This window comes from Cervus elaphus, chromosome 32 (genome assembly GCF_910594005.1).
Source record: "Cervus elaphus chromosome 32, mCerEla1.1, whole genome shotgun sequence".
NCBI classification, from domain to species: Eukaryota; Metazoa; Chordata; class Mammalia; order Artiodactyla; family Cervidae; genus Cervus; species Cervus elaphus.
The window spans coordinates 16,036,477-16,144,841 of NC_057846.1; the positions used below are offsets into that span (position 1 = coordinate 16,036,477).

Genomic DNA, 108,365 nt, shown 5'->3' on the forward strand with positions numbered 1-108,365 from the left:
CTCTGCTCTTTGGTTCTTAAACCCATTCCTTTCTGCAACATTCTGTGTCTAAAAATTCCTTTCCAATCCGTGCTCGGACTGCAACATCACCCAAAGATGAAAACGTGTCTCCACATGGATGTTAGTCACTGGAGTATTTATAGTGTCACAGCAGAATCGGAACAGAATCGGAATAAAACTGTGGGGCCCACTGTTGAAAAATTAAGCATTTCAAGATGACCATTAAGCCAAGCATGGGATGCTCTGAGTGTGGAACCCTGGAACAGGGTCGAACCCAATGTTCCTAAAGTTGGCATATGTGGCTGGGTTGACCATGTAATTTTCCTCCCATGCACAACTTGAGAAGTTTGTGAGGTTCCTTTTAATACCTTCAGTTTTTTGTTTTTTTTTAAGGAGACTATAACAGAGTCCAAAATTACTGCTTCCCTTCCCCCAGACTGAGACCATTAAATTGAGTCCTTCTTTTCAAAGTCATTTAGTGCCTAAGGCCTTATGCCTTCCTGTACATAATGGATATGGATCTGCATAATAATTTGAAACATAAAAATGTAAAATGCTGACTTCACTTTGAGAGGGAGGCCTTAAAAATTATGAGCTAGTTAGGAGAATGCTTCTGTTCCTCCTTTGAATTGTGTTTGAATTGTCCTGTCCCTGAGAATTAATATTTGTCCTTGGGAAGTGTAGAACTGTGTGTGTTTGTGTTTAACTTACCCTCTGGGCTGTGCTAGGTCCAGACTGGACAGATCCAGAGCTGAGGCCCATCCCCCATGTTCTGTGGGTCAGTCACTGCCCTGGGGGAAGGGGACCAGTGATGACAGAACCCCTCCTCCTTATAATGGGGCAGGGGGGGTTGGCAGTATGAGGGGCAGCTATTGGAAGCCTGAATCCTGGCCCCAGATGGAACTGCCTTCACTCTCAATAGTCCTGGGTTCCCTGAAGTCCAGGGTCTGAGAGGTGGTGTCAAGTCCCAAATGCTACCTTGTCCCTTTTGAGGAAGGGACAAGCTAAGAATCCTGCCTTGGGCACAAGAATGAATGATATGGAGAGATGGAGTCACCATTCTCCCCTGCCAAAAACAAAACAAAACAAAACAAACAAACCCAAACTCTTTAAAAAAAATCCCTGGTGTAGGGTGTTAGTTCCGTCTTGTCTCTGGTGCAGGAGGATCAGAAGCAGGGTTTTCTGCACACCTTTATTCCTTGGTCTAGAGCAGGATGCTGGTACCACATCACCCTGTCCTCCAGCCCAGCCTCAGCTCCCCGCTGGGGAAGAAACCCTGTTCCTCCTCCTGCACGTTTCATAGATTATCTGCCTGCACGCCTCACCCTGACGAGGCATGATTTTGACAAGGGATGAGCCGGGGAGGTGGATCTTCCCGACTCAGGAATCGAACCTGGGTCTCCTGCCTTGCAGGCAGATTCTTTACCCAGTGAGCTATCAGGGAAGCCCTAGGGGGAAAACGGTCTTCCTGTGATGGAGCTGTCCTGAGAGCGAACGTCCTGACTCATTGCGTCTCCCACCCCACATCCAGCAAAGCCTCTCCTGGTTGTTACCAGGGCCTGTGCCCCCCTGAAGCACAGCCTTTCTCTCCTCGAGCCTTTGGGAACCTTCATGGTCTGAGGGGTGAATCACTGAGTTTGGTTGAGTGGTTGGGTCCCATTTGGGTTGGGACTCAGAAACACTAAACTCTCCTGTTTCTAGCAGGCGGACCTAATCCACTGCACTTAGCGATCCCAGTGGATGTTTCATTTTATATATTTAGGTCATTTATATTCCTCGAAGGGCACCCCTTTTTTTGTTGAAGTCCTAGAGCAGATGGAGAGGTAACAAGGCCTGAATTTTCTGAACAAAATTTGCCCCCAAAAAAGACTGAGAATGATTGTTAAGGCTTTTAAGAGAGAGGGCAAACCTTAAAGCAATTATATATAAGAAAGTAGAGAACTTAGAGTAAAAAGGTGGGAATAACCCAAGGGAGTGGATCATTTGTTTAAATTGTTGGTAGTAAATGGAGAACCAGTCACCTGGCTTCAGGGCTGTCTAAGGAAACACAGTGGATACTCTTAGACCTTTTCAGAAGAGGCCATCCTTTCACACTGGGTTTCCATTTACTGATTTCTGAACATCTGTACTGTGTGGTTACAACAATAGACATTAAGTACTTTTTCCTACAAAAATAAATGTGTTTAGCACAGTGCATTACTCCAGCATTTATTTCACCATATTTGTTTAATCTCGTGTCAAATACAGATGGTCCCCGACCTACTGGTTTTTCGACTTTAGGATGACCTGAAAAGCATGTGCCTTCGGTAGAAATCGTACTTTGAGGGTTGCACTTGGGTCTCTGTCCCAGGCCAGTGGTCGCCTGTCCCACCAGATTTCTCGACGCTGGGCAGGACCCGCCGCTCCCAGGCAGTCCCCTGACCACAGAGCCGAGCAACTGATACACGTGTCGCCGTCCTAGACCCAGACAACTGCCTGCTTTTCACTGGCAGTACAATATCCGGTCAACTGCATGGGATCGTCAATGCTTTATTATAAACTAGGTTTTGTGTTTGATGATTTTGCCCAACTGTAGGCTAATGTACGTGATCTGAGCACATGTAAGGTGGGCCAGGCTGAGTGCTAATGTTCTGTGAGGAGGTGTATTAAATGCATTTTCAACATATGATATTTTCACCTTATGATGGGTTGATCAGGAGGCAACCCCATACTAAGTATGGTATAGGACTATCTGTAGTATTTTTTTATTTTGCCTTTGTAGAATTTTGTCCTTGGACCTTTAGACATATATGTAAAAAAATTTTGATTAGAGGAACTTCACAGTGTCAATTGGCATTATGCTATACTTACTGCTCCTGATGCAGTGATTTGAAAACCAGTGGTAAATACGACTAGGACAATGGAATCATATTCTCCATTACCTTCCATTATAAAATCAAATACTAATTAGAACAGAAAAAAAAACTGGTTTATTCCAGGGATAAACATCACACTTTAATATAGTAACATACATATGATATGTTTAAATTAGAACAGTTCTTTGATACGATAATCATACTCAAGCTAATATACAAGGTATCAGCACTCTAAAACTTTCCAGGTGTCAATTTTTATTTTAATATTTGATATTTGCTTCTCTTACTGACATAAGACCAATTAAAAGGGATGCCTTGTACCCTAAGATGACTTCTTGCTCAGGAAAAATACTAGTAGGCACTGTTTTACTGAAAAGCAATTTTAATATGTGATTATGTTTAATAGGGTTACTCTATAATAAAAAAGGTTAAATGCATATTATTCTGAGGATATTACAAATTTATTAAACAGATATTTTGTAAAACAGACAAATTTAAAAGTCTCTAGCCACATAGAAGACATTTTTTTAAACAAACATGCCACAACCTTATTCTGACTTTTGAAAATCTAGAATGATTCTTTAAAAATGTACTCTTAATAACTTTGGGGTTATATACAATAATAGTTTATTTCCCACAGGTCTCTGGCACTCAGTCAAGAATTAAGTAAAAAGGAAAGGCCCCTGGCTATCAAAATGCTTTATCAAAATTTGATAAATTTATAGGACTCATCCAAGTATTTTCTTCTACTTTACACAGTGTTATAAGTATCTTATTATCTTATAAATTCAAATAGTTTAAACTACAAAGTAGACACAGAGAGGTTTTTTTAAATGTTTAATTTTATTTTTTAAATTACTTTTTATATTGCACTCAAATACATTAAGCAGAAGAGAATAAACCCCCACAGAGGAAACCTTCTTATGTACAGCATCCCTTTACAGTATAGTCTATGCTGAGCCCGGAAGAATTAGAAACACCACAATGAAGGTCCACAGATGGGGACATTTCCTAAGGTTTCTATGTTTGCTAAGTAATACCCTTTTTCCTTTTCTTTGAAAACCCCACATTTTAAGGCACTTGTTATCTTCCACTTTCTACAGCCTTGGGCCCCCCTGATTCCTAGAGTGTGACCCAGGGCCTCTTTATCAACTAGATATGAAGTTCATTTTCCTGGTCCAAGTCTCACCAGCTCCCGGCAGCCTCTGAATGGAGGAGGCTGGGGTGATATGTGTAAAAGCACAGAAGAGAGACCCTGAGAGACCACTCATGAGTAGGAAAGGGTCTTCAAATACACTGAGAAGTGTGTAATGCTCCAGACTTCTCAGGGTGAGACAGCTGTAGTGATCATTCTAGTCCTGCCAGCTTCTGAAACAGGTTTACCTAAGGCAGTGAAGTGATCGCTGGGACCTTTGCAGGAAAGAGGCAATTTGTCTTTTCTTTACTCAATTGATCATTAAATGATAAGTAAACAATTAACATAGTGGGTTTCCTGAATGACAGTCATGTTTATTTCAAAAAAATATATGAGCTGCTCTTTTCTAAACCATACTCATATTTTGTATTAATATCAACAATACAGAAATAATCAATTACAGAGGCCAAAACTTAAAAGCATAAACATTAATTGAAGAATATAGACCTTCAAAAATATATGAATACTTTTGGTAGGGGTTCACATAGATACTTTAAACATATTATAGTCTCCAAAAACAGTAAAAATGCATAAAACATACTATGAACTAGTACACTTTAACTAAAATTGCTATTTCACTTCTTCCTGGGTGTTCTCATATCTCTACCATCTCTTTAGCATGTTTTAATATGAAATATACACTATGCAGATGAAATAGAAATTTCTGATTTTCAGACGTTTAGAATTGTTTTACTCCCTTATCGATACTGTAAGAAATTCTGCAACAACGTTGGCAGCTGGAGCTGTGGGATAAGGTGTAACCTTGGTCTACCGATGTAGTTTCTGATACAGAGTCTGCAGAGCTGGCATAGAGAGCTTGGGGTGGCTGTAAGAAACGTGCAAGTATTTGTTCATTAAAATCAAAATGGATTTTTCTGGGTTGTAAGACACATGAAATCAAACCACACAGAAAACCGACAGAGCTTTGCAATAAATTAGGGCAGTATGACCATCGTGTGTTTGTGCATGCTCAGTCTTCTCTGACTCTTTGTGACCCCATGGACTGTAGCCCGCCAAGTTCCTCTGTCCTGGAATTTCCAGGCAAGAACACTGGAGTGGGTTGCCATTTCCTCCTCCAGGGGATCTTCACAACCCAGGGACCGAACACAGCAATGTAAGCGTATACTTTACCACTACACCACCTGGGAAACCCATTAACCTAGGGAAATTTATATAAGCATATGTATTGCTTTTATTTGTAAGACTTTATTATAATTGAGATATAATCCATGCATGTTCTTTAATATATTTTAATCTTTGGGCTTATGAAATTATTGTTGTTTATAAAGCTTCATAAACAAGGCTTTTTGCTTTTTGAAGGAGACATAAATCTCCTGCTTTATGAAGGACATATAAATCAACAGCTCCAAGAAATGTTATGCACTAAAGCGGGAATTAAAAAAAATTATTTTTCTCAAATTAGGTTAACTATTTAAGCCGAAGCAAATTTTACTCTAGTGTCTAGACCAGGCTTTAGAATTTCTGTTTTAGAACAAAAATACTTCATGATTATGTTTCTATAACACACTGTAGATGATGCATATCCTTATAAAATGGGGCATATTTCAAGATATATATTAAGAAATATATATTTAAACAGAATCAACATATTGTTTACTGTCAAAAAATAATATATTTAACTTAACTGAAGGAATACAGAATTTAGGGAAGATGAGAACAAAGAAAATCAAAATCCTCATGATACCTTCTTTATGGATGCAACCCAAGTTAAAAAGTTATCTTCCTTCAACAAATATTCCAAATGTTATGCCATTGTTATTTTACATGCCAACAAAAAGTCTTCTAATTTCATCTATTTCAAGCCCTTCAAAATGTTTTTAATGCCCTCATAGATTCTTCTTACCTTCATGCTGAAGCAATAATCTTTCCACCAAACTATTAGAAGTCGCCACATCGACAGGTCGCAGAAGATCTGTGTTTTTGGCATTGATGTCCGCTCCAAATTCTAGCAGTAAGTTTACAATTTCCGTACAGGACTGTTGAGCAGCAGCGTGTAATGGAGTATCCCAATATTTGCCTTTTTGTACATCAGCGCCTACACGGAAATGAGGAATGATGGTTTGTGAGACGAATCGCCTCCCTCAGCAAAGGGAGGCAGATGTGTCAGCCACAAAGAGGACCTCAATTCTCTACGATGAGCTACTTCTTTGTATGCAATATATATGCACATGCAGATCTCATAAATATGCTTCATACGTACATGTATTACATCTTAAAATGCAATACACCTGGATGGAGAGTTCACACTTCCGTTAGGTCCTCTAATATTTTCCTCTTGCTTGAAAAATCTCATAATTATTTTTTTTTAATTTTACACAATTCCCAAAGTAATCATATTAACTAGTATTTACAGTGCACGATTAGGTTGACATAATCATTTTCCTCACAATGGATCATTCTTAGGATTATTTAAGAGCTTATTGTTCTTATTCTTTTCATTTATTTTAAGGCAATAGAGCTGTTTGGTTTCTTGGAAAACTTATGACTGTAGATATGTGAGCTTTTTGGGTAAAATGTATACAGATTTGTCCCCCTCTCACTCAGACAGTTTAATTCAATAAGTATATAAAGGTGCTGAGCCTTTTAAATAGAAGAGCACATTATATTTCTGCATGCAAAGTAAGTTTTTTAAATGCTTATATTAAAATATCCTTACATGTTAAATTACCTATTACACAGTTATTTTATCTTGGTGCAAACCCCTGGCACATGGTGGTCATTTGACACACGTGCAATGAATATGTGCTGTTTAATATTGTAAAGAATAATGATCCCGTTTTCCAATACATAAAAAGTTATAACACCAAGACAGACCTGTTAATAAAAATCCTTTAAGTCCTTCTCAGCTCTGCTTTCTGACACCATCAATAAAACCGATGATGTTTGCAAGAAGCAGCACATTTCATGGTACCTCTATGGCCCTCCTGATACTCTCAAGTTTCAGTAAATGTATTTGTTTTCAATATTTTTAAGTCAAATATACAGATTTAGTGAAAAAATTATATTCCATAACAAAGTCTCCATAGAGAAAGCATAAATTTCATTGGTTACACCAATTTTATGGGAGATCAGAGCCTGCAAATAACAACCAATCCACAATTACTAACAATACTGCTTCAGCTTGTTTTTTTTTTTTTGCCCAATATAAAATATTGGGAAGAGAATAACATTGCAAGCAAAATAAAGAAGGTTGTAAAGAATAAGTTCTTCTGGTTATACAAATTTATGGGTGAACAGTGCCAGAAAATAACAATCTGCCAGCCATTATTAGCAGAACTCATGTTTAAGACTCTTACTAGGTATAAAGAGAAAGAAATAGTGGATGCAGACACTGCATGAAGAAGTCTATAATTTAGCCAAGATGAAGTGAGTAACACATAATAGGATTACTAAAAATATACATGACTTCCCTGGAGGCTCAGATGGTAAAGAATCTGCCTGCAATGTGCAAGACCCAAGTTCTATCCCTGAGTCGGGAAGATCCCCTGGAGAAGGGAGTAGCAACCCACTCCAGAATTCTTGCCTGGGAAATCCCATGGACAGAGGAGCCTGGAGGGCTACAGTCCATGGGGTCACAAAAAGTCGGACAGGACTGAGTGACTAACACTTTCACTTTCATATATCAGAGTCTGAATGAGTGTCATAAACAATAAAAACTACAGAAATCCATTTACTCATTTTATGTATATTTTGAGCACCTGTCACATGATAGGCACTGAGCTAGAGGGAAGAGTTGATGGAAAAAAAGATCTAATTCATATCTTAAAAGGGCTCGCAGTCCTAGAGTAGAAGATACCACATGGTCTCAGAAGATTATGAATAGTTTCTTAGGGGCTGAAGCTGAACTTTAAGGAATTGGCTTATTTCAAGAAAGTGAAAGGGTATTAAGTCTTTTTGGGTAAATTACAAAGTGGGGCAAAGTCTTGAAAGACAAGGTTACCTAAGCAGTTATAATCCCTAATGTTTCTTTTGATAGGTTTGTTCACAGAGATAGAGATCTTTGGCACCATTATATCCAACCTTGAGGATTTTAATTTTATGACCTTTTACAGGTAGGACTTTTGGAGTTTTAAGGTCAAGTGGAGTTACCACAAATGTGCTTCTTTTTATGGATTTTAGAGTTATAGGTGAGGATGCTTAGAATAAGAACATTTTTATCCATAAGGTGTAATTTTTAAAGAAGCTTATTTAGAAAAGTCAACACGAAGCTGAAGAACCGCTTGTGTGTACAGACAGAATGGAAGATGGGGTATAGAAAATTACCAGCGTAAAGAAGCTTCCGGACGCAATGGAACTGCTGGGACATGCAAGCTACATACAGAGGGGTTCCCAGATGGGGAATGTCTTGGTCAACATCTACACCCCAGGATATCAGGATTTCCAGACATTCGTGGTGACCTGCCAAAACAAAGTACAGGTGAGCTTGTCTCCTGAACCCCCACCTCCCACACACAGCGGCCCCCCAGGCTTCTCCCCGCAGCCTTATTCACTATGCCTGCGGCCGAAGGGACTTTCTCCCCTTGTCACTTCACCCAGCCACAGTCACCTTTGCTGGCCGCCTCGTGAGTAGGGGAAGGCAGGCAGGACTCCAGCTGGGGTTTGGCGCCATATTCCAGGAGCAGTTCTGTGCAGCTGGTGCTGCCTTGTGAACATGCGTTGAATAAGGGGGTCACGCCGTCTATGGTGATCGCGTTTACCTAGACCAAACCAGAGCTCTGAGGATGAGAGTCACAGAACCACTCGCCATTCGCTGTCAGCCATTCAAAACAGGTACGTGTGTGGAAACAGATATTAACTGAGAAGGAGTGTGCAGTAAACGTAACAAAGCCTATTTAAGCTCACACACACATCCGTAAGCAAAGCTTGAAAATGCTAAGGGATAAATAGAAATATGAAGTGGTGGATAATCCACAGGAGTGGGCATGAAACTAGTGGAATTCTGGGGAAAAAAAACTCTAGAATCAAATACACAGAAATGAATTAAATGATTAGGTACTTGGTAGGTAGGGGGAAAAAGGTACAAATGTAATAGTGATGAAGCCACTTTGCTGGTTGGCAGCTGAAATTGGAAATCCTATTTCTGAGAATTTATCTAAAAAAATAAATTCAAAAGATGAGCAAACATTATAGCTTAAAGACGTTCGTGTATTGTTATTTAGAATCGCAAAAGCAGGAAATAGCCTAAGGGATACTCCATACCCTGCAGTGTGCTACACATTCTTTTACAAAGATTGGAAGTCGTGCTTGGAGTGCTAACAGGCAATTTGAGAGCTTTCTTTTTGCTCTATTTTTGAAAACTACTAAGAAGGCAAGAGAAGCAAAATGAGGACTTTGCCTGCTTCTCTCAGGCAGCCCATGTGGGATGGGGAATGCATTCCGGGGGTACTTACGTTGGCTCCAGCTTGCAGAAGTGTCCTGGCACAGGCCACGTGATCTCCAAGGCAGGCTTCATGTAATGGCGTGACATGGTCTATGGTCACTGCGTTGACATTATAACCCTAAATATGACATCAATAATTTTGAAACGTGGGCAGAAAGTCAGAGAAAGATCCCCTGTGTAACTGTCATTAGAAGGTGATAGCAAAGACCAGAACATCTCAGGAAAATTGGATTTCAGATTAGCAGGCACGACCAGTTCAAACACCCAGAGCCACGCAGCTGTGAGATCCCCTGAACCAAACTGTTGTAACCATCAATATTGCATCCCACACAGCCTTAAGTGGTTTGTCGGACAGATTCTGAGCCACCTTGACATATTTGGGGCAGCCCGCTCTGAGCCACATCAACTAGATTATATGCTGGTGGTTAACAAGTCTCAATACAGAGTCAGTTAGATGTGAGTTTGAAGTGCCATAATGCAGTATTTTTTTAAATTCGGATTAACAAGTCTCAATATAGAGTCAGTTAGATATGAGTTTGAAGTGCCATAATGCAGTATTTTTTAAATTCGGATTGCTACTCTAACCTCTAAATATATTGGTATGATTAAATGAGATGATACATGCAAAGCAATAATGATTAAAATGCCCAGCATACAGAAAATGTCTTATTTTATTATTCAATCAAAATTAAGTAAAACCTAAATATTTTTATTCCAAATAAACTAATGATATCAGTCTAAAATATTTAACTGTTGCTAGGGAAAAAGGTTCCTTGCCTTCCTGCTATATTTGATAATTCACTCTACGGACAATCATATTACCACCATCACAGGAAGATTTTTGTGGCCAAAGGCCCATAACATCTTACAGGTTACCATGATCTATAACAACACCAGGAAGGACACGAAGAATCTTAAAATGAAGGCAAGAAAATAAATATCATCCCAAATCTTTGCTACTAGCGAGTGGCAATTTTTAAAGATCCCTTGAATCACCCTATCAGAGGTTTCAAATTGGCCAGTCCGCAGCCAGACCTGGAGAGCTGATTACCAGCCACTGCCCACGAGGGTGACCGATGACAGAAGCCTCTGCAAGGGTCCTGGTTCCGTCTCAGAAGGTCTCCAGACACAGCCTCTGACCCTCTCGGCTGGCCTGTCTGTGGACATGCGCTTACAAATCTCCTAAGACTCTCCTCCTCTCCAAGAACTGCGTGACCCTTTCAGAGGGGTTGCCCCTCAGGAGTTAGTGATGGTTTTGCAGTTTTTATTGTATATTTCATCAAGTGATGAGCGAACCACATAGTCAGCAGATTATCCCAGAACTGGAAGGCCCTAAGGAGTGTCTTGTTCTGCAACCTCAGTTCACAGGTGAGTAAAAGGAAGCTCTGACAGGCTGTGGTTCACCTCAAGTGCCAGCCTGGAGTCCAGGTGACCAGAGCCCAGGGCAGTGTTACTTAAAGTGGGTAACACAACACTTCCTCCCCTTGTAGTCCTTTGAGAAAACTCCTGTCTCCCTGATTCTGAGAAGCACCAGGGCAAGGACTTCCGGATCTGGGTGTGCATTCATATCCCACTGGCCAAGCCAGAGTCCTTTAAAAGGACTCTGTGCTTTATTTTTTCCTCCGGTGAGTCTGATATCAGAGAGGTGTAAAAATGACTGTTTTGTGGCTTTCATAGGCAAACCCCCATAACTTACTACAGATTACCATAATGTAAAAAGCATTGTTACAGCATCTGGTCTGATTATCCTTTCTTGGATATTTTATGACCAAACTAAGCCTACAATTAGCTGCACACCACTGTACTGATGTAAGCATATTTAAAATGTGTGAGAAATTTGAAATACTAAGACATAAGACTATACCAAAATGTTTTATTTTTTTTTAACTATTTCTTCTTTTTTTTCATTTATTTTTATTAGTTGGAGGCTAATTACTTCACAACATTGCAGTGGGTTTTGTCATACATTGCCAAAATGTTTTAAAACACGTTTCAAAAGATAAATGAGAAACTATGGGTTTGGCTAACAATATGAGTTAAAATAAAAAGCCAGTAAAAGTTATTAAGCAATTTTGTTGTTTTTGAGTTGATTACTATTGATAATGAATGCTGTATGCTCAGGGAACAGAGACAAATTTTAAACTATAAGTTATATCATAAACTTATGTATTATAATATATTACATTATAAAAGTATATGTTATATTTTACCTGTGATAACAATGTTCTCAGAGCTAGAAGACGACCTTGACTGGCTGCTTCATGTAGTGGTGACCGATCTGCCCAGGAACCTTCCAGAAAAGAAAGAAAACAAAAATCTATGAGTTAGAGCAAACCCTCATGGTGGTTCTTGTTGTCAACTCTTTTCCGACCCCATGGAAATGCAACCCACTCCAGTATTTTTGTCTGGAGAATCCCATGGACAGAGGAACCTGGCAGGCTACAGTCCATTAGGTCTCAAAGAGTTGGACACAAAGGAGCGTGCACGCACCTGGCACCAACTCTTTGAGGTACGTATCGTTATTATTTCTGTTTTAAAGTTGAGGAAGTGAAAGCACTAGAAGAAATGAAAACATTTAAAAAGAGTCACATACTCTAATTCCAGAACTGAATTGTTACAACTCGATTGCCATTGTTTTGCCTTTCCACCCAGCATTATTTCCTGCTTATCCAAAAAATTAATAAGCCCAACATCAAATTCTTTGAATTATCAACTGAACAAAGAGTTATCTTTTATTAGTTTTGGGGTATTGTTTCTTTCCAGGATGCAACACTCCCATATCATATTAAAAGCAGAATTGAATTAGTGTACCCCAATAACTATTTGTTAATAGGGCAAATCTGGCAGGAAAATAATAATCTATAAGAAATGAAGCCTTATGTTCTCACAAAATAAAATGCTAAAGTCATCATCATAAGTAAGTCTTTGGGGGGAACAGTTATGTTTCAAGTTCCATCTATGAAGATAAAATTCAATGCTTTCAAAATCATATGCAGTTGTTTGTTTTATCATTAAACAACTTGACTACAGAGCACAACTCTGGAGGACTTCAGAACATATATCAGTTTTCATGGTGAATGTTTAAATAAGCAAATTATTAATTTTCCAAACAGGTTATATGTGTAAAACCACTATGTTCATTTATTCAACACAGCAGTAGTAAATTAACAAGGTTTTAAGTAATCAATGTTTAAATAAATGTTTGAATTTAAATATTCATTTAATGCTCCCTCCTATATAATGGGTTAATAAATTTCATTATCCTTACTTTATCGCTGAACACTTATGCTGAATTATATGAGGCTGATCTGTTATCACCGCCCATTCTTCCACCGTCACTGGGTAATGTGGCAATTAACCAGAACAGTCTACAGAAATGGCCTTTTGGATTCATTTTGGACTTATTTCTTTCTAGTAAACTATTAAGACTGTAAGGGGCAGAAAAATTAATAATACTTACAACTGAGGGGTACTAGATATTCCTATTTTACATACAATTTATCCATCAAAATGATTTCATTAGTCTTCTGGACCATTCAGCATTGCTTGCTGTTGTTCACAAAAGACAGAAAAAATGGAAAAGCATCATTCAGAAAATAGGCCACATCAGGGCCAAAATAAAGAAATGTAAGTGTTTACTGAATTTACCACCCATCACAGCCCCCTATTCTCCTCCAAGATGGTCACAGAGCTTTCTGTCCCCATTGCCATTTTTTTTTATCACCAAGCCTCAAGTCCTTTATGGAAAAAAAAAACAAAAAACTGAAGCCAGAGTTTTGTATGTGCATTTGCTATTATCTCTATTCATAGGAACTCCACTGGCATGAGAAGGGAATTAAATGTCTCACAGTCTGCAGGAGAGTGTGGGTGGTGGTCAGTGAGAAACCCACTGGGAATATATGGTGTGGGAGAGGGCTCCCTTGGCCTGAAAGGCAGGGGCCAGTCTTCTGAGAGTCGCTGCCCCATTAACTAATATTTTCCTGGGTGGACTCAGCTCTGCTCACCTGCCCAGGAGCCCTTCTGCTTGTGGCCTAAAAGCAGTGGGGTGGGGTAGAGGAGGAGGAGGTGAGAGAAATGGAGACCGGGAGAAAGAGAGAGATGAGATGCAGGTTGGAGCCCAGAAGGGTCATGGAGGAAAAAGACGGAGCGACTGGGCAGGCCTGGCCTTGAATACCAGATTAGGGTGGTGGCCTTTAGGGGGGACCTAAACTCTCTGCGGGTCAATTTGCTCATAAAATGGGAAAAATACTACCTGTGAGACAGGATTGAGAGCAGGCTGGAAAGGAGCATGCTAAGTGCATGCCTGCCACGTAAATGCACAAATAATACCTTGCATTCTTTGTTAAATATGAACGGATACATTCAGGAGGTTTTTAATATGAATTTAAAGGAACAATTCTTCTCCAAAATTAGGGGAACTCAAGCCATAAGTAACAGCATCTATTGACCAAAATGATTTTCAGTGCTATCAGTTTAATTAAATAAACCATATAAAGCAATTGAATGATTCATAAATGTATTTAAGCCAATGATCAACACTGTTGCTATCTTTTTCTTTCCTAAGTAAGCTCTGAGAAATAAAGTCATAGCAATCCATTACAGGAGTAATTTATAGTACATGCTGGCGAGTCAATGAAAAAAAGTTTTTGTTTTGAATTCTGCTTACTTAACTCCCAAGCAACCCAACCTGGTCTGCTTCCTTATAATTCCTTAGATGAATTTCTATAATTAATCTGGTAACATGTGAGAATCAGAGGATCCATCACGCTCCAGTTTCTGTTTTGAACTAAACCTTCACCCCTCCCTGCTTCTCCCTTTCAAACATCTGAAAATCAGCAACTGCAAATTTCTATTCAGATATATTCAATATTAAATATCTTACCTTTCAATACAGATATGCTTTACAGTATAAAGATTTATAAGCTTTCTCAAGACCAGAAAAAAAATAAACATCTTCATTTACAACTTTTTAAACTCTACAATCTTGTTAGACTTTACATTGGGTATCTAAGATTTAAAAAATAAAAGTTCAGTTGAACTCCTTAGGATAAATTATTCAATGTGAAAATGTTTTACAAAAAGTCTGTAACTTTCACCAGCTAATCTAATGCTCACTGCTTCGGTCTCCCTGCAGCCACATGGGAGGCGAGTGCCTATATTTAGAAATAACACCGGTTCCAGGGCATCTGGTATATAATTTACAGGGAGCAAGCCTGTCGTATTCTGTAAACAACCACCTTACCAGAGCAAAAACATTCACGTTCTCAGATATTTACAGGTCCGTAAGGGTCTATAACATACCTAAATCACCATCTCCCCACGGCACTTCAAGCCAGCCACTGTTGAGGTAAATCCGACTCATATCTTTTTTTTTTGATCAGCATTGAAAAAAAAAAAAAGTCACTTGCCATGTATGTGTTAGCTCTGTTCAGCCATTTTATGGAGCTCTAAGCTCCTTGTAACATGACCTTTCACCTCCAAAAAGAAAAACAGCTTTTGGAAAATCAGATTTCTTTTCAGAATTGCCTCTTATTATTGCTCACTGCTCTTTGAGAAACTGATTGTTCCCAATTCATTTCCCACCCTCCTTCTTACAGTATGTGTTCTGCAATGAAATAAAAGTGTTACACTTGGATCTCTGCCCAGGGTTATGATGAAACCATTTTATTTTTCAGAAAGTCTTTGCCTTCTCCCCATCCTAGTCCCATCAGCAGATGTGGAAGCAGGACTCATCAGAGAGCAGATTTAGGAGTGGTGAAGGGGGCTCTCTGGGTTTGGGTTACACCGGATTCTCCTCAGTGGTCCCGAACGGTAACGTCAGGACGGTCATCTCAAACAGGAGATGACAAGGAGAGATGAAAAGCAATGACATCTTCATATAGGAATCAGAGAGCAAAGTGCTAATACACTTTACAGACTGCAGGTCTTAAATCAACAATCCTTGTGATGGACGTGGATTTACTGTGAAGTCGAGAACCTGGAACTTCCATGGCCAATTTTTAAAACTATGCAATTTCATGTTATTTGTCTTAAAGAAGATCCAAAGATGTGGCGAAGTTTCAGACTCAAGGACATCTAACGCATCCCTATCCACAGGTTTATAAAATACTTTTAAAATCACTGGGGATTTACTGACCCTTACTGAGTACTTTTCTGATGGGCAGATTAATAGAGCCACACAAATCCTTGATGATGTGGTCGATTAGGGAAGTAACATATTGCCGAAACCAGTCTCTTCAAAGACTGAGACCATCCTTGTCTTTCCACTCAGATTATGTCCTTGTCATTTATTTCCTGAACATAATGCTAGTCCGGATCTGAGACCACCAGAGCGAGCTATACCTTGGGAACTTTAGGTACATGTGCAGACTTGCACGGACCTGCCACTTATTCTGATTGATTTCCTGCTCATGATCTCGCAGCCCTTGGTTATCTTACAAGAATACAGGGTATGGGCCGGAACAGGAGAAAAAAAAAAAAAAAGACACCCACACAGATAAACGAAAGCATTGGTGCAGTTTGTCTCAAGAAATAGGACTAAATTTTTAACGAAGTAAAGATAGTAGTTCTCCCGTGAACATCCAAAATCAAGGGAGAAAGACTATTTAACACATTTCATAAAAACCAGTTACCATTGCTGTTGTGGACAGAGCCTGCTGGACTTCATCACAGAGACCTGAGCTCAGAGGCCAGCACAGATGGACTCTTGAGCCTCAGTTTTCTCAGCTTTAAAGGGAAGGATAATTCTGTTTCCATCATAGGATTGTAGTGATCACGAATGTACTTAGCACATTTGTACTAATGCGTTTAGCATTTGAAATATGACAATACAATCCAAATTCCATTTTAAACAAATACCTCTGTACGTCTGTCCTATGAGCTTTTCACTGCATCTTCTATACAGGAAATACAGTAATTTATTTAAGATAACAAAACTTTAGCTCATCTTATTCCTCTTACATGTGTCTGTAGGAGATATAAATGGACAGGGAACGGTCAAAATTCAGAGACAGTGGTCACATCCACACAGAGAGCTCTTCAATCAATACCTCTATGCCTGGCCTTTTCTATGAATTTTTGTGACACATTACAAAATTTAATTCTGGACATTCCTGTAGATATTTTGCTGACATCTCAAGACATCTTTAAAAGGAAAGTCATCATGTTTCTCTCAAAACCAACTATTCTTTTTGCTTCTCCATTGTTTTAAGACAGGGTTACCATCCCTTCTGTCACCTGGCACTAATAATATGATCTTAAATTTAAGCACAGCAGTTTAAAGGAAAGCTTCATATGTGTTGACTATTTCCTGTGCTTTTTGCAGGGAGGCAGTTATTATTAAACAAGTTATTTCTCTTTAGTCTTTTATTTTTTGTGGATCTGCATCTCAAGCTCAGTCCTTGCCTCATCTACATTCATTCTTGGGAGGATCTCTTCTAGTCCCACTGATGTAAATATTATCCACATGTTGATCACCCCAAATCTGTATCTTCAGACCAGCTCTGCCCTCTAAATTCAAGATGTGTATTTCCAACTGACTCTTCACCTTTTCCACTTGGCTGTCTAAGCAGACCATGCAACTGAACACACCGCAGACTGAGCTCTGCCTGTGATCCTCCCAGGTCTCCTTCCTATCAGTAAATGGCAACTCCACCATCCAGGTGCTTCAGGACCAACAGCCTTCGTGTACTCCTGAATTTCTATTTCTCATACCCCACAGTCAAACACTGGTAGGTCCTTTTGCTTCGCCCATTCAAACATAATCCAGCTTCCACTATTGTCTCATAACGTCCACTGCTACTACCCTAGTCACAAGCCACCATCATGCCCGCCTGACCTAATGCAATTGCCTCCTGACAGGTCTGTGTGTTTCCACCCATGTGCTTCCAACAGTCTATCCAAAACACGAGGATTCTTGTAAAGTGAGAAACATTCCAATGGCTTTCTTTCTCCCCCAGAGTAAAATCCAAGGAATTTCTGACCAGTGTGACCAGTTCCACCCGTTCCCTACACCTGCGGTCCTCATTCAGCCATGCTAAACATCTGGGCTTCTGTGCCCTCTGCCTGTGGGGTTTCTTTCTGGGAGACACACACACGGCTTATGGCCAACTTTTATTCTCCACTGGAATTGCCTCATAGGGGAGCTCTTCTCTGACCATCTTTTATGAGACCATCCTACCCCTACGACTACTCTTTCTGTCTCATTTCCCTGATCTGTTTTTCTTCGTAGAACTTATTACTGCTGCAGTGGAAGATCTTAGACAGTGGGACATGCTACAGTTTGCTCACTGCATATCCCAAATACCTACCACATCAATAATGTCTATTGGTGGATGAATAAATGCTTGTTGATTTGTTAAATTGTTTTCTTTGTAGTCACCTGTTTTTTTAATCCATGCTAATTTGTTCTTAACCTTTATTGATCACCAAATTGTTAAAAAGTAAGGCAAAAGAAATGTATGTTGGGCTGGGTAGCTGGGGTGGGGGAAAAATCAGATTGCTTTCTCAGTCTATTAAGGAAATCAGTATTTTATCCTATTTAAAAATACATTTGCATGTTTTACAAATTTATAACAATTTCTAAACAATATCCATCAGACCCCAACCATTCTATAGTAAATGCAACTTTTACATTGTAGGGGAATAGGGGGTTATTTTTAATCTCTAAATCTGCACTTCCAACATTAAGTCTATCATCAACCATATTGATGTTTTACAAAAGTGAACACTTGTTCTTTTAAAAAATAATTCCCTTGCACAGTTCTTTTTTGGCACTGTGCTCATTCTCCTCCATGGCTTTCATATTTTTATGATTAAAATTAAGAGCTCTATGCCAGGGCACTTAAAGGAAGTGCTTCTGTTCATTTTCTAGCCTCCTACCTTATGGTTCCATTTAAATGTTTTGAAATTCTCATATTTAATTGCTTGGAAATAGTCTTTTCCTGCTCCATAGCAGCTTTCCTGGCTCCCACACCAACTTAGAAACACCTGCTGAGCCAGAAAGGTAAGCGACGCAGGGAGTTTACCCAGGTGTTTAATACACAGCCCTAAGAATGAGTCTGCAGGGGCCTTTTCCAGACACTCTAAGGTGAAGGACACAGTGCAGCCCTTGGCCATGCCATACATTTCCAGGTCAGAGTCTACATTTGGAAAGCACCCACAGCTTCAAGTTAGTACTTGCAAAGACAATATCGTTTATTTCCGGACACCGACAGACTTGAAATGGCCGCTCTACTAACCTTGACTGGTCAGAATACCCCAGCTAGCTTTTCGCTTAGAAGAACATTCGTCTATGCTCGCTAGCCTTCTTTTCGGGAGGGTCTGCTTAATGCAGTTCCCTTCAACAGAAGCACCGTCTGCGGGCATAGTGGGGTTGGCGTTTCTGCCTGGACAGCCAGGGTCACGAGGCAAGGGCTCCAGCCAGCAGCAAGGTCAGCAGCTGGATTTCTAACTACTTTCTTTCCTTCCCTTCGTGCTTTCACAGAGATTCCTGTGAGCTCCCTGGAGGAAGGCCTCCACGTTGAACTCTGTGCAGAAACACGGGGAGCAGGGCTGGCAGGGGTGGGGGCTGGGCCAGGAAGGCAGTAGCTTTTCTATTTTTAAAGTGGAGACCCAGCTGTCACCAGAAGTATTTACTATCTGCGTGACACAGAAAGCAAAAATGTGCAAAAAAAGAGTCACCTTTCCTAGTCAGAAACAGAATAGAAATGTGCTCTCTCTTACAAGCATGAAAGCCTGGGTGAAATCTCTACAGATCCATCCAATGTAAAATCGCCTGTTGATAACAGCAGTAAACAGCCTTGCAGCCAGAAAGCTCGGTCGTGATGGGTGACCAGCAAGCTTTTCTCCTCCATCCTCAGAAATAAATAGTGTGTGCATTAGGGTCAGCTGGTAGCGAGCTCATGTTCTCATCTTGTAAGGATCTAAGTTTAGAATTGGCTTCTGTACAAAATCACAGTCTTCCTATTTATATAGGCATAGTTCCCTATTGTGATTTTTTTTTTCTTTTCTGGAGGTCATTTCTAGACCAAAAGACGTCAGAAGTCAATTTAAGTACAGCTGAGATCTTTCACCCTAAAAGGCAGAGTAAGGAGTAGCTGGACAGAAGAGAGGAAAAAAGTGAACATGTGCCTGGTATTTTTTTGTTGGCATGTAAAGCTGAACAAGGAGCATGGTCCACGACTGAGTCAAGAGCAGTGGCTGAACCATCACAGGGTGCCAGGGATTAACTGAGCTGGTGATCCTGTTACACGGATGGGTCTAGATGAAAAATGGTTACAGATTCCATTATCTCTATTTTTCACCCACTATTATTAGGTTCTACTTTCTGCCGATATAACAGGAAAAAAATTGTTGGGGTACTACTTTCTCATAACAAGCTGGATAAGAGAAAAAAAAAAAACATCTCATGAGTAAGATTATTTCCCCTGTTAATAACTTGCTGCCACAGTGCATTGCCAATATTTACTTCAAAGTTATCGTGAATGAATACCAAGAATATCTTTTCCTTATCTCGGATTAACTTCTAATCCTTGGAACTATGTGACCTGGAGCAAATAGCATGATGATACCTCAGTTTCCTTTTCTATAAAATGAGGAGCTTGGAGGAGATGGTTTCTTTCTGGCTCCAACATTCTTTGATTCAGAATCTAGGACTGGGTGGTTATGTGAGCTCTGGGCATATTATATCACTACACAAGAGGCCAGACATTTCCAATAAAACTGGAACTTGGGATCAGCTTAGCTGAGGCTATTTGTATGGGAGAGACATTCCTAGGTGGTGAGAAAACCTTAGAGGGTGGCCTAGAAAGGGGCTTTTTGAGTCCAGCGTGGTTACAGGAGGCAGTTGTCACAAACCACTAGTTCTTCACCACAGGCTGGTACCCATAAACAGAGTTCAAAGATCTAAACAAGATGAACAGTAAAAGTAAATACTGATCTTTGTTTCTAAAAACAAACTTCCATTTTAAGCTTTTGACATTTCAGCTTTGCACTTTTCTTTTGTTATTGTAAAATAAATATAGAATCCTTTATTATAAGAACTGGGGCAGCTTTTGGTCTTAACAATTTTGGACTTCTGGTTTTATAAGGATCTATGTCTGTCTCCCCTATGATGCTGTGAACTCTAAGTACATCTGTCATTCAACAAGTCCACCACTGCAGCTCTTATAATGGGTAATCAAAAAAATGCTAGTTTAAAAGAGTAATTTGAATACAGAATTACCAAGAAGCCTCAAGAGGGCTTTCTATAGTCCATAGTAGGAAATAAGCAAATTTCCAGTGCAATGGGGGAAAAAGTCACTGGATTTGACTATAACCACATACTTAGTTAGGTGAGATGTGCATGGCTTGCAAATACCTATAATAATTCACATAAATAATTAGGTGGACAAAGAAGATCGCAATTACTTCTTCCAAAAACTTTACATATATCAAAAGTATAAGTAATTTTTTAAAGCGACTCTATAGAATTGAAGGGAAATGTTTCAGTTAATTTGCTGGAGAAAACAAAGGATGGAAGATTGAACTGATTGTGCACAGCTGTATGATTTCATTAAAATATGCACAGTGAAGGGAATATGTTTGAGACAGCATCATTGAAATGCTGGGTATCTATGATCGTATGAATAAGAACGCACTGTGAAATCTCCAGACATAGCATCTTCCCAAGTGTAAATAAAAAAGTGGATTAGATAAACCACAGGATATTTTCAGGCTCTGAGTAGGCTGATGTTTTAAAGCAAAGCAGGATGAGATAAAACATTAAGGAAAAATAAGAAGAATTATATTTCATAGCTCACATTGGTCTCTGAACATGTCTCAGAAAAAGTATCTGAGATAGACTATAGGTGGGAGATGGCATTATATTACTACCCAAGAAGACTAAAATGAAATTTTACACCTTGTAGGAAGGATGTGGGAAGTGAAGCAGGTCAATTCTCTTCCCAGGAGTCATTCCACCCCTGTTTTAACAATGCTAGTGTATCTGAAAACACCAGGACCTATGTTTGGTCTGGTTACCAGTCCTCAGTGATAAAGGGACAATTAAAGTTGAAAAATCAAACTAGTCAATCCTAAAGGAAATCAACCATGAATATTCATTGGAAGGACTGATGCTGAAGCTCTGATACTTTGGCTACCTGATGCAAAGAACTGACTCACTGGAAAAGACCCCGATGCTGGAAGAGATTGAGGGCAAGAGGAGAAGAGGGCAGCAGAGGATGAGATGGTTGGATGGCATCATTAACTCAGTGTACATGAGTTTGAGCAAACTCCAGGAGATAGAGAAGGACAGGGAAGCCTGATGGGCTGCGGTCCACTGGGCTGCAAGTACTTGGACATGACTTAGTGACTGAACAACAAAGTTGAAAAATCTTCACAGGAGGACACTGAAAATCATCAAAAAGATGGAGGGGCTTCTGCAGGAGACAAATCTTATTACTTTTAGATACTTCAAAATAAAAAGTTGGAATCTAAGAGGGATTATGGTAGAAATCTATATAATCATATAAGTCACAGTTAAGTGTACAAACTTTTTCAAGACATTCTGAAACACTAGGAAGTTGGATCAGGTTCTGACAGTTTTAAAACCTGTATCTAGGGCACAAAGGTAAACTCATTCTTTTGTTTAAGTTTACACAGTTACAAACTTCAGGAGCTCGCTGCTCCAGAATGGTGGTATAAATACCACATAACTAATGAATGAGCAACCAACAGGTAAAGATTTCTGAGGGTGTATTCCTGAGCTGGGGGACTTAGATCATTGGAGTTCCTCCACCGGCAGGAAAGGAAGACTAAGATGAACAGACTCCTGTGTGGATTGGGGTTGACACCTTCCCTCCTTATAACTACAAAATATTTCAAACACATATGCCATCCATCACCCAGGTTCATAGTTAACCAATTCATGGTTAGTCTTGTTTCACCTACAGTCCACCCCTGTCCCTCCCCATCTCTATTCTTATGATTATTTTGAAGCAATGTCTTGCCACCTACAAATATTTCAGTATGTATCTTACCTCTTGAGAAGCCTGTATGCAGGTCAGGAAGCAACAGTTACAACTGGACATGGAACAACAGACTGGTTCCAAATAGGAAAAGGAGTACATCAAGGCTGTATATTGTCACCCTGCTTATTTAACTTATATCCTGAGTACATCATGAGAAATGCTGGGCTGGATGAAGCACAAGTTGGAATCAAGATTGCTGGGAGAAATATCAATAACCTCAGATATGCAGATGACACCACCCTTATGGCAGAAAGTGAAGAGGAACTAAAAAGCCTCTTGATGAAAGTGAGAGGAGAGTGAAAAAGTTGGCTTAAAACTTAACATTCAGAAAACTAAGATCATGGCATCTGGTCCCATCACCTCATGGGAAATAGATGGGGAAACAGTGGAAACAGTGTCAGACTTTATTTTTGGGGGCTCCAAAATTACTGCAGATGGTGACTGCAGCCATGAAATTAAAAGACACTTACTCCTTGGAAGGAAAGTTATGACCAATCTAGAGAGCATATTAAAAAGCAGAGACATTACTTTGCCAACAAAGGTCTGTCTGGTCAAGGCTCTGGTTTTTCAGTGGTCATGTATGGATGTGAGAGTTGGACTGTGAAGAAAGCTGAGCGCTGAAAAATTGATGCTTTTGAACTGTGGTGTTGGAGAAAACTCTTGAGAGTCCCTTGGACTGCAAGGAGATCCAACCAGTCCATCCTAAAGGAGATCAGTCCTGGGTGTTCATTGGAAGGACTGATGCTGAAGCTGAAACTCCAATACTTTGGCCACCTCATGTGAAAAGTTCACTCATTGGAAAAGACCCTGATGCTGGGAGGGATTGGGGGCAGGAGGAGAAGGGGACGACAGAGGATGAGATGGCTGGATGGCATCACCGACTCGATGGACATGGGTTTGGGTAGACTCCAGGAGTTGGTGATGGATAGGGAGGCCTGGCGTGCTGCAGTTCATGGGGTCGCGAAGTGTTGGACACAACTGAACTGAACTGATCTTTAAAAGATTCAGGCTCTTTGTAGTCACAACTACTATATCATAATCTCACAAAAACACTATTTCCAATATATCAGCTTCTACAGGTCAGCAGTTCTTATTTTCTAAGGAGCCATCCAGTTCATAAGCTGCCCTCATGCCTAAATTGATTAAATCCTTTATCTTGGGGCAAAACTCTGTAGTCTCTCCCCTTTCTAAATGTCTTAAAAAATGTAAAATTCCTATTCTTTAAAAAAAAAAAAAAAAAGAATGCCTGTTTTCTCTAAGGTACCAAGGGTTCACTAACTACAGGACACTATTATCACCTTAAATCATCACCAAAATACAGCAGAGTTTACCTGTTAGCGTCAAATTTCCACCCTTGCAAAGTCGCATCTGGAAAAGGCCATTATTCAGTTCTTGGCAGCTGCCTTGCTGTGGGCTTCGTTACAAAGCTACGTGTACATGTAAGTCTTCAGCGTCATTGCTGAGCCCCATTCTTGCTCCATTTTACTTTTCAGTGTTTTTTCTAAACATGAATACCTACATCTAATGGCTTAGTGATGGGGATAAGGGCAGATGGGGTCTGAAGGTAAACTTGATCAAAGTCTCTTGGGAAAAATAGAGGGAATTGTTACCTAATAGTCAATCCTTGTTTCAAGGGTCATCCACCTCTTATATAAAGGTTGCTGGGAAACCTACAGTGACATCTTGTGGTCCATGACAGCTCCTGTCTTAGTTGGAATTGAGTGCTGAGGAGAGGCCAGAGGGGTCGGAAAAAAATCCCAATTACCAAAAATATAGTTGGTGTCATTACAAAACACAGCAGTGCCTAGATGCTGTGGTGAATGATACTTTCTGAGTTTGAGTGCATAAGAGTTTGAGAGTAAATGTTATATAAGAAGGGCTTCCCAATTTTGCCAACTTTGGGGGCTACGATTAAAAAGCTTTAAGCATAATTAAAAATTCCAATTAAATATAGTTTGAAATAGTAATATATATGCATGCATAAAACATCTTTTCATGGTAGATCCTGAAACAAGATGGTAAATGGCTTCTATTGAGGAAAATATACCTGTCTCCATTGTCTAGGGAACTAAGCAAGGAGGAATCATTCTCCCTCAGCTGTTCTTACAGGTGATTTCCACCAAACTCAAATGCTTGTTGTTACTGAGAGCTAAAAATTTTGAAAACATCTTGTAAAACATTATAGGTGAAATATCAGCAAAACAAAGCTAGCATGAGAAATAATTTCTCTAAGAAATCTCTTATAATAAGGTTTCCTGTTTTTAAATAACATCATGGCCCATAAACAGAGCAGAAAGATAATGTCCTATTAGGAGATTCATCCTTGCTTTTGCAGAAGCAAAGCTTCCAGAGGTATCTTCCAAAGCTTCCAGAGCTGCCAGAGGTATCTTGGAATGATTCTGAAGCAGGTAGCTAAGGTAACACCAAACAAAAATATCACAGGTAGCAGGCACTTGCTCTATGAGATGAGAGGGGCTAGTCTCTCAGTTTCTCTACTGTCAAGGTTCACTTATTAGAAATATTTCTGTTATTACCTACGATGCTTGGTAAAAGTCACTGATAAAATCATCTACTTTTGCAGATGGAAGTTTAAAGACTAGTGGTTATATTTATATTGTCATTTTTGGACTGTTTAGGATCTTCATTTCCCCAAAAATTCAACTTTGGTAAGTTGTGCTTTTAAGAAAATGGTCTATCCCATCCAAATAGTCAAAATTGTTGGCATTAAGTTGTTATGTAACAACCACTTATTGAAAAATTTCAGTAACATCTGCTATTATGGTCTCTCTAATTCCATCTGTTGTTTATTTGTAGCTCTCTTTCGACAGAGGTATGCTAATCTTAGTTTTTCAACAGAATATCTTTTAGTTTGTTTATAAAAAGTTACTTTATTCCTTTCTCTGGGCAGCTTTATCATTTTCTTCCCTTAGTCTCTGGAAGTAGATTGTGTTGTTCTTTTCATAATTTTGATTACTTGACCTATGAGTTACTTAAAGATGTTTTCTCAGTCTCCGAACATAATGAGCTTTTTGTTTTTCTAAGTGCATTCTGTTACTGATTTCTACATTAATTTCACTGAGAGCAATGTGTCTGTTCTCTATCAGAGGTCAGCATATTGTGGCTCTGGCCCAAGTCTGGCCTACCATCTGTTTTGGTAAATAAAGTGTTATTGGAACAGAATCAAATCCATTCTATGGCACATCATCTGTGTTTACTCTGACACTGTAACTGCAGAGCTGAGACTGCTTGGCATAACAGTAACTAAAATATCTATTCTCTGATCCTCCGCAGAAGTTTCCCAATCTCTGGCCTATATAATATTAGACATTTGAAATTTCTTGAGATATGCTTTATGATCCTTTGTATACTCAATTTTTGTAAATATTCAAAATATACATGAAAAGAATGTGAATGTAGAGTTCCATTTCTTAGTAAGATCTCTGTTTTAAATTTCTCCTATAGCAGTAGAAACTAATATTGCATGGTTCAGATGTGGAGAAAGTTCACAGACAGACAGGCATGATAGATCCTAAACTTACACAGAGTGGGCCCTGTAGCAACTGTAAAGCATAGAATGTATGGCTGACCTTCCACTAAATGATGTGAATACAATTAGGCATCCACTTAGGAAAAACTAGACTTACATCATTCCAAAAATCAATTCCAAGTGGATAATTGGAAAGGAAAGCTTTAAGAAGAGAATAGAGGAAAATACTTTCATTATCTTGAAATACAGCAAGATTTCTTAAAAATTAATTACAACAAATTATTAACCAAAATGGAAAAGATTTCTAAATTTGACTTTTAAAATTAAGAGCTCCTGTTCACCAAAAGAAAAACCTACAACAAGTGAAAAGTCAAGCCATGAAGATACTTACAAAGAGCTTCTTCACACTGTCTTTATTTTCTATCTAATTGTTAGAATATAAAAACAACTTCTAAAAATCCATGAAAAAAGGAGCAGACAACATAATCAAGTGGATAGCAAAATATTTGGCAGGCACATCACAAAAGAGAAGTGCAGATGGCTAATAAACATGAAAATGGCAATATTAGAGAAATGAAAATTAAACCTATGTGCTCACTAGATTGGCAAAAATTAATATTGGCAATGCCAAATATTAACAATAATAGGAAGCACCACAAATTTATATGGTGCTGGTTTCACTACAGACACAACTATGTTGGAAAACACTGTAACACTATCTAAAAAAAGCCAAAGATATTCATGTTGTTTGACCTGGCAATTCCCGTCCTAGAGCCATACCAACTGATTAGTGCTGGACATTTATAGCAATATCACTCTTAATTACCCTAAACTGGGAATAGAATTTATAGCATTGAACATGAATAAACTTCACACACATACAGATAAATCTTCCTATCATACTGTTCAGTGAAAAAAAAGCAAGTCATGAAAGAATATTTAGAGAATGATTTGATTTACATAAAATTTTAAATCAGGTCAAACCAAACCTTATCAATTTAGGATGCACTCAGAGGAGTGAAAACTATAAAGGTAAGAAAACGATTACAGTCAAAGTTAGTCACTCTCTCTTTGGGGACAGGGAGATGTTGTGGTTACAAAGTTTCACTTGGAGGGCTTCTGGGATCCTGAGCATGCTCTGATTCTTGACTTGCTTGGTGGTTCCATGGGGTTCTGCTTTGGTGTTTTATTAAATTCTATAAATGAGTTCCCTGATAGCTCGGTTGGTAAAGAATCTGCCTGTAATGCAGGAGACCCCAGTTTAATTCCTGGGTCAGGAAGATCCACTGGAGGTGGGATAGGCTACCACTCCAGTATTCTTGGGCTTCCCTGGTGGTTCAGCTGGTAAAGAATCTGCCTGCAGTGTGGGAGACCTGGCTTCCATCCCTGGGTTGGGAAGATCCCCTGGAGGAGGGAAAGGCTACCCACTCCCGTATTCTGGCCTGGAGAATTCCATTGACTTGTATAGTCCATGGGGTCACAAAAAGTCGGACACGACTGAGCGACTTTCACTTTCACTTCATAAATGAGTTCTATTCATTTTTTATTTGATATAATTTACCTTTTGATCAAGAAGATGCCAATGAACAAAGAGAGGCTAGCCAAAAGAGGTTGTAATATTGAGGGGGTGGTGGTGGTTGTTGCTTAGTTGCTAAGTCATGTCCGATTCTTTCGAAACCCCATGGACTGTAGCCCACCAGGCTCCTCTGTCCGTGGGATTTCCCAGGCAAGAATACTGGAGTGGATTGTCACTTCCTTCTCCAGGGGATCTTCTTGACCAGGGGTTGAACCCGCATCTCCTGCATTGTAGGCAGATTCTTTACCATTGAGACACAGGAGAGTTGGAGGAGGAGGTTAACAGAAAACAGAACCCCAGTAAGAGACAGGAAGGTACTTGGTTCTTTTCACCCTGGTGTCCTTTACGCTAGGGGCCTCCTCTCCAGCCCCACTCCTACCCCTGGCAGCCTAAACCTGCTGAGTACCTGCCCTATGACTGAGAGGGCCTCAGATCCTCTCTTAGGCGTGCAGACAGGTTACCATTCACCTCCAGGGGACACATAGAGATGGCCCAGGAACTTTCTCTTAGCACAGAAAGTGCGCACCGTGGGAGGAGGGAGCAGAGCTCCAGAGAGGCTGACAGCAGAACTGTCAATCACGCGGGCATCAAACGCCCTTGGGTGACAGTCAGAGTGAATCAGTGAGAACGTGTCTGCAAGAGCAAACAGCTGGGTCTACTGCTATAAAATCAGGTAGTTCATGTTACTCGGTGACCCACAGCAGTTGTTCTGAACAGCTCACTTGAGAACATTCTCCGTGCTCTGGAATAAGTCAGGTGAGGTTATGGGGGTGATAAATCCATAGAGAGTAGCTTGGGTTCTGAGTGCTAAAAGCTTCTCTGGTACAAAAAGGATTCAGCAGTAGTCAACATAACGTGAAAGAAACGCTCTGTGTTTCAGAGCCACCAGTGGACTTCAGATACCATCAACTTCCTCCACTCACAAACGGCTTCAAAAGCCCCGTGAGTTTAGCAGAGCCACCTCGAGTGCGTTTGCAAAGCATGGGCTCTTTCTTCAAACAGTCCCGCTGCCACTCCACCAGCTTTATGGTTTGAACTTCCAGACTGACACACACATACACACCCAGAGTCAATGGCTTAAAAATAAGAGGTCCAAAACCCACCCACCCATCTTGCCTAACTCCTCCCTTCTGCAGATAAAGAAGCTGAAGTTGAGAGAGGGTAGGGGGTATCCTCAGAGTCACCTGGAGTGTTACCAGCAAAGCAGGACTGAAAAGGAGATTGTCTGCTCCCTGCGTGAGTTTTCCCAACCTGCAGTGTTGCTCCTGAACCACAGGTGGACAAATCAAAACCAGGCAACATAAAATAAACAAGGCAAAACAAGACCTAATTACCAACAGCACCTAGATCCTCATGTTCTTGTCGAGATTCAAAGAGTTTATGACTATACCTGAATATTCATTGGAAGGACTGATGCTGAAGCTCCGATACTTTGGCCACCTGACGCGAAGATCCAACTCATTGGAAAAGACTCTGATGCTGGGAAAGATTGAGGGCAGGAGGAGAAGGGGGCGACAGAGAATGAGATGGTTGGATGGCATCACCGACTCAATGGACATGAGTTTGAGCAAGCTCTGGGAGATGGTGAAGGACAGGGAAGGCTGGCATGCAGTCTATGGGGTTGCAAAGAGTTGGACACCACTGTGTGACTGAACAACAACGTAACTGTGCCTGTTTAGAACAGCCCCTGGTGGTGGCCAAGAACTGGGGTAAGTGTTTACTGTTCTCATGAAATGACACTTTCTCATCCTTTCCTTCTCTTCACCCAGTTTGTTAACACACTGTTCTGGTGCTACTAAACATCAGCGTGAAGTTTCTAAAAGGCCACAAACCCATACAAGGAATGCAACCAGCAACCTGTGCTCTCCAGTCGGAGGACAACAGCTGCTGGGAGGAAAATCTGATATGCATCCGGACAAGAGCTTAATGCAGGAACAATTTTACACATAATCCACTCCTCCCCGTAGTTCTAGCCACAGATAGTTTCATCACCACTACCCATGTGCTCATGGCGGGTTTAAAGGCTGGCAGTAGCTGAGGAACTTTATCTTGACATTTTTCATGAAAATTGAAGAACGGGTACACTGACACGTGTTTCTGCCATGTTGAATATACTCGCAGAAGCAGGTCTTAGAGCAGAAAGCATAGAATGTCGAGGGTCCCAAGTGTTCTGGCCTCAACTCCAACTTTGTTGGGCAGGGCGACATCCCAGACACTCGGGCAGAGCAGCCCGGTGTCCCAAGGCAGTCTGTCCTTGCCCATCCACCTCCAAACAGGAGGCCACCCCACGCTGGGGGCTGCAACTCTGTCTTGCCCTTTTGTTGCCTTAACCACGGAGAAGGGAGCTCCTGACACTGACACAGATCATTCCTCCTACTGGAATCCTCTCGCTGCCTGTGCCTGAAGCCAGTCGGGTGCCTAGGCAAAAGCAAGATTTTTTAAACATTTATTTTTATCATTCCTACCACTGTGCTAATCAAAAAGAGTGAAAGTTGCTCAATCGTGTCTGACCCTTTGCGACCTCATGGACTGTACAGCCCTTGGAGTTCTCCAGACCAGAATACTGGAGTGGGTAAGCCTTTCCCTTCTCCAGGGGATCTTCCCAGCCCAGGGATCGAACCCAGGTCTTCCCATTAAAACAGATACTAAAGAATTTGGGGCCTGGGAGTAACATACAGAGGTTTCCCAGGTGGCTCAGGGGTAAAGAATCTGCCTGCCAATGCAGGAGATGCAAGAGATGCAGGTTCAATCCCTGGGTTGGAAAGATCCCCTGGAGAAGGAAATGGCAACCCATTCCAGTATTCTGGCCTGGAGAACTCCATGGACAGAGAAGACTGGCAGGTTATAGTCGGCGGCGTTACAAAGAGTTGGACACAACTGAACACACACACACACACACACACAAACACACACACACACACACACTGACATACAGACTGGCCTGAAGGGGAAGAACTGAAACCTGGAGGACTTGTCCCAGCAGGTATTGATTCAAAGTTTTACATCAGCCAAATCCCTTCCTGCAGCATCCAAGACCCGACCACTTCCTGGTCTGTTTTACAGACGGGAAAGAGCGATCCCCTGTCGGTTCAGTTCTGGTATCTGGTTTCTGGTATGTTTTCTATTGACAACACAAGCTTTGAAGCACCATGTTCACTTTTAAATGAACGGAGAAAAAAATGTTTAATAACATTTGAAGCTTGGCTCAGAAAGTTTAAAAGATTAAGAATAAAAATGCCTTTGCTTAAAGCGAGAAATCAAAAGGTAAATAAGTAGCGTTCTTCTCCAAAAGGCAAGAGGTTTTTGAGTTCCTACGAGGTGAAGAAGCTACTTGAATATATTAACAAACATTAACTGATCCCAGTAAACAAAATACACATAAAGGATTTGTTTTATTTGGGGAGGAAGTCTAATGCCAACTCATGAGGTTAGAAGGAAACAGGGAAAAGGGACAATAAGTCTGATTAAGAAAAAAAGAGGAGTGGGTTAAAGTTAAAGTTAAATCATTATAGATTTAACTTCTGGACAGGATGGATTTCCTGCCTTCGTTTGTTCTCCTAGAATCTCCGGATTAACATTCACTCAGTGAGCACAGAGGCCACCCCACTGGCCGAGGCAGGATTAGAACAGGTGATGCCTTATAAACAACGGAGCGTGATACCATCCAGTAGTTGGCAGAGGACTGTATGTATGCAAAGTCTTTGTGGATTACACCAAAAGCACGACATTATCATCAGAAAGGGTGGGGTAGGTTTTATATGCAACATATGAAGCAAAACTGTGCACATACTCTGGAATATATACATTCGATTGGTATTTTGCCAAGTTCCAAACAGCTTTCAAAGCTTCTGCAAGAGTGCTAAGTCACTTCAGTCATGCCCAGCTCTCTGGGACCTTATGCACCGTAGCCCGTCAGGCTCCTCGGTCCATGGAATTCTTCAGCAAGAATACTGGAGTGGGTTGCCACGTTCTCCTCCGGGGGATCTTCCTGACCCAGGGATCAAACCTGCGTCTCTTAGTCTCCTGCATTGGCAGGCAGGTTCTTTACCATCAGATCCACCTGCGAAGCTTCTAAAAGCTCCTAAATTCAAGGGCATTGTTGCTGGACTATTATGATTCTGATATTATAACAGAGAACTGGATTTCCATCATCTCATAAGACAAATGGCCAGTATTCTATCAGAAGCATGACTTCCTATGTGTCTGTGAAGACTGGGCTAGCCTGAGCTCCCTTCTGATAATCTGGGAGAGTCGTCATACGCTGCTGTAGTCTCAGAAATGCTACTCTCCAGTTTGTGAAGTGGCTGTAAGGTACTGATTTGAGAAAGTTCTTTTTCCATCAACATATTCCAGCCAAGTGTTTGGTAGCAAACCTGGTTTCTGACTTGAGCTTCATTCACCCTGATCGCAGACACTGCACGAGGACGCTAGCCCCTGAGACCTACCAACCAGCAGGCTTAACATTCCTGCTGTTTGCATCATCACTTTGTTCCCATTTACAATATACAGTTTAATGCTCTCATTCTGAAGAGAGAAGACTCGGTCATTATTTGTGGTTCATTTTCTGAGCAGAGGCTTAGTCACCTTCATACCATCCTTGCAGTAGCCTGATAAAGAAGCAACGGTTCTAGAGTGGGACGAACTCAGAGAGTAGTGCTGAAATGTAGGCACTAGCGTTTGTCAAACAGACAGCCAGTGGGAAGTTGCTATATGACTCAGGGAACTCAGCCTGGTCTCTGACAACCTGGGGGGCGGGGTGGGGTGGGGTGGGAGGGAGGTTCAAGAGGGAGGGAAAACTTGTATACCGATGGCCGATTCATATTGATGTACTTCAGAAAATAACACAACATCATAAAGTAATTATCCTCCAATTAAAAATAAATACTTTAAAAAAAATAAAAAAAGAAGCAACAGTTCCTTAAAAGCTCTTGAAGGGGTATTTTGCAAACATGTGTCCAGGTTTCCAGATAATTTAAATACTGATAGACTTTGAAAGTAGTCAATGAGTCTATGAAATAATTCTGCACCCTCTTCCCAAATATAGTCCACTCATTTTTAAAAAGGTTTTCTTTTCTCTTTCCTCATAAGAAAAAAAAAAAAATCTTTTTGTAAGACATGTCCAGTGAAAAGCTGTTTTTCTGGCTTCCTGGAGAGACCAGCTGGTAGAAAATAAGCAGAGAAAATAAAGGGGAAAAGCCAACTTCCTAAACAGGCTGACTCAGCTCTTCGCTGTTAGTGTTGACATGATTGGTTTGTTTGTTCGTTTGGTTTTTTTTTTTTTTTTTGTCTTCCCTATTCAGCTGCCAGGAATTAAGAGAAAAAATAAAAGCATGAGAAGGACAGTTCGGTGGAGGAAGGGTTTTGCGATGTTGGAGGTTCAGAAGCGTCAGCCCCTCCTCTAGGGGCTGCCATAACAGGGCAGCAGAAGTGTGCTGTTGTACATCACCGCCACACACCACTACACACTCTTAGAACCCTCCCGGAAGAGCCTTAGAACCCTCCCGGAAGAGCCTTGGAACCCTTCCGGAAGAGCCTTGGAGCCCTCCCGGAAGAGCCTTGGAACCCTCCCAGAAGAGCCCTAGAACCCTCCCGGAAGAGCCTTGGAACCCTCCCGGAAGAGCCTTGGAACCCTCCCAGAAGAGCCTTGGAACCCTCCCGGAAGAGCCCTAGAACCCTTCCGGAAGAACCTGGCTTCCTACAGTATATTCACAATCAGGTATTTGACCAGGATTGCCCAGGAAAACATTTCTGTCCAAAGAATTTTTGTCAAGAGGAGTCTCTTAGACAGGGTAATAAGATGGTAGGAAAAAATGTCTGCAAGTCACTGAAAACTGTAAACTAGCCCGCCCACACCACAGCATCCCCTCCAGGTCCTCGCCATTCTCACCGACCTGCTGACCCCTGGGCTGAGATCCCACGTGACAGCTCAGACTGTCCTGCTTTTTCTGTGGAGCCTGTCAGAGAAAAATATCTGAACAAGAATAGCTTGAGTCCTGAAGGCACATAACCAAATTCTCGTTTTTGCTTGTAGTTGGGGGAAGTTCTACATATTCAATACTTTAAAAAATTAAAAAAAAAAATTATCTATTTATCTGGCAATGATGAGTCAGTTGCAGTACGTGGGATCTTCGCTCTTCCTGGCGGCATACAGAGATTAAGACTCTGCGCTCCCAAAACAAGGGGCCCAGGTTTGATCCCTGGTCAGGGAACTAGATCCCACATGCCACAATGAAACACTTTCTAAATAGTTAATATTCTGTTTGGAAAGGGCCAGTGGACAAATCCCGTGGATGACATAGACACCTTACAAGCTAGAGGCTTGGCATGCTGTAGTCCATGGGGTCGCAAAGAGTTGGACACGGCTTAGTGACTCAACAATAACAACAAAATCTCTATGCTGTCTGCAATATGATTTATGCAAAGCTCAGGAAGCCCAAATTATAATTTCCTTCTCCAGAACAGCAGCAACTTTCCCCTAAATATTGAGCTGACTTAGACAGAAACCCTCTATTTCCTGGAATGTCATACCAATTAGATATGCAAGCATGTTTTCAGGGTTTAATATTCACTATACAGGAGCGATTCTCTCCAAATCAATAAGGTCTTGTTCTGCTCCTTCCTTTGAGTAACGGTAAGGATACATAAAACTTCATTCCTCTACTAGATTTTACTGGATGAGCAAGTTCATCCTAACTGCAAGGAACAGAGAGAGAAAAGCTCAGAACTCATGGACTGTAGCCTGCTAGGCTCCTCTGTCCGTGGAATTTTCCAGGCAAGAATACTGGAGTGGGTTGCCATATCCTTCTCCAGGGGACCTTCCTGACCCAGGGACTGAACCTACATCTCCTGCATTGGCAGCCGGATTCTTTACCGCTGAGCCATCAGGGAAGCCCGTGAGGTTCTATGTACTTGCACTGTAAGAGAACTGGTGCAGTTTCCTGTCCAAATTCCCCATCCTGGACCGTGGCTCAAGAGGGAAATAAGACACAAAGCTTTCAGTGCAGAAACTCCTTTGGCAAATCATTTCATCCCCTAGATTACTTACGACTTTGACTTGATGGATGATGGGGATCGTCATTTCTCTAGTGAAGGAGGCAGAATTTGGAAAACAGAAGGGCTCATCAGTCTTCTCAGTGGTTAATCAAGGATGTGTTTGGTTGTTTCTGAGGGATTCACTCAGAGAGTCATCATGACTTATATGCTCATTATTTAACTGCTATCCTGTCTCGGGATGCTGAGAACTCTCTAGAAGATCATCTGTTAGCACTCTGACGGCTGACTACCTTCTTCAATCAACTCACAAGGACCACTGCAGCGTTAGATGGGAAAGAACAGATTTTCAGTGTACCAGCCTTAACTTTAACTGCATCCTTGTCAGTTTTCATTTAAATCAAGCTGCATACTTGATGACGGAGATGCACTGATGTTTCTATTTAAGAACATCAATGGCGTTTCTGTATTAAATGTCAGTTTGTTTGTGCTCTGCCCATAGCTTAAGACCGTAAGCCTTCTGGAAAGAGTGTATGTATTTCTGAATGTTTCTATTTTGCTCAGTAGGGATGATGGTGACATGGAAATTTTATCTCCTCTGATGGAGAGAGGATGCCTTCATGCCATTGGACATAGTTATGCCCATTCCTGGCGGGCCCCAAATGTTTTCTGTTGTTCTAATCCCTAGGAAAGAATGTTGAATAGATACTCAGTTATGACTCATTTTATAGAGTGGTTAGGGTCTGCAAAGATGTGTGTTAACTCACATCGTATTTTAAATAAAATGGGACAGTTTAAACATTGAAGAAAAGTCCCTCTTGAAGCCCAACAACTGAAGATTCATAAAAGTCAAGCGGCTCTGTTCATGAAGGAAAAGGGGCCATGGGAACCTGTCCCCTCACATTACCCTAGCCTCTCAGTCCTTGAGGCTCTTCTAAAAATCTCCTAAATCTTCTTAGGGGACTGATTTTAAAAATCTTGTCCCCCAGTTGTCCATGAAGAATTACAGGATTGAGAAAAGAGACCATTCTAATACATGTCCTCCTCAACCTACATGTCACAGGATATGCTTGTTTAACTACAGGCCACCTGGAAGTGCTAACAATTGAACAGTTTTTAGACTCCTCAAGCCTCTCCTCCCATGACCTGATATTCTTGGGGCATTTCCAGTCTGAAAAGCCAATGGTCTGCTTTGTAGCATTGCTGTGAGAAGGTTGGAAAGAATGAATGATTTGTTCTTTGTGCAGCTGGTGTGGAAGAAATGCCAAAAGTTCTTCATAGGCTGTGAGCGGACACTTTCTTCCTTTAAGAAACTATTTGATGGTGGTTTCGGAAGAAGAGGCATTCCAAATAACCCCCCTTGCTTTCAATGGCGTGGCCTGTCTGTCACCGGGGATCAACTTTCCTCTCTCTTCCCCAGGTTAGAAAATGAGCTTCCCGTGCTGAGATGTAGCAGGAGTCCAGGAACCTCCGTGGGTCCACCCTGAGGATGTGCAGAGCAGATTCGGCACCCAGGAGGTATTCAACCTTCACCGAGAAATAGTTCACAGAACACACGTAATGACATGTTGATTGGTTACACCTGGGATTTTACAGAAGTATGCATGGTGGTGCTGGTTTCCCTCATGAGTCGGGGGCTCTTTCTTGCAGGCTGAATCCAGTAAATGCATTAGAAAACTTGTAATAGAACTTTTGACTTTCGGACATGCAATCTGAGGACGCATGTATTTTTCACTTTGGCACCAACCATCTGACTCTGTCTTTTAGCAAATATTTATCCTTCAGCCCCTGCCCCCACGAACCAGGCTTGCTCAGTTCCACATCTAAAAGTTCTCTTTTTTTTTTTTTCTTTACATGCAGCTTGGTTCCATCACTACTTCTACATAATCAGGTATGTTCTGCTTTTGAAGTTTTTCCTGCAGAAAAACTCCACCTTCTTTAGGATCTGATACTCTCAATGGACTTCCTTAGGGAACATTCATTGCAGAACTTAACTGTGTTCAATGTAGCACCTTATGAATTTCCTATGTGCTTGCTGTTTGCTGGTTTTACATGTACAAACTATGGCTCCACTGACCCAAGTTTCCTATGACACAAAAGTAACTCATACACTATATGTGTTAAATACATGTATGTACATCCACATGTATGCACACATATATATGCACACACATATATATGCATATATCTATATGCACATAGCACATAATATGGTGCCAGGAGCAGAGTAGGTATTCAAGTGTTTACTGAACTGAATTAAATTCAAAATTGTATCAGTTATGTCAATTAATAAGAAAAGTAGCTTATTTTCATAATTTACCATCCTCTAAAAGACAGTGCAAATTGAAAAGCAGAAGGTCTAGATGGAGTATTATTTTTTAACTATAGTTATTATATAAATTTTCTAGAGGTGACTATAACCATGCCACCTATATACAAAATTCATTTTTAAATTGTTCACCAACATACTTTTCATTCTTCAAAAGGCTTAATGGATAAGCAATGAGCACACTGGCTCTTGTCTAAAACATTTCTTTTGGCAAGAAAACTGTGCACCTACAGGTAAAGATTTAGGCAGGAGATATATGAGCTAGAGGGTGGGGAAGGAAGATGGTGAGGAATCTGCTTGCAATGTGGGAGACCTGGGATCAATCCCCGGGTTGGGAAAACCCCCTGGAGAAGGAAATGGCAACCCACTCCAGTATTCTTGCCTAGAGAATTCCATGGACAGAGGAGCCTGGTGGGCTACAGTCCATGGGGTTGCAAAGAGTCGGACATGACTGAGCAACTAACATACACACATATGAGTTATAGGTAATAATAGATTGAGAGATGAAAAGGTGAATGGGGAGGGGTGATGGGGGACTGGGAAGTTCTGGAGCATGATGAATGAGGACATAGGCATGATGATGGAGAGAAGATACCTGTGGTTAGCACAGCTTTTATTTACCTGACGAACCCGGGCAGAACCATCTTCTCGCCACACTCTCTCCTCTGTGCTCCCCGAGCACCCCTTCAACCGTGCAATCAGCACTCAACATGCTCCAGATTACTTGGTCATCTGTTTGTCTCTCTCACTAGACTATACACACCTTTAGGAGACAGACAGTGATTTGTTTGAATATTTCATTCTTGATGCCGAGCACTGCGCCTTTGATACAGAATACACACAAGTAAAAGGTATGGAAGAATATTCCTAGGAAACCAGTCTCCTCCTAAACAATCATGAGCTATGCTGCCTTCTTTAATTCCAAAAATCTAAGCATTTCTCCAAATACAGAGGAAGAGGAACAATATTAACACATTAAAATATGACAAAGCCTTTTGCACCCTGAAAACTTTGTTCTCAGATTCCTGTTTAAATTCACAGTCTTATATTCATCCCTTCCAAAAAAAGAGCTCTGGCATTTCCAAAAAAAATAGTAGAAATGTGGGCAAAACGAAAGTCTCTTAAAAACCTTTTTGGTAGCAATTTTGATTATAATGTCATGTTTCTTGCCATAGAAGAACTGTTCCATTTATTCCAGCTATTCTTATCTGGTGATTTTTCCATTAAGTATAGAAAATGTGTCCCCAGACTCTCACATCTTCAAGGTATTTTTATACCTTTATACAATAAGCACTATAAAAGAACCGAGCCTACAGGTTGACTTGACATTTTTCAATGCTGAGATTCTGAGAAATGTTCCCAACATAACTAACCTCACAATCAATACAGGAGCACCGAAACCCACAGGAAACAAGCTGTTCCTGGGGAACAGGTATAATGGGCATGCCTGTTGCCCTTGCTTGCACCAGCCGTAAAGTTAAGTCTCTTAAGCTGTTTTTAAACCTGGGATGGATTCTACTGATGGAGAAAAAAGTTACATCATACAAAGTTCTAGCTGCTTTTCCTACCCAGGTTCCAATGTTCTCCAAAATGCTAAGTCCTTTGTCATTGACTCGACTCAGAGCGCACGTTTACCCTATATCCTATTTCCAAGTGTCAACAATAGACTCACTGGGAAAAAAAAACAAAACTGCATGCTTAATGGCAACCCTGAAACCAAATTTCTGAAAGCTCAAGCACAAATATCCTACCAGACGATTTCTCATACATTCTATATTCTATATCAAGCCTCAACCATGAGAGGAGTGCTAAGGAGGCTGGGTGTCACGAGATTGTTTTTCAGGCAGCCTCATGGAGTCATTACCTCGATGAATTTTCCACACTCTGAAATTTGGTCCATGGCCTTGCAGGCTTGGAAACCTGATCTGTCGGCAAAGCTGGAGCAAAGTCACATCTCGGAGGTGGACTTACAACTCAAAGAGCCCAGAGCACTAAAGAGTGATGTCAAGATGCAAACATATTAATTTACTGCGAGAACCATAAATGTCAGATGGACTGAAACCCTCCCAGGGCAAGCCAGCACATTCTCTCTCTCTGTGGACAGAGGCAGAGGGGGAGCCAAGTCATAACCAGAAGGTTACTTGGTGATGAAAAAGTGTAACAAAGGAAATAAACAGTAAATAAATCAAAGACAAGACAGGAATTCAGAGTCTAGCGCTACGATTTCCCGACTCACCCTGACATTTCACACTAGAAGAGGTGACCCATCAGACTTGTCAGGCAGCTGAGGACCCAGCTCTCTGGGGTGGCATTACCTGGGTACTGCAGACCCACCTGGGTGGATAATTAGTCCTTCTTCTGATTGACAGACTTTTCCTTTAGGTATGTCACTATCTAATTCTGGGAGACCCTAAGGTAACCACTACTCTCTCTGCTGGTGTATTTAAAGGTACTATCAAGTTCATTCATTTCTTCTTCTTTTTGTTTATTTTTTGTTGTCATTCTTTTCTTTCCATTCAGATCACCACCATCAGAAAATCTAGGGCCTCATCTCCTGATGATGGGGTCTAACTGATCTACCAACTTCAACCCGTCCCCTTACCCAACTCCAAAGATCACTACTGTATAAATTGACCTTAAATTAGCGTTTTATATGTTTTCCAGACTTTCCTCATACCAGACACTCCCAGTGACTCCTACTGCTATCAAAGTTAAGTTCAAATTGATTAGCCTGCTATTCAAATTCTTTCATATCTGTGCCCAATTTATTATCATTTTTTTCTGTTACATGAACCTTCAACTCCAGGCAAATCTACTGTCTCTTAACATCATATGTGCACCCTAACTCCTGCCTCTGCTCCCTCCTGGGTTCCTGGGAGTCAACTCAAGATCTTCATCCTCCATGAAAATATCTCTGAAGGTCCAAATCTGAAACTGACCTTCCATTCTTCAGGCTCATTTGGTATTTAGTGTATCTGGGAAGTAATTATACATCATCCCGAAGGACAGGGGAGTCTGACATGCTGTAGTCCATGGGGTCTCAAAGAGTCAGACACATTTTAGTGACTTAACAACAGACATCTCCTCAATTAGAATAACCTGCTTACAGTTGGGAACAGTACCTTTTGCTTTTTTTTATATCCTATTTCTTCAATGCCTTGATACCAGGGTGCTCAATAAACAGGTACTTAGAACTGACCTTGTCTACATGTAGGTTAAAATACTGAACTCTCCTAAGAGCCTAATATAAAACTTGAAAGGTAGACCCTTAACTGTTTCTCCAGGTGTCTGTGGGTTGTCAGTTGCACATGCTTCTTCCACACCTTTGGAGGGATTTCATAAAATCGGCATTCTCCCCCATATCTCACTTGCTCTCTGTACTGTCTGATGTAACAGTTGGAGACACCTTTCAACTCCTGTTAGTTTCACTGAATCAGCCTCAAAGTAAAGTGCTGGCTTTAAAAATAGACTAGACCTCAGATATGTGGAGACTGTCATTAGGACATTTAACAGCAAAAACCATATGGGAAAATAGTTACATAGAAAAGCCTAACAGGTCCCTCCAATATGATGGTGGAGTTGATAAAAGGGTGAAAAGTCAGATTTCCATGGCTTATTGGAATAGCAAAAGGATCAAGAAGGAAACAACCTTAAACAATTTTAGTTACCATGTTGCTTTTTGGTATTCTTGCGTGATCTTCCAGCCTGATTGGAAAGTGCATTAAGAAAGATCACCCAGTATTTGTCTAAGACAATGAGCTGATTTGCAACAGTATCCGGGAAGACAGAGTTTCTTTTATTTCCTACCAAAGAACTATTGCTCACTGGGAGGACATCCAGACTGTTGTCAACAGGGTCTTCCGTGATTATGAAAGATATGAAAATACACACACCATCTCATATTTCATGGAATTTGGCGGCTCCCCATCAGAAATGTTGGGGAACAATCTGGCTAAGTCTTGAAAGTAGGAACGAGAAATCTAACTCAGAGTGGAAGGAAGGTGATAATCTTTCCTAGGAAGGAGGAAATTGCTAGATTAAGCAAAGATAATTAAGCCTGATTGGTTAATTATAAAAACATAAACACAATAAAAATAGTTTAATCATAGTAAATAAAAGAAAAACCTATATTAAAACAGAGTATAATTTCTTCCTAGGCAAGGAATAATTAATTCTTAGAGGTAGACCAAGAGTTTGTAAGGTTCCCGACTGTCCTCCTAATATTAAATAAAATTGGAGACTGATTATTCTTATTACACTGAATACAAATTATAATATATTGTATTGGTCAATATATATGTGAATGCAAACTATAGAAAGTGAGTATCTTGTTAAATAGGTACAAAATTAAAAACAACATATAACAGATGTGAAAATTTGATGTTCCCCATTTATGTTCCCAGAAAAGATATTTTCTATTAGGCAGTGTTAATTTCTTTCTCTCCTTTTTGGAATATAGTCCTAGAGTTCTAATATATCTTAACACAAACTCATCAAAACAGATAGGAACATGGGAGCCATTTTCCAGCTTCCCGGGGGCTTCCCAGCATGAACAGACTGAAATCAGGCTAAAGAGTGAACAAGTGTTTCTTTTATTTGTAAATAAGTTCAAAAGGCGATTTCAAAGCTTCCTCTAAAACCCTTGTCAATTCACCAAAAATGTTGGATTTCTAGCCAATATTTCAGTTCTTGTGTACGACAGTTCTCATAACACGTAGATGGGATTTGATTATGAAGTAATGAGTTACGGGCTGCCCATGACCGTAAACTTCATCACCTTATGCCTGCATCATCTATTTAGTCTTATATCTAAAAACACGAGGTTTACTTTAAAATCTAATCTCGTATGCTTGCTGGTTTTTAAAACACAATATTTCCTTTACCCACATGGTATATACGGCATTTAAACAGTTAGCCTACTCTGAGCTGGTGGGTGAAAGATCAAATGTTGCCTGTTTCCTCTAGAGCCCACCTTCCTCGTCTGGGTTTCATCCTGGCATTTAGATTTTCCTCACTTTGAAGGAACACATAACTTTCTCACTTTGCATAAGAAGGATCTTCCTTGGGGGGAAAATGTATTTCTTATGTACCACATACACCAAAAAATATTTTCTACCTTTGTTCAATTTTACATATACCTACAGAGTCACCTAGAGTTTTAAAATAAGTTATTGCACAAATTAAAAAATATAGAAAAGCAGATACAAGCTTTCTATTCTAAGCATTCTTTAAAAAAATACATTCTCTAATTATGTGGTAATATATTTTGATTTCAAAAATTTAAATTACTTTAGAGGTATTTGGGGCTCTAAAATGTGCATGCTTGCCTGATGATTTTCAAACCAGAAATAATCAAAAGACTTTAAGAAACTGAAATGTCACCTTGAAGCCCACCTTAAGAATTGCTTTTGTTGTACAAAATACCAGTCCGATAGAATGAAAATTGCTTTACAGCCTTTCAAGTCTATGGTTAAAATGATTGTTACTCACTTAATTTCATACTTCAATTTCTTTTAAGAAATATAGATGGATGTACTTGGCTGCATACACACATTTGTTCATTCCTGTCCATTGTTCATGTTCCTGTCCTTTTGTAATCAATTTCTTACAAATTGAGCAAAGCGACAAAAATTCCATCAGGAAAACCCATGCCACACATCTTAGTATTTTCCACAGTGTGCTTTACTTTATAATGAAGTGGCTAATCTCAGGCAAATAAAAACTGTGAAAAACAAACAAAACCTTCAAATCTTCTCCTGTAACGATCATTTTACATATTCCTAAAGATTTGATTTAAAAAAAAATCATGAAAACTCGGGTATATTAAGGACAATTGAAGTGAAATCAGTAGTTGAACCCTGTAAAAGTATGGCTTGGCAAGTGAAACGTTAAAAGTTTAAAAATATTTATGAATAAGAAAACATCTACCTTAGAGTATGTTCCCATTAGGTTATTTTGCAACCATACCTCAATTTGATTAAACCCAAAAAAGTAATTTTCTTTTCTTTTTTTTTTTTTTCCTGAGGCCGGGAAGTGACTTAAATATTTTCCATGATGAGAAGCTGGCAAAACAGTCACTTTGAATCAGTCCCTAGAGGAGGAAACCTGAGGTGTTTTCTTGGGTTGTGGATGAAACATAAAGTCGGCGTGAAACCAGAGCGCAGCCCGGACACATACCTTGTCCTTGGGTTACTCCGTAAAACTCGGCCGCTATCCGAGCCGCTTCCTTGCGGTTGCCTTTCACTATGTAGAAGTGGCTGAGGATGGCCAGGCTGATTTTCACAAAGAGCTTGAAGCAGAAAAGGGAGAGGATGGTGAAGTAGACGTTGGAGAGCTGCTGGGCGAACGGCCGGTTTTCCTCCACCACCGACATCGCTGCGCAGGCCGGGCCGCCGGGCCGGGTCAGATCCAAGTCCTGAAAGTGCTTGGCTCCGGTCCGGGATGCTCCTGAACAGCTGGTCCTGAGGAAAGAAAATATCAGCTGGTGGCGATGCCTCCAGCTCAAAATATTTATACTGTCCATAAAAGTGCCTCGCACACGCCTATTGGTCTGACAATATTCCGGGGGAGCGCCGGCAACACGTGCCGGGCTCTGAGACGCCTGACTTTCCGAGCCGGGTATAAAATGACGCCGCATCTCCCTGCTCTGAGTTTCAAAATCCAGGTATTGACGTTAATGTACAGAGTGTTTCCTTTTTGTTGTCTGTTGTTTAGCCGCTCAGTCATGTCGGACTTTGGCAACCCCATGACGGACTTTAGCCGGCCAGGCTCCTCTGTCCATGGGATTCTCCAGGCAAGAATACTAGAGTGGGTTGCCATGCCCTTCTCAGCGGGATCTTCCTGACCCAGGGATGGAACCCACCTGCTTTATCAACTGAGCTAGCAAGGCAGCTTAGTTTTGGGGGAGGAAATAATTGTCCTGAGCGCTCTGAAGACTCTGGGTAAGGGGTTCCTGGTGTGAATGTAAGCGAAATTCATGATATCAGGGTAAAATGAAGTCCATCAATTCAAACCTTCGAAATGGTCCTATTTGTAGACTATGAGCTAAATTATCGAATAGTTCATGACTTGTGGATTTAATGACCACTCATCAAATTTTAGCCAATTATGTGGCTTCTGTCATTGTCAGGAAAAAAAAAATGTACAAATGGATAGACTGGAAAGCCACAGAGTCATAACTTTAGGCTATTTATTCATCCACTGAACACGTTTTAAGCACCTGCTATGTGTCAAGCATTTTGCTGGATGCGGGAGAGGCAGAGAATGTCACAGCCACAAGGAACTCAGAGTCTAGAGGAGGAAAGAGAAATAAGATAAAATACAAGTGAGGACAGGGTAATGTAAAGAGGAAGGGTCTGATCCTGGTAGGGAAGAGTTCCAAAAGGCTTCCTGGAGGAGGCACCATATTCAGAGAATTTCAAGCAAACTGAAGTGCTTCATCTTTACTCTCGCAAACCAAGCAAAAATATATTTTTTTAGGCTCACAATCTTTGTTAGTTCATTTCATTTCATTTCAGTCACTTAGTTGTGTCCGGCTCTTTGCGACCCCATGAACTGCAGCATGCCAGGCCTTCCTGTCCATCACCAACTCCTGGAGTCCACCCAAACCCATGTCCATTGAGTCAGTGATGCTGCCCAACCATCTCATCCTCTGTTGTCCCCTTCTCCTCCTGCCCTCAATCTTTCCCAGCATCAGGGTCTTTTCAAATAAGTCAGCTCTTCTCATCAGGTGGCCAAAGTATTGGAGTTTCAGCTTCAACATCAGTTAAACCGTATCTTATTTAGTTTAGAAATAAAATGCCGCTATTTATATGGGAATCCTCAAGCAAGCTATATTTTAAAAAGTAAAATAGAGTAAATTATTAAGAACAGTAATGTAGAGTGGCAGTATTTTGGCACTGAAGTAAAAAATAATATGCCAAGTTAAAAAACGACATATCATACAGGGAGTTTATTTATACATTTATATGACCTGGCTTGAAGCCTGTTTGTTGTTGTATTGCTTCCTGATTCTTCTGAGATGTTCCCAAATCACAAATAATAGCAAAGACATAAGGGAACAGAAGTAGCTCATTTTGGAATAAAGAGGCGTATCAACGATGGGTCGTGCTAGGCAGTGTCGCAGGCTTTTTCTGCTGCGTGTCTTATCCGGTTGTGCTGACTTACACAACACATCCCTAAGACAAAGGAGGTATAGCTGTAAAATAAATGTGCCAACAAAGCAGGCTTCTCCTTTCCCCAGGGACTGAGTGGTTCCCAGAAAAGTAAATTAGGTCAATGGATTAGAAAGCGGCCACAGCCCTCTTTACGGGAGAGCCCCCTAGTCTTGTTTGCAGAGGCAGAGAACTAGACCAAGTGGCTGTTCATAGGCCCCTGTGGAGCATTCCACATGTGCTCTGGGAAGCGATGAAAATGGACTGCAGACTCTTGACGGTGGAGTGACTGACTGTGAGGCTGTGGGGGGTGACCCTCCTGCTAGTCTTCCCCCTGGCACGGGGAGGCATGTGCCCGCACCAGGGAGGCATGCCCGGGGACAGCTGGGCCACCACAGCGCTCTGAGTCACCCGCACCCACTTCCGTGCTGTGGAATCAGAAATAAAACCCACCTGAGTCACGCCTCGGTGTCTGCTCAGGTTTCACTCCTTCCTCTCTACCCGTAAGTGCTATTATAAATAATTATCTCCACATCAGCTCATCAGGGGACTGGATTCTTTGGGGCTGAGGAGCACTTTTATTTCGATAAGGCTGCTATCATTGGAACATTCAGTTTAACTCCCTACAGTTTTTGCTAGTAGGAAAATACTAACTCCAGTATCTAGGACTTTATGTCAAGATGTCATGCTTCATTTTAATGAGTTCCTTGATTTCCCACCTTTCTTTTGTTAGTATGAACTCTCCTTTGGCAACTTTTACCATCTCTATTTCTATGAATCACTAGATAAAAATTAAGGCTAAATAGAAAAGCTCATAGTAAGTGAACTCTTCAAATATAAACTAGATGCTGTATTTTTTACCTTATAGATCCTTCCAAGCAACACCATAAGTTATTGATATTTTATTAGTATCTAAAAGACACATGAAAAATATTGTGCACCTATTTTCCCGGCACCCATGTTTTCTTAGAAAATAAAATATTGATTAATAATTTAAGTGATTTATTGAGATAAATACTTTTATCATTTACCATGTTCAGAGGATGTGGTAGAGTGATGTGGGTGATTACCTAGCATATCTTAACCCATCTAATCATACTGGTTTCAATCAATCAAACTGAAGCTGAGCCCAACAATTGTGTTACTAGAATGGGTGATGTGAGGGGAGTTAAAAGCACAGGGAGAAATCATTTATTGAGAGCTTACTATCAGCCACATGTTTTACATAAACCTCCTCATTTACAATCTTATTCTATCCCAAAGGAGTGTCTATTATAGTCATTTACATTTTAAAAGATGAAGAAAGTGGAGTTCTGGGAGCTTTGGTGACCTATAAAAAGTCCATCTGAGCAACAGCACTGTTTGAACACAGTTATGACTCTAAAATAGGTGCTCAAGTTACTGCCCATATTTTCTATTTTTAAGCACTTACTGTCAGAATGAGCAAGTATGATTTGTGCATATGGAGAGTGAGACAGAGTCACACAGAATCACACACACAGCAGAGAGGTCAGACTAAGATTGCATTTAATCAGGTACCTAAATTAGCGTCTAAATCAGGGGGTGAGCCATCTAGGCTCTGATGACTCCATGAGATAGAATCTCGTGTGTGCTTGATACCTGGGAGCCAAGGAAAAGGGGATTGTTTGGTGACTGGGCTAATACTTCTGGATTGTTCAAGTCTAAGATCTGGTGAGCAGCTCCCACTGAAGCAGCAGAGGGGAAGCAGATTGGGGGGCAGAGAACAGGGCAGTCGAGATGCGGGACACTGAAAACCACGCTGAGTGCTCAAAACAGGGTCAAATGAGGAAAAGCAAAACGAATGAGGATCAAGAAACGACAGGGGGCATCACTGGTGAGCTTCAACTCACTATTTCAGTAGGTTAATGGAGGAGGAATTTTAGGACATCCGAGACCAGGGGTGATTCTCAGAGCAAGTTTCAAAGAAAATAAAAAAGGCCCCTGGGCTTCTTCTTTCGGGCACCTTTCTGGGTATGATCTCTGACCCCCCCCCCCACCACACAGGTGTCAGAGATAAGACCACTCCCTGGGATCCTGATCTTTCCTGTTTCAAGTCTCTCATTCAGCTTCCTTTAGCATCCCGAGTACTACATGCATGAGTTGACACTGTGTGTGTGATGTGTTTCCGAGACTTAACTTCATGTTATTCAGATGTCAGCTATCATAATAAGTCTCAAATATGGCCAGATTAGTCTATAAATTTTCAGAGATAATGGGGCTAAATCGTTTTGACTTAACTACAGCATTGATTCAAATGATTATACTAAACGTCAAGAGGATATAATAAAAATTGCCTGTTTCTAGTGCTTTCCAGTTATTAAATCTTAGTATAAATATTTTTTATGTAGAGAAAATAGTGTGACCCTATTGAAATCATGATTTCCTTGTTGTTGTTTTTTTTTTAAAGAAATATGATCCTCTTCTCTGGCAGAAATATAAAGGCTCTAGTTGACTTTTTATCCATTAATATATTCTTTTTATGAATAACTTTATAACTATAACTTTATAACTATAATAACTTTAATAAAAACTTCAACTGGTTGTCAGGACTATTATATAAATTACTATTTAAAAGTATTTGGAACAGTGTCTAGCACATACTAGGTGGTGCTTTATAAAAATCTGTTGAATAAATTAATGAAAAAAACCAAAAATACGGCAACTAAAACAAACTGATGAAGATGAGGCTGGAAGGTGTAGCTTGATGTGTAATGAGGTGTAAGAATATCCAATAACATAAAGATGCCCTAAATTTCAATATAAATGCCCTATCATTTTCCATGTGAAATAAAATTCAAAAAGATATGAATGAATCCTAAAAAAGTGTTCAAAATAGATATATTCATAGGAATCAAAACTGGAAATAGTCCAAGTGTCCATCAATAGGAAGTGGATAAACAAACTGTGGTATATTTATAAAACATAATACAGTTGAACAATAAAAGGATTAAGCTACTGATGTGTGCAAAACATAGAAGATTCTCAAAAACTTCTGCTAAGCAAAAGAGTACATATTGTATGATTTCTTTTATATGAAGTTCAACATTATAAATATCATATAAATATAACAATATAAATATATGGTGATATGAATTAAAAAGCTGGTTTCCAGGGATGGGGTTGAGGGTTGACTGAAGAGGGCAATGAGGTATCTTTTCAGGAAGATGGGAATATTATCTGTCTTTATTTGGGTGATGGTAACATGTGAGGGCAAAAGGAGAAGGGGTCGACAGAGTATGAGATGGTTGGATGGCATCAATGACTCAATGGACAAGAGTTTGAGCGAACTCCAGGACACAGTGAAGGACAGGGAAGCCTGGGGTGCTACAGTTCATGGGGTCCCAAAGAGTCGGACACGACTTAGTGACCAAGCAACAACAACAGCATGGAGTATATATAGTTTTAATAATCTTATCAAGTGTACATTTAAGTCTGTGCATTTTACTGTAAGTGAATGACACTGCAATAAAATAAAAGTTGACAAAATAAGTGTTGGCTTTTGGTAATGGCAGGCTAGTTAATTCTCCCAGCGGAGACAACAAAAATTTCTGGGTGAAATATTAGAACCACATTCCTAGTAATATCCACAAAGTATGAAGAAAGTGAGAAGTCACTGGCCCAAGAATGTAGGACGAGAGGAAAATCCAGAGAGGGATTTTGGGCCATGCTTGCTCCAGGGATTGGAAGAGATGGCAGAGAGATTAAGCAGTCCTCCTAACAGTGACTGGGGGAAAGGACACATAAAATGTGATGTATATGGTCTGCCAAAATCGAGGGCCATGGTAGAGGGCTCACACTTAGAGCTGATGTCCAGAAGAGGCAAAAGAGGAGTGAACCAGAGGTAAACCAGACGCTTTCAATGACTACAATCTACATGGTCTAGAAAATTTCTATCCTGGAGATTGGATTAGGGTGATTCAAGATTGCTAGCACCCATAGGCATCTGTCAGAAAGAAACAATGAAAAGCATTCTCTCTGGAGGAAGATAACGTCACAGGCCTTAAATTACTTCTTTACGTTTTAAAAAGACATATGTAGCACTCATTCAAAAATAAGGAAACACACAAAAAGATGTATCAGTATGAATCAGAACCAGCAGAAACCAAATGACAGAAAGAAGCCGGTAAGTAATGGGGACAGTGAAGTTTCCAGAAATCTAACGCGTGTTGCGTTTTTTACTAAGCCTATGGAGACGGAATCCAATGTAGTCACTCCGCCAGGAGTGGGGGTGGGGGCTTGCCCCAGGCCATGCAGCTCCCCTCACAGGGGGACAGATGATGGGGGTCACGTCTGCTGCAGTGCTGGCCTCTGCACCCAAACTGGGCTCCTTCCCTTTGCCAGTCTGCGGTGGTGGATGTGTTACTGTGTTCTGCGCCATGATGAATAGGCAGCAATGATGCCAACTGGCTGGTGCAGTCAGCAGCTTGGCTTGATCTCACCAGGATGAGCCCTTTCCCTGGGCACCCAACAAGAGACTCAGGTGGTTCAGGTGGTACCACGGTTTGCTATCATCGTGTGTGGCCTCCAAGAGGAGTGTCTTCAGTTTGTGAGCTTGCGGTTTTCCAACTGGAGACTGAACAGTTAGGCCACTGGCGACAGTCCCAGAATCAATAAAAACCTCACGAGGTTCATCGAGGGGCGTGCTGGCTAGAACTGTGAGAGTGGAACGGAATTCCACCAACCGAGCGGACAGACCACGTCCACTGTCAGCTCTGCATCGCGGGCACTGAGGCTGAACAGCTGCTGCGGAGCAGGACACCATCTGGTTTCAGCTTGGCCAAACAGGCAGTGAAACAGGCCACGGCTTTCTGGTCGTGAGGAAAACAAAGAGCAGCTGTGCACCCCCCCGGCTCTCAGACTCGGTGCCGAGAAACGAGTCCCTACCTCCTCCAGAGCACTGCCGCTTTCATTTATATGAAGTTCACACAAAGGCTTCCCAGGTGGTGCTAGAGGTGAAGAATCCCCCATCAATGCAGGAGACGTAGGAGACGGAGGTTCCATCCCTGGGTCTGGAAGATCCCCTGGAGGAAGGCATGGCAACCCACTCCAGTGTTCTTGCCTGGAGAATCCCATGGACAGAGGAGCCTGGCGGGCTATGGTCCATGGGGTCACAAGGAGTCAGACACGACTGATGCGACTTAGCACAAACATCACACAAGGGCAGGTCTGAACCACTGTTTTTAGGGACACATGCTTGGGTGGTAAAAATGAAACGAAGAACAGCAAGGCCGTGTTTAGCAGGTTAGTGGTTATTTTTGAGGTGCAGGAGGTGTGACAAAGAATGTGTATGTGGCAGGGGACAACATCCTGTGTCTTGAACTTGGGTTACCACTTTACATATTTGTTTTGTGCATTTTGCAATATTGTTGAATTTCACAAATTTTAGAGAGGGCGTAAGTCACTTAGCATGTTAATGTGTAAAGGAGTTGGAATCTACAGTTAAAATCATTTGCTCATGTGGATTACCAAAGTTAAAAAAAAAAAAAAAATTCAAGCTAAATTAAGATCCGGACATGATTCTACCAATTTCTTATTCAGCTCAGTCAGAGGAGTTCTCACTCAGGAACAGGGTGGAGGTGGTGTTCTTGCACCTTCTCCAGCCAGGATTCTCTCCTGAATGACTGTCAGGGCCGCAGGAGCCTTACCAGCTCAAGGCCAGGCCTCCAGTGTTCCTTGCTTATCAAGCAGATACTAGGTCGGAAGGGATTGTCCATAGCCCTAGCTCTCTACCCAACAAATGCAGAAAACAAAACCAATCCTTGCTGCGGGCAGTTATCCCAGGAAAAATTACATTCCTGGAACGCTGTATTAAAATTGCCAAAACCACGGCAGAAACTCAATGGTATCTGAGTGTACTGGCTGAGGGAAAAAAAGAAAAATCTGGATTTATCTTGACCAGATTGCCTACAAAAGGATGGGAACTGTAGAACATCTACACACTGGGCGCTTAGAAGCGATTTCTCAGCAAGAGCTGAATTCAGGCACTGTGTAAATTACTAGGTCTTGGGAGGAAACACCCACCCAGACACACTCTCCTCTCTCACCGTGATATTTGTGACACTGAAATCTTTTTGCAGAGATTTTGAGCCTGCAATGGAGAAGGTTCCAGTCATCAGACCTTGTTTGGGGGACTGTTCCGGCCACAGGTCCTACTTTGCATTTCCCCTCGAGCCTCGCATGTGGGCGCTCCGGGCTCTGTGCAGGAGCTCCATGTGGCGGCTGGCCCCTCGGTTTTTTCTGAGCAGACCCTTCTAGTCTTGTGCCCCAGAGGCTGCTACCACTGTCTCTTCCAGTGGAACTGCTTAGTTTTAAGAAACTTGGGTCTCTGAGACAGTGTCCATCAAGTTCTCCACATCCGTTCCAACGGGAAAATCACCCTCAACAAACTGCTGAACTGAAAGCTACTTTTGGAGACTTTTAATGCCTGCTCCTCGAGGGACCTTGGGAGGCATTTATGAACCCAGATGCTTTGTTTCCCTGGGAGCTCTAGAATCCCAGTCTGGCTCACGTGTGTTTGATCAGCAGCTTGGTTCCAGTCTTCTGTCCTTTTGAAGCTTATCTGTTGAATCTATGAGTATTTTTATATTTGATCCCACGGATAAGTCAGATGAGTTCAAGGATATTGTTCCTCAGCCCAGCTTGCACCTACATGCAGATTACTCTGCTGTGCTCAGGTGTCTCTGACTCTTTGCAATCTGCCGGACTGTAGCCTGCCAGACTGTAGCCTTTGTCCATGGGATTTCCCTAGCTGCAGATTAGGGCATCCAAATTTTAATTCCAGAACCTTTCTAGTGTTTTGTATCAGCAAAGCAATCAACTATCCTGCCTTCTGAAAGCAGCAGATCCATTCTATCTTCTTAGGTCTATTTCTCTGTAACTGTGTTAGTGGCTCAGTCGTGTCTGACTCTGATCGCATGGACTGTAGCCTGCCAGGCTTCTCTGTCCATGGAATTCTCCAGGCAAGAATACTGGAGTGGGTAGCCATTGTATTCTCTAAGGGATCTTCCCGACCCATGGGTCAAACCCAGGTCTCTTGCATTGCAGGAAGATTGCTTACTGTCTGAGCCACCAAGGAAGCCCAAACCTATTTCTCTATAACCTGGCAAACACTTGCAGAGAGTGGGGCCTCAGTGATGCTAGTGTGATGAGCCATGATGAGCCAGAATGAGCCTTCCTTATGGAAAAATAGGTGGCAGTTGAGGATTTTGATTTCCCAGGACCTCATAGAGGGCCGCTATGCCCGAAGCCAGGCATGAGATGGTGCTGCAGGAGGGAACATGACCCTATTTTTGAGCCACGGATACTGGACACTGTCAAGTACCCCGCAGACTCTCCTCTAGAACTGGAGTGTCTTCTCCCAGCTGCTGACGGTGACACCTGCCGACTGCCCTCGCTGTCGGTCTTCTTGGGGACCGCCCGTGATGCTCCCCACACCCGCCTGCATGCAGGGCTCTGACTCGAGATATCTTCTCAAAGAAGCAAACTGCCACATCACAAGTCCATGGGACTTTGTTCTAAATTAAATGGAAGGTGATTGAAAGTCTTTCCTAAAAGCAAGGGGGAATGATTTTAACTGGTGTATACAGAATCACAGAGGACAGGAACAGAATCAGAGGACCAGTGGGCGCGGCTACAGTGGGTCAGCTGAGGTGACACCTGGAACTAGGGTAATGAAGTGAAAACTGAGAAAAGTGGATAAAACGCAAGACACACGCAGGGACAGAGTTGACAGAAACTTGGTGACTAATTGGATAGTGAAAGAAAGGAAGGCATCAAAGAATAACATCTTTGAGATGGCACAGCACAATCTTGGACATGTGGGGGCAGAAAATTCAGAGCACCAGAATTCCACATTGATTTGTGAAGCTTTACACAACTACAGAAAAGAAAGTGCTGAGAAAAGACTCCAGGGTTAAACATCTTGTGAGACAATACGTGGGCTTCATTTCAGAAAATCGTATCCAAAGAAATAGGTAATTGGTGTAAATTTTAAAACATGGCCACGGATGGTTAGCATTTCCATATTCTAGCACTATATATTACGTGGTGTTTTTCCTATTTCCTAATAAATTACTGGCAATGAGTTGCCATCTGGCACTTCATAACTAAGCTAAGTATAAGCACTGTAAACTGAATGACAAAAAAGTAAGAAAACATGGTTCATTGTGACATACCAGTTTTAGGCTCAGAAGTCAATCATGGCTTAATATTCCAGAAAATAGACTTTAATTTAATGATAAGTCTACCGCCACATAATGTCATTGTCGAATAGGAGTTTGTTTTGTTTCGTGGCAAATTATGCTTGCTCAGAGACCGAGAGTGTCTTTGCCAAGAATTTATTTAACACAGGTTCCCTGTGGGGATTATAATAATTTCACAGGCCAACAGCATACAGGATAATGTCTGTTAATAAACCAATAAGGAAATAACAGACTCAAGCCAATAGCAGATTAATTATACCATCACCCCAGACAAGGGGACCTATACATTTCTATGAGCTGGTTTTCAGGGAAAAGGCTTGACCAACCAGAGCTAATGGCCAGCCGCCAGCACAAGAATGAAAAGTCCCCTGTTGGTAGAACCTGTGGCTTGGAATGACTGCAGCGGAGTTGATAGGCAAGAAGACAGTCCCGCCTGGGGCCACTGCTGGTAACAGTTGCCTTCACAGCAGGAGCTAATGCCCAGAGATCTTTGGAGAGCTGTTTAGATCAGCAAAGGGCAGCCTTTGCCTGGACGCAGCACTCTCGAGTGTTTGTGACCTAAGTGTCTCCTTGCCCCAGCTGCCTCTCACACATTCTTAGTGACCAGCCCCCAGTGACCCCTCAGCTGCGGAGCAACTTAGTGCTCAGAATGGACGTGGCTGATGACATCCTGACACACAATTTCACTTTTACATCAAAACGCTAACTTCATTGGGAAAAGAAGCTAAAAAATGAGTGGGTATATGTAGCAGATTGCTACATGGCAGAAATTAACACAACACTGTAAATCAACTATACTCCAATAAAAATTATTAAAAAAAAAAACCACTTCGTTCTTGAAAACCACTTCACTCTTAAAAACAGCTTCATTTTGTCATAAACAAGTGGATTTGAAATTGTAACAAACCACTGCAAAACAGTAGTAAACAAGGTAAGCATTTGGGTAATGACTGGAGTAAAAGAAAGCAGAAATTAAACAGCACAGATTTAAAAAACAAAGAAAAACCAGCAGGGAGAGAAGGGTCATGGGACTGGCTGGCTTATCTGACCTTAGACCAGTCCTGCTTCTATCACCAATGACCACCCAGCTACACAGCCTCTGCTGTGACTGTCCAGACTGGTTCACTCACCCTCAAACTTAAACACCCAGGCCTGCAAACTTGGATGTCAGTCTCTTGTTTCCGTATGTTGTCAACCAAATCATGGGTTCATTAGGCTTTATCTGATTGGTGAAATCTGAGTCACATGTCCGTACCTGGCAGCAAAGTGCTGGGAAAAGTAGTTATTTTTCAGATTCTGCGCTGGGAAGGAAGAATGCACAAAGTGCAGAACTACTGATATTATCATGTGGGGAAAGCACTGAGAAAAATTTAGGTATGACAGATGTCTACCATAATTAATGTTCCAAGCTCTTCACTGGAGTTTAAACTCTATTGATTCTATCGTCAATGTTCTGTTTCTAAACTTATTTTTTACTAAATAATGGCCAATGCAGGAGATGTAAGAGACATGAGTTTGACCCCTGGTACAGGAAGATCGCCTGGAGAAGGGAATGGCAACCCACTCCAGTATTCTTGCACAGAGAATCAAATGGACAGAGGAGCCTGGTGGTCTACAATCCATAGGGTTGCAAACAGGTGGACATGACTGAAGTGACTTAGCAGCAGGACCACTGAAGTAATCAAAAAAAATTAAGAACCAAAGAATTCTGGATGCCTGACTTAGAACATTTCTTATGAATAAAGATTGTTTGAAAACCGACCCTAATGTCTTTAGGAATGGATCAGCTGTTAGCCTGCTTTTTGGCAAAGTCGGACATTAAAAAGCATCTCTCTCAGTGGAGCTGTAATTGATTACTTGAGCTCACTGGAGAGGGTTGCTGCTTGAGAGATTTATTTATAGTGCCTCAGATCTACACACTGGATTGATAGTCTAATGAAATGCTTCTCTTATAATTCCAATTATAAATGGGTCTTCAAATAATTTACTCCTAGATGAATCAGAGGCAGTGAGGACATGCATGGGCACCATTCTCAGGAGGCAAGCTCAGAATGCTGGCCTTAGGGTTTTCTGTTTGCTTTGCTTTGAGAGTTCATCTCTCTGCACAGCAATTTTCAGGAGTAGGCTGACTGGCATTGGTTGTTCTAGTATCCTTCTTTTTCAAAGAAGATTTTTGGTTATCTAATACAGTTTCTGGTAGGAGTCTCTCTTTGTCTCCTTTCGATAGTATCAGAGAATTTCCCTGCTATTTTTCAACTTAAAAAAAAAAAAAACAGATTCTCTTGTTACCAAACATTCTTGGCTTAGGCAGGAATAAAGCAGTTAATGAACACATCTTCTTTAAAGCATGTCTTCTAAAGACACAAAATCCCTCTGGAATAACAACAATCAGATACAAAAAAAACACACAATGGGAACATTAAACCAGTGTTTCAGGGCCAGTAAAACAGACTCCTACTCTTCCCATGGTTGGTTAACCAAAGAATTATATTTTGTTTTGAATAGTCTAATAATAAACTATTAATTTTAAGGATAAAAATATATTAGCTAATACATATATATATATAAATATTGGATTTAGAAATTATATACATAAGCTAATAGAAATGATGGAAATTATATTATATACACATAATATTATTGATTCCAAGTAAGTTTAAAATGTGCGTGTGTGTGTGTGCATGCTCTGTCGCTCAGTTGTGTCCGACTCTTGGCAACTGCATGGACTGCCAGGCTCCTCTGTCCATAGAGTTTTCCAGGCAAGAATACTGGAGTGGGTTGCCATTTCCTACTCCAGGGGATCTTCCTGACCCAGGGATCGAACCCTCATTTCTTGCATCTCCTGCGTTGGCAGGTAGGTTCTTTACCACTGTACCAAAAGGGAAGCCAGCTTTAAAATACATTATCTTATTAATTCCCATAATGCATTGACTGAACAAGGAGTATTGTGTGGGTTGAATATGCACTTCATATAAAAATGTCCTTTAATGATATCAAATGATAGAAAGCAACTTTTTAGATAATGGAGTATGAGAATAGCTAAACTGACATTTACTGTAAGCCTCTGAACCAAAGAGAAGTACAAGTGTCATGTGGGTTGCTCTCTAGATTCACATCTACATCCAAAGGCTCAATGAAGATGGAAAGGGAAGAAATGTAGTTTGGAGATTGAACTTTTGCTTTCTCTTTATATTTATTTGAGAAAAGAAGGAAGACATGATCTATTCACTGCTTTCTTCCAGGGATATTGGTGTTAAGAGTCATCTGGTGTCAGGAATCACTTGGTGTTAGGAATCACTTGGGATCTTTCACAGGAAAGTTGTCACAAAAATCACCAACTGCTAGATGATACTGTGTTTTACACAAATGACCAATGTTAAGTGCAGAAAGTGTTCATGTACAACTGAAATCATATGTTGGTGTTCACCAGAACCACAACTATCTTTGGGGCAGTGGGTCTTGCCTGTCTATATGGTAGTCAGTGCACCTGGCAAGATCATTACTCAGCGTCTGTTAACAGATCTTATACCAGGTCACAGGTTCTTTGCTTCCCCACCTGTTCCTAGAATATCATACGCTTATGACTGACTCTTACAACTAATGATTAAACCACAGAAACAGAATTTGTGCTTCATGAATTTCAGTTTTAGTAGTATATTCACATCCTTTGAATAGTACTTTTTACTTCCTCCCAATATAAGGATTCAGACTGTATTAGTGCAAAAAAATTGAACATACTCCAGCACCCAGAAGCTAAAATCCAATAAATTCCATTTACACAATTTTTTTCTTCAGAATAGACCTTTCAAAGGAAGGATATGAAGAATTCAAATATTTCCTTATTCCCTTTTTGCAAATTTCTAAGATAGGATAATAAGAGTTGCATATGGGATTTTTAACTTTTTAAGGTATTCTTCTTGATTCACAGACTTGCAGTCTTCTTACCATTTCACAACATGAAGGGAGGGGTAGGGACCTCTCTGGGGTCTCTTTAGAAGGGCACTCATTTTACTTATAAGGGTTCCACCCTCTTAACCTGATCACCTACCAGAGGTCATCTCTTAATACCACCACATTGGGAGTTAGGATTTCAACATATGGAATTGAGAGGAGGTGGTCACAAACCTTCCATCTATAGCACAGAGCTACCAGAAAAATCATATGACCACATCCAAAGATACAGAAATACATTTGAAAATAATTCAACACTTTCATGTTTAAAAAAAAACTTCTCGATAAAGAAGGAATTAATGGATACTTCTTTGATATCCATATTATACACACAAACATCTCTGTATCATGTGCAATACAGTAGATGTTCAACAAATCATTGCTTCATTTAATTACTGTGCTGCCTGGAGATAAAAATTTAGGGCTTAAACTTAGCTAAAGATCTCTCTTTAGTTTATAGCTTGTTTGGTTTTCATTACTTGGCCCTACTTCAGTTTAGAAGGGGCTTTATCTTATTAGTCCTGTTCTCTCAGAGCCTGCTGTACCTGGCATACTAGGCACTTAGTAAGATTTTTAACTGTATGGCTGTATGAAAATTGAGTGATTACTGAGTAATACAAAGAAACAAGGGCTCAACAACAGGTCAGGTAAACCAGCAATAGGGTCAGAGTATCATTTTCTGGTCTGCAGGTATCTCAGGTGTTCGTACTCTTAGTTTATGGACTCAAAACTTTTTAAGATGTTAACTTCAGCGTATTACTGGGCTCATTGAATCCTATTTTTTAAATTACAAAAAAAAAAAAAACCCCAAAAAACAACCCAAACAAATATCCACCCTAGCTGCTAACGCAACAAAGGTGTCGGCAGTTTATTCAAGCTCAGGGATTGGCAGTCTGAACCCTACGGTCTCTCAGGGCCATTATGTATTAATGGCTTGCTAAATTTACACTATAAATTTATATATTTTATAAAATTTTATTTTATATATTTTATAAAAATTTAAACTATCCTTTGTGTGGCATAGCAATTCCACAGCGTTCACCTTCTTTGATCCTGAGAGCCCAGTGAGGTCATCCTTTCGGTTATCCGATACATTTTGTACCCCACGCCCTCCCCAAAAGCTGATGTTCTAACATCGATCAGGCTTGACAAAAGGGAAGACTGGGCGCTTTGTAAAGTGCGCTGTTCTCAAGGGGTGACCCGTCGGGTGACAAACGATCTTGCCCCGCTGCTGGTTTTAAACGCAAAATAACGGAACCTAAGTACCTAGGAAGCCCACACAAGCTGAGAGGCGAAGAAACGATGCTGGGCATGGAGTCTCGGGCCGGGCTTGGGGACGTAACACCAAGTGGGCGGATCTTTTCGGCGAAACCCCGCCCCTCCTCGTCGCTGATTGGCGGCGGGACAGGGGGCGGCCCGCGCGCGGCTCAGTCTCTCGGGCTCCGCGCGCGCCCCGCCCGCCGGTGGGTGTGTCCGGGCAGCGGGGGCGCGCGCGCTCGGTCGCGTCCGGGACCGGAAAGGAGGCGGGGCCGCGGCGACGCGCGTCCCCGGAACGCGCGGCGCAGGCGGCGCGGATCGTCGGGAGCCGGTCCGCTGCCGGAACGGGGTCCCGGCTGTGGCTGTGCAGCGGTGCGCTCTCGGGGCGTCAGCCGAGATGAACACGGTGCTGTCGCGGGCGAACTCGCTGTTCGCCTTCTCACTGAGCGTGATGGCGGCGCTCACGTTCGGCTGCTTCATTACCACCGCCTTCAAAGACAGGAGCGTCCCGGTGCGGCTGCACGTCTCGCGGATCATGCTGTGAGTGCGGCCGACGGCGGGGATGGGCGGGCAGGGCGTCGGGGGGCCGGCCGGGCGCGGGGCCCCCTCACGAGCAGCCGGCGCCCCCGGGCGGGCGGGGCGCCCCGCTGCGCCGCGCCTTCGCGGGCTCGCTCTTCAGTTTTCCTGTGGAGCGTTGCTTGGGTCGGCGTCCGCGCTTCCTTCCGGTTCCTCACTTCCGCGCCCGCGCGCAGCCAATGAGGGAGCCCCACGACAGCGCCGCGCGGCCCCCACCCCCACCCCCCACCGGCACGGGGTCCGCGCCTCCTGCTCCGACCCCTCACCTCCCCGGGGTCTGCCTGCTCCTGCAGCTGACGAAGGTGCCTGCCGACTGGGCCGGAGGGGTGAGGGTGCCTGGGGAGGACGCGACACCCCGGCGCTTCGCGACGGATGCTTTGAATTTAAAAATTTTTGAAGGTCCAAGCCTCTTGAATACATTCTGCGAACATGCCCCCAAGTAGAATTTAAAATGACATGGTCCTTCCGCTAATGCCCATTAAAAAAATTAATGCTGAGATTTATTCTCCAGGACTTTCTTCTTCGATCCATAGAATTTCTTTTTTTTTTTTTTTTTTTTACTCCTCCGTGGTTCTCCTGTCGTTATTCTATGTGCCATCTTTCAACAAGTGCCCCCTCGTCTTCAATCTTCGTTTTATTTCTTAAGTCGGAAATGGGGACCAGCTGGTCATCTGTATGAGAATGAGAATAGCTAAACTGACATTTACTGTAAGCCTCTGAACCAAAGAGAAGTACGAGTGTCATGTGGGTGGCTCTCTAGATTCACATCTACCTCCAAAGGCTCGATGAAGATGGAAAGGGAAGAAATGTAGTTTGGAGATTGACTGAACTTTTGCTTTCTCTTTATATTTATTTGAGAAAAGAAGGAAGACATGATCTATTCACTGCTTTCTTCCAGGGATATTGGTGTTAAGAGTCATCTGGTGTCAGGAATCACTTGGGATTTTTCACAGGAAAGTTGTCACAAAAATCACCAACTGCTAGATGATACTGTGTTTTACACAAACGAGCAATGTTAAGTGCAGAAAGACACCCAAAGTGTTCATGTACAACTCAAATCATATGTTGGTGTTCGCGGATCCCCCCACTATTTTTTTTTCCCTGCCTATGTTGATGTCTTGTAGCAACTGCTTTTTTTTACATGCAGATAGACCCTGGCTGGAACTCCTGAGTCTATCTGCTCTGGGAGAGTAGAAAAGCGTGGCTCATCGTAAATCCTGAACTGTTAGCTACTTTGTATCTGCAGCTAGCTTCTTACCTTCCTTGGTCTTCATTTGCTCTTGTCTGAAGTGGAAGTAACACCCAACCCATAGGCATGTTGTGAGCATTGAGATGATTGTCAAAAATACATAGTGGATCTGACAGAGACACATAGTAAACGCTCAAAAATAGCAATTGTTCATTTTGTCTTGGTTTCCTTATAGTCTTCTGTAATTTTTTCTTCCTCTTCTTCCATATCACTTGATCTAAAGTATTTCACATTCTTTGAGCACTGTTTATCTCCCTCTGGGTTTTGTTAGGGATTCTTTTAAGTTAAATGGAAATAGCTGAAGACCTGCTTTAATAGTGAATTAGAATGTTTGTTGATACACAAGTTTCGCTGATTTTTGCTTGTTTGTGGAGTGCAGCCAGACTTTCACTTATATAAGGAATTTTGTGAATTTTGTATGCCGTTAAGTTTGAAGGATGGTGAAACTTAACTATTTTTTGCTTCTAGAAAAAATGTAGAAGACTTCACTGGACCTAGAGAAAGAAGTGATCTGGGATTCATTACGTTTGATATAACTGCTGATATCCTTTTGAAAAAATATTTCATTGCTTGTATAATGATACACATATTGTTCAGTCACCTGGGGGGCAATAAGTACGTTTATCCACAAGTCAAACCTTGGGAATTTCTGTGCTTGTGTTTTCATCAGTATAATCGTGTTATTGTCCCTCATTCATACCTTGAGAAAACTTATTTATAGATTCATGAGTTAAATCTAAAGCTACAAGAGTTTTTTGAGTCTGGATTTCAGAAAGAAAATAAAGTTAGATCATTTAGCTTAAAGGAGGAAGAATGATAGCAGTACTCAGCCTACCTAGATGCAGTGTTTCATGTACAGTCCCAAAGAATATGTCCGTATTTTGTGATAGCAGAGAAGCATATGTTAAAAGTGAATTGCATGTGTTGTGGTTCAGAAGGTCATTATCAGATGATTATTGGTAAAAATGCTAGCATTCTGCCTTATAGTTCTTTTATAAGTACTTATATAGTAAGAGAAATCTTAACAATGAAAACAATTACTTAAAATGGAGGTGATTTCAGTATTTTCTCTTTATTTTGAATTTCCACCTTTTAACTTCTTTTTGGCCAGTTTAATCTTCTTTTAGGGGCTTAGATTTACTATTTTGGCAATGTTCTTCCCAGCCACTTCTAGGATCTCACCTGCCTTTTTAGGACCCCAGGATTAAAATTGAATATGGAGATTGAACCGTCTGTACTTGTGTAAAGCAGCTGTCTGAACAGTGGAAGCAGACTGTGTACCTGGGAAGTTTGCCTGACATGCCCCTTTACTACCCTGGAATTACTTTTAATTTCGTTTTTAAAAAATAAATTATGGGGTTTAGAAGTAGACTAGTAATTAATTCTGTAGGCACTTTTTTTTTTTTTAAGGGAATAGAATACACCATCAGAAAAGTCCTGTGGCAGACTTCTGCTATTGTCCTCATGTCTTTTTTTTTTTTTAATCTAAGCTAGTGAGGGAGTTTGGATCTAGTGTAAAAGTAGGAATTTTGTGTATTGGGCAATTACAGTGGAACTTCCTGATATTTCAACTATTATATATTCCCAGTTTCCTCATTTGTAGTTTAGATTCTCTTAACATGGCTGCTAAAAGTTGAAATTGTACCTGCCCATATAAAGAGATATCCAAGACTTCAATTCTAAAAGAGTGATTCTTAGTGGATACACATACCCAAGAGAGGAATGTCATGAACATGTACCTCTTAGCATGTAAATGGATATAATGAAATGACTTTATTAATATATGATGCTTAATGAAATCCAGACATTAACTCAGTTCATTTCTTAGTGCCACTGTGCTTAGTCGCTCAGTCGTGTCCTGCTCTTTGTGACCCCTTGGACTATAGCCCAGTAGCCTTCTCTGTCCATGGGATTCTCCAGGCAAGAATCCTGGAGCGGGTTGCCATGCCTCCTCCAGGGGACCTTCCCAGCCCGGGTCTCCATGCCCCTGGTGTTGTAATTAATCCTGGTGAGGTTTTTCACTCTTGTAAACCAAACTGTTATTCATACCCTTACTTTATAAAGCACATCATGGGACATTTTGATCTCTCCCGGCATGTGTCCATATACAACATGTACAGTTTACGGTACTTGGTTTAGTTACTTGAGCCTGTTCTTTTTTGCACAACATGAAGTTGTCTTGTGATCACTGGTTATACTCAGAACTCCAATGGAGTCATGTATGTTTAAGCTACTAGGTCCGCTTTCTTTTAGACTTACTGGGTTGATTTTCCAGAAAACTAAATTTTTATTTCATGGTTAATTTCTTATTAATTGAAGTATCTCAGGTAGTAATGCTTAGAGGAGCAGGGAAGGATGCTCTTAATCTCACTGATATTTTTTGACTTTGGAATGAGCTGGATTTTACACTGTATTATCTTTTATATGTTTTTATTAGTGCACCAATATGTTTCTGGGCCACCTCTTTTTTATTTTAATTTTAGTATCAATATTGCTATGAATTATCAATTTTAAGAATAACTAAAATCTTTTTTAAAGTTGTATGCTGCTTTATGATTTATATATTCCTTAATTTATTTACATCTAGAAAATATATTTGATTGGAATGTTAAGCAGTTGTTTCTTTACTTATCAGCTGAATATTCAACAAAAAATAATGTAAGTACATGCGTGGAAGTATTTTTGTAGATATTTAAAACCTCATTCTTTAGGAAAGAATATAAATTTTATATATTTGAAATATTTGACCTGGAGTAATTTAGTAAAAATCGCAAACCCATGGAGAAGGTGACTCTACTAAGAAAATTCTTTTGTAGCTTCCGTCTTTTTTACAGATGTGTTTTTTCTCCATTTCATGTCCTTAATTTCCCAAACTTGTTTGTGATCTGTCAAAGCAGTGACTTGAAAGGATTGTCTGACTCCTAGGATTTTACCATAGTGAAATTTCTGTTTCTCCTAGGGCCTCGCTCTGAAGAGCACATAAGTCTAAAATCTTGCATTGAGCTTTAAGGGCTCTAAATAACATGGTTGTTTTAGCAAAAGAGGTGATTTCCCTTAGGGAAATGTCTTTTGTCCAGGAGAAGTTGGACTCCTGTGTCTATCCACTTGTATCATTTTGTCTGCTTTAAGATTTTAACAGTTCCCTCAAAGTTAGATTCATTCATATAAATAAGACTTTATTTACCAATACATTTGAAGTGACCAGATGCTAATTTCTATTGAATTATCTAATTAATTTTTATTTTAATGCAGGCTCTGAACCAGGTTGTCCTTTGGGACAAGATTGTTCTGAGAGGTGATAATCCGAAGCTGCTGTTAAAAGATATGAAAACAAAGTATTTTTTCTTTGACGACGGAAATGGTCTCAAGTGAGCAACTCTTTGTCATTTTTTATATGCGATGCTATGTGAAGGGGAGAGAAAAACGTGATGTGTTTTTTTAAAGAAAAACATTGCAGGCTAAAAAGAAGAGAGAGAAGAAAAGTATTCACATAGCTCTGAACTGAAAGATTTGAGTAGAAACAGTGCTGTCCAACTGGAATCTTAAGTGCTTGGTTCTCTTGCCTTCTGAGAGCTTAAGTCAGAGTAGGAGGGCCTGGGGCCTCTGCTCTCAGGAGCACAGGGTCCTGGGCTGCTGACCCTGGGCTGGGACTGTTATCTCCAGAGGGCTACTCTAGGGGAGTCAGAGGAACTGCCAGGGAACCTGAATGAGGAAGCAGCCTGTTGGTCCAGGATTTGATACTGAGGTTCCTGGTTTTGGTTCACTTAACCTCTCTGAACCTCAGCTTCTTTTTGTAGAAAATGAAGGAATTAGAATGAATGATCTTTTGGGTCCACTTTGGCTCTCATCTCTGTGGGTCAGCTTTGGAAAAGATTTTAGGGAAGAGCTAACCCTAACCAAACTTGTTTATGCAGATGAAAATTTTACAGCATTGAGAGATTTTGATCAATTCAGGTTTGCCCATGTAGATAATGATAGAATTAAGTTTCAAATCATTTCCCCTTGGTTTTTAGCTCAAATGTGTTTATGTTCCCTGTGTTTTACACATGTAAGCATTTTGGTTGATGGCTTGCCTAACTGACTCTGAAGTAACTTTAGGTGGGTCGTTACGGGAAGCCTACAGTGAGAATGCTGGGGTTTTCCAGCGTTGTCTGAGATTTCAAAAGGCTTGGGTAAATGTGTTTGTAGATTAGAATTCCACTTAGAGCTGGTTAAAACATAAAGTATCTGACACCTCAGTGCTTGAATTACAACATTTTTATTGAACTACAAATGTTTCTGCTGACTTCTGTTTATGATGTCTCGTTACAGGGGAAATAGGAATGTCACTTTAACCCTGTCCTGGAATGTCGTACCAAATGCTGGAATTCTACCTCTCGTGACAGGATCAGGACACGTATCCGTCCCATTTCCAGATACATATGAAATAACGAAGAGTTATTAAATTATTCTGAATTTGAAACAACATATTTTTATACCTAATGAATTGTATCTGGTTTCTTTCTTCCTTGCATCTTCATTTGTTGTGGGTTAATTTTTTTTTTGGTATAAGAATGAACATCAGAAGGCATATTTGAAGGGAAAGACTAATGTACTACCTGATTTTCCAAATAAAAACAAACAAAGGCCACCAGAGTGAAGCATTGTAAGAGTAAGACAGCCACATCAGAAGATTCTGTGAAGTACTTGTATTTGAAGTCGTTGCTGTATTTCCATTATTCTGGATGGAATATGAGTGATCATGAAGGATAGTCAATGCTTTCAGGTGCCTGTGGAGTTGGGAGAACTCTATTTAAGCCTTGCATTCATGCCGGCTCACATTGGATGTGATTTAGAAGCAGATATTTTCTTTTCTCTCTTTTAGGCTTTGTTTCAATACTGGAAAAATTAATACACTTAGTAGTGAGAAGCCTGGTTTACAAAACAGCCAAACATGATGGAATTTTATTCCATTTGTCTTAGGAATGCCCAAATGCTTGTTTTTCTGACAGGTGACTAGCAGCTTTCTCCACTAAAGACTAAATACCTCTTTAAATGCAGTAAATCATTCTCAAATCATTTTAAAGTCACTTAAGTCTGTGTCTTTCAGTGCTTTCTCTAAAAAAGCTCCTTGATGTCGTATCTTTGTGTGTTTTTTTTTTTTTTAACATTGCCATAGAAAGTTGAAAATGTTTGCATGGTTTACCCTCTGAGTTAAGTTTGTTCTACTGAGCATGCCCAGTGCCACTGAGTGGTAATATTTAAATTTTTTTCTAGGTCCACATTTTAATAATTATTGGGGTAATAATAATCAATATTGTTGGTGTGCTTTTCCATTTATAAGCACTCATGTATATTTGACTGTATGTGATTCTCAATAATCTAATAAGGTAGGTAGTACAAATGTTAGCTCTTTGCAGATAAAGAAACTGACCCAGAAGTTTATTGAATTGCTTCCAGGTTATTATATAGCCAGCAAGGAAGGGCATTGACCCTTGAACTCAGATCTGATTCTCTGAGCATGTCCTCTCTTCTATACCTCAGATGACAGACTAGTCAAAATTCACTTCTGTAATTTTTAATACAGTTTTTGTTACCCTGGACACCCTTTCTATTAGTTAGAAGAGTTCCTTTTCTAAATGAAAGTGACTGATTTTCAAGTTGCCAACAATTTATATAGAGGTAATATGTCACTCATCCTCTGCATAAATTAATTCTTCTCACGTTAAAAGTAAAAGAATCCAAGCATATGTAAAAATAATTTAGAGATTGATTATATGATCATATTTAACCATGTTTTTTCCTACAGTGGACAAATAAACATCCTCAAAGGAAGCAACTGCAGATCAATCACCCTTAAAAGCTAGACCAAACACTGCAGGAACAGTGTCAGCGGTAACCAAAAAGGGCTAATGTTTTCTAAGCATCGTTTATACCAGTGGCTGACATTTGTTATGAGAAACACGTCTCCATTTACTTACATTGCCTGGAACAGCTTGGCTTGTAAGGACATGTGTTCTGTGGAGGCCAGAGGTACAGTGTCATGAATACTAGACTGGGTTTGGCTCGCAGCTTTTTCGTTAAACTTTTCAGGGTCTCCATTTCTTTATCTGTAAAATGACAAGAGTTGGACTAGTTAACTTAAACAGTGATTCTTTTATACCGTACACATCTGTAAAATTTGTTGTATCTCTGGCCGATTGAACAGAAAAGCACCTTACTAATGAGAGGGCAGATGTAATGTGACTGAAAGATGAATTAACATAATTCATAAGTGATCTGATTTTATTTCTGTTATATTTTACACCCAGAAGATTTAACTTTTTGTATAGTTTTTGTACAATTACTAGACACAAACTTAACATCTGTCGGCATTAAAGCTTAAAAGGATGTGTTCTTGAGGAGGGTGCTCTCAATGGGCCTGCAGCCCAAGGCAGACCTAGGGCCAGCTGAGGCGCTCAGATGCCGCTGGACACCTGGGTTTGTATTTGCTGCACATGAATGTGGAAATTTACTCCCGCTACTGTTCAGTCCAGGCTCACCCCCATTTTGGAGTTAGGTGAGGAAGGGGAGTAGAGAGGCCCACTTGCACAATGGAGCTTTTGCTTTCATTGGAAAGAGAAGCTGCTCAGGCCAGGATGATCCAACACGGGAACACAAAACCTTTCTCTCAGGAACTCATTTTTGGGTTTGCACAGCTTTGTAAGTCCACTGTAACTGCATGAAAAAGTTGGACCTGTGTTTAGTTGATAACATTGTCTACCTTACCATCAGTGTTTTCAAAAGTCTTGCATTTCCACAAGACTGAAGGCTTCACACTTTGGATTAGAAACATCTGAGTCCCGGGATCATCCTGGAAAAGAAGAATTGCAAGACTCTCCTCTGATGTGCTCCCATGTTCCTTTCTCCTGTGGTTTAACCTGGACCAGCACTTAATCTGTTTTTCATGCCCCGCAATTGATTACATTTGGTTTCTTTGTGCCTAGAGGATGATAACAGGAGACCAGAAATCCTTTATGGTGTAGTAGGAAAAGGGGTTATTTTGAGTTTCTGTTTTTGTAATTATCTTAACAGCTCTTTGGAGGGTCTGGCCAGCCTAGAGAGAGAGGCTTTAAGGCTATAAGAACTACCTAAACCTTAAAGCTTTGGATCTTTGGGGTACAGGTTAATGGGGCTGTGTTTTATAATGCTTTGAATTGACATGAAATGAGTTTATGGGGGGAAAAACCATAAGCTGTGAATTTTAATAGTCAACATCTGTCCATTTCAGAAGCCTCCCTTGCTTTTAGCAGACAGCCTATGTACCTTTCGTGTGACTGCCAGTGGTTTAAAAAAATGTTTTCAAAAAATTGTTGCATGTTTTGATGCAATTTGGGAAACTGTTTACTTTAAATTCATAAGAAAAACATTCATGTCAATACTGAAGAAACGTTTGAGGCTTTTCTTAATTGCAATAAATAGTCAACATTTTTCTAATGAAAATGAATTTTGTTTATGAGTAAAAGGTATGCATTTAAAAGACTTTCAGATTGATGCTTTTTTTTAAAATGTGAAGCTGCTGAACTAAAAATGGATGAAACCAAGTCTAGTAAACTTGAGTTTTTTTCTTTTTTCCTTTCTCTTTTTCTGGGGCAGGTGTGGGGGAGGGTAGTCACACCTAGCAGATCCCCAGAGACTGGGCTCCTACCCTAGACTGTAAGCTCTTTGAGGGCAGTCTTGTGGGTTTATCTTTGTATTTTCCCCAGCGCCTGGTGCAGAGCTTTGCACAAAATAGGCACCCAATAAATACTGATGATGAACCAAGTCATTGTCTCTGTAATGTGGCCAGACCGTGGGGGCTATTTTGCAGTTAGTGTGCTCCTTTGTCGGAGAAGGCAATGGCACCCCATTCCAGTACTTGCCTGGAAAATCCCATGGGGACAAGACTGAGCAACTTCACTTTCCCTTTTCACTTTCATGCATTGGCGAAGGAAATGGCAACCCACTCCAGTGTTCTTGCCTGGAGAATCCCAGGGACGGCGGAGCCTGGTGGGCTGCCATCTATGGGGTCGCACAGAGTCGGACTCGACTGAAGCGACTTAGCAGCAGCAGTGCTCCTTTGTAAAGGCTGCTGTTGTCACTCGAGCTCCTGGTGACGTTAGACCTGACTCTTCCTTCCTTTCATACCTTAGACATTGCCCAGGCCAGGCAAGCACTGAGCTCCTGTTGCCAAGACCCGGGTTCCCCCACTGCCAGGCTTCTGATAGAGCCATGGGACATTAACCGAGAAGGCAGATAACAGCTGCAAGTCACCACACAGACCTGACTTTAAATACTCTAAAGATGCTGGTTGAGCTCATGAAGAAACAAATGGGTCAGATTAGACAGGTGACTGCATTTGACAACGTGGTGGGTCCAGCCTCCCTCACACTCATGGCTTCTGGGCCCTCCCTGGGAGCCTTGTGGGAATCCTATCGTACCCATTTCTCAATGTTTCCCAGGGAACTCAAGACAACCGCAATGATAGAAATACTCCCTCAAAAGAAGAGAAAATCGGATTCACAGGGGAAGTTAGTTTTCTTTTTTGTTTTTTTAAACCAAAGTATTTTCCTGGGATGATACAAGAGGTCAGCTGGGAGTTCTCAGCCCTGCCTTTATGATTTGTCCAGGTACAGAGTCAAGAAGTAAAACACTGTAGTCATTATTAATGACAGAAGGAAAAACATCCCCTGGAGAAGAAAATGGCAACCCACTCCAGTATTCTTGCCTGAGGAATCCCATGGACAGAGGAGTCTGGTGGGCCATAGTACGTGGGGTCACAGAGATGGACGCGACTGAGCACTCCAGGGTAGAACGTGAGTTGCATCACCTGCTTGGGGTGACTCCAGGAGGCCAGAGAGACCCATTCTTACAAATCTAAGTCCTGTTGACCAGTTCCCTTCCAGGAAGACATATTCGGTGAGAAAAGATCTACAGGGAAATCTGTGACAGGCCATGGGTCTCTGTCTGGTTCAGTTCAGCTCAGTCGCTCAGTCGTGTCCAACTCCTTGGGACCTCACGGACTGGAGCACGCCAGGCCTCCCTGTCCATCACCAACTCCCGGAGCTTGCTCAAATTCATGTCCATTGAGTTAGTGATACCATCCAACCATCTCATCCTCTGTCGTCCCCTTCTCCTCCTGCCCCCAATCCCTCCCAGCATCAGGGTCTCTTCTAATGAGCCAGCTCTTCTCATCAGGTGGCCAAAGTATTGGCGTTTCAACTTCAGCATCAGTCCTTCCAATGAACACCCAGGACTGATCTCCTTTGGGATGGATTGGTTGGATCTCCTTGCAGTCCAAGGGACTCTCAAGAGTTTTCTCCAACACCACAGTTCAAAAGCATCAATTCTTCAGTGCTCAGCTTTCTTTATAGTCCAACTCTCACATCCATACATGACCACTGGAAAAACCATAGCTTTGACTAGACGGACCATTGTTGGCAAAGTTATGTCTCTGTTTTTCAATATGTTGTCTAGGTTGGTCATAACTTTCCTTCCAAGGAGTAAGCGTCTTTTAATTTCATGGCTGCAATCACCATCTGCAGTGATTTTGGAGCCCAGAAAAATAAAGTCAGCCACTGTTTCCTCATCTATTTCCCACGAAGTGATGGGACCAGATGCCATGATCTTAGTTTTCTGAATGTTGAGCTTTAAGCCAACTTTTTCACTCTCCTCTTTCACTTTCATCAAGAGGCTCTTTAGTTCTTCACTTTCTGCCATAAAGGTGGTGTCATCTGCATATCTGAGGTTATTGATATTTCTCCTGGCTATGTTGATTCCAGCTTGTGGCTTCATCCAGCCCAGTGTTTCTTCTGATGTACTCTATATAGACATTAAATAAGCAGGATGACAATATGCCTTGACGTACTCCTTTTCCTATTTGGAACCAGTCTGTTGTTCCATGTCCAGTTCTAACTGTTGCTTCCTGACCTGCATACAGGTTTCTCAAGAGGCAGGTCAGGTGGTCTGGTGGGTCAGGTGGGTGATATTCCCATCTCTTTCAGAATTGTCCACAGTTTATTGTGATCCACACAATCAAAGGCTTTGGCATAGTCAATAAAGCAAAAATAGATGTTTTTCTGGAACTCTCTTGCTTTTTCAATGATCCAGTGGATGTTGGCAATTTGATCTCTGGTTCCTTTTCTAAAACCAGCTTGAACATCTGGAAGTTCACGGTTCACGTATTGCTGAAGCCTGGCTTAGAGAATTTTGAGCATTATTTTATTAGCGTGTGAGATGAATGCAATTGTGCAGTAGCTTGAGCACTCTTTGGCATTGCCTTTCTTTGGGACTGGAATGAAAACTGACATTTTCCAGTCCTGTGGCCACTGCTGAGATTCCCAAATTTGCTGGCATATTGAGTGCAGCACTTTCACAGCATCATCTTTTAGGATTTGAAATAGCTCAACTGGAATATCATCACCTCCACTAGTTTTGTTCAGTGATGCTTCCTAAAGCCCACTTGACTTCAAATTCCAGGATGTCTGGCTCTAGCTGAGTTGTCACACCATCGTGATTATCTAGGTCATGTAGATCTTTTTTGTACAGTTCTTCTGTGTATTCTTGCCACCTCTTCTTAATATCTTCTGCTTCTGTAAGGTCCATAGCATTTCTGTCCTTTATCGAACACATCTTTGCGTGAAATGTTCCCTTGGTATCTTTAATTTTCTTGAAGAGGTATCTAGTCTTTCCCATTCTATTGTTTTCCTCTATTTCTTTGCACTGATCGCTGAGGAAGGCTTTCTTATCTCTCCTTGCTATTCTTTGGAACTTTGCATTCAAATGGGAATATCTTTCCTTTTCTCCTTTGCTTTTCACTTCTCTTCTTTTCTCAGCTATTTGTAAGGCCTCCTCAGACAGCCATTTTGCTTTTTGCATTTCTTTTCCATGGGGATGGTCTTGATCCCTGTCTCCTGTACAATGTCACGAACCTCTGTCCATAGTTCATCAGGCACTCTGTCTATCAGATCTAGTCCCTTAAATCTATTTCTCATGTCCACTGTATAATCATAAGGGATTTGATTTAGGTCATACCTGAAAGGTCTATTGATTTTCCCCACTTTCTTCAATTTCAGTCTGAATTTGGCAATAAGGAGTTCATGGTCTGAGCCAGTCAGCTCCTGGTCTTGTTTTTGCTGATTGTAGAGAGCTTCTCCATCTCTGGCTGCAAAGATTATAATCAATCTGATTTCAGTGTTGACCATCTGGTGATGTCCACGTGTAGAGTCTTCTCTTGTGTTGTTGGAAGAGGGTGTTTGCTATGACCAGTGCATTCTCTTGGCAGAACTCTCTTAGCCTTTGCCCTGCTTCATTCTGTAATGAATTAATTCTGTATCAGTACCTGTGCTTTTATGACACCTTCCTGTCACACACATGTAAAATTGTGGTTGAAGTTTCACAGAGTAATACTTTGAACTATGAAGACAGGCTGGTTCCAAAGTCCAATACAATGTCCACCACCAGGACAGATGCTAGTTACTGCTCACCTACTATGTGTTACCTATCTTAACTCTGTGACGCTCGCCTCACATTTCCTGGTGAACTGCAGGAGTCAGGTGCCCCTGACTAGAAATCACATAAAATAAAATGCTTATTAATAGAAGAAAGACACTCAGGCCCAACAAGCTTTAAGATGACTAGGGGAAAGAAGCAAATATATATCCAGTGCCTCACTGTTCTACTTACTTAGTGAGATGGCATAGGAGAATTGTTCTCTCTATATATTCATATGTATATTTTCATGTAGAATTTAATACATTCCAGTCATGAAATTTTCTATATATACATTCGTATTCTACATGATGTATTTTAAGTTCAGTGGAACCTATAAAATCACTAAAAGAACGGAAAGTGGATGTTGCTCTGTCGTGTCAGACTCTGTGACCCCAAGGACTGTCGTCCATGGAATTCTCCAGGCCACAGTACTGAAGTGTGTAGCCGTTTCCTTCCCCAGAGGATCTTCCCAACCTAGGGATCTAATCCAGGTCTCCCACATTGCAGGCAGATTCTTTACTGTCTGAGCTACCAGGGAAACCCAAGAATACTGGAGTGGGTAGCCCGTCCCTTCTCCAGCGGATCTTCCCGACCCAGGAATTGAACCAGAGAGTCTTTCATTGCAGGCAGATTCTTTATCAGCTGAACTACCAGGGAAGTAAATAAATAAATCACTAGAGAGGGAAGTAATTTTCATCAATACAGTTTTCCTAGTTTTCTGATTTTAAATTTCATTTTTTTTTTTTTTACAGTAAGAAGCTTTTGTGTCCAACTATTTTATCTTCCTGAAGTGGAAGTTCTTCCCTCTGACTAGAGGTGTTCTTAGGAAAAGCTGTAGAAAGCGGATCCACCGCGGGGCGCTTTTCTCAAACGTGCCTCTTTCGCTGATTAGTGGAGCTCTGGCGCCCCCTGTTGGCAGAACTGAGGAAAACAAGTAATAGGTCGGCAGTTCATGCTACACGGTGTTGCTATGTCCATGGACCTCTGCCCTCCAGAAAATTCTGAATTTTGGTTTTGCTTACTGCTCACATTTAGGTTTTAACTCACTGGTCTTTTCCTCCTTCCCTTGGAGCTTTCATATATGTTCCTAAGAGCTAAGCATGGTGATACTGTGTGTGTTCACTTCATCTGGGGGCTGGCTGAATGGCTGCAGGAGTGTTTTAAAGTCTCACGTGCAAGATGATGCCAACACGGAAGCTAAGGCATCTTTTTGCTGGTGAAGGAAACAGTCCTCAGCAGCTTATACAGGTAAGGTAATTTAGTAAACGCATTTTTTTTTCTCTCTTTCTTTCCTAATAACGCCAGAAGTTTGCTTTTATAAAAGCTCAGGTAGATTTCACTGTCTTGTCTCCAGTCATCAATGCTTTGTTTTCTGCTATAATTTAATGAGCACGGAGCCTAATTCTTCCCCATCTCACAAAATGTAATGCTGATTTAGAACTTTGGGGCCTTCGTGTTGACAGAATTCTATGAGCAGGGTATCTATTAATGTACATGCATACCAGAGGATGGGGGTCTCTTTCCCACAGATTTCAGGGACTTGCCACTCTACTGTGAAGTGTCTAGAGATCAGAAATTTGGGGTGGAGATAGAATTTCACTTTTAAAGGTGAATGGTGACCCCCTGTGCCCCCTACTGCTGTAAAAGTTCTACTTTGTCCTTTTATAATTTCTTTGACCCCCTTTTCAAGTCTCTTGCTCATTTATTAAGGTCCATCTTTTATTTTTAAACATTTCCTGTGTTGTCATACTGCATTCAGGAGGCAGCATGTGCCCTATTGTGCTGTCTGCTCCAACCCAAATGCTGAAGAACCTGGTAAGTCAAAGGCTGATAGACTTGAATGGGGCCCAGAATAAAAGAAGAACCTTCAGTTCATCCCGTCTGCTTTGTGAGCAGTTCTGCCAAAGTCCTAGTGGGTCCAGGGGTGCTTTCTGAGTCTGCACCTGCCTGGGGTGCTGGGAGAGCCCAACAAGGGCTCTGATGGGTGAATTAGAGCGAATGCCCTTAGGGTTTTGGAGTAAAGCCGTGCTCTCTTCAGAAAGTAAATATTGTTCTGAGAATAATTCTTGGCTCACCATTAGGCCCCGAGATGCCAGTAATCATGAAACTTGAGAGGCAAATCAAAATAAGTTTTGTCTGATCTCGTAAGTCTCAAGTCATTACAACTCCTGGACATTTAATTGAAGGGATTATATAGGATCAGGCGGGCCCTGAATGAACTGGCAAACCCCATCATCCATGCCTTTCTCAATTTACATCTCTGACCTTACGTGGAGTTATATGAAGATGAGAAAAACCAAGATTGGCTTATTGTGACATCCTGTGTTAGGCAAGAGAGATAAACCGTAGAACCATAGTCCTTGGGGGTGACTTAGGATCATCTGATATGATGAGAGACTGGTTATTAAGAATAATAGCTCATAGTTAGATATTTATGTTTTTATAATATCCAGGTAAGTTGTTTGCTATATTCCATAAATTGGAGTTTATGTTATTCTCAAGCAAATAACATTTTTGTTGCAAAGAAATACCTGTTGCAGGAAGGCTCCCACCATCCTTTGAAGATGAGGCTGGCTTATTTGTTGCCGGAACCTGGGAGGAACCGAAAAGAAAACAAGCATTTCTTGCTTATTTCCACTAGGTGGAGCTAGTGAGTTTAAGAGTCAACCTGCTGTATCTTTTAAGGCAATAATGGAACTAATTATAGAAGATATTTATATTACTTTCCCCTTTCACAGTAAAAGAAGTAGTAAGACCACTTTTATTCATTGTAGAAATAAAATAATCACAATTGTAACCTCAGGAAATTTGAGAACCCTGTTAAATTCTTAAGGAGCTAGGATGATATTATCTGAAATTTTTACTGTAATTCATAGAAATGATCTTTTATTTAAAAATGTAGTTTTAGGGTCATTTTTACATGTGTTGTGAGTTTTGATCGTAGCTATTTTCCTCTTTGGGCAAAATGAAGTTTTCATTTTCAGATTACTTAGAGAGTAGGGGTTATGTGTTTTCAATTTTTTTTTATCGGGCAAGAAAATATCTTGAAAGCCTGTGTTTGTGAGTTAAAATAGGCTACCTTTGAGTGCATCGTTTCACTTGAATTGTCATTAGACATTGTAAACAAAAATAAAAGTTTGAAAAAACAAACAGCACTTCTTTCAATGACTGAATGAATAGTAATTTCAGTGACTGATTCTACGGGTGTTTGCAGAAAAGGAAAGAAACCAGCAACATGGTTTGGGTTTCTGTCCTGTGAATACACAACTGGGAGAGACCTTCGGAATTACCTAATCCACATCCACTGCTTTAGAAATAAAGAAACTGATACTCCAGACCACATTTAAAAATGCACTTGAGGAAGGAAAGATCTGAGTACAACTTGACTGGCCTTCAGGTCTTTACGAAATACTTGCTTGTAGACAGTGTTCAAAGGAAGACCAAGTTATGAGTAAAGAATCAAGGTCTTTGGTCAGTGTATATGGACCATTTTCTGCTGTCTTTAATGAAAGTTGTACAGTTAATGCATGAAATGGCCTTGGCGCTGGAATTTACAAAAAATACTGTGTCCCCAGAATCAGCTTGTATAGTGAAAAGGGCAGACCTAGGAGTCATCTAGAACTGAAGAATGACAGATTCTTTCCTTACAGCCTGTGTAACCTCAGACACCGAGCTTCGCTATGTGCATGCATGCTTGCTCAGTCGTGTCTGACTCTTTTGTGACCCCCATGGATTGTAGCCCATCAGTCCATTATCTTTAGTTAGTCCATGGAATTCTCCAGAAAAATACTTGAGTGGGTTGCCACTTCCTTCTCCAGGGGATCTTCCTGACCCAGGGATCGAACCTGCATCTCCTATGACTCCTCCATTGGCTGGCGGATTCTTTATCACTGAGCTACCTGCAAAGCCCCCAGCTTCTCTATAACAGGAGTTAAAATAGCTATAGCATGGAGGTGCAGGACAGCCTAAATGAAATAACATGGTAGGCTCTTAATAAAGAGATATCCTGTTACCTCATTAAGAAATAGTTTTTAAAATGGAAAAAATAAGTTGAACTTAAGGGATGAATGAGCAATGTCTGACATCATGGATCTGTCCATTTAGTGGCTGAGCTATGTTCTCACCCTTCTCATGATGATTCGGATGAATTTCTTGGTCCTAGATTTGCAAGGCTCATTTGATTGCTTACACAGATCCAGCCAGAGTCAAGCTGATGGAAGGCTGCAGGTGACAGAAATCAATGATGAGGTGTAGCAAACCACAGGCAACAGAAGCACCGTGTTTGTAACAGTTGCTCTGGGGCTGAAGCTACCTTGATTGGACCCACAATAATACAACAGCGCAGAATTACACCCTGTATTTCCTCTCATTGCACCCCATTACCCTTTTGTTCCTAAGGATTTATGCCAACATTGTTACGTTGTTACAGATAGCAGACATCACTGGATTGTAGGATGCTGATGTTTACATAGCTGACTTTTTTTCATTTCTCTTATTATCCAGCAGATGTCACTCATTACTTTTAGTTAGCCCATGTTTGTCTCACCTGCCTAAGACCAGCTGAAGAGAAATCACCTTTAGTTATTATGTCAAAGTGACATGTTTGTTGAACTGGAACAATAATCCTTCTCCCCATTAGTCTATCGGGGACTCGAGGCATCACTGTACTCAAGCAGTGATGAACTTTTATTTTCTCATTTAATTAAAAAGAAAATGTCTATAACAGGCTCCAAAATGTATAACTGGGAAATGAAGGGGAAAAAAAAAAAACCAGGGAAGACATGTAGGGAATTTAAATTTGCCTTTGTGGCAAAATACTTTGTAGGTTCATGAGACAGGACAAATTCATTGTTGATGCCAATGTAAGGTTGTGATTTTACTCTAGAATTTAGATTAAAAAATGCAGTTTATGCAGTTCATAGTATGTGTCTGTGCAGATGTGTGAAATAATGTGCTTTTTAATTATTCCTGCTGCAATAACAAATAATCATTACATTCACGCTGGCTTTGGGCTTGGTAGCTGGAGCCGATTTTATAAAACTGGAGTAAACACAAGCTTAACATAGAAGAGGTAAGTTTTCTTCAGTTTCTAAAAGGAAGTTACAGTTAAGTTGCTCAGTCGTGTCTGACTCTTTGTGACCCCGTGGACTATAGCCCACCAGGCTCCTCCGTCCAAGGGATTCTCTAGGCAAGAATACTGGAGTGGGTTGCCATTTCCTTCTCCAGGGGATCTTCCCGACCCAGGGATCGAACCCTGGTCTCCCTCAATGCAGGCAGATGCTTTAACCTCTGAGCCACCAGGGAAGCCCCTTCTAAAAGGAAGTGTCTCTTAAAAAAAAAAAAACAAAAAAACATATTGCAAGCAAGAGTCCATGTATCCTGTTTCTCCAACTACCTCTGTGTTTTAAATCTACTTTTTCCTTTTAATAGGGATTAGTGGGTGATTCTCCGAGTATGTTCATTAAAGGGAAAGACATTGCCAGTCTTTCTTTGTCAGCAAATGCTGAATTTATTATGGGAGAAGAGATCATCTCGCTGCAAGCCTGTTTTTGACTCTTGTACTTCCAGTTAGCCTGTTGAAACAGTTGGACTGGATGCTCAGCTTCAGTGTAGGCGTTTATGTTCTGAGCTGATGGTGCCTCCTGACGGAGGGGTTCTGGGGGCGTGCTTCGCCGGGTGGGAGGTGGGGGCTCAGCTTAACCTGCTTCTCCTCCTGGTGCAGCTCTGTGTCTGCGGGCCATCTGCAACTAGAAAAACAGAAAATAGCCAATTTCTCTTCATTTTACTTACTTAGAAATTTTTGGCTTTGGATATAATTCATGCAGTTTTTAAATACAAAAAGCCAGTTTGAAAGCGTCTATTAAACAGCAGCTATTCATCAGGAAACACAGAAACAATCAGTGACAAAGAGATGCCAAACTAATAAAATTCAGGAAAGAAGAAACCGACTTGGATACTGAACAACTATTCAATAACTTTATGGAAGAAAATACTACAGTTTAGTAATGTGAGTAGGAAAATAGGCTACTATTCAATTTTGAAAATCTGATATGCAAAGTTTTACAACATAACAGTAGTATCCAGAATAGATAGCAAAGATCTTTTTTATACTAGACATTTCCACATGGACCCTGGTGATACCCTAAATGTTACATTACTGATACATACATCAGAATTTACCAGAACAGTCCTCTCCTGTCTCTGGGACTCACACTTCATTCAGTTTTTTAAAGATGTAAAACATTTTTTAAATTCTTATTTTTTAAGTTTATTTATTTATTTTTGCCATGCAGTATGGCTTGTGAGGAAGACCAGGGATCCAACCTGCGCCCTGGGCAGTGAAAGCTCGAAGTCCTAACCACTGGACATCCAGGGACCTCCCATAGCTTACAAGTGACCAGTATTCAGTTCTCTAACCTAGGCCATCCACGTGGGAAAGGGAACAAATGATAACAAAGGTAGAAGCAAGAGAATATCATGGAAATGATAATGGAGGTCCAGGACAAGATGCAAACTGCAGGATGAAGCGGGGGAGGGAGAGATGCGTGCTCCTGGGAGAACCTTGCACTGATGAACCGCTAGCAGCCAAGATACACCGATGAGCTTTTCTGGCAGTTGCTCTGCAGCCGTGTTCCCATGAAAAATCACAACCGTTATCACAGTATCAATGCCCAGCGAAATACACACACTACTTTTTGCATGAACTTGAATATTCGGTGCCAGAGATGGGTACGATGGAGGTGAATAAACCGTCTCCTTCCCAGATTCCCACATCTGCACTTTTAAAGAGACGTCCCAGCTGTAGGAGGTTTTAGGTCTCTGTAGTTTATTATTTTTCAGGACCGTTTTCAAAATGCAATAGAGATCTCTTGAATTTGAATTTACACTACAAAGGCTAGTGACATGAAAGTTTTGTTCAAATGAGTCCTCGCTGTGAAATATATTGTATATAAATGTGACAATTATCTTTCATTTGAAATACTGTGATGATTGTTGTTTACAGAATTAATTGAAAGTAAAACGTTATATATTACTATGCTCTCTCCAAATGTTTTGCAAATGCAGTTTCTATTTCAGGTGGCTGAAAATGTAGGATAGATGCTTAAAACAGGAATGGCAGACAGAACCAGGGTCTCGGCTACATTCGACAGTTGATTAGTATTTCCCTCTACCACCTGTCAATCACTTATAATTGGGCTTGAAAGTGGAGATAGGTTTCTGGCCGGAAGCTGGACTCTCTACTATCATCCTACTTCAGGCTACCCATCACCTCATTTCGGGATTACAGGTTTTCCCCTCTACCTGAAACTAGAGTGTTCGTATGAAACCCTTTTTAAGCCAACAAGGCATAACATCAAGACTTTAAGTCAAGGCATGAAGCAATGACTTCAGGACACACCTTGCTAATGATGCACAGAATAAATGGAGGTAAAGAATAGATGCTCACACAAGTCAAAGCTTGATGCTGGGATGCTGGGTACAGTTCCAGGAAAGGAGCTGGGAGGGGCTGGTAGGCCTTCTTCCTCACCACGACCTTGTGTATCTATATCCTATCGCGGTGTCTGCCTTCTGTTAGAGCTATTTTGATTTGACAACTTCTGCCTTCTGTTAGAGATATTTTGATTTGACAACTAGAATGACACTTTGATTTCTACTCTTCCATCATAAGACTTAAAATGACACATTTTTGCCTCTTTTACAAGGAGCCATTAAGGTATAGGTGTCTATATTTTTAGAGTTAACCCAAGCATCACTGTTTGTTTATTGATCATTCTTAAAGTCATAGCCATTACAATTTGGGAGTCAAATAAACAAGTAATAAGGGACTATCTATTTGTCCAAGTTCTGGACACTTCTTAAAATATACCAGTGCTACCACTGTGATTTAAGAAGTATTCAAACATTATCCTCATAGCTGTGGTTAGTTGCTCAGTCATATCTGACTCTTTGCGCCCCCACGGAGTGTAGCCCACCAGGCTCCTCTGTCCACGGGGATTCTCCAGGCAAGAATACTGGAGTGGGTTGCCATGCCCTCCAACAGGGTGTTTTCCCAACCCAGGGATCGAACCCAGGTCTCCCGCATTGCAGGTGAATTCTTTATCATCTGAGCCACCAGGGAAGCCCTATCTTCATAGCAGATCTACAAAAAGATTCAAGCATATACGTTCAGTAAAAGCAGAAATAAGGGAAAAATCTAAAGCTCTATTCCCAAACCCTATAAGAGGGGGGAAAAGAAATGAAAATGTATTAATCATCTTACTATGTGAGTCATATAATTCTATACTTGAAATCAGTTATGTATGAACTTCAAAATATGACTTAATAAAAAAGTCAAAGAAAAATTAGTGAATTTGTCTTAGTGTATTTCTCACTCTGTGTTCAGTGTACGTTTTAAAGCACTGGCTTTTCTCATTACTACCTTTTATTCTTGAGAAAAGGGAAGCAATGCAGGGTGAGATGGTGAGAATAGTTAAAGGAAACAATAGTTATGAGTCACAGTGTGAATCTGGGTTTCATAGATTCCCATGTTAGCAAAAGTGCTTTGTCGAGGGAGATGAGAGGGAAAAAAAAATCCCAGCTGTTTTTAAAAATATTAGAGTAGCCAAGAAGAAAGTTCAGATTTTAAAAAGCAAAATGAACGTCCACGTCATACCTGCCGCCCCATTTCCTTGAATTATGGCCGTGTGAAATTGATTTCTGCGTAGATTGGGCACACTGGCAGTTTCCTTTCCTACAAGGCCCTGCAGTTCCTTTTCCTTTTTTTTAAAGAGCAAACGGACCCCTCAGATTTGTTATCAATCGGAATGTCCATCCTTCTAACACAAACCGCACTGATAGGGCACTTGCTTTGCTCCTCAGAGGCGCGCTTCTGAGATTTCCACTTTCCTTTCTCGCAGGCCTACGCCTGATAAGAGAGGCTGCCCCGCTTACAACAATGTGGCCCTGTTTACACTGGCAAGTGGCATTTCCTGGCTGGTGTGGAAATGCAGCTGCCCTCTTTAGGGTTCTCCACCCGGAATCTCTGCAAGTGCGGCCTCACTAACAAGCATTTCTACAGATGATAAAGGGAGAATTTCCTTGTGCTGAAAAATGAAAGTGGGCTTTATTTCCTTGAGAACCTGACCTTGACAAGTAGAAATCTACCTGACAAGTAGATTTGCTTTTTCAGTGGCTAACCTTTCTGCATATGGATCTTGTTAGGGAGAAGCATAGCATTGGAGACATTTATTTTCTAATAAGTACGATAGTTGTCATGCTAAAAAGTAGAGTTTTGAAAAATTATCTTTCTCAAGCTAGTCATTTTGTAGTGATCATAAAGATGTATGAGCAGGCCTGCCTCTACCATTGGCCGGGTCTGGGGGAAAAAGTACAAAGGTAGGTCTACATAATTGGCTAATGATCTAGAAATTATAAACCAAGCTAATAGCATGTTAAATGTTTTCTATTATCCTGTCTTAACAAATTGACCTTCATTATAGCTTGGACATGCAAGTCTGAATGAAATGTCTTGGACCATTGCAAGTTCTGGGGTGAGACCGATGGCAGGGGTTCCAGCTGACCTCGGGCTCATGACCAGACATTTCTTTCTCCATCCTCAGCTTTGTCTCCCACCCGAGAGGCCTCACCTGCACAGGTGCGGATACTCCATCTTCACATTTCAGAGGAGGGAAGTGAAGCAAGGACAGGTTTTAAGGCACTGAAGTTTGCATAGCAGGTAAATAATGGAGCCATGATGACAAGCTGAGTCTTTGTCCGGTCTCTTAATTTTTATCGTGATCTCATTCTTCCTTCTAAGGAAAAGTGCGTTTCCTGACCTGAGGTAAGAGCTAAGTACATCATATCATAATTATCATAATTGAGCAATACAAGGGGAGTCAGGAGAGGTACATCAGAAGTACTGGGTAAGTCTGGATGGAGGATGGATAGACCAAGCTTTCAGACAGAGCAAACTAAATGCAGTCGGTCAGAAGAAGGAACGGGGGGTGTTGAAAGGCCACCGGGACTTGAGAGAATGGTAGGGAGTAGCAGGACATGGGGGCTGAACTGTGGGGACCCCATAAACCAAAATAAGGAATTGGGGTTTGACTGCGTAAGAAATGGAGGAGAGGGTAGATGGACAAACTTAAACCCTGGGGCATCGGGTAACTTCCTGGCTAATGTGATAGTCTGCTATTGATAATGAAAGGCAAATTTAATGATCCACAACCCATACTTAGGGGACCCATTTAACTCTAAATGTTGAGGGCAGTGATTGCAGTCCAGAAGTCAGCCTTCCACTAGCAGAAAAACAGAGGCTCCAGCCAACGTGGAGGTTGCATCTCCTTTGATCCAGAGGCTACAATGAAAGTGTGTTTTTTTTGTTTTTTGTTTTTTTGCTGCCTGAGTATTATATCCTAATACATGGTTTCTTTTCTTTATTGAAATCCCCCAATGCTGATGGGATCCTGAAGGTGAACGTCCATGTTGACTGCTGGTTGGATTTTTACCCTTTCCCATATTGAAATAGATTAAAATAAATTTCATGTAATTTTTACAGTGGACTTCCTCCAAGTAGACAAGAATGCATTTCTTGGTATAGCATATTTCTCAATTATTTCTGAGGGTATTTTAAGTGCAAGTTAGTGTGATAAGTAGTGTGCAGGGCAAAAAGATATAAAAAGCTGTAAGTTAAGTAACCACTTCATATAATTACACAATTTTTATAATTCAAATGGATTCTGTATAGTCTGTTTCATCCTTAACTCAGACTTTTTCTTGTAATAATTCTGCAAAATAATTTCCCAGTCTTTCCAAGTATGTATTTCTTCCCCCATCTCCCATGTCTAATGCAAAGCTAAGTTGTTTATCTAACAATTATGAGTGGATATGATGGATTAGCATAACGGTGTAAGGCTGGTCCAACTATTTCCCTAAGGGTATGTATCATAACATGAACATTTTGGCAGAGTCTGTGTAGTGCTACTGTTTTTAAAGACCATGTTTTGACTTTTAGAATACTGTATTCCAGAAATCTTAGCATATCATAGAATGATTTAAACATTTTCTATATGTGAGAATTCTCATTGAAATCAAAGTAATTAAAGATCTAAATTTATGTGCTTCAAATATTAAACATATGTAATGTTAATATGTATGCACAGTATTCATTTATATGCATGACCATGGTAGAATGGGGTGGAAATATTGGTTTAGCAATTTTGACTGAATTGTTCTAGGCAGTTGGACTGGCCTTCTTTATGAAGTCCATTATTCTTTAACTGAGTTAATTTTGTTGACTACTTATCGTAGTGTCGTGAATAAACTCTTGCAATATATTTTTATACTTCTGTTCGGGGTGGAGACAATGAAAGCCCTATATTAAAACCATCCTAGGAGGGTGCTACTACACAGTTTTCCTTCTGCTAGATGGACTTCTGAGTATCTTCTTATGAGTGCTATAGCTGACCCAAATCTAGTGATTATATGAGGTAATTTCTTAGTAATCCCCTTAGTCGTCATATCCCCTCACTTTTTCAGCAAGACCACTTGCAGGGTCTTGTTTGCAGCTACAGTTTACAAGTCTTAGGGATATGTGACTTGATTAAAACCCAAGAAAGCCTTAACCAGTTTACAGTTTAGAAATAGCCAGTGACTGTCTTATTAAAAGCAGTTAATAAACTATAGTAGAAAAGAATATAAAAATGAATGTGTATATATATATATATACGTATATATATAAATAATTTCTGCTCTGTAGCAGAAATTAATAAACATTCAACTAAATAAAGTACAATTTAAAAAAAGCAGTTGATCAAGCTGATGGCTTCCTTCTGGTACTGTAGTAATAATGATGATACTACTATTATTACTATTATTTATTGAGGAATTGAGGCTTCCCTGGTTGCTCAGACAGTTAAGAATCCGCCTGCAATGCAGGAGACCTGGGTTCAATCCCCGAGTTGGGAAGATCCCCTGGAGAAGGGCATGGCAACCCACTCCAGTGTTCTTGCCTGGAGAATCCCATGGACAGAGGAGCCTGGCTGGCTATAGTCCAGTTGGACATGACTGAGCAACTAATACATACAACACATTGAGAAATTACTATGTTTCGAGATCCATGAAGAAAATGTTGCTTATAAAGATTAAGTGTCATGTTCAAGGTCACACAGTCAGTAAGTGGCAGAATGAACATTTGAACCTATGAGTGTTTCACCAAACAGCAACTGTTCTCAACGATGAAGATTAAATCCCATGCTTGTGATCTGATGTATTCTTCCTTGTGTCTGTCTTTTCCTTTAGCTAACATTTATAGAAAAATTTACATGCCAGGTAGGATTTTAACACTTTTCAATATTTTAACTCCTTAAGTCTGCACAACAATTTATGATCTACTTTTGATTTTACATATGAGATGCAGACTGGTTAATTAACTTGGCTGATACCCACTGAATGACCATGAAAGATGTCCACAAGTGACACTACTTCTGTTGTTTATACGTCCCTGTGATGGTGAACTGGTTAGTCATGATTCTAGAGATATAATTTCATGTTATTTCTGCAGAGCAAAAATAAGCTTTATCTTCCCCCTGTGGATATTGTAACATAGAAAACCCAGAGAGCAGATGCAGATTACATTAAGCTTACATAAAAGGCAATGCCTGACTTACAAATAGTCACGTCTAAATTTTAATTATTTAATTGAATAAGAAAAAATTATATTTTGGTCAAAATCATGTGAAAAACTATTATTATTAAGACTTTAAAGGTTAGACTTTATTTCAAGTTGTTTGTGAAATTCAGCAGTCTTGAGGTTTTGTAATCCTCAAATCGGCTTTAATTAATTTATCAAATCCTTTTAGCAGAATTTGTTTCAGTGCTTTTGTGCAGCTACCAAAAGCAGAGCCTTATTAGTTTTCTGTAATCTTTAAATTCGGTTTGCTCATATGACCTAATACTCCATATGAATAATCTAAGTTATAGAACCACCAACCAAAAGGGGAAACTTCAATCCTTTATTTTGGTTTCTAGTGTGACCTGTGCCCTCTGAAATATGTTGTAGTCATACACATTTTCTCCCAGTGGCAAATAAAAACCATTGATGCCATAAATTTATATGAATAATGTAAGAAACTACCACGATGCCAAGATTAAGATTTGATTGCCACTTTACCCGAGGACATACTCAATAAACATTGATAAAAGCTGATGCTTTTGCTTAAGATGGAGTCCACTTAGGGTTGTTTTAATTTTAATCTTCCAGATTAATTCACCCGACCATGGGGGTAAGTTTCTTATCATGCCTTAAAAAAAAAAAAAATCTGTGATTTTTTTCTGTGATTATGCTGATCAACTCTTTCTTCATAAAAATGAATAGAGAATGGTAGATTATATTTACAGTCAAACATATTAAATTACCCCTAAAAAATTCTCAAAACAGGTAAATAGACAAGTAAAAGGCAACATACAGCTTATTTAGATTTTTCTTCTGGCATCTTAGACTCACTAGTCAAAATTTAGTTAAAACTAAGCTTTTAAAAGATCGTATACCTACAGTAAAATAATACTTTTACATGAGTTGATTAAACTTCAAAGGTTAAGTGGTATTTTCCATATAAAGAAAAAAGATATTTCATGTAAATAATATGGTGAGATATTGATTTGATCATATTGGAAGACTATGGCTCATTCATATATTTGAATATTTGGTCAAATATATTCAAGTATATTTGAAATAATGGGTTATGGTTTCTAGACTGAAAATCAAGGAGTGATGACTAGAAGAGGACCTCTTGAGAGAACAGGAAAGCACTGAAGAACTTATGGTTGTGTGAGGTTTAAAAGCATCTTTAGAGAAAGCAAAGGGGCCTGAGAATTAGGAAAGGAAATTATTTTGAAAGAGTGCAATTTCAGAGTATGCCATTGGGCTGATACTTAGCACTTTGCAATATCCTATTCTCCAGTTTCTCTCAATCTTCTGGCTTTAATATGCATTGTTTGACTAAATCATTGATCAATAATAGTTATTGATTATTTTCACTGAATTTTTTGTTCTTTGTAGTCTGAATGCCATTATGCCAGTGAGAGGACAACTGAATAAAATAAAAATCTAGGAGGTGTTTTTATTTCTATTATTTTTGGCATTCAAACAATCATCTCAGGTAGGATCTATCATTTTCTTTGTTTTTCCTTAGCATTTAATAGTGTAAGTCCTTAGCTGTCTTGAGGAATTCACCTTCTTGACTTGGCTGAGCCATAATCTTAATTTGTCCTTGGCTATGTGCTTAATCTTCCTGCTGTTGTATACATCTATTATGACCTGAATTAACTGAGAACAGTCTATGAAATTCAAATAGTTTTTCATTTACCTGTCACTTTCCTACCTCATCAGAATAATTAGTTATTGCCTAGATGATTACATTTTTAGAGCTTCCAAACCCTGTTAATCCATGTTTCTTAAAAAAGACCCAGAACAAAGAATCAAATTCTTCCCTTTGTATTTGAGGTTTGTCCCAAAGAATTACACAAAGGAAGCTTTCTCCCTTCCTCTCAAAGCACTTACCTGTTTTGTTTCCCATGATAATTTTCCCATTGCCAATACATTTCTCCCTGGTGGTTGGGATGAATTCTGTTGTGACAGTCTCCCTTCATGCTTCTTCTGACTTCAGATCAATGAAAGTAGCAGCAAGGTCAGACCTTGACAGGTGTTCCACTTTGAACAATGAGTCATTGTCAGCTCTCTGAAGGGATGCAGTTTCCTATCACTGCTATATATTAATTCCATGTCAGCTTTACTGTCTGCCTCCCTTCTTTAGCTTTACCCAAATGTACTTTAGTAATTTTCCTTCTCCCAAAAGTTTATTGCTTTCTAATTGGCATCCCCTCTCACTCAACACAATTTATCTTTAAAAAAAATTCTGTACTTTTAAAACCATAAGAAATTCTTTAAATTTAATATTGAGTTGGCCAAAAAGTTCATTTGAGTTTTTTGTAACATCTGACAGGAAAAGCCAAATGAACTTTTTGGCCTACCCAATGTTTAGTTCCAATAAAGTCATGTCAAAATAGTGAGAATCTGTTTCTATATTGCTGGTGACATTTTAAAAAAAATGATACAATCTTACTGGAGATCTTGCTATATATCTGTATCAGTATCTGTATCTTATCTATACTATATATCACATTTATTAAAATGGTTAATATACTTCACTTCCAGAATTTATCCAAAGCAAATTATGAGAGATGCAGACACAGATATTTGTAAAACTACTTTTCTCTCTAGTGTCATTTATAATTTTGAAATTATAACTTAAACAATCAGTGACAGGATAATGGATTATACCATTGTAATACAGCCGACTATAATTAAAAATAGGGACTTCTCTGGTGGCTCAGGCAAAGAATCTGCCTGCACTGTGGGAGGCCCGGGTTTGATTCCTGGGTTGGGAAGATCCCCTGGAGAAGGGACTGGCAACTCACTCCGATATTCTTGCCTGGGCAGTCCTATGGACAGAGTAGCCTGGTGGGCCTCAGTCCATGGGTTTGCAAAGAGTAGGACACAACTGAGCGACTAACACTTTGACATAATGAAAAATATATTCTTACAACTTATTTTGCCTTGACAAAATAACTCACAGCATGATGTTAGTAAAAGCAAGAGGATATGGAAGACATTAAAAATGGTATCAGTTTTGATTTTTAACCAGCTTACCTATCCTGTAAGCCAGGTTGCACAGGCGAAACATTTTTGTCCCTATTCCTTAAAGCATAGAGTATTGTTTTTGCTAAGCAGTGCATTTCCCATTTTTCTTCCCACATTCCACCCTAGCTCCGTTGGGAGTTCTGGAAATGAGGGCTTACAGAACTGATGCAATGCTCCAACCCATTTTATTTTCTAAAGAGCGCAAGCGAATAACCTATCAGGCAGGAGAGGAAACTGTGGATCCTCTTCTGACAGTGTCGTGTGTCCTTAGTGACCAGAGCTACACGCCACGATTCTTCTCTGAGAAAGACACTAAATGAGTCAGAGGCGATAATTTTTTGTACCATCTTCAGAGTAAAAATTGTCCTAATACTAGGGTATAGTATAGATTTCTTTTCTTATTTTTTAAATATAGACTTACTCCTACTGTCATAGCTGCCAGGAGCTGGGCACAGGATCCATGTGTATGAATAAGCCATCGACACGGCGGAAGAGGAAAGGTGCAGAGTGGTACCAGCTCCCATAACGTTCTCTGTGAGTCCTCCTGTGGTGAGTGTGGCAGCCAAAGATTCTATAGCTTCATCCCGCTCTTCCTCTCAGGCTCCACTCTGCAGCCTCAGCACTGCCCTACGTATCACAGAAGAGAAATAGAATCCTTTTCTGGATCATCAACTATTTCTCCATCCTTCCTCAATACCCACTTTCATGATCATTCTCTAGAACTTATTACCAACATCTCTGTCACTCTTCATAAGCTTAACTTCAAGAGTCTCATTCTCTGAAAACTGTATCTTATGCTTCCCATTCATTTTCCCCAAATGTTAACCTCACAGGGAACTCTGATTGACCCTAGTGCTGTCCCAGAAACCCCTCAATCTTTCCTTAAATCTTGCTTGTGAATATCCTCATCTAGGTAGCAGACCAAGGATGGACAAAAGCACACAATTATGACAACTTTAAAGAAAAAAATAAATTAATGACCACTAGTCTCAAGTGGAGTCTTTGCATTGCCAGGAAACACATTACTTCTCTCTACTGCCTTGAGCTTTCCTGGTGGCTCAGCAGTAAAGAATCTGCCTGCTAGGGCAGGAAAGCTGGGTCAGGAAGATTCCCAGGAGAAGGAAATGGCAAGCCACTCCAGCATTCTTGCCTGGGAAATCCCATGGACAGAGGAGCCTGGTCAGCTATAGTCTGTGGAGTCACGAAGAGTCGGACATGACTTAGCAACTAAACAACTGCCTTTGTTCTCCAATTACGTTAGGCCATTGTTCTACAACTTTCCACCAAAGGCCCAAACCTCCTTCTCAGTAGTTCTCATCTGATGATCTTGCTAGGTATTTCCTTGAGAAAACTCAAGCGGTGAGCAGAGACCTTCCGTGTGATCTCAGCACCCCATCTACCGGATGGCCTCTCTCTGTGCCCTGTGGCATCCCTCTTAAACCATTTCTGCTCAGTCTGTCCTCTTAGCTGTGGCAGCCCTTCTGGGGCATGGCACCTACCCCCTATTATCTGCTCTAGGAATGTTCTCTTCAAATGCCTCCCCTTGCTCCTGCTTTAACATTTCCTTTTTGCACAACCACATTTAATATTTTCCATCTTAAAAGAGCCCTCCCTCAATGCCACAGTCCCTTCTACTGCTGACCTTGCTTCTCTTGGCAGCAAATCTCCTCAGAAGTGATAATTATGCTTACCGTCTCCACATCCTTTACTTTTCTCCTCTCTTGAACCAACTCCAATCAACTTCTTGTCCTTCTGCTGAATTGAGACAGCTGAAGGCTTTCATAGACATTTACCAACCCAGTGGTCAGGTTTTTATTTTTCTTCTTACTCAGCCCATAGGCTGTCTTCAACATAGCTCATGTTCTCCTTCACACATCTCCTTCACCCGCTTCCAGAATGCAGCTGTCTCTCACTCCTTCTCCTGTATCCTTGGTCGCTTCTTTTCGGTCTCCTTTGCTCTCCTCACCTTAATTTTTGTGGACTCCACAGGCATGAAGTTATATTTTTTCTCCAGCTACTTCTGCTTCCTAGGTGGACTCATTTTCCAAGGACTCTTGCCCTTGGAAGCTCAGATCTTATATACTCAGAGTATATAAGCTCAGATCTTATATACTCAGAGTATATAAGCTCAGATCTTATATACTCAGTGGCCTATTTAACATCTCCACCTGGATGTTTACCAGGCTTCCCAAAATGTAACACTCACAATCTCCCATCTTTCAGGAAGGTAGAATCTTCTCCCAGCTTCTCAGGCCAAAATCCTCAGTGATCCTTGACTCTCCTCACACCCAGGTCCAAGCCTTCAGTAACTTCTGACAGTTCTTCCTTTGTCCTGTGAGCCAAACAATCCGACCACCTCTGACAACTCCCACTAATGTTTTCCAGCTCCTCATAAATTCTCACTTGGACTTTCCCAATTGTTTCTTGTTATCCTAGCATCTGAACTGGCCCCTTTATGGTGTACACGTCACACACAACCAGGAGGAGCCTTTTAAAACCTAAGTCAGGTCATGACACTACTCTGCAGAAAAGACCCTGAGGGCTCCATCCCAAGCAGAGGTGTCTGACCTCGGTTCCCATCGCTGGCCTCTTTGCTGTCTTTATTCCTCTGAGCTGAGGATACCGCAGGCCCTTTGGATGTGAACTCTCTGCCCTGAGCTCATGCCATCAGTTCGCTCCCTCTTTTGTTCTCCTCCACAGCCCTTTCTAGCACCTGGAAAATCATATATTCTTTTCTTTATCTGTCTCCCCAAACAAGATGTAAGCTTCCCAAGGGGAGAAGCTGTGTTTTGCTCATTATTATACCCTCAAGGCCTGGAACAGAGCTTGGAAAATGATAGGCTTCTGAAAGAATGTACTTAGTTCACAAAAATTAAATTATCCACACTTCATAACAGAAAATTAAGATGTTATTGGCTTATCTGCCTTCAACTTATTCTACATGCTTACCCCCCAAAATTATAAACACCTCATAAATTTCTTTTATTCATACAATCTGCTGGCTAAGCCGAAGCCTGCAGAATATTTGTAACTTTTTGAAGGTCAAGGATGAAGCAAAGGCCTAATTTAAAGATTTTCCTTCAACCCAGTACAAAACTCTTAGCGGTTCGATATTTCTGTTTAGTGATGACACCATCTTTATGTGAAGAATATAGCCCATTATGTTGATAGGCAAATTGAAAATGGGCACGGCATTTATGAGGGTATAAAAAATAAATGTAATGCTTATTACCTTGAAATGTGTCAGCTACCAGTTTCTCAGTTTTACAAGAAATGTAGGAGACACAGATGTTCTATTACCTATTCCAGTTAATTTCCTCTCTTTTTCAACTTCATTAGCTTCTTCTCAGAATTATAAGCTGCTTCTTGGGGAAGATAAGACAAGAGTAGTAATTTTGGTTGAATGCTCTGCAATTAGTTTCTCAAGGTGATCAAAATACTGAAAACGTGAGGATTCAAGGAGAGTGGGTGTCTGGGGAAGGGTGTCCTTTCCTTATACCAGCTCGACCACCGGGCTGCTCTGAATTCTATCCTTTCACAGTAAACCAGTGATCTCACAGACCATATATATGTGTGTATATACATATATATACACACACACAGTTGTTGTTTAGTTGCTAAGTCGTGTCCGACTCTTTTGCAACCCCAGTGACTGCAGCCTGCCAGGCTCCTTTGTCCATGGGATTTTCCCCCAGGCTGGATGCATGAGACAAGTGCTCGGGCCTGGTGCACTGGGAAGACCCAGAGGGAGTGGGTAGAGAGGGAGGTGGGAGGGGGGATCAGGATGGGGAATACATGTAAATCCATGGCTGATTCATGTCAAGGTATGACAAAAACCACTACAGTATTGTAAAGTAATTAGCCTCCAACCAATAAAAATAAATGAAAAAAAAAAAAAAAGAATACTGGAGTTGGCTCATCATTCCCTTTTTCAGGGAATCTTCCCGACCCAGGGATTGAACCTGCATCTCCTACATTGCAGGTGATTCTTTACTGCTGAACCATTGTCGAAGCTCATTAAGTGAAAACTGCAAACTAATACAGTATAATTTTTAAGTATTCATCATTTAAATCTTTATAAAAGCCTAGTAATGTGACTAGGTAAAGAAACTTGCACATGGATTATAAGAAGGGTAGCCTGTTTTCATTTCACCATTCTTTGACTTTTACAAGACAAAACACATACTAGAGAATATATCATTGATTTTACAGCATGAAGTGTAACAAAATGAGATGGGAAAATGATCCATTTGCCATCGGTAGACAGGAATTTATTAAAAGACAAAGAAAAATATGATATGACTTGAGACAAAGTTTATCACTTAAACTAGACTATTCAAATGAGAATTAAAAGATTATAATCTTCACAATGCTTATCAAAAAATAACATTAAGAATTTTAATATATATATTAATATTTGCTGTGCCAGAAATTTCTTGAGAACTTGACATGGTCTGATAATCTGGGCTCTAGAGGAGATTTTGTTATTGTTCATTGTGTGTGTGTGACCTCAGGATTATTTCTTAAACATTCAAATTTCTTTTTGAAAAAGTTTCTATGCAAATGATATTTTTGAAGGAAGATATTGAGTAATATAATGCAACTGATGTAGTTCATTGAAATTACTACCATTATTGGAAAGTAATTATGTCATTTGGTTTTTGTGAAGAAGAGTTTGCCATAAATCAGTTACTTTCAACTTCTCATCAGTGCCTGAGTTATAACACTGGGGTGATCCAGACAAAGTTATGTCTATGAAAATATGCATTATTAGCTTTCTTAAACAATGGACTGAAATAAGGAAACACATCATCCTAACAAACACAGTATTTGCTCTCTGAGGTCCCATTATTAGAGTTGAATGTAATTGTTATTTTTAGAGGGCTGATATACAATTAATCCTTGAAGCCTTTGACAATTTCATGATTTAGAAATTAATGCTTGCCAGGCAATGCCCCCAAGGAGCCAGGTCTAATACTTGTGAGCCTACCATGTCATGTTAGTGCTTGAAAGACCACACCAGACAACATTCATAAAGCAACGCAGAAGGGCTTCAGCCCATGAAACTCCCCATCAGCTCTTGAAATTCAAAAATGTTTGTTTGCTGTCTGTGAAAATATTAAGTGCAACCAAAGAATGTGTTTACCTGGCTAAATTTCCCATTAATAGTACACTATATCAGCTATTTTCAGTTCGTGAGGGCCCCCATTGTGGCCATAATACTGTTGGATAAGTTGGCAAAAAAGAAAAAGAAATTAAATTTACCTAAGGCTTCCTTAACTGCATTCCATGTTATAGTTTGTTTGCTTCTTTGTCCTGATATAGCCCTCACTTTATTTTCTATTTTATTTAATGTTACTTTTGAGTCTAACATTAGGCAACCAATAGTTTTGATTAATATTTTTCAGACCTGAAGTTCCTTTATTCTAGTGTTATTTATCAGAGGAATACACCATGATATTTAAGAATAAGCAAAGCCTTGTTTTGACATTATTTCTATTGGTTTAGCAATTGAAAGAGCTTGTCAATGACTGGCTTGTATACACACACAGTTTTGTTTTTTATTTATAAAAACATTAAATCAAATATGCAGAGGATTTATGGACTAGACAGCAAACAATTTACTTATTGGATATTTGGATAGAAATAACACCAGATATTTTCTGGAATATGTAAATGTTTATAAGAATTTTCTTGCAGTTTAAAAGTACTGTGATTATTGGCAAGCCTGAAGAGGATGTAGTTAAAGGTATTTTCATGGGAGACCTGTAAATATGCTAAAAAGGACTGACCCTACAAGACCTTAAACATTTTTCCTCTTTGAAGTAATTCTTTAAACGATGCAAAGTGATTTTCCAAAAACTTTAAAGTGATTGGCTTATAGTGAAATTTACACTCAAAAATAAAGATTTAAATTAAGCTGTTCAGCCATTTTAGATTTCAAGAATTGATTCTGGGTTTCAAGAGCTGGTTCTTCCCGATTTGAAGACTTGAAGGTGTCTTTCCCCTCCGTGAAGGTTACGCTGTTGCGTTATGACATTGGAGGTTGCTGGCTATTTCATCAAGAAGAAATTTCCCTTGGGGCCACATGAATAGTCATTAGTCATTTTCCTGTGAGCCTGAAAAACTAAGACAGCGAAAATAAGCTCCATGGATAAATGACAAGCAAATTGACAACCAAATTTAATGAACACTTGTGCTCATAACCACTTCCTGAGGGCATTTTAAAAGGTCTTTGCAAGGGATCCTGTGCTATTTTTGCTAAAGAGTAAGATTTTGGGGAAAGACAGTAAGTAGCAGCACTGGTCTGTTAGAAATGGCAATGAAAGAGCCGGACAGGGTTACCACAGTTACTATAGCTGCTACGGATTTGCTGGTTTAAGTATCTTTAGAGCTTAATGTGGAGAAGGCAATGGCACCCCACTCCAGTACCCTTGCCTGGAAAATCCCAATGACAGAGGAGCCTGGTAGGTTGCAGTCCATGGGGTCGCTTCGAGTGGGACATGACTGAGTGACTTCACTTTCACTTTTCACTTTCATGCATTGGAAGAGGAAATGGCAACCCACTCCAGTGTTCTTGCCTGGAGAATCCCAGGGACAGGGGAGCCTGGTGGGCTGCCGTCTATGAGGTCGCACAGAGTCGGACACGACTGAAGTGATTTAGCAGCAGCAGCAGAGCTTAATGAAAATTCCTTCTCAGTAGATAAACAATATTCAAAGCAAACTCTGAGTTTCAAGTTATAGTATCTTCCTTAAACAATCCTTTCAGGGTTTTGGATATTGAATTGAATATTTAAGTAGTGATAAAAATGAACTTCTAATTCTTCTGGAATATGTCAACTTTTTCAATGATGGCACTTTAATAGGTTGTTCATAGTATAGACATTGGCACAATTTAATTGAAATTTAGAACCAGGAGTGAAAATTGTCTAAGTTAAGAAAGTCTTTTAGAATTCAGATTTGGAAAAACTAGTAATTAGAAAAATGTGGTTTTCTTTGTAAGGTCTTTCTCTTCTAAGTTAGTGAAGCTGAATAAGGTGACTCTGTAATCTCACAAGACACAGAATTTCTCAAATTCCATTTAATTTAGGTTGGAGAATCAGATAGCAGCACCATAGATTGGATCATCATGGGTAAGATGGTAAACATTCAGTATTTATGTTTAGGAGTAACAGTAAGATTAAAATAACAAATCATTAAAAAAATAACTGTCTACTAAAAGTGAGGCAATATGTCACAGTCCACTCAAACCAAACCAAATACCAGAAGGCACAGCCTCTGTCTTCCAGCCTCATGACTTATCACCTTCTGCTGATGCATTTTCTTGACTGTAAAATGGGAATAATACAAACAGCTTTCCATCCTTCACAGTATGAACTATCAGAGAAAATGATTAGACCTGCCCCCTCTCCCAATGCCCCACTCAAGTCCACTTCCACCTGCGGAGTATGACAGGCCTTCCATGGTAACCTGGTGACCTCTCACTCTGGCTCAGTTCCCACTCTACCATTTCTAGGCACTTCCCTCATTTCCCTCCAAGGTTGTCCAGGACTCTCCCCATAGCATCCCATGTCCTTTCTCGAGTCCCCTCCAGCCCCTTATGGTGACTGTGAGTGACTGGCGGCATGCACAGCCACTCCTGATTCACAGAGCCTGGTGTGGATTCTACCTAAATCTTCATAAACCCAGACTCTGAAAGCAACCCTGACACGACAGCAAAACATTATATTCTGCTTTGTTTCTTTCTTAAACTCCCCTTTCCACCGTCAGTGATGACTTGTGTCCTCTTCCATCTCTTGAAACTCATGTTTTCTTCTAATGATCTTTTATACTTCTTTGAAACCAGAATGGTGTCAGATGGTTTTCTGTTGTATGGATATACCACGTTTTGTTTATCCATTCATCAGGTGATTGTAATTTTGGAGTACTTCCAGTTTTTCTGGCTATTATGTGTTTCATGTGCTTGGCCATTTGTATACGTTGTTTGATAAAATGTCCATTCAAATCTTGCTCATATTTGTTTTTTGTCATTATTTTTTGTTTATTTGTCATGTATTTTTATATATTGCATGTTCTACTCCTTTGCCAGATATAGGATTCGCAAATATTTTCTCCTAGTCTCAATTGCCTTTCTCAATAGTGTCTTTTGACTATTTTAAGTGTCTTTTAAATTTTTTGATGAATTTCAATTTATCACACTTTTTAAATAATGGATTGTGCTTTTGGCATTAAGTCTAAGAATTCTTTGCTCAACCAAAGGACATGGAAATTGTCTTCTGCACTTTATTCTTGAAATTTCATAGTTTTTCTTTTTCAGTATTATTGAGATATAGCTGACATACAGTGCTGTATACATTTAAGGTGTAGGACATAATGACTTGACTTACATACATCATGAAATAATGACCATAATAAGTTTAGTGAACATCCATCATCCCACATATTAAAGAAATAGAAAAAAATTTTGTGATGAGAACTCTTTGATTTACTCTCTTAACAATTTTCATATATAATGAACAGAAGTGTTAATTACATTTATCATGTTGTACATTACATCCCTATTATTTATCTTATAACTTTCAGTTTTCAGGACCTTTGACTGCTTTCACCCAATTCCCCCTCCCTCCACCACCCATTTCTGGTAACCACATATCTGATCTCTTATTTTCTCTTTCTTTTTTTTAGGGTCTGTTCAAATCTTTTTCTTTTTTAATTTGCTTTCTTATTATTGAACTTTTAGGGCTTTTTATATATTCTGATATGTCCTTTATCAAATATGTGATTTTCAAATTTTTTTCCCCCAATATGTGGTTTGCCTTTTTCTTCTTTTCATTTTTTTTTTTTTTTAAATTTGTTAAGCTCTTACATTTAGGTCTCTGATTCATATCAGAGGTGATTTTTGTGTATGGTGTAATGGGAAGCCCTTAAGTTCTGTGCTTTTTTTTTTCCCCTTGTTGCTGATGCCACAGAGTTCTATTGTTTTTATCTGAAGACAAGGGTTTTGCAAGCAAAAATGTGTCTGTCAATTATATTGCAATAAAAACAGGTGGGGGGGGGGGAATCCTCCTAGTTGAGCTAGGCCAAATATCTGACCTACACAATTCTAAGCAAATAAAACATTTGTTGCTTTAAGCCACTTAATTTGCAGGGGTGTGTTATATAGTGACTGATAATCAAGACAACATATCATACTCACTTTAAAGTTTCTCTGTAAATGATTATGCCTGAACGGGACATCTTAAAATAGACACTATGGTAATTTTTATTCCAAAATTTTAAGCATATCTCGTATCAGAAAGGACAGGGCTTCTTTGTGGCTCATTGGTGAAGAATCTGCCTGCCAGTGCAGAAGATACAGATTCGACCCCTGGTCTGGGAAGATCGCACATGCCACAGAGCAACTAAGCCTGTGGGCTGCAGCTATTAAGCCTGTGCTCTCGAGCCCAGGAGCCACAGCTGCTGAGGCCCTTGCACCCGAGGGCCCGTGTTCCAGTAGCTTCTCCACGAGAGAAGCCACTGCAATGAGAAACGAGTATACCGCCACTAGAGAGTCGCCCCTGCTTGCCACAGCTAGAGAAGATCCTGCACAGCCAAAAATAAAAAAATAAATAAATAAAATGAAAGAATAAGAAAGTACAGACTTTCTGATCCTTTGTACACTTTCGGGCACAGTAGTCCCGCCTTACCCACAGGGGGGACATTCCAAGACACTGCCCCCCGCCGGTGGATGCCTGAAACTACAGATAGCACTGAGCCCTATATAGATTGTGTGTTTTCCGACACACGCACATCTACAATAAAGTCTTATTTATCAGTTAGGCACAGTAAGAGGTTAGCAGTAACTAATAGTAAATTACAACAGTTATAACAAATACTATAATGAAACATGTGAGTGTCACCTCTCTCAAAACGTCTAATTATTCTATACTCACCCTTGTTCTTGTGATGAGGGGAGAGGAAGGGAGGTGAATGACACGGGCGCTGTGATGTAGCCTTGGGCTCGTATTGACCTTCGATGACACGCCAGGAGAATTATCTGCTTCCAGTGACCCTGGATCGTCAGCCGTCATGAAGCGGCTGGTCGGATGTCGGGAGCAGACAATGTCGACGGCTGGGATCCCAGGCAGGTCAGAGCTGGATGGAGAGAACTTTTATCATGTGACTTAGAACAGACGTGCAATTGAAAACTTACTCATTGTTTACTTCTGGAATTTTCCATTTAATATTTTTGGACCTCAGCTGACTGCAGGTGACTGAAACGTTGGGAAGCAAAACTGCAAATAAGTGGGGGAGATGACTGAATAGATGCATATCTTTGGTATGCATCTTTTGAACTTGGGCTTATCAAGTTTGACACTGATATCAAAGTTAATGAAATTGGTGTTGTTTTATGGGATTACATGTGACTTTTAAAGCTGTTGGCTGTAAATGTATTAGTTTCGTGTCTCCGCTTAAAGGCTACCAAAGTGGCTTTTTTTTTTTTTTTTGGGGGGGGCTTTCATTGCCTGCAGTATCTGAGTAAAATGCAACTTTTTGGAAGAAGGGAAAAACTGCTTTTCATAATGGATTCTTTAATCAAGAAAAATCAACTCTTTGCCTTTTAAAACCACTTACAAAGAAAATGATTCTTAATTTCCCATTTCCAAAATGTCCAAATAATAGATTTCTAACTACTTAACTGCAAAAGCAAACACCTTCTAAGGTTTGCTCAGACATTAGGGTATATAGGAGTGATTACCAAATGTGTCTGGTTTCCTAGACACCAAATGCTAAATCTATTAGGGTTTCCTGCTATTCTTCTGAATTTTGAATACTGTTCATGTAAATTGGAAAGGTCAATGTATAGGGACATTTCTATAACTTTCTCCTTCTTAAAATTATAGACTGGACAGGAAAATGGAGTAACAAATTTTTTAAATAAAACTCATGCACAGTTCAAATCTATAATTTCTTTTTACACTACAAACAAATTATTTTTGCTATAGTTAGCTAAATAAAGATATGTCCACATAATTTTTAATAGAACATCATATTTTTAACTTGTTTGAGGAAAGATACACATTTCATTAGTCCAAAGTTAAATTATCTAGCTTAATGCTTTACTATAGACCCATTTAGATTCTAGGAGCCCAACGCCTCTATACAAGCTTGAAGAGAATTTGACAATTGACTGTAAGGACACGTTTTAAATATAAAAATAGTGTAGCCCAATGAATATTACCTTTGTATTTTAAGTAGCAAGAATCTGAAAAGGCCATGCAATGGAAAATATGCGAATTAAACAATTCTGATGTTCATTCCTACTTGGAAGCAGCTTTGGGGTAGGATTTGTTCAGTTATAACTGTGTTTCATCTTAGCATGTTTCTGGCTTGAGCAAATTTTTAATCTTGGCAGATCATAGAGTAGAAAGATTCCTTTTTGTACATAATGCAAACATTAAACACTTAAGGAAGGGAGTGGAGGAGAAACGTTCAGGTTCCAAGTTTCTTTACAATATTCCTCCCAAATGGGCTCTGTAGAAACTTAAGAAGATTGAGTCTAAACCTGTTGTACAGTCTTATTTGTCCTCAAAGATGTGATGATTATTCCTCCAGACAGACAATTTCACTGGAAAGCTGGCTATCCCTTTATTTTAATCTGAATGAATCTACTTTTTTTTTTTAAAAAAAAAACCTAAATGTTCATTCTCTGAAGTCAATTGAATTCCTCCTTTCAAAAGTGTTCTGTATTCACACTGTTCTGAAGTTGTGTCTTTACTGACCTGCTGCCCTGAGGTTAAGTGAGTTGAGGAAATAAGAAAACATGTATAAAAGAAGGAGAATTTCCTCTTCCTTTTACCTAGGATATAGCCATTAAAGTGAGTTTTACAGACCAGGGTCATCTGCATCATTTGAAAGATTTCTCAAAATGGAGAATCTAGGGCCTCACCTAAGACCCAGTGAATTTGAATCTGCACAATGACAAGATCCCACGTGACCCCAAAGTTGACATGCACCACCCTAGCAGAAAGCACTAGATAAAATCCAACAGGCTTCTCCTCCCCCGCTTCTCAGAAGGACCCCTCTTCTCTGGGATACTGCTTAGAAAAAGCATGGGGCAGAGGCAGGCAGCTTGGAAGTTCGCTTCCCATAGGTTTGGCTTTGAGGAAATAGTTTCATTTCCACATTTCTGTTTGCTGTTTGTCAAATGGTCTAGTATTTTCTGACATACCGTATCTCATGTGGGTTAGCATGTGACTTACCCTTTTCTGTTAACATTGAGCCCAAATCATCATATAGGAAGAAGTCTCCTCCTAATTTACCCAGGAGACAGATGTTCACATCATCAGCATATTCTTATCCTAGTCAAACTTAGGCCAACTCAATTAATTTCACTTAATTTAAGCTACCATACACTAGACTGATACGAATACAGTTGCCAGAGAAATATATTCTTAGGTAAAAATAACTGATCATTAATATATTGGTTGATTCACGTATTTCTCCAAAGGAAAAATTTTAATGAACTTCTATTCATTACAGTTAGACTATATTGTCTTTAGTTAGTTGGCTTCTAGAATACTGCTTGAGATTATAGTATACTATAAACTAACTTTCTGCTGCAGATATATAAAGATGTACATACTTAAATTTATCTTTAAATTCAAAGAAGAATGCTGAAAATAAAGATACACTTTGTATGTCTACATACAAGCGCTTCACCCACATGAGTTCATTAAAATAAGAAGCCTGGGACTTCCCTGGCAGTCCAGTGGTTGCTACTCTGTGCTTCCCCTTCAGGGGTGTGGGTTTGATCCCGGGTGGGGAACTAAGAGCTCACATGAAGTGACCCATGGCCACACAAAAATAACTCAATCAAATCAAATCAAATCGGGTTATTTGTCTTTTTTTGGGGGGGGGTTATTTGTCTTTTAAAAAATATGAAGTCTATGCAACTTTCAATTTTAAAATTATATGCTTTTTAAACTGACTTTTATTGTAGATTTTGTAAATACCTTTGATATCCTTCACTTAAAGCATCATAAAAGTGGGTTTATTGACATTTATTATGCCATAGTTGTGTCTAGGATAATTACTTCATAATTGTTCCTGTGTGTTGGTGTTCTAAGGGTTTCAGTTAAGGAAACCGCTGTTTCTCTAGAATTCCCTCCCACTGCATATGTTAAGTTCAGCATGTTCAGTCTAGTTGACACAAGGCGCAGACACTGAGGTACCAATCTACCAGCCTGACAATACCTAAGACTGATATTCTTAATCAATATCTCACTTTCAAGATATATGAGACACTGTAGGCTTTGGAATAAGAGTGCCAGATTACTCTTAGCATCTAACATGATTTTAAATAGCTTAGTGACAAAAGGTGATAAAGGATTGAGGATAAACATTGTAAAAAAAAAAAAAAAGCCACTAAAATTGGCGCTGGAAATAATGTGGAAGGCATTTAGATACCAAGAAGTGTCACTTCTTTCAGGATAAAATAAGAGAAAACTGAACCCTCTTTTCTATAATGTGCCCTTTTATTTGATTATGAGACAGGTCAGCAGTCTTTTTCATAATCTCTAAACACACACACTCTTCCAAACACATGTTGGTGGTTAAAAATCCACCACAAGCAAAAGCTCAGGTATAATGACCAATCATTATTAAATATATAATAATAAATATAAAAATGTATAATAAATGTATAAATAACAAATAATGATGACCAATCACTATTAAATGTTACTTTTGATGATTAATTTTTAAGTAATGAATAGACCATTAAAATGAAAAGTACTTTTTCTCTAAGAAAATGAGCCTATTAAATGAATAACAACTAAAATCTTCCCTAGCTGTCTTTCCTTTTTTTCTCCTTTTTAAAACAGATCTTTATTGCATCCCTATTATGTGTTAGATGTTGTATCGAGGTTTGAAATAAGACAAATAAAATGCAGTTTATGTCATTGAATATTCTAGAGTTCAGGAAGATTGAAGAAAAACCTTAGGAATGATAGATTTGTTACTTTGTTGAAGATGGAATTGCCTTATAATTAATTTATAAGAAGTTGAAAGCATAGTGATTAATATGGAATAATCATGATTCCATGTGAAAGAATGTCAAATCTTTATTTTAATGTCAAAATCCTATGAGATTAGTATTTTTCAACAAAGATATATGTCACCAAATGTTAAACTCTGTACCAGGTTTCAGGGATATAGGTAAACAAGACAGACCTGGTTCCTGTTTTTATTGGTCTTATGTTCTAGCAATAGAGTCAGATGGAAATTAAGAAATTTGAAAAATAAGTATAGTAACCACAATTAGCAATAAGTCTGAATGTCACCAACAAGGGGCCATGATATTGGGGTAAGGGTAGGAAAGATTCACTGAGGATCTGAAACTTCAACGGGGATTTACTCCTAAGCACACACCCTCTCCTACATGTGGACTATGTTTTCAGGAAATCACAAGCTGTTGCTGGGTATCATTTATTATCAGCTGAATTGAATTTGTAATGGGCATTGGAATTATACTTCTTTTCTTTTCTATCTTACTCCCTGGAGGCAGCTCTTTGTTACACACCAAGAAGTCTGTATATGTGTATCATTTAAGTTGATTATATTCTTTATATATATTTTAAAATTTCTTACTTTGGGTGACTGGGTGAAAAAATTCTCCTATAAAGAGAGAGTTCATTCCTCTCTAATTCAGCAACATGTTTGTTCCATATCATTATGCAATTTTAGACAACCAAAAAAACCCCAACTTACATTGTCTATTGACAGACTAAATTATTGTTTAGTCGCTAAGTCATGTCTGACTCTTTTATGAACCCGTGGACTGTAGCCCACCAGGCCCCTCTCTCCATGGGATTTTCCAGGCACAAATACTAGAATGGGTTGCCAGTTCCTTCTCCAGGGGATCTTCCCAACCCAAGGATTGAACTCGCATTTCTTACATTGACAGATGGATTCTTTACCACTGGGCCACCAGGGAGGTCCGCTTGTCTGTCTGCCTGTCTGTTTATCTATCTAATCTCCTGATCCACAGAAAGGCAGTGGACTCTGACGGTTTAGGGATCATTTCTCACACCTCACTTTCCCTCCAGAATCTAGCCCTGTGCCAGGAATGCCTGAAGTTCTCAGGACTTGGTTTCTTCCTGAAACCTCACTCAATAGATGCTCTGCTTCTGTAACCCGTAGTCTGATGTCAACTACCAAGGCAAGAACATTCCATAGGATGTTAAGACATAAGGCAAGAAATTTGTTGATTGGTCCATTTAAATTACATGAATTTAATCCTTTAAAAGTACTTCAGATGCCAAAATGCATGATGTTTGTCTTCATATCTGAACAGATAATTATAATTGTGTTGCAGATTAGAGGATCTGAAGGTCTGATAGGATGATGAAGAGATCATTATGACCAAATGATTATTATTGAGACTTTGAGAAACAAGCAAAAACTGGGGAGCAGGGAAATAATATTTATTGTGGGAAAACTTTGTTCTTATTAAATTGGCTATAATTACCATAATAATTATTAATGTGTCCTCTAACAATAAAAAAGACTCGGCAATTTCTCTAAATCCTATCTATATTTTTCCAAAAGTACTTCTCATGTCTCACTTTGTACTGCTTTTTTGATCATTTGACCAACTTTCTGCTGCAGAAATTTGCTCTTTTTCAAGTATTCACTATCTCCCTGGATGGCACCACCATCTGCTTGGTAGCCCAGGAAATACTATGAAGCTCCATCCTTGAATCTTCCTTCCTTGTTGCCCTGATGTCCAGATAATCTGAACGGCTGTCAGTTCCATCCATCTTTATCTTAAACTGGCTCATCCTTAGTATCATCCGCCATCACCTCCTTTCTCTAGCTGAGCCATTCTCTCTCTTCCTGCTGTTTTCTAATGGTCTCTCAACAAGAGAAATCATTCCTTACACAGACTCTAGAAATATCTTTCTAAATGTAGATGTGGCTACCTTTTCCTACTCAAATCTTTTCAATGATCTCATTGTCCTAAAGACAAAGCCAACAGCCTCTGGATGTAACTTCCAAGGCCCTCACTACTATGGCTCCCTGATTCCCCCTCAGTATTTCCATCCTCACCTCTCCTCCTGCCTTTCCTCTGCCTCCCCACGCCACACAACGTACAACACACTATTCTATCTAGAGTCTTTCAAACCACTTTCAGTTCTCAGCTCTCTCTTGACCTCGACCTTCTCTTATCCTGTTACTTTCCCATGGAATGCTCCATTTACCCCTCCCTTTCCTCAGAACCAGAACCAGATCACTTTTTTCTTTTATTGGGATTGCCCATTTACTATTAAATTTGCATCCTATCCTACAGGTTCACTTTATCCACACGTGATGAGGCTTCCGGAGGGTTGGACACTGCTGAGGTCACTGTTACAACCTGTAACATCAGGAAGATGTCTGATGAATGCTAAGTTAATCAAACTTCTCTTTAAAATTCTTCTCTTCTCTTTAAAATTCCTTCCACACACGTAACCCTGTGAAAATCAAGTAAAGTATGTGTGGTGGGGGTGGTCTTGGAGAGGTAAAGTATGCTGATTTCCAGTGAGATGGATGGAAGTCTTGTTTTCCATGCAGTCTGCTCAGCATCAATATGACTTGAAGATCTAGCATAGAAACCATGGTCTAGGTTTCTGGGTTGCTGTTATTCTAGCTAGTGGCAGTGATCATGTTGTTGCACTTCTGTTGATATTTAATAAAACTCAGAGAACAGCATGAAGAAGGCAGTACTGATTCCTGCTGAGAGAAAAAGGGAAGTAAGTGAACCATCTCCCAAGCAATTTCAAATGTTTCTGCTGTAACCTTAATAGCATAATTTTAACTTCTTGGCACCGGATGAAGTCAATGTTGGTGTACTTTGAACTAACGCATTATACTGGAAAATTGGATCCAGAGGTAAAGTGGAGTTTTCTTTTCTTAGAAGTTGTTTAGCCAAGATACACAATCCATGAACAGGAGTAATTTGGTGAGAATACTAGAAAAGTGTATATCTGGATAAATACTTGTTTTTCCCATGTTCTAAAATACCAATGCTTTCTTCCTTCAGGTTATCATTTATATTTACTATTATTTTTATTTTATATTATTTCATGTATTTTAAACTGCAAACTAGTCTAATTTATTTTATTAAGAATATTTAGAAATACACATTTAAATTGATACTTCTTGCGTGAATAAAATTTTAACAATTACACCTGATTGTGAGGAACTAAGGATGCATCTAAAGCTTCTAGCATCTAAAGAAACCAAGCTTAATTTCTAGGTTTAAGAAAGTGATGATAGCTTTTTCTTTTTAATACTTCCAGACTCTCCAAGGGTCATTCAAGTCAATTGTATGCTAATAATTGAATTGGCATTGTGCTGGCTTGAGGTATGACCAAATCCATGGATATGGATTACCAATCACACTGTTAGCAATTTAGGCAAATTAATGACTAATATTGCATTGGGTAATGGTAACCATTTTCAGATCAATAAATAATATCTAATTACTAATTAAGACATGAATATAGCTAAAGAAAGATTATATGAAAAATGATAGATTCACAGTAAATAGTTTCTAACTAAAACCCAAGTATCAGTAAGAGATTACTGGGAAGGGATTTATTTGAGTAACCCCCCCCCCCATAATTTAGTGTTATTTTTCTTCTGAATGCTATCTGACACATTTCACTCTCTGGACTGTGTAACCTGGGCTAGAACTCTCTCAGGACCCAGCTCCCTCACGATCTTTTTGGTATTCCCTGTATAAGCCATGGTGGAAACATCTCAAATGGGCTCTGTTTTAGGGATTTGGTCCTTTGCTTCCATAAGGAAGAGACCACGAGATTAAAGAAACAAGAGCAAGGCAGACACACCATGGTTTTGATTTTTCTCTTTTCGTTTAAAGAGAAAGATTGATGGATTGTGGTCTTTAACCAGCCATTATATACAAAACAGTATTTAGATGCTTTCTTTGTTTACTAACTTAACACATCACTGACTATAATTTCATTACAAAGTGCTTGAGTCAGGGTTTGGAAGATTTAGACAGAGGCAAGTCTGGAGCTTTGCAAGCAGAACAAGGGTGACAGCACCATAGATAGTTCCATGAGCTATAAATCTGTGAAGAGACGATGCAAGTGTGTTATAAGGAAGATCAGACGGTTGGGAGTAGATTCAGACAATAATGTGTTGTCACTTTGGGCTAGATATTTCACCCCCTCAAGCTAGATGTTTCAGGGTACTGAACTCAATCTTTTCTTCCTTCTTTCCTTTTAGCTGTGGTCCTTTAACTATGTAATCTTAAGCAGAATCTTAGTTTCTACAAATATCTGTTCATTCTGTCATTCAGTAAATACTTATTGAGTACCAACTATGTGTTGGGCACTATTCAAGTGGCTGGAGCATGACAGATAAATTGAAGTAGAGATGATGAGGTAGATATAGAACTGAGGAGCAAGGATCTAGTCTTCAGGATGACCTCCCTGTCATCCCCTGAGTCTGGCAGTGGCCCAGAACATTCTTCTCTGAATCCTAGTTTTACTGGAGGACAGTCTGAAGATCATGGAGATCTCCCTTATCCTTCTGATAATCTCTGGTTCCACAAACAGAGGGTGCACATTCATTGGCCACTGCAGTTGCCACCACAAATGCACCCAGATTGTCACAGTCAAGTTCTTGGTGTAGTTAATCATCCTATTATAACTGACATTTCCTTTCTAGATGGCACCTACTTTGGAGAGAAAGAGGCAAAAGAGTCACGTTTTTATTTTATTTTTTACTGGAGGATAATTGCTTTGCACTTCTGTACTAGTTTCTGCTGCACAACAACATGAACCAGCCATAAGTATACGTACATGCCCTTTCTCTTGGGTCTCACTCCCATTCCCCTGCCATCCCACGCCTCTAGGTCATCACAGATCACTCCCTGTGCTATGCAGCAGATTCCCACTCGCTATCTATTTTACACGTGGCAGTGTGTATATATTAATGTAACTTTCTCAATTTGTCCCTACCCTGTCTGTCCCCCCGCTGAGTCCACAGGTCTGTTCTCTCCATCTGTGTTTCTATTCTTGTCCTACAAATAGGTTCATAGGTACCATTTTTCTAGATTCCATATATATGTGTAATGTACAATATTTGTTTTTCTTTTTCTGACTTACCTCACTCTGTATGACAGACTCTAGGTTCATCCACATCACTTCAACTGACTCAATTTCACTCCTTTTGAAGGTTGAGTAATATTCCATTGGCTATATGTGCCACATCTTCTTTATCCATTCACTTGTTGATGGACATTTAGATTGCTTCCATGTCCTGGCTGTTGTAAAGAGTGCTGCAATGAACACTGGGGTACATGTGTCTTTTTGAATTATAGTTTTTCTCAGCATATATGCCCAGTTGTGGGATTGCTGGGTCATACGGTAGATTTATTCCTAGCATTTTAAGAAATCTCCATACTGTTCTCCATAGTGGCTGATTTTATTTTAATGAGATTTTGCCTCTCCATTTTTTGCTTTTAGTGCTGAGGTTCATTTTTATTTCACTACAGAGGTCATTAATGGCCTATGATTTACCTTTTTTTGCAAGATTATTAAAGGAATTCTTAATCATGTGTTCCAGTTTTAACAAGTAATGGTTCCCCTTTGAGGAGACCTTGTACATCCTGTTTGGTACTTGAATAAGTTAAACTAGAGCTGAAATATATTCTAATTTCTTACCTGGATATTAAAAAAAAGGGGGGGGGGCAGAAAAGGAGGGGCAGAAGAAAAGCAGTTGCCATTCAGGATTTATAAGGAATAGTTACATTTGACAGCTAAAATATAAAACCACTTATCTTTACTGCCAGTCAAAGATAATTTCCTCTGGTTCCTTCTATTTGAATTTGCCCAATAATGGACAAGGTGTTTTTCTCTTAAGAAGAGAAGGTAGTCTCTGAAATTATATGAAATTTAAATGATTTAAATCCTAGCTAGAAAATTTAGCTTGAGATCTAATGGTGATCATCACCTTCTATTCCAATAATATTTCATTTCCCACACCTGCCTTCTAGAGCTGTTTCAATCATGAGTAACAGTAGGGGAGAGAAACGCCGCACATTGAGTGTACAGCAAAGGTCTTAGTAGTTATGAGCCAAGCTGGAAAGTGGAACAACCGTCACCGCAGGTCTGGACCTGCAGGGAGCCTGGAGTTCTGCCCTGACAGCACCGAACTCGGCAACCTCACACTCTCTGTGGTTTAAAAGAACATTACAGCATACTAACACATATATATGGAATTTAGAAAGATGGTAACGACAACCCTATATGCAAAACAGAAAAAGAGACACAGAAGTACAGAACAGACTTTTGAACTCTGTGGGAGAAGGTGAGGGTGGGATGTTTCGAAAGAACAGCATGTATACTATCTATGGTGAAACAGATCACCAGCCCAGGTGGGATGCATGAGACAAGTGCTCGGGCCTGGTGCACTGGGAAGACCCAGAGGAATCGGGTGGAGAGGGAGGTGGGAGGGGGGATCGGGATGGGGAATACGTGTAAATCTATGGCTGATTCATATCAATGTATGACAAAACCCACTGAAAAAATAAATAAACAAAGGGAAAAAAAAAAAGACTCGATCTTTCTCATAGTACAGTCTGAAAGCCAGCTTCATACTCTATTTCTGGAGAGCCATGCAGCCAGAATTATGGGAGATTCTTGTGGTGGTGGTTGTGTTTTTTGATGCAAGACAAAGCTCAACAGCGATGAGGCTGGTCTGCGTGAAGTCTCCGCATGCACTGACAGGGGCCCTGAGCGGAGTCCCCTTTCTGCCGCAGGAGAGGAGGAGCATCCCCTCCAGCAGCGGGAAGGGGGCTCGGGGCCTGGCCGACGTGCCTGGCGTGAACCCTGGAAAGTCAGCGCAGAGTTTCGGTGAAGGAGGGAAGCCGAGCTGGCACTTGCCCG

The 108,365-nt window shown here is 40.3% G+C and overlaps 2 protein-coding genes across 4 annotated transcripts; one reads left to right on the plus strand and one right to left on the minus strand.

Moving 5' to 3' along the window:
* Positions 1 to 2,946: 2,946 nt before the first annotated feature.
* On the minus strand, positions 2,947 to 43,343 carry ASB5 (ankyrin repeat and SOCS box containing 5). Of its 3 annotated transcripts, none has more exons than XM_043893799.1 (7): positions 43,021 to 43,343; positions 11,662 to 11,741; positions 9,462 to 9,569; positions 8,618 to 8,768; positions 8,335 to 8,469; positions 5,915 to 6,106; positions 2,947 to 4,876 (listed from the first exon to the last, which is right to left on the minus strand). In XM_043893799.1, exons 1-7 carry the CDS (start codon positions 43,214 to 43,216, stop codon positions 4,749 to 4,751), a joined length of 990 nt encoding a protein of 329 aa, XP_043749734.1. In that variant the 5' UTR covers positions 43,217 to 43,343; the 3' UTR covers positions 2,947 to 4,748. The 3 variants fall into 3 exon arrangements, with proteins under 3 accessions (XP_043749734.1, XP_043749735.1, XP_043749736.1); XM_043893800.1 differs by lacking the exon at positions 43,021 to 43,343 and adding an exon at positions 18,691 to 18,832; XM_043893801.1 differs by lacking the exon at positions 43,021 to 43,343 and adding an exon at positions 14,753 to 14,828.
* A 15,328-nt stretch (positions 43,344 to 58,671) lies between these two features.
* SPCS3 (signal peptidase complex subunit 3) lies at positions 58,672 to 68,033 on the plus strand. Its single transcript, XM_043893596.1, has 5 exons — positions 58,672 to 58,966; positions 60,720 to 60,793; positions 62,833 to 62,909; positions 63,504 to 63,619; positions 64,563 to 68,033. The coding sequence occupies exons 1-5, from the start codon at positions 58,824 to 58,826 to the stop codon at positions 64,693 to 64,695; spliced, it is 543 nt and encodes a 180-aa protein (XP_043749531.1). The 5' UTR covers positions 58,672 to 58,823; the 3' UTR covers positions 64,696 to 68,033.
* The last annotated feature ends 40,332 nt before the right edge of the window (positions 68,034 to 108,365 follow it).

Excerpts from the sequence above, each read along its gene's own strand:
- ASB5 (XM_043893799.1), bottom strand. The coding sequence starts at position 43,216 with ATGTCGGTGGTGGAGGAAAACCGGCCGTTCGCCCAGCAGCTCTCCAAC. Across the intron at positions 11,742-43,020 it reads CGGAGTAACCCAAGGACAAG|GTTCCTGGGCAGATCGGTCA; the intron begins GTATGTGTCCGG and ends CTTTTCTGGAAG. Across the intron at positions 9,570-11,661 it reads TGAGAACATTGTTATCACAG|GGTTATAATGTCAACGCAGT; the intron begins GTAAAATATAAC and ends TGTCATATTTAG.
- SPCS3 (XM_043893596.1), top strand. The coding sequence starts at position 58,824 with ATGAACACGGTGCTGTCGCGGGCGAACTCGCTGTTCGCCTTCTCACTG. Across the intron at positions 58,967-60,719 it reads CACGTCTCGCGGATCATGCT|AAAAAATGTAGAAGACTTCA; the intron begins GTGAGTGCGGCC and ends TTTTGCTTCTAG. Across the intron at positions 62,910-63,503 it reads AATATTCAACAAAAAATAAT|GCTCTGAACCAGGTTGTCCT; the intron begins GTAAGTACATGC and ends ATTTTAATGCAG.